The sequence below is a fragment of the Falco biarmicus genome, chromosome 8 (assembly GCF_023638135.1).
Source record: "Falco biarmicus isolate bFalBia1 chromosome 8, bFalBia1.pri, whole genome shotgun sequence".
NCBI lineage: Eukaryota > Metazoa > Chordata > Aves > Falconiformes > Falconidae > Falco > Falco biarmicus.
In genome coordinates, this window is record NC_079295.1 from 46,023,372 (window position 1) to 46,160,320 (window position 136,949).

A 136,949-nucleotide genomic window follows, 5' to 3' on the forward strand; every position below is an offset into this window, starting at 1 on the left:
GATACCTCCCAGCATCCTGGAAATCTGAGGACACGTGAGGAGCATGAGGGGACGCTTTAAATGCATTTGTGAGCACCTGGAGGGCCCAGAAAACCAGCAACAGACATTTTTCAAGCTAGTCCACAGTGCTGGGCAACATTTTCAGAAAACCTCAAAGTTTCATTCTCAAGCAAAACTTTGATTTGGGTCCACACAACGTGTTCATGGCCCTGACCCCCAGCTGGGCGTATGAAGTCCCACTGTCTGTTAATGCTATCTTATGTTTCCATGTGTTAGGAGCTAAATAGCTTCTGGATCTGGCCTTCTGGAGCTAAGGAGTCATACATTTCCAGCAAAGCTCTGGATCTTATTAGATGGATAAGGAATTGGCTGGATGGCTGCACCCAAGGAGTCACATTAAATAGCTCAATGTCCATATGGAAATCAGTAATGTGTGGTGTCCCTCAGGAGTCCATACTGAGATCTATACTATTTAATATCTACATCAGAAACATAAGACAGTGGGATTGAGCGCACCTGCAGATTGGTCTCATCTACAGGCTTGCTGAGTGCTGCAGCTGACTCGCTTGAGGGAAACGATGCCATCCAGAGGGGCCTGCACAGGCTGGAGGAGCAGGCTGTGCAAACCTCATGAGTTCAACAAGAGTAAGTGCAAGGTCCTGCTCCTGGGTCAGTACAATCCCCAGTATCAATAGACTGGGGGATGAATGGACTAGAGCAGCCCTGTGGAGGACTTGGGGATACTGGTAGGTGACAAATGGGACATGAGCCAGCAATGTGCACTCACAGCTCTGAAAGCCAAGTGTGTCTTGGGCTGCATCACCAGCAGCATGGCTAGCAGGTCGAGGGAGGGGATTCTCCCCCTCTGCTCCACACTCATGAGACTCGCCCCTGGAGCACTGCCTCCAGTTCTGGCATCCTCGGCACTAGATGGACACAGACCTGTTAGAGTGGGTCCAGGGGAGGCCACGGAAATGTCCAAAGGGCTGGAACAGCTCTTCTGTGAAAAGAGGCTGAGGGAGTTGGAGGTGTTCAGCCTGAAGAAGAGAAGGCTCTGAGAAGACCTTAGTGCAACCTTTCAATATATAAAGAGAGCTTATAAGAAAGATGGAGAGAGACTTTTTACCAGGGCCTGTCATGACAGGACAGGAGGCAAGGGTTTTAAACTCAAAGAGGGTGGTTTTAGATTGAACACAAAGAAGAAATGTGTTATGATGAGGGTGGTGGGACACTGAAACAAGCTGCCCAGAGAAGCTGTGGATGCCCCGTCCCTGGAAGGGCTCAGGGCCACTTTGGACAGGGCTTTGAGTAGCCTGGTCTAGTGCAAAGTGTCCCTGTCCATGACTGGGTGTTTTGAGTGGGAGATCTTTGAAGGTCTCTCAATATTACCACCTCCTGCCTCTCTGGATTACACCTACCAGGAAATAAAACAGGTAGATACGGAAGGAACTTTACCCGCAGGCTGTTCAACATGGAGAACAACCCAATACAGAAAATGAATGCACACTCTTGAACAAGTTACATGGAGCAGCATACCTGAGGCTGAAGCACCCAGGCTGCACTGTCTTACCAACAATGCCAGGGCAAGCATTGCCCCAGGCACAGCTCAGCTCTGCGGGACTGCAGCATGCAGAGTCACATAAAACCAGAAAGAAAGAGAATTGCTCCCAAGGCGGGGGTCTCTGGGTGAGAGGGCTGTTCTGCTGCTGGAGTCAATGCAGAGAAAGGTCAGTGCCACCCTGGCCACAGCTCTGGGTAGCAAGCTGGCCACACTCTTGGTGCCAGGGGAGTTGCTGGGCCAGCATGGAAGCTCACGCAGGATAGGCACGGATGTGCAGCAGGGAGCAAACTTTGCTCCTCTGCTGCTGGCGACAGTTGTGCCAGAAACCTGGCTCTGACGGGCTCTGCATTGCACTGGCACACCCAGACCCATCTGAGAGCACAGCCACGGGCTCTGCTCCCCCCAAAATCCACACCCGGGGCTGAAGTTCACTCTTGACAGTCTCTGAAACAGGGCTGTAAACAGGCTGCAGCAGGGACACAAAGCCTCCATTCAAAACCAAGAGATCCATGTGCCACCTGGTGTCCAAAAGCAGGTCTGCACCGCGACCCGAATAGCTGAGAGATGGAGGGTTATAACCTGTCTAAAATATAAATATCACCACTATCGGGACAAGCATCTCCCTACTCTGCTGCAGAAACACTGAGTGCCACCTTTCCTATCCTACACACCTGCAGGTTAGAGCACAGCAACACCGACCTCCAGGAAACACTTGTATGTTTTCCTTCACACAGGTTAATTCTGACTGCCTGGCTCTAAGTCCTACAGGCAGCTTGAACTATGAAACTTAGTTACAAAATAAATCAGGACGCTCAGAAAAACAGCCTTCAACTTCAAAATCAGAAGAAGGGGCACACAATGCAGATGCTTACAGTACCAGCAGCAAAGCAAGGAGCTGCTGATAAAAAAGCAGCATAAAATGGCCTTCAAGGGAAATCTTGCTGTCCCAGCAGCTGATGTCACCACTGAGGCAGGTCCTGGGCCGTGCCCTTTGGCAGCCAGAAGAGTTGGGGTGGCCCTGGGGCAAAACACCAGGCAAGAGCCACACACTTTGGGGACAATGGATTCCTTCTGACAACCACGCAGTTTTCTTCCCCGACCAAGAAGAAAAACTCAAAGCTATGAGACATTTCTCCCCTTTCACTTTTTTAAGGCATATAAGGTTGGGGATGCCTGTGTACATTGCCTTTCAAGCCTTCCAATTCATACATCCCCTGTGTTGCACAGGCGCAGGGCTTGCCCTAAGGGCTGGCACATAACACAGTCCCAAACCCTGCCCTCAGGGCAAGGGCAAATCCTCTCCAAAGGGCAGGGCCTGGAGCTTTGGGCAGAGCAAAGGGCAGAGACTGTGGGGGCAGAAGCACTCCCTTTCCTCAGGAGATGCACACACACAGCACCTGGGTCCTGCTGCTCTCCTGCCTCGACTGAAAAGGTGAGGAAATATTTCCGTAAGTGTTTAAGAGGGAGAGAGATGTTACAGAGAGCACTCAGAGACGAGGGGCAAGAGCCCCAACATCTACCTGGTAATGAAGGAGCAAGTGGGAGGAAGGAATACCAGCGAGAAAAGCAGTAACTGGCTGTACGTGGTGCCCAGCAGGCATCTTCGCCAGGCAGCCTACCCTTAACACAACTGTTGGGACAGGTAATCAAGCAGAAATGAGAGGGATGGTACAGAAAGCAAGCGCAAAGCACAGTATCCATACTCAAGAGGATGTAAGGCGGAGACAGTAGAACAGCGAGTGTCACACCACACCGTGCAGTATCTTGCTACGACCACAAACGCTGCCTACAGCTGACCTGGCTCTGCCTCTCAGGCTGCTCCTGAGTCACACCGAGATGCAGGCATCATGCAGCTGTGGCTTAGCCAGGAGATCCCTCCCTCCCCTCACCATCCAGAAGGGCCTCCAGGTCTTCAGGAGATCTTACTAAGGACTGCCAGCTTACATAGGAGAGACACCTTAGGTCAGTGATGAAGACCATCCAACCAGAGCTGTTAAAGGTGGCAGAGGAAAACATGTGCCAGCATGCTGCAAGCTGGACTCCTGCACTGTTTCCGGAGGATTTCAGGGCCCTGTGTGTTCTGCCCTGCCCTCTCTGCATGCAGAGGCAAAGAAGAAATCACCTCCCTTCCACAGAAAACTGGCTTTTCTATAAAGTACAGAAAGCAGGGCCATGAAACTCCTCAGGCATGAAACTCAGGGTGATGTGAGATGAGACGCAAGGGAAAGGACAAATTTTCTGGGGTGAAAGAACAAGGTGGAAGGTGGTCTTTAAAAATGTAGGTCCTACCTTAGTCCAGTGTGGCCTTCACCATTGTATGGCTGGCTGAGAATCTTCTTTGGAGATGATCCCCATGGAAGCAGCAGAGGTGCATAGGCTCCCCTGAGTCTGAAGCCAAGAGCAGGAGGGGGAATACCCATTCCTCATGGAGATGGAGGTGGTGGTATGCCAGAACAACTTAAGAGCAGAGGAACTGGTGGGAAGTCTCCAGAAACAGTCTCTGGTAGTGGATGGGTGGTGGTGGCTGGATGCTCCCTGCAGTGCCTGGAAGCAAAGCTGCAGGCAGGGAAGAAGAGTCTGAAGCCATTTCTCTCTTGGTGTCTTCAAGATCTTCATTCAGCCTCTCTATCTGAAGCAGAAACAAGAACATGCCAGTGTTCAGCTCATGCTCAGTTGCCCAAACAATGTACCACCCTGAAGCACATACCAAATGATCAGGTCTACCTCAAATCCCCATCTTTCTACTCACAAGATGCCGCCAACTTCCCTTATCATGAAAAACAAGCAGAAGGCAGCATTAACAGGTGACCCATACCATCACTTGGTGACTTGATACCTTCCTCCCATGAGCTGAGAGAAGGAAAAATGCTGCAGGGTGACCTCAGAAGATGTTTGGTGAGCAAGCTACAGCTGGAAGCACAATAGTGAAGTAGAGTCTGCTCCCAACCCCAAAAGTCAGTGGTTGAAACAGGCCTCAGAGACGTTTTGTGGTTTATTAGGTTTGTCTCAACTGTTAGGGAGCTGGCAAATATGTATGAAGGCATCCCAGCGATCTGTCCATGAAGATCAAACAGGGTGCTAGAGATGCACTGTGTAGTGCTGAAAGAAAACCCCAGTTTTTTGTTTGCACCATCCTAGTGTCAGTGAGGAGAAACAGGGAAGAAAGCCTGAGAAGCGCAAACCACAGACTTGTAGTCAGGAGCCTGCTTGGTCCCTACCAAGCCAGGCTTTGCCTTTCTGATTTCCATGACAGCAGCTCCTGAAAGGCTTTGGATCCCACCCTTGGGCATCCACCCATTGAAACCTGAAAATAAACAGCATTACTTGATTATTAAAATGCACAAGCACAACTTCATGTACTACACACACTCCCAGCGTCATTTTGGATTTTTATGACCTCACAGGGGCACATTTTCACCCCATCCGTCAGCTGGGTGCTGTAACAGGAGTGCAAACACCTCCTACTCCAGCTTTTGATGTAGAAGGGGCTTTAGGATACTGGGCTGATCCATTAAGCCAAACTGAGCAACAACGACGGCTAAACTTGGTATTTCTAGAGTGTCCTGAAAATGCAAAATTAAAGGGCAAGAATGAAAACATAGAATGGGAATTATTTACGCGTTTTTTTTGCAGAAAGGCTGTCGCACCAGATATGAGTATTAATGAGGCCCAGCTTCCCAGCTACCCCCAGGGGAGGGGCACACGTCCCCAGCACCTCTCTTGGGTCCCCAGGCTGGGCTAGGGTGCAAGAGAGCAACAAAAGAAAAACTGTGAGAGGAAAAAACATGGTCTAGCACCCAAGATCATTTTTGCCCTCTCCTGAGCCCTGCTGCCCATCCACCACTGTGACTCAGCACAGCCCAGTGCTGTAGAAACTGCCACCGTGACTCAGCACAGCCATGTGCTGTAGAAACTGCCGATGATGCTTCTGTGATGTGCAAGGGTATGTCCTCAAACGTTTCCTACAGATAATTAAATCAGGCCTCACTTAATTTCAGTCACTGCCAGCCCATCCTGTTTTAAGGAACACCCTAGCAGTCGTCCGGCGCCGGCTCCATCTTGCCACCCAGCAGGCAGGAGGTGCAGGTTTGCCACCTTACCTGGGACACGGAGGCGGGTGCAGGGCTCGCCCTGGGCTCACCCTGGCACTGTGTCCATGACTGGCCAAGGCCAGGGATAAATGCTGGTCTAATGCAGCTCCAGTAGCCCTGCAATATCAGATAGCAAGTGTAGTGCGGTTTCTTATTTTTAATAGCTCTGCTCCAGTGGGAAAATACAACAGTGGGGAAAAAAAAGAGTATCTCTACAGACTGAACCTGTTTTCTTAGCCATTTTCCCAAATCAAGGAAAACAAATCCACCCTTAGAAACCCAGGTAAGACGATAATCCCAGTTTCCAGCCCTATTTCAAAATGCAGGACTGAGCAGTGCTCTGAAAAGAGAAAGCCTGGACAGTGCTGTGAGGTTTGCAAGGCAAGGGCATTCCCACCTTCATACGTAAGAAAGAATTTAAAGAGGGAATTATTTTATTTTTCAAAAGCCAACACTTCCTGCTACCCAAGGTGGGAGCCTGGATTCCTCCTGTAATCAGTTTTGCTGCAGAGGGTGATGACAGAAGCAGAGGCAACAAGCCAGCTGTCTGACACCAGGTGAGATGGTAAGCCAGAATAAAACACATCTCCTTTCTACTGGGGCACAAACACTTTTTTTCAGAAGTCCAGCTAGTCAATGGAGCAGCATTTTCTGTCTTCTACTTTGTAAAGAACATTTTATGGGCTACAGAATACTAGAAACAAATACAGCTGACCAAAGAGGGGTCAGAGTAAGGTCCACCTAGCCCAGTGTCCACTCTGCCGTGGCCAAATAATAAATGTAGGAATGGTACAAGCACAGAGTAAGTACACAACAGTGTTTCTCCAGAGCATGCACCCAGTCACCCACAATTTGCACCCAGGAGTGTCTTTGTATTAACAAACCTGAAATTCCATCCCCCATTCCAATCCCTTTTGGAAGCCACGTTCATGGCCACATTAAAAAGCTTGTATGGCTCAACTAGATGTGTGCAAAGCGACCTCTTCCTTTTGGGTTGACCCCTTGGTAGTTTCATTTGATGCTCCTTTAATATGTAACAGTTGGAGAAACTGTGTTCAACACTCCTGATTCTATAAACCTTACGGCTTCTTTCTTTCCCAGCTCAGTTCTCTCCCCAGCTGATGGATCCTCATCCATGGAGTTATTCCTCATATAGGAGCTGTGCTATACCTTTGATCACCACTCTCCACACCTAGTCTAATTCTACCGTAACTTATTTCTCTGGGCACCTAGCAGGAGTAACATTGACTTACTGTCTGCTTCACACTGGAGTTACATGAACTAAAAACCAGTCACCAACAAGGCCTTTAGGAAAGTGAGACTGCAAAGAGCAGGCTCTTACAGAAACTGCAACTCAAAGAAACCACGGTATTTAAAACAAATGCAGGTTAAGGTTTTTGAATCAGCTCTGCAGCTTCCTGCAAAGCTTTTACTGGACTCACAGGCAGAAGCAAGAGTGTCCACCAGCCCACCTGCCCTGTTGTGAGGCAATTCAGGGTACTCTCCTCATTGTGCACTGATGTTGAAAACTCACCAGCATATACTCTGAGGAGCTGAATGCCCTCCATTCAGACGGCAGAGGATGCTACCCTGCCAGGGATGATAAGCATGTTCTCAGTCCTTGGGAGTACAGGAGCCAAAAAGGTGTGAGTATTAAACAGACGAACAACAGAACAGGTCAGGTAAGAAAAATACTGCCTCTTCATTTAATGTTTAAAGACATCAGTAAACAAACAGAACAGTACAGACAGTCAGAGGCTAAACCCCTCCCGCCTCCCCAAATGGCACACTCCAAACCATGACAGGTACCAGGTGATAACTGGAGGAGGAGCAGCAAAGTCTGGGATTTGAGAGACAGCTGAGAGAAATCTGCTGTGTGAGGGCAAGATGACAGGACTTGGGAGGAAGCAGCTTCCCTCAACCACGAGCAGAGCGATGTCTCCTGGGCACAGTCAAGAGGGAATGGCTTCCACTCCGAGCAAGCAGTCTCAATCTCTTGCTAACACATAGAAGGACCATGTGTGAACTTGGAAAACACAGCTGGAAGCTATATTAGAGGTGCAAGACACACTATTTACTGACCTTGGCAGCCAAACCTCTGTTCCACAGTGATTTTAGCCTCTTGAAGAATAAAGAAAACAGGGAAGTTAGGTCCAACTTGGCAAAGTGTTTGCAGTACTCTTGTGAACGCAAAACTGAGTAGTGGGGGGAAAGAACAAGACTATGCTTTGCATACATTCTTCCATCCTGCTCCATCAAGATGCTCCCTGCTCCAGGGACATTCCTGACTGCTATCCCACAACTGGCCTTGTCTTCTCGAGTAGTTTTTCTTGAGCTGTGGAGCATCAGATGGTTAGAAGAGACATCAGGAAGCAACTCTCAGTGCAGGCTTCAGAGGGCAGTTGACTGGGTACCTGAGTGGAGGGCCAGGGAGAGCAGGATGTATCAGGTGTTGCTGCTGAAGAGAGGCAGAGATTGTAGGCACAACTGCTCCAGCTCCCACCTTGCTGGCAGAAGCCTGCACAGGAGTTACAGGTGAACAAACCAGCACAGGTCAGCCTCTGAAGGCAGCTGCACAGCTGCCAGCCAGTGCACAGCACAGATTTGAGCGCTACTTCCAATTTCCATTTCCCAGAGTTGGAACCCAGCTGGAACCATGACACGTGGTGGAAAGCAAGGAACACATTTTACTGCTCTCTGCCTCTCCAAGTAGTAGAAGCCTGCAGTGGTGTTGTTTCTGCTGCCACCACATGCAATCAGATACGAAGGGAGGGCTAAGTGGCTCCTGCATGGCCCAGTTACCTGCTCCAAGCACCCATGTCCAATGTGGGACCCCCCACAGTCCAGAGCCCCACACCAGAGCCCTCAGATCTCAACGTCACTCTCTTTGTCGTTATCGTGGTCACCATCATAAAACTCGTTGGCAGCTTCTGGCCTGGGGGAAAGACAATCACCATCAGTGAGAAGAGCCCTGGCACCCTCATGGCCAGAGAAGAACGCCTAGGTCACACCGCTAGTCAGAAGATGCCCTGCAATCAAACACCCCATGAACTATTACGTGAGGAGACCACACATTTCTAGAGAGGCGCTCCCTGGATAAAACCAGACTCAGAAGTGACTTGGTATCTGTTCTAGGAAACAGATGGTCTCTAGTATATGATCTGCCCATCCTGGCAGGGACAGAAACTGAAGCCCGTTTCTCCAGAACAAGATCTGGTACCTGCTGTAGTTTTCCTCAGAGCCTCTTTCCTCTGGATCAGGCTCATCAGTGCGATCGTAGCTGAGCAAGTCAGAAGGGACATCATGGATCTGCACACTGGGAGCATGGTTCAGCATTTTCAGATTCTCAAATATCGTCTGCCTGATCTGATCCAAGTACTACATGGAAAAAACAGAGGGATCGCCACAGTGAGATCTGGCAGTCTACATAGAGTTACAACTGTTAGCACTGCTACCTGCCTGCATCATCTATGTGGTGGCTATGAGAAACAAGTTTGTGCAAAAAGCTATTTATCAGAGCAGAGGAGGTAGGAGAGTTCATTCCATCAATGAAACTCACACAGAAACCAGTAAAACAATGCAGCAAGGTTCTCAAATGCTATGAGACTGACACCCCAGAGGAAAGGTTCTGCTTTCTTTTGCCAGTTTTCTGCCCCGCAAGAATTCCTTGCCTGCACTCTACTTCGTTTCACAGGAGAGAGCATCAACCACAGGGTTTTGGAAGTACATTGGTGATACTGTAATAAGGCTGCAAGCACTCACCTGCCTGGAGTTCTGATTTTCAATCCTTGTACTGACGTCAGGATGAAGGGTGAAGTCTGGAGCAAAGTATTCAAAGTACTCTGTAATGGAATGAGCCAGAGTTACAGCAGAGAGACGAGGGAGCCAGCCCAGATTGCTCTGCAGAGCAGAGCTTGCTCTCTCACCACGCTAGAAGTGACCAGACCCTAAAAAACAGAGTGATGTACATCTCTGCAACCACAGGGAATTATATGAAACAGGGCAAGCAAAACTAACGCTCACGTCACTGAATAGAAAATGATCCAAATGAAATGATACATGACACAGTAAGAGTGTGTCTGCCCAGCAAAGTCTACAAGTGGGTGGCAGGAGAGGACTAAGGCCATCTCTAAGATCAGAAATAGAAGTGTTAATCCTTCAGTTGATATAACAAATACTTTAGCTCAGCTAATGAGGAAAAAATGGAATTCCAACTTACCGCTGTACGGGAGCTCTTCGCTAATTGCTTCATCTACAAGCAATGATGTTTCGTAAGTCCTGAAAACATGGAATAAGATGAGCTCAGTCCAGAGAAAATCACACAGTGCACGCAGGGACAAAGCCCACAGGCAACTGCTGAGTCAGTGACGTTCAACAAGCAGAGAAGAGACTCACCAGCATCGTGCCACGTTGCGGACTGTGTAACCACCTCCTCCCAGTACCAGCAAGGGGATGTTGAAGCTCTTAACATACTCCACACACTCTCTAGAAACCCCAAACAAAAAAATGCCAAAGCTGTTAACTGCAGCACACATTCATGTGTCAGAAACGCTGCTGTGCGCTCAAGCACCACCATGGCTGGATACACCTGGAGTTCAGGGCTTCCACCAAGGGAGCCAGAACAACATGCTACTCTGTGAACCACCTGCTCTGCAGTGCCTTGTACAAAGCTCATTCTGAGATCTCCTCCTGTCACACAAGTGTTAAAAAACCCAAAAAATTGCTGGTGCTGCTGAAGGCCAAAGCTCAAGCCTCACAGCAGAGGAGACATTAGAGCCCTTCAGACTAAAGGATGGTCTTTCAACAAACTGCTCTGCCCCAGCCCCGCTGTACTTACCCATGTCCTCTTATACTGAGGTTAAAACAACCCAAACGGTCACAACCGAGAGAATCAGCACCACACTGGGGAAGAGAAAAAGAACGGCTGAATTTCTGACACTGAGGCACTGCTTTCCAGACATGTATCAGTGTCCCCCCACCCCTGGCCATCCTCATTCACCAGAGGGTACAGACAGCAGCTCAGCTAGGACACACCAACCCCGATTCCCCGGGAACAGAAGGTAACATGTTGATAGCAGCCCCCTCCAACCTACAGCCTCTGAAAGGGATGGACATACGCAGAGGCTTGCTTTCTTACCTGCAGTACTATGCAGGTGGGCTGATAGTAATCTACCACCTGGTTAATGACTGGCTGGAAGAGGTGTTTATAACCTTTGGAGAGAAAGGCAGATTTGTCATGGCTCTGGAGCAGGAGGACTAGCAAATGCCTGGGCAAGGGGAAATGCCATGCAACACCTACTTTGGTCATCAATGCCATCTCGTAGAGGCACGTTGAGACAGTAGTAACGACCGCTCTCTGCACCAACTTCATACATGTCACCTGGCCAGGGAAAGACAGGAGAATCACAACAGCTCTGAGACTTCAGAGGTGTGGAAAGGCCAAATCTGGTCTGGGTTGAGATCTCTTAACCTAGCTAGGATCCCTTTTTCTTACAAATAACTACACTCCTGTTACCCTCTAGTTGATTTTCCAAGCCCTTTCTTCACCATTTCTCCCTGAAGCTTTGATTTCATGATTTCACACTTTTACACTCCAGCAGAGCTTTCAAAGGATTCTGAAGCAAGGCCAGGTTCACACTACAAGGGAAAATACATACCTGTACCAGGAAAGAAATAGTTCCCATATTTGTGAAAGGACACTGTCATGACACGGTCCGTCAAGTAGAAAGCCTCCTGCACACCATCTCCATGATGGATATCAATATCAATGTACAGAACGCGTGGATGATACCTGTTGAATATATGAGGAAAACCAGCATTAGTGTCTGCACCATACCCAACCTCACTATCCCCCACATGCCTCAGTATCACCTGGTGCTCTGAAAACCACCACTGACACCTACCTGCAAGTCCACTTGCCAAAAGAACTTGCCTGTCCCATCTGAGGCATATCAAATAGTTTAGATATGAGGCATTCATATACACTCAAACACACTCCACAACTAAAACATTTTCTTCTGATGTGCTTGAAATAGATACTAGAATAAAGTTTTAGATAGGGCCAGAAATGTCTTTGAAAGCACATGATGAAGGTAACCTATTTTAACCACCCAGGGTGTTAGAAAATTGGGGGGTTTGTTTCCTCTACAAACATGCCATTAATCTTTAAGAGCTCCAACTATTTTTAATCATATCAGGAAATGAAAGGTAAGCTAGCCAAGGAGGAGGTAGGAAAACTTACTTCCTTCATGTGCCAGAGTACTGGCAGCACTGTCCCAGCTGGCTAGCACCAAAACCACCAGCCTGGACTAAATTTACTGGAGAAGTCTGCTGGGTCACAGAGACAGAGGGTAAAGAAGGGGATATCATCACAAGTAAATTCACTGGGGTAATGATCAAAGTTCATGTGCTGTTGAGCACTGGAGACATGGCCCTAAGCTACCCCTGTCTGCCAGGCCCTAGAGCTGTCTGGGTGGCTGGAGAGAACTCCTCCAGCTTTTCATAGGGAAATACAGCATCTGGTAAATCTCCAAAGAACGGGGGATCTGGCATCCATGCTGAAACCCTAGGGGACTAGGGAGGGACCTGAAAAGCAAAACAGCATCGAAACAGAGAAGAGGAGGACGTGGTTTGTGCCATCTGACTTGGAACCATGGCTTTAAGCGTGTCTGCAGCAACCTGATCAAACTGGTTGAAGATACTGACCCATGCTGATTAGTAGACCAGTACTTTGCCTCAGTCTCTGAAGAGAGACAAACTATTTTAAAACAGTCCAGATTATTAATCCTGCAGACAAATGACTGCAAGGAAAAAAAGGGGATGTGTACATGCAGCCCTTGCACACTGGTAAATGGAGAAAGTGATTGTCTAAGAGTTAGAGGCACCACAGTACTCCCATGGTAGGAAGAAATCTCAAGTATGCAGCCACCTGCTGCAGAAACGGTTTCTGAAAACAGGAAATAAAAGAATAGGGACATATTAAAATCTCTCATGAGGGGTTACTGGGCTGTATTTGAAGCCTCTGGCATATGGGACTCATGCAAGACGACATGACGGCATGTGCAGAGATACACAATGAAGACCTGAGGTTCCAAACACAGAGCAGGGAAGACTGGCAGAGGGAAAGGAAGTACAAGAAACCCCAGTAAATCCTGTAAATCTGACTTTGAGAGTGCGTAAGCTTGCCACCAGTCATGAAACTGTTGTGCAGTCAGCCACAAACCTTTTTATAATTTCATAACATCTTGTCTCAGATTCAGTGACAAGGCAGGCATGTGAGAATACAAAAAAAAAAAAAAATGCCCAACCCCAAAACCGATCCAAAAAACGGAAGGTATTTCTGTAACTCTTCCTTCCAATCTGAATTTATTTTTCATTTTCTAAAAAGAAAAAAATTATGTCTCTCTTCTACTCAAAGAAAAGTGTCCTTTGATCATCCATGTGTTGTTCAAATTCTGTTCTTAAGCCACTCAAGCAAATCAGGAAAGATTCGAGTCATTTAACTGTTTCCAGTGAGCCATAGTTTGTATTTACTTACAAAAGGCTCACTGTGGCAAAAACACCGAGTCTCAGAAGACCCTGAAATTAATATTTCACAGATGGATGAGAAATGGAGTTGAAGAACTCTTCTGTATCCCTTAAGCTGCATGCAACAAACTGGAATCAGATAATGCAATTCTCAAGTCCCCCTTCTTGTGCCTGAAGAGGAGGCCAGGACAAAAATCTAGTTGTTGGCTTTCCCAGACTCTAAAATGGCAAACAAAGCAGGGGAAACAGACAGAGAGAACAGAAGCAGCAGAGGGAAATCACACGCCAGTCAGGACAGTACTGCATTTGCTCCATGCCCTTACTTGAGCAGCTCCAGGATGCCAATAACTATGTCGTTAACGTAACAAAACCCAGAAGCCTGTAAGACAGAGAAAACCAACCAGATTAGAATGAGATCAACACAAGAGCCTGGGCCTCAAAAAGACAGAGGAATGCACAGATTTGCCTCATTACCTCAAACTTTTTGGCATGATGCAGGCCCCCTGCCCAGTTTATTGCAATATCACAGATCTAAGAAAGTAAAGATAAGTTAAAGGTGACAACATAGTAACAACAACCTTGCACCCACTTCCTCGCTGCACCCACTTCAACCTGGCCAGTGCTGTGGCCCACAAACACCCTTCTAGCCTTTCCTTCTCCTACGGAGGCCTTTCCAAAGCTCCATCTTGGTTGTTAGCCCAGACAACAGTTTTGGTTACATTAGGCCCATACTGGATTAGTCCTGTGCTTTATATTCTCCATTAGATCAGAAAAGATTACCTCCCACTACCACTGCCTCCCCTCCAGCCAGCAGCAGGCAGAGCACCTGGCATATACACTTTGTTCCTGCACTTGTTCTTTACACCCATTAGACCCTTCTCAGGTCTCTAAAAGACTCAAATCTTTGTACTTTTTTTTTTTAATATATATATACTCTCCCAAGGGACCCTTCTCTTCAGACCTTCTGCATGGTCTTATTCAGTGCATTTCCATAGCACAGACCTAGCAGCACTCTCGAGGTCTCCCAGCAGCCAGTTTCACTGAAGACCCCAGGTTTGTTCTACAGCACTAAGAGCAGTTTGTGATTTTAGTATGTGCAGCATTAGTATCCTCTGACTCCTTCTGGATTAAACATCTACTAAATGGTTGCCTCCGACAGGACAGGAATGGTCTCAAGCTTAACAGTCCTACAGCACTAGGTATTTATGCCCCAACACAGCAGTGCTTGTTATGCTGTTTTACAAAACAAATCCATGAGGTTCTCCTTAAATTGAAAACCAGTTGGCTTATTCCTGTGTTTCAAAAGATAAGTGCATCAGCTCAGTTACCTTGTTGTTCAGCTGTGTTGCTCCCTGCAGGGAGGCCCCAGTATAGCGAGAGCAGAATTCAAAGAGGCCTGGAAACACTGGACTGAAAAAGAAACCACGATTCAAACACAGAACATAATCTCATTCCTCCCTGTTTCTCCAGAACAAAGCCAGGAATAAAACTGTCCAGGGACATTACCTGAGCAAGATCAAAACTCATTCTCTGTGAAAGAGTTAATTTGGGATCATTCTGACCCTGCTTGTAACACACCAAGTACCAGCAGGCGAGCAATTTGGCTGCAAACACAATGGGAAACTCAGTGAATTTGATAAAGATTGCCAAAGCTTCCAAGCTTGCCCTGAAAAGGCTCCCCTGCTCACAGTGTCTGCCAGCATCTGCCTTGCTGACATGTGCCCAGAGCCAGGACATGATGTGAGACACTGCATCAGGAGAGGAGAGGACTGCTCTGCTCCTGCACTACCTCCTCCCTGGCTGTATCTGGAAGATCCCAGCCACAGGGCTTCCACACGCATGCTGTACTGCAACCGGAGATGAATGCTGCTCTTAAGACAGTGCTAAGGTCTGATCCATCCCACCACGCAGAGCCAGCCCAGGCACTGGGAGAGTACAGAAACACAGGACATGGAGCCCCTGTGGCACCAGCTTGCACAGCTTAAAAGACCATGGGGTTTTATTTCCCCTTTCAGTTCTGAGAAGACGATGGTTTCTGATCATCAGAACAGCAAGGTTAGAGAACAGTCTTCTGATTCTCAGCCTGTATTTTAAAAACCAGGCTATACTAATATCCTTCTATGGATTACACTGCTCTCTAGCTAACATAACTCCTCCCCTCCTAGTACTTACAGCTTTCCCCTCCACAGAATACATAAGAACAATTTACTCTCTTGATAGCCCTTGTAATCCTCAACCAGAGAAGGCATATTGCTATTTCCTCAGTCACCCACAGAGCCCTTCCACCCATTTCTTTCAAGTTTCATCTCTCACAAGCATTAAAGACTGGAATTGAATATTCTCAACAAGATCTCATGTAGTTTTGTACAGAAGCATGAGTATCTCCTTGGTTCTACTGGAAAATCAGGCTCTCAACACTGTATTGAATTTAACATGCACGCTAAAATGACAGGCAATTAAGATACTTAGCATGTTCAAGAACTGCAGCACTGCAAGAACAAGTGGAGATACAGTCTCTAACCTAACAAGCTTACAGCCTAAACACAGATCTAAAAAGGAAGACTGCAGCATCTAAAGAGAAGGGAAAGGAATCAAGGAGGTTCCGGTAATCTGATAAACACAGGAGGGACATGCACCTTGTTCTGGTTAAAAACAATAAGAAATGGGACACTCTAAAAGAGCTCTCTGGACACTAGCAATGCAGGAGCACCCCTTCTGACTGTGGGTTCACAGGAAACACAGAGCACTCACCAGTCATCACCCACGTTGAAGGCATTGAGGCTCTTGGTAAATCCCTGCATGTTGTTGGGACTTACTCTCTGCAGAAAGTCTATGTAGTCCTCGGAGTGGAATCGGCACATGTCATGCTGGGATGCCTGGTATGGTTTGAAAACCTTCAAGAGAAAAAGGCAAGACTTATTTCCCACCTAAACTTGCATTTGCTTTGGCTCTAAGAAATCTCCAGCTAATTGACAAACAACATGCACGAGGTATAGAAAGAAAATGTTCCAATTCATTGGCTTCCTGATATTCATGTTCATTTAAATTCAATATTGCTCCATGAAGTCTGCTTTCCTACTGATTTTTCTTTCAGCCATAAACCCATTTCCTGCTTCTTATAACTGCAGCTCTTACCACATTCTCTGATGCCTGCCTTCCCCCACTGCACACCCCCCTTCCTTGGGCAAGCTAGCAAAATAAAACAGCTGAGTTCAAACCACAGCTTTTTCTTTACTGGGGGGAACTACTCCCTTATCAGTCACCAGCATTCATACAATTTTAAGATCTTGATACAGCGGTGGTTTCCCTCTGTCAGATTTGCCTGTAATAGGCCGATAGGTTCAAATTTATTTAGAGAAAGCTCACAGACAGATGGAAGAATTGCATAAGCTTTGTTTCCTTCAGAAAGCCAGCAAAAAAATGGTCAGGGAACTGGATGGATTCAAATTAAAGATCTTGTGACAATACAGGTTTGCCAGTTTGGCACTTAACACACATACCTCTATATTTAGGAAGTTAAAAATTAACACCATATACATGGCAAGATGAAATTACAGTTACACTGAAATCAATATGAGAACTTTTTTGTGTTTCTCAATTTTCTTAATTAAAGCATGCACTTTATAGAAAAAGTGGAACACAAAAAAAAATAGTAACATGCACAGGCTTGTCTCCAAAGGGAAAATTTATCAGGGCAACTGCACCAACGTGCCCATTTCCTGGGCTAAGCAGGAAATGTGTTAATTTTCAGAAACACAATATACCCTAACAAACCCATCATCTCCTTTCCTGAACTGGTCTGCATGTGGTCTGGCGTTTTCCACACGGATGCGTGGGTTTTGGTGTTTCTCAGAGGCTACTGTCTCTGACAACTCGAACAAGGAGGATGAGACAACTGACAAGCACGAGCCATCAGTGCAGCTGCTAAGGGTGAAGGCAAAGCCTATTCCCCACAGGGGCTCTGCACAGTATCTCCCAGGAATCCAGACGATTGACTAAAATCAAACAAGACCAAAACCAACACTGAAGCAGCAGCTCGCACCACAGAAATAGCTCTCACTGGATATCCTGAGGCTCTCTTGGACAACAAAATGTAGGGATGTGATTCAAAACTTAGAAAGAGAAGGAGCGGTGGGGAAGACCAAAAGCTTCAAGACAGACTCAGCTGCTGTCAGAAGAAACCTGCCTCCTTCCACCCTTCACCCTGCTCCCAGCAATCCCATCCACCTCCCTAAGCAAGCTCTGGCACTCAGCCCCCCCTCTGTTAGCTGCCTTGTTTAGCCAACTCTGTAGAAAACTCTCCTGGTTTTGCTGAGTTAGTGGGTTGTGTCAGGGATCCAACAGCTTCCAGACACAGCCAAGAAAGGCAGAGGGAAGATGCAGTGGAGGAGCAGGGAAGGTGAGCAGCAGGACAACCCTTCCTCTTTCAGCAACGCCGAGTCTTGGTTCACCATGCGCTTGTGCACCACAGCCACAGACAAGCTGGGAAAGGTGTGAAGAGACAAACCCTGCCTGACAGGACGGTGACCTCTTATTTGGAGGCGGTAGAGAGGGCAGATAATGATGTAGCCACAGTGCAGTTAACAGGACTTTTTATAGTCACAACTGGCCATAATTCCCACTTTTATTTGCCCATCACTTTACCAGTCTCACTGACTGTTCAGGATGAAGTTTCCTCTGTGGTTTTCAGCTTCATGATGGCATCTAGTGGAAAATATAACCTCTACAGAAGGGTTTCAAGACTGAAAACGTGGCAGAGTGTACAGCTCTGCCTAATTCAGACATAGTAATAGAAGTGTTACATCAGAATATGCTTTTTGCTGTTTCTGCAAGAAAAGTGCCAACTAAGGAAATTATTCATAGAGGTTCATACATTTACAGTAAAAATCTGAAAGACAGCTTCTGCAAAGATTCCACGCACCCCAAGTATACTCCAGCTGCATCCCCCTGCGAGTGCAACAGCAGGTCACTGAGGCTGCATGTGATTTTACTAGGGAATTATATTAATTACACAGGGAAGCTTTTCTAATGTTTAGACGTATCACATTAATTTTATATATTGCATCAAGGAACTGTTCCACTGTTCTGTTTTAGTACCTTCCTTTAAAAACTGACATTGTGCTTTAGTTTTGGGACAGCTTATTTTCTATTTACTTTCAGTCAATTTGCAAGTCTCTCACCACAGAAGCAGATACGGTGGCAGTGCAAGAGCTTAATGTTGAACCCATGCCAAACACCAGGCACTTGTACAGTGCTAGGGATAAAGACACAGTTGTGCAGCACCGATGGGCAGCTACAAAGTAGCCAAGACCTAGCTTTTCCCTCTGCCCCACTTGCATTGGTTTGGCTGTTCAGTCTCTGCCCTAAAAAATAAAAAGCAGGAAAACTGTAATGCTGCCAAACTTCCAAGATTGTTGCACCTTGTCCTGCCCATATAGTGGAGAAGACACTAAACATGCCACAATTAAAACCACTGGTCTAATACTTCTCTTTTGCTCACAGTGATACAACTTTGATTTTAACATTGCCCGATTCTCAAGCGCTTGAGAAGTGACCTTTAAGAAAGGCTTTTTTGGTATCACAAAACCTAAATATTTAGTCTTTGAGGGTGTAGTGGAAGTTTTGCTTAATGTCTAATGGTTGTGTTGAGGGAACTTGGGAAGCTAATGACAGTCTGGAGAAGTGCCTGATCTAGCTGGAGAGGGACTGGAATTCACACGTTTCTGTCCGACAGCTCTGCACAATTGCCATGTTTTCACACCAACTTATGATTTATCCCTAAAGCATACTGCAGATGTGAAAACATCACTTAGACAAGTTGATTACACTTTCTTCTCCACAGCCTCAAAACAATCCCAACTGTTATCAGTTCCTTGCAATCACCAACCCACAACTGAGTTCCTAATCATTTTGAGAGCACACACCTCACAATAACCTCCAGAGTCATCCAGTTCAGGTTCATGAGCAACAGGAGAAGCGGCTGGTTGACAGAGCATCACAAGGAGCAGAGCCCAGTTGTAGAACGGGGTGGAACACACATGGCATGCATGAGCATGAAGAGGAAGGACAGGGGAAAGTCCTAACACTCCCTGCAGGTCACAACAATGATGGTTTTGTGCCCTTCTTTCACCTCCCCTCCCTGTCTGCTAGCTATGCACAATGATGCCTGTGACAGAAGCGCGCTTCACCTCTTTTAACAAGGCAATTCCCAAGAAAAGACACTGTAAATGCGTGTTTGTATGCCCACATATGTACATACATAAATACATACATATATGTACATAAAACCAGAATGCCTGGAGCTGTAGCCTACACTTTCATTCTGGGTTGGGGCCCTTCTTCAGGACACATCAAACAAATCACAGGCTGTGGAGACAACAGGCTGCAGCTACACCCAGCCTCTGGATCAGATAGCACCACCTGGAGCCATGCCAGTCAGCCTAGGAATTAAATTGCTCAAAAGTCCGAAACCATTCAGAAGCAACCCTGCTGCAACAAAAGCAAGACTAAACCAACAAAAATGAGTTGCACCATAATGATCAGCAGCTGCAGGTAGCATGTTCTGCCCATCAAAATGGGCAAAGACCATCTCAAAAAGGGGCAGAATTATGGAAGACCTTTACCATTCCTACCTTGATCTTGTATCATGAGGCACTGTTATATGCCCTGTACTCCTGAGAGCTTTTCATTTGCTCTGTGCCACAAGACCAGGCAGAAAAGTGAACAAGGATTCTAGGGAAAGGAGCTTGGTTCAATCCTGCTTACACCAAGTAAAATAAATATACTTCAGAAGAAGGTTACCACATGTTTGGTGATATTCCATTACCCAAAACCTAGTTCATTTCTTGAAAGATAAGATTTAAGTTTTCTTTTTGATTATCGCTACACGCTGATCATGTTTTATCAGGTTTACATAGGCTAAATTTCCAGAAAAGAAAATTTAACAGTAAGAACTGGAGTGCACTGGACTAGGTTGTTTGAACTGGTTGAGCAACAAAGGTTTTGAAAAGCAGGTTGGACAATGACTGATCAGGTATGAGATAGGATTAGTAAACCCTGTTAAAGCATCAAGGTGAATGAGCAAGCCTCTTGAGGCATTTTTTTTTTTTTTAGCTTTACTACTCTACGATCACACAGTCCGCAATGGTCACTGGGTCCTTCCTACAAGTGGCTACAGACATCGAAATTTCATGCATGGTCCCCAGTGGTCCTGCTGCTGTAAGCACAGGTTTGAACAAGACACTGCCAATTAGCAATGGTGCTTTTCAAACCGGCCATGGGTGGTGTGGTAGGGTCTCAGGCAGATAAGAATGCCCGAGACTGCTCTAGGCCTTGTCTGCAACAACTTTGTTATCTGCTGTGCCAAAAGTGGAGCTGAAGGAGAGGCAGCAATGCAAGAAAGCTGTTGAGAACCTACTAACACAGGCCAAGTCTTAACGTGGAGGCCACAACTGAAGCCTGCAGTGAAGCGCACAGCTCTCTGGCACCTTTCATTTGTGCCAAGGCCTAAAACCCCCACCCTGGCAGCGGCTCGCCTGAAGCCACCAGCTGCAGCTGCTCTTCCCCCACCGCCTGGCAGGGGGACCGCCGCCGGGCCCCAGAAGTGCCGCTTACTATCATCTTCTTGTAGAGCCCGTAGTGCAGGACCAGGCTGTGGGTCAGGGCCAGGCGATGCGGCTTCATGGGGTGCCCCGCTCCTGGAAGGGAAACGGCACGGAGTCACCCGGGGGAGCAACACCAGCCGCCCCCCCCCGCCTCGCCCCCCCGAGGACGGGCCCAGCGTGGGGCCGTGACGGGACCGCCGACCCCCCCTACCAGGCCCGCTCGGCCCCGCGGCGGCGTGAGGGGACCGGCCCCACGCCGCTCCGGCCAGCCAGGGCCGGGCTAGGCAGTACACCCGCCTCGAGCCGTGCCCGGCCCCTCCGCCGCCGCCCCGGTTCTCCTCCAGCCCCGCAGCCCGCACCGTAGTGGAAGTTGCCCACGTCCGGGTCGTAAAAGTAGGCCACGGTCTTCGCCATGGCGGAGATGCCGGGACCCGCCGCCGCGCGCTCCCGCTTACGTCATCACGCCGCGACGGCGCCGTGAGCTCACACCCGCCTGCGCGCCGGTCGGGGGCGGGGCTTGCCGGAGGGCCGGGGCCAGGGCCAGCAGCGCGGCGGCGTCCCCGCGGTCCCAGCGCCTGCCCCAGTCACCCCCCAGCTACCCCCAGTCACCTCCAGCTGCCCCCAGCCACCCCAGCTGTTCCCAGATGCCTGCTGGATTCTCTCCCATAACCCTGCATCTGCCTCAGCTGTCCCTAGTCACCCCTACTGCCCCTCACCAGGGTCCCCCAGCTGCCCCCAGTTACTCCCAGGTAATCCGTCACCCACTGGATTCTCTTCTGTAGGCCTACAGCTGCCTTCCGGTCATCCCCAGCTGCCCCCAGGCACCCCCAGCTGCTCACCAGTTACACCCACTTGCCTCCCAAGCAGCTCCAGCTTCCCCCAGTCACCCCCAGCTGCCTCCCGGTTACTCCCAGTTGCCCACTGGATTCTCTCCTGTAACTTAACTCTACAGCTGCTCACCAGCTACCCCCACTTACCCCCACTTTTCCCCCAAGTCAGCCCCAGCCTCCTCCAGTGTTCCCCCAGCTGCTGCAGTCTACTGGCCGAGGGCACAGGGGATGGGGCAGTGGGGTTCCCACGGGGCACCCACGCCTTGCTGGGACACATCTTCTGGGGAGCAGCCCCTCAAGCTGTGAGGAATGGGAACTGCCACTGCCAGCTGTCACCCGGCCAAGCAGCCCTCCCAGGTCGCACCCTGCTAGGGTGCAGATCCTCCCCACTGCTGGCAGCCTTTGAAAATACCCTGCCGGGGTTGGCAGGGCGCAGGGACAGGGAGGCACCGCCAGGCTGGCAGAGGACAAAAGCCGGCTGGAAAATTGCTGTGTATGGAAAAGCAGCCTGCGGAACAGGGGAAAAAATCCTGAACCTCTGGGTGAGGCCCCAGCGAGGGACAGGGACACCGGCAGCAAAGATCCGTTCCCTGTGGGCTGGAAAGCAGAAAGGATGAAAGGAGCAGGTAGTCTTGCCCTAAGGCTTGGAAAACAAATTAGCCAAAATCGGGGCATGGCAAGGACTTGGTCTTGACGCTCTCCTGCTTGGTCACTTCCTGCGGGCAGGAGGTTGGGGGCAAAGGATGCTGCGCTGGAGGCAGGCGGCCCAGAGCACCGGCAATAAAACGCGGTCTCAGAGAGCAGCTGGCAAAGGGCAAGGACCCCCAGGGGGCACGCCAAGAGCTGGCTAAGGATGGATACCACGGCAGATCGGCACCAGGATGTTCCCCAGCTCCTCAGCAACAGGATTTTGATGCTGGGTAATCAATGTGCGGGAGGGAACCCCTTCGGTGCGCAGCAAGGGGAGATCTATGCATGCACGTCCCAGGGTGCGTGGGATGGGGCTAACAGGGCAGCAAGGTGACGGCATGACAGTGTGGGACTTCGGGTGCTGTGCTGGCTGCAAGCAGGCCTGAGAACTAGCGTCAAGGTGCAATTAAATCATGGGATTATTAAATGATGGTTCTGGCTGGCTCTGCCACTTACTGCAGGGATGGTGCTGCCTCAGCACTGCTCCTCATGAGTGTTTCCCTTCAGCATGCTGGCTCCAGAGCATGGAGCAAGGATGCCCCAGGGGAAATGGGGACCCTCTGGCCACAGCTGTGGTGGGGGACACTCAGAGCCATCCCCAGCACAGTGAACACTGAGCCCAGCACCCACCATCTTAAACAGGCATTAAACATGCTGAACAACAAGGGTGTAGCATCAAACGTGTGGAGTGTGCTGACGTCTTGGCAGGGGCTGCTCACTCCGCATGACGATAGCTGGGTTGCTGCTCCGCAAGGTGCTGCCACCAGATAGTGTCTGGCCAGGGCCACCGAACTGCCCGAGAGGCACGGCTGAGCCGCCTGGCTGGGGGAAAAGGGTGAGGAGGGGAGAAGCACATCCCTGCTTCCAGCAGGGATTGCTTTGCTGGCTGAACTTGTTTCTAGAAGCTGGTCATTGCTCCAGGCATCTTCATGGGTCTTTGAGTGGTGCAAAGCAAGCATTGGAGGATATTTTTAGATGCTTTTTGTGCTCAGAGAGCAAAAACACACTGTGGTTTAAAGGCCATTAGCTTGCTGGGGATGTTTGAAAAACTTAAATAAGGGATTAAGATTCAGGAAGATGTTTGACACGATGGGATGTAACCTTTTTCAGAGATGATGGCAGTTTCTGGGCTGAACCTTGTAACGGAGACTCCAGGAGGAGCCTGCCTGCAGGACTGCCAGAGCTGGGCGATCTGGCCTGTTTAGCTGCCACGTGGACAACCAGCAGTGCCGGGGCGGACGATCCCCTGAGCGGGCACATTTGCATTGTTTGCGGGGTGATGTCTGTCGTGATGGCTGCGGAGGAGGTGTGGGAGAGCGAACGAGAGGTAACGTGGCGACGCGCTGGGACTGGAGCTAGCTGCAGGACAGGGTGATGGGGATGGTTCTGTCCCTCCACCTTCTCTTCACTTGCTCTGTCCCCTCCCTCCCCAGCCACCTCTTGACCCGGTGGCTTAAAATTTAAGGGCTTCCATGAGAGGGACTGGAGCCTCCAAGGATGCCCACAATTCACACCTGCACCCACCAGGGAGCCCCGAGTGGGTGATCTAGGGAGGAAGGGCAGGGCATTGTGTCGCCTTGGCTGGTGGGGTCACACAGGATGGGGTCAGGAGGGGACAGAGGAAGCAGAGCCCAGCCTCTGGACGTGCCATTAGTATCCTGTCCACAGCTACGTTCACATCTCCCTGGCATGGTGTGGGGCTTAGTCCCATGCAGGGACCATCCCCACTGGCCAGGGTGGACATGGCCAGACTGTTTGGAACAAAGAGCTCAGCTGTGTGGATTCATGTCTGCCGTGCTGGATTCATGTCTGCCATGCTGACTGGTCTTGGGCAGAGAGGAGCCATGGTGTCTTTTTTGGGTCACCTCCGAGGTGCTGCATGGGACAAGGCTCATGTTCTGGCCATTGAAGTGCTAACAGGGTCCCATAGTAGGACAAGGACTGAGCATCCTGGAGGGATGCTGAGGCTGGGGTGGTGGAAGCAGCGTGGAGGCTGGGGGCACACAGTGCCTGGAGGGGAGCATCAGGAAGGGAAACACTCCTGGCAGGGGTAGCCCAGCTGCAGAACCAGGCAGGAGCAGTTTGATGGTAGCAGAGCCCCCTCCTTGTCCTGGTTCATCCCGCAGAAGCCAGAATTTGTGCCCAGGTGGGCTGCTGCACCATCCTGTGCCCCCCAGGGCTGTGGAAATGCTTTGAATTTTCCCATTCCCAGAGGCTGTGGGAAAATGGAAATCTTCCCTCAAAGCAGGGAGGGCTGAGAAACTTGGGCTTATTTCACCCAGCACAGCTGAAGGCTGGAAGCGGGGGGTAGAGTGCAGCAATGCATCAGGTGGGTGGCAATGCCCGGGAGGAGAAAGAGCAATTCATTGTGCAGGGTAGCTTGCGTGGGCATGAGGAAAATGGAAATAAGGGCACCATGACTGCATCCCCTCAGGGCTCTGCATAAACCCAGACCTGTGAGGTCCCCCTCTTTGAAGAAACAAGGACAGGAAGTAAGCCACCTTTAAGGTCTTGATTAACAGAGACTCACAGCTTGTTGGTCCAACATCAGGAAACGTCTTCTCTCCTGTGACCCTAGCAATGCATGGTAGAAGGAATAAGTCTTACTGCCTGTGGTCTTTTCTTGCCATAGATGGTCCATCTTAGGGCCTGTCTCCCTGCCAGGACAGCAAATGGATGGGTGGCACCTACAATGCAGTGACCTACAGAAGTTATGGTGATAGAGGAGGCTCCTGGGCTCCTGAGAGTTGACTCCTGGTCAGTTGTAGAGAGGGACAGGAGCCCTCATCATCACATAGCTGAAAGCCTGGAGAAGTTGCAGGTTGCCTCAAGGCAACACAGAGTGTGGTGGCATAATAATTCCCACAAATAAATGTGTATACAGATAGACACTTAGTTCAGTAGAGATGGGATGGAAGGGATTTCAGGGGTTGCCTGTGCTTCTCAGGGTCTGAATGGAGAACTGGCAGGTGGGTGAAAGACAGAGAGGAGCAAGGCTAATTTGCAGTAGCAAAGGAGAATTGGGTGAAGCCTCCCAGAGTGAGGACAATGTGATGGAGATGGAGGAGGAGGTCATGGGACCACCGCAGCTGGAGATTTCAAATGGCTTAGCCGTGCCTTTTTTAGGAAGGCCAGTTGGTCTGGTGCAGGGTGCTGGGCTGGGGGGGCTCCTTTTCCACCTCCTCGGTTCGGTGCTGTGAGCATGGTGCAGCTATCTGCACCCCTCTCCCCCTGCACGCTGGTACTGGACTGGTCCTGGTCTTGCTGAGACCCACTTCCACCCCTCTGCCCTCCCATCGCCACGGCTCAGTGCTCTAAAAATTGCCGACAGCTTTGGGAAGGAGGGTGCCGGGGGAAGTCAGGGCTGCCTTGCGTGCAGGTGAGGTTATTCACCCCGGGGCGGGCAGCAGCTTGCCAGCACCGGCTTCCCCGAGCGGCACGGCACTCCGGTTTGCTCCTGCTGCAGCTGCCGGCATTTCCCTGAGGTTCCCTCTGCACCTTCATCCACTGAAACAGCTTCGGAGAGATTTTTCCGGGATCGGGACAGGCGGGTGCTCTTGCTGGCAGACAGCGGCAGGCTGCCGCGGCAGCTAGAAGCGGCTTGGCTGCTGCCCGAGGAAAGAAGGCAGCCGGGAGCCGGGGGGGCAGAGGATGCTCGCCGCCGTCCCCAGCCGCGGGGATGCGGGGTTGCTAGGAGGCAGGTGAAGGTGAAGAGGAGAGCGCTGCGGAGGACCGCAGGCCCAGGTACTGCTGCAGCAGCAGGGACAGGGGACAGCCGGGGGAGACCCTGCCTGCGCCGGGAAGCGGAGCCGGCGAGCGGGCGGCCGAGCCCTGAGCCCCGGGGAAGGGAGACGGGAAAGCTCAGGGAAGCCAGGTCGGAGGGAGAGCGCTCGGTTCTGCGGGCGGCCGGTGCGGGAGCCGCCGGCCGGCTCGGCCCTCCGCCAGAGCGGCTGCCGCGGCTCCTGCCGGCTCTGCCTTTGCCTCTGCCGGCGGAGGCCCTCGGCCGTGAGTAGCGAGGGATGTGGGGGGAGCGGGTCGGCGCTGCGAGGATGCTCATCCTCCTGCAAGGGCGAGCGGGGTGATGCCGCCCGCCGCAGAGCCTGGCGGAGGCCGGGGGACCGGTGCCCTTGGGATGCTGCCTGCAAGGGACTGGGAAGTACCACAGCCTGGGGCCGGGCAGGCCTGCGGGGATGCTGCAACCGCTGCCCTTGGGATGCCTCTTGCTGGGTGTCTGCGGGGCAGCAGTGTCCTTGGGAGACTGTGCTGAGCCACCTCCAGCCTGCCCGCTCCTCCGTGGGGGCCCCCCACCATGCCAGACCTTGTGGGGCAAAAGATGAGCCCTTGGCAGCCCACCCCAAGCTGAAAGCTGGCTCTTGCCCAGGGTGGACAGAAGAGGAGGATGGACACAGGGAGCCTGGTGGGGGGTGATCACTGGGGTCTCTGAGCTGCCTTCCCCCTTCTCCTAGATCCGCATGTCAGACCAGAACAGCACCGATGATGGGGAGTCAGACCCCCAGCACAGCCTGTCTATGGTCTTCCTCCTCGTCCTTGTGTTCTTCATCATGGGCCTGGTGGGTTTCCTGATCTGCCATGTCTTGAAGAAGAAGGGTTACCGGTGTCGGACTTTCCGGGATGAGCTTGACCCAGATAACAAAGACGTGCTGGCGGAGCTCCAGGCCAGTGAGTGCTGGGGTGCTGGGGGCTCACTGGGGGCTCAGGTGCTGCCTCTTGCCTGGTGTAGATCAATGCCCCTTAAACATGCTTCTGGGATGTGGGCTGGGGCTGGGAGAGTTACCCATCACATGCTGCTGTGCTGGGAAAAAAGGATGGGGTGGCAAAAGCAGCACAGTGTTCCCTGGGGATTGGGAGCATGTGGCTTGGAGAGCCCTCTGGTCTGCTGCCTCCACAGGCTGGTGAAGGCTGGTAGTGTCAGGGAGGTGGGAACCAGCATCTGGCGCTCCCCAAAGCTGTGCTTTCCCCAAAAGGTAATTCTGATGAACCACCAGGACCTGCTGAATCCCCAGCGCCTGAATTATAACCCATGTTCCCTACAAAGGAAGCATGCCCCAGCCAAGGCACAAGCTGTTCCTCTGCCCCTTTGGCATTAGGGGTCCGGCATGGAGTCAGTATGGTGGTTGCTATCGGTCATGCCCTCTTCTAGTCCCGGTTGTGTTCCTGCAGGCCAGAGGAATAGGGGTGTTTCCTGGGGATCCGTGCCCCCTGTTTGAAGGGGACCTCTAGGGTTTTTATCCATCACTTCAGGCCATCCAAAATCACTCTTGGGTACTTGGATTGGGAGTCACAGCAGCATCAGTTGTGGGTGCAAGCTAGAGCCTGGTCCAAGCAAGCTCTGTCTTTTGGTGGTTTCATGAGTCTCTCCTGAAATCAAGAAGACACATTCCTCCAGCTGCTTTCTTAACTGAAAACAGCCAAATGGCACTATGCAACTCCTCCAGCTTCCCTGTGCTGTGAGCAGTGCTCAGGAGGATCAGCATCTCCTGCTGCCACTGCTCATGCACAGCAGGGAAACATGGCTCCTCCAGCTCACCCATGGATGCAGCAGAAGCTTCCAGGTGTCCTTGGATATGCTTCTCTGGCTTTAATGACTTGGAGACAGTGTCTGAACTTTCCAGGATTGGCTTTGCTTTCTGGAAATGCCACAGCCCAGGGAAACATCTCCATGGGCTTCCAGGATCATGGTGGCAATTGTTGATCATGCTCTTTGAGGCTGTTACCTGTCAGCCCACAGCTCTGGCCTGCTCACAGGAACACATAACACTGCCGACTGGGCTGAAGGTCCAGCCAGCCAAGCCTCCTGCCTCCAACAATGGCCAGAAGCAGATTGTGATGAATCCTGGGGATGAGTACCACAACAGAGCAGACACCAAGCCATTTCCCCAGCATACTCTTTTAAGCTTCTAGCAGTGTGCAGCTTGGGGCTTTCTCCATCAGAGATGGTTGCTCCATATATAACAGGCTCCAGTGTTTTTTTTTCTGTAAGCTAGTCCTGTTTACCCTTAAAGACTTTTAGCACTGGCAGCATCCTGCAGCCAGGGGCTCCAGGGCTGGACTGTCCCCATGAGGAGCCCCCTCTTTTGACTTGTTTGGGATTTGATTCCCACTTATTTCCTGTTTTGCTCCCCAGTTCTGGGTGAGCAACACAACCCCTCTCTCCCTGCACACATGGATGCCGTTTTAGCCATTTCTTTTCCAGGGTGAGGGATCTGGTGTACCCCAGGGTCTTCCCAGCATGATGGGGAACATGAGGCTTTTCCAAGCTTTCTGTCTGTGTGGCTGCTCCTGGGCAGGACTGGCGAGCTGAGTGAATCCCAGCCTTCAGTGCCATGTTTTCTCTTTTCAGATGAAGAGGAGGAGCTGAATGAGGACACTGTGGAGAAGATTGTGAGATGCATCATACAAAATGAAGGTGAGCATTTCCTAGGGCTGGTCTGGAGACATGTTGACTGCTTTGGCTGATGCATTCCCTTTTTCCTCTCTTCAGCAAATGCAGAGGCCCTCAAGGAGATGCTGGGGGACAATGAAGGGGACATCCCAGTGCCAGTGCCCAGGTGAGGGAAGCCTATACTAGCTTGTGGCTCCTGCAGAGTGAGGAAGAAGCCTTGGGTAGCACCTTGGTCTGCAGCCTTTGCAGCCAGCCCCTTTCCAGCTTGGTATAAAGCATCTTCCCAGTGGGAAGTCCTGCTCCCCCAGGGGTTGTGATAAGTGCTGCACCCCACTGCTAAGGGGAATAGCTCTTCCTCCTGTCCTCACAGGGGGTTCCCTTCAGAGCTGCAGCTTCTCAGGGCTTGCTGCAGTGAGGCTACACCAAGGTTGGGAAGTCTTCTTCAGGTAACATAACCTGTCTCGTTCTTCTTCTATTGCAGCCTTTGTCCCCACCGTAACAGCCAGGACGGGGGCCCACCACATCACCACACAGTGCATCTGGGCTCCACGCAGGCCCCCTGCATCCACTGCAGCAAGAGGAAGAGGCATCCGCTGCATCGACAAGGACGGTCCAAGGATGGCAAAGGCAGAATGCATCCTGGAGAGACCACCGTCTTCTCAGTGGGCAGGTACTTAAATGAGCCTTGCTGGATATGGCCCACCTGTTCTGATGGAGCAAACATCATGGAAAGTCCTCTTGGTTTTCCTATTCCTTTCCCCCTCTTCTCCACTTGCCCCACACCAGGTACTCTCTTGCTGTTTCCCATTTAGATGCCCCAGTAGCAGCTCTGCAGCTGGGAGTCTTGGGGACCCAGGTGCCTCTTGCACCTGGAAATGCCTCTGGTATGTGGCAGGCCATGATGCACTGGTGGCTTCCCTTCTTCTCCAGGAAGATGACTCAAGCTTGGGTTGTCCTGCTGACTCAGCGCTTGGCAGAGCCCAAAATCTATGTCCTTTCAAAGCCTGCAAGCTGGGCTTCTGCTGCTCAACAAGGGCAGTGACCCCAGGTTTTAGGGATCTCACTGAGAGGGCAAGGAGGTGACAGCAGGTCCCAGTGCAAGTTACTAGCCAGCACCCATCAGAATGAAAGAGTGCTGTGCTCCTCTAGGTTGTTGCCTATGATGATGACTGTAATTAGATGACATGGCAGGAATATAAGGACAGGGGAGTGTACCTGATACCTCCCACAAATACTTTTCCAGTCCCCACCTGGTCTCACCTCAAGGAACTTCCTGAGGTTCCTGTGGTGTCTGCACAGTCAGTAACCTTTAGTACAATCTGCAGTCTTGCCCAGATTACCCCACTCCCCAGCAGCAAGGTTTAGCATGCACTAGACCTTTGGCAAAGTCTTCCAGGGCTCAGCTCCCTACTGCAGTGGTGACCAGGGCAGGACAACAAGCAACTGCTGGTCCCTGGATGGCCACCCTGGTAAGACACAAAGATCTCCTGTGCTCAAATCTTGCAAGCAGGTCTTCATTCAGGGCCTAAGCCTTGATGAAGTTTCCTGTTGTGGTCTAGAGAGACGGTCCTTTCATGGTAATGTTGAGCCAGAGTGGGCATCAGGGGCTGTGGGTTCTCCTACCATCACAGCTAGGAGTCTTAGTAGGACAAGACCCAGAGGAGTGGAGGGATCTTCATCCTTGGAGATTTCCAGAACCTGAATGGACAGGGCCCTGGGCCACCTGACTGAGGAGGGTAAGTGGCCCAGTCTCAAGCAGAGGGTTGGACTGGAGACCTCCCGAGGGCTTTTTGCACCTAAATTATTCTACACTTCTGAGGTAATCTTGGTTATATGATCTGTATTCTTACGTTATTGGATGATTTACCATTTATCTTAGGGCTTTCCCTAAACCAGTTGTTGTCTGTGGCAGAGCTCATCTGCCAAAGCATCTGCATCTGACCCTCTGTCCTTAGTGCAGTCAGCCACAGTGTGTCATGTCCTACTGCATCAAATGCCTCAGCCATGCTGTCTAGGCAGGCAGTCAGTGCTCTTCTGCCTTTCCCCTCACCGTCCAGAGGCTGGTTACATTACCTCATGCTCCCTCCATTCAAACCCTGCCTGCTCCTTTGAATCCATCCCAATCTCTTCCAGGCTGACATTGCTCAATGGCATCACCAAGAAATGACCTTGCCATTTTTGTTTCCTCCCTGTCCCTCTTTGGGACTGAAACATTCTTTGGTCTTCCTGAATCGTAGTGCTAGTGCCTTGTCTCTAAATATCTGGATAGACCTGAAAGGTCACATTTGCTGCTGCTTGGCCTGACCCGAGTAGTCCTGTGGACATCTTGTCCAGAGCTGGAGCATCTCCTCCTTGACCCTTCCAACCATGAGCAACAATGCTGAGGGGTTTGAGACCGCCTGGTCCTCAGTCTGGTGGCGGTCTCTTTCACTTCTGGCATCTCATCTGGTATCTGTTGGACCTTTCTTCTGAGCTTCTTCCTTCAGAATGGCTGTACTGCCATGTGCTTCACCTTTGGGTCTTGTTCTTTCAACCCCAGCAGTGCTTTGCTGCTGAAATTGTATTTTGCCTTGATGCTGACTCGCAGCTGAACGTCAGCAGAGCCAGGGCCATCTGCAGCGTCTTCCCATGTGATTCAAGTGCAGGGAGAGCAGCTGCTGGGTGAGTCATGGGCTGCACGAGGTTTCTGTGGTGGGATCAACGTTCTTTGTCTGGTGGACACCAGATCACTGTGGAGGAGATTTCCTACCTGCTGGTCCAGCAGTGGCTTGCATTTCTTATGAAGAAGCGTCGCAGTGTTAGTCACAACCAGCTTGCTTGCAATTCAGGCTTTTAGGCTTTGCCTATGCGTTACCCCTCAAATTCTGAAGCTGTGGCAGATCCCTAACTTCTCCTCCCCATGTGCATCACCTCTGATTGTAAATGCAGCCTTTGAGGGTGTCAGACCAAATTCTTCAGCTGTTCTCCTGCCTGCCCTGGAGAACTGAGCTGTTACCTGGTACATGACGAAGCCTTGGTGAACCACCTAGGTATCATTCATCACTCCAGGGGACAGTGCAAAATATGCTTTGGCAGATTTTAGCCAAACAACTCCTCCCACCTTTGATCCCCTTACCCAAACTGCCGCAACCCTGTCCGTGCCCTCACTTAGGGTGCTCTGTCTGCTGAAAACTCTGGCATTTGTTCCCCTGATGGCAGTCAGTCAATGGGTGCAACATCCACACAGCTCTGCCTGGCCATCCCTTCCTCACCAGGCTTAGATGGTTTGCATTTCATCTTCTGAACCAACACCTGAGTTTCTATACCAGCTTCTGTTCACCCAGGTTGCATCTTGGAGCATTTCCAGGAGCTGCAACACATCTTGCGGCAGGGAGGACAGGCTGGCAGGGTCTGTACCAGCCAAGATCTGGATTGACTTTTTTATCCTTCTCTACTTGTTTTACCAAAAATGAAAGGGAAAACCAGGGTTGAAGTCAGTGGGGACATGGCTAGAGTGGGGGCTAGTAGTATTGAATGGGTCTGAAAGGTTGGAGATCAGCACCAGTTGATGACAAAGGGAGGGTGATCCAAGGCTGGAGGTGCAGGCAAGCTGGAAATACAGTGCGGGTAGAGGAGGGAAAGGATTTTGATCTGTCCTGTCCCCATTCCAGGTTTCGTGTCACACATATTGGGAAGAAACCCACTTTCCACGAGCAACAAGATGGTCCCCTGCCCGACGGCAGCCGGGAGCTGAGCACGGAGGAGTTGGAGCACAGCAGCGACCGGCTCCAGCGGGAGCGGGCTCGCAATGGGACTGTCCCCATGGGTGGCCTGCAGAATGGAGCCATCCAGAAGGGTGCCCAGAGTGGCAAAGGTGGGGAGCAGAGCCGCTCCACCACCCTAGCCCTGAACACACCAGTCAGCTCCAGCACTCGCGACAGCCGACGGGGCAAGGGGTCTGGCACGGCAGGTTCGCTGCAGGATGCTGGCACCGCTCCTGGGAGCACGAGCCGCCAGCGGAAGCTCCTGAGCCGTCAGATGCTGGGAGGGTCGAGTCCCAGCATCCCAGGAGACCTGTCACAGGAAGGAGCCAGCATCTGCCTGGAGGAGACCGGACTGGGGTCAGCAGATGAGGTGTCAGATATTCATGGAAGCCTGAGTCTGCACGAACAGGCTGATGAGTTGGGAAGAGATGACAGCAGCAGAAAACAGCCTGGAATGGAGGACATGGGGCAGCAGGTAGGTTTCTTCTCTTCCTTGTCCCCATGTGGTCCCCTGGGCTCCAGGGTTTGAAGGGCTGTGACACAGCACCCCAAGTCCTGCTGCTGACAAGATCAACCAGCCCAAGCGTGGTGGTGTGAGCTGTGCAGTGGGGACAGGCAAGCTGAGGCCTGCGCCAGGCTGGCTGACATGGGACCTGCCCTATCCTGTCCCCCCTGTTTCTGCTTATCTTTTTTGATTGCATTTTCCCATCGTTTTCTCATGTCTGGGGCACACAGAGGCACAGTGACAGTTCCTACCCTGCCAGTACCCGCACTGCAGGGGAAAAAGGCAGGTCACTGGTTGACTTGCACAGGAGATCCTGCAGACCTGCTGCCAGCTGGCCCTTGGGCAAGGAGTGCGTTTTCCTTTGTGGCTGGGCTTTTTAGGGACCACTTCAGGATCACTTCTTCTTGACTTTCTTCTCTCTGATCAGAGCAGGGGGAGCTCTGCTGCTGCGCGTAGCTTGGTCTCTCCAAAACTGTAGCCTCACTGCCCAAGCTGGGGGCTCAACATGGCCAGCAACGTACAGGCAGGGCCAGATGTCTTCAGGAGCCTTTCTTGACTTGATGTCTAGGAAATGGTGAAGCCAGCTGGTCATTTCTTGGCTGTTCTTCCCTGCTCCAGAGGGGCTGGTTGTAGATATGCTCATAGAGGAGGACAGCCCACCCTGGCTGGAGCTCCCAGCACCCTAGTATCTCCCAGCCTTCTCACCTGATCACCTTGCTGGAGGTGCTAGAGAGCTCCAGGGCAGCAAATTAGGCTGTTGGTGGTGGTAGCAGGAAAGCAACATGTTCACTCACTCGTGCACTCACATGTGCTTCTGCAGTTGGGGAAAGATGCTTTTCATGGAAGGGGGCTGGGGTAAGGCACCTGGTGTGATCTCACCCTACTAAAGCTGCCTGCATGGAGCAGCCCCCAGAGCTGGCCTTGGCTCGTCTCACAAAACCAGCACTGGGGCACACATGGCAAAGCCTTTAGAAGAAAAAGGAAGCAAACCATCTGAGCAAATATCTTGGTGTGCTACAAAGCCGGGGACATTCCCTGGGGCTGGCTCTGCTGGAGCTCCATGGGCTGTGTGTGGCACATGCCAGCAGCCCTTGGCAGAGAGATGGGATAGGGCAGGAGTGGGTCAGCCTGGGGAAAGGTGCCTAGCTGAACACAGGCTAAGAAAAAAGCAGGAACCCATTGTGTTTATTGTTTCCCTTCTTTGCTTTCTGGTGGCCGGGCTGGAAAGTTTGAGCTGCTTTGTGAAGAGCAGCCCAAGGCAGCCACGCAGGACAGAGCTGATGGGCTGTAGCCCTTCTTCAGAGACCTGGAGAGGTGGCTACAGGTCCTCCTTCCTCCCATGGCCCACTATGCCTTGGGCAATGACTGTGGACCCTCTGATGACAGGGGCACAGTTATGTGCAGGGTGAACCAGGGACATGGCAATTTTTCTTCTCTTTGTCTGTCCCCTCTGTGGCACTAGACACTTGCCTTGGATCCTGCACCAGGCTTTGGGGTGCTCCAGGGCACAGGGTCCCAGAATGGTGACAGGACCTGACTGGGACATTAGTCACCAAGCCCTGGCACCACTCGGACACTCCCTCATCCCTTAGGTCCCAGCCCAGGCCACCACAAGGGCTGTTAGCCTCAGCAGGGTTCTTCCCACTGTCCCATGGGTCACTGCTGTGGCTAATGGAGACCCGGCCCCCTGCCCCAGCACCCCACTCCCATGGAGGCACTGACATCTACATCCCTCCTCCATCCCACAGGAGCCCAGCGCCATGGTGCAGGACCGAGGAGCAACCGTGTGACGTGAGTGCTTGCCCCCAGTCCCTGGGGCAATGTCCGGGGTGGGATAGGAAGGCCCTGGCAGTGTCCCTGCCCTGGTGGGTCACAGCCTGCTGATGGAGAGGGTGAACCCCTTCTCCAGGAGGGTCGGTTCCCAATGCACCACATGCTGCACGGGCAGGTCCTCTTGCCTGCATGCCCAGCCACAGGCAGTGATGCCAACGGGCAGCCATGCCGGCTCCGGGCAGCCACGGATGGGGTCAGGACAGTCCAGTCGCAGCTGGCGGGGGATGCCACAGCCATGGGGACAAGCCCCATCCTACCCCTCTCCCCGCAGCTCCTCTCCGCTCCCGGCTGGAGTGTGGATGGGAGGCGTGCAGCCCCGGCCCCCATGCTGGGCTGGGGGCTCTGCTGTGGGGGGACTGCAGGGCAGCTGGCCCCGGCCCCGGGTGGGCAGCTACGCGCTTGGCATGGCCGGAGGGACGCGCCAACGTTACAGACAACTGCACTCGGCGCCAGACCTCATCCCATTGGCAATAGGTACCCAACTCCCACCCACTGCACCCACCCTGGAGACCCCCCAGGGGACCCTCAGGCCTGGCAGGGGCAGGACAGCAGCCAGTCCCTGCTGCCCATCTGGCCCCTGCAGCCCCCCAGCACTGGGGGAAGGATGCATCAGAGGGGGCTGCAACAAGGGCCAGGGATGGAGGCAGTGGCTCAAGCCCCCCCAGGGTGGGGGGCAGCACCCCCCACCCACCTGGCACGTTCACTGCAGAGCAAAGCCCCCCTGGGCACCCCTGCCACGCAGAGCGGTCACAGGCACAAATCCTGCACCGGCGAGGGACCCTGCAGGTCCCTGGGAGATGCTGGCGGAGAGAGGAGCTTCCAGCCCTGTCCCGGCACAAGAGGGGCCAGAGCCTGGCCCTGGGGGCAGGATCACACCCTGGCCAGGCAGCGGGCAGCCCTGGTGCCCGTGGCGAGCTTTGGTGTGTAACTGCACTGTACATAGACGAGCTAAAACCATTAAAGCTGCTGAACCCCTTGGCAGTCAACTGGCTTTATTGGGGCACAGCCCGCCCCCCCCCCCCCCCCCCCCGCTCCTGCCTGCAGGGAGATGATGCCAGGTGGGGCAGGCAGGGCCCCAGGGCTGAGCCCCCCCGGAGAAGCAGGGCTGCACTGGGGGTGCACAGGCGATGCCAGGCAGAAGCGGCAGAGACAAGAGCTGAGTGACATGGGGACCGGCAGTGGCGCTGAGCATCCCAATAAAGGGGCTGCCAGGATGTCCCATGCTGTGCTGGGATGCAGGGCTGCTCTGCAAGCAGCACTGGGCAGGATGCAGCCCCCGGAGAGACCAGCTCAGAGCACGGGGCAGCACTGGCCCCTGCTGCCAGGACAGCAGCCTGTGGTGGCTCGCTTAGGTGAAGCACTTTGGGAGAGTGGGGAGGGACGGGGGACCCTCAGGATCAGCTGAAGTGCAGCTCAGGGTCAGGCTCGGGGGCTCTACCGGGTGGTGGGGGAGGTGCACGGAGCTGCGGAGAAAGGACAGAAGTGATGCCGAATATGCCAAGGCTACTCACCCCCCGTCAGACCCCCCCTCCAAAGCACACGGGTGGCACCGCTCCCCCTTACAGGAGGGTCGGGGGCAGGCTTGCGGTGCACAGCATCGCTGTGATGAGGCTTACCGGCCGGAGACGGGTGGTTGCCAGGTCTGGAGAGCTCTGCCCACTGCCTGCACCATCCTGCCTGCAACCTGGAAGGGCCCAGCAGCTCAGCCCAGGTCTCCACATGCCCCCCCAGCCCGCTTCCCAGCCCGCCCTGGCACTCACCTCCTAGTGGCATTTCAGGAGTGGGGCTGGGAGCCAGGCTGGCCCCAGGAGCAAGGCCAGGAGGAGAGAAGGGGGGTGGGGACGGCGATGGCAGCTCCTGGGAAGACACAGCCAAGAGGGATGGGAACAGTGGGAAGAAAGTCTTCCCCCCAGCAGCCACAGCTCAAGATGGGGAGCTGCACCCCACACTGAGGGGACACAATGACCCTCCTGCCACCAACCTGCCCGGCTGCCCCCCGGGCCCCAGTGAGCTCCTCCACTACCAGGGAGGGGAAGACGCCGATACGGCCATCGAAGTCGCCTGTCCAGAAGCCATCATCCACCTCACCAGAGGCGCGGGGCAGCACCCGGATGATGGCCCCCTCGGGGAAGCTCAGCTCCTCGGGACTCTGACCCTCGTAGTCATATAGAGCTCGCACCAGCCAGGCTGTGGGAAGGATGGGGCAGGGGCTCAGCAGCCTCTGGGGACCTGTCCCCCTCCCTGGGGTGGGGGTGATGCCCTAGCACCCACCTCCGGGCTCCAGCACTAGTTCTGCAGCCATGATGCTGGAGAGCTGGCGGTGCAATGCAGAGGGTCCCGGGGGACCGACCCCAGCCCCTGGCTCACCACCCAAGGACAGCAGGTACTTTTCTGGGATGTAGCCAACCTGACCTGCCTTGTTCCGAGCCTGAGTGGGCAGAAACTGTGTAACTGTCCCAGCCTCTGGGACAGGGATGGCCTGGGGACTGCTGAAATATGTCCCCTCCACCACGGTGGGGGGCTCAGCCTGCTCCCACCTTCACCCACTCCTCTGCGTCCCCATCCTCGATGACCTCCAGCTCCTCGCCCTGGGTGATGGACAGTTCATCCGGCTGGCAGGCCTGCAGGGGACAGGGGACAAGGTGGCAGGGAGGCTGAGGGTGCTGGCCCTGGGCAGGCAGGGTGAAGGACAGGCAGCCATGGCCATACCTGGTACCCAAAGATCACCCGGCAGGTATAAGGGTAGGTGCGGGCAGCAGGGCTAGGCTCATTGTCCTCGTCCGGCTCGTCACTGTCCTCATAGTCATCGAACTCGGCTGGATCCAGCCCTGCGGGTGCCTCCTCACCTGCACCCACCATGGCCCCCGCCATCCAAGCATCCACATCCAGCCCTGCTGCCCGCAGCAGCGCCAGCCTTGCCTCTGCCTTCACTCGACTGACCTGAGCACACACGTATTGTCAAGGTCTAAGGGGACATTTATGGGCTGGGGGACAGCCCAGCAAGCCCCATTGCCCCAGTCCCCAGCGTGGCTGCCATTGTGGCAAAGAATCCCCAGCACCACATCCCTAGCCACCACATCTCCCCATCCCTGCGTCCCCCACCCTGGGGGTGACAGATCTCGAAGTCACCCCTAGCCTCCTGCCTGGGGGACCCACCTCTGACTTCCGGATGTTTTCCCTTGCTTCTTCCATCTGCCGCTCCACAGTGGCTGCTTCTGCCTCTGGGACCTGCTGCCGCCTGGCCTCCAGCTGCTGCAGCACCTAGGAGGGCACCCACAGGTCAGCAGGGGTGATAGGAGCCTGGCAGGGGGCAGGGAAAGCCCCTCCTTGAACCCCCCAGTGCTCCACGGGGAAGGGTGGCACTGACCTCCTCACTGTATGCCTTGTTTTTGTGGTCTCGGGCCACCCGTGTGGCCCAGCGCCGTGCCTCCTTCTCCAGGCTGGCCCCATCGTCCCCCGGCGGCAGCAGGCATACCTGGCCAAGGACACAGTGGCTGAGAAGGGGCTGGCTGCACAGACCCCCTGCTGCTGTAACAATGTTCCCCCCTACCTACCTCTTCCACCCCGGTGAGCTGGAAGCGCTGCGTGGGGGCCAGGGTGAAGGCAGGGTGGTCTTGTAGGAAGAGAAGGAGGTCCTGCTCCCGGCACACCTGAAGCAAGGGAGTGGTGTGGGGCCAGGGGGGCCACCCGTCCCCTCCTGTCCCACCCAGCTCCCGAGACAGGTGCTGTTACCCGTGCGGATGCTTCCGCAACACCCTGGAACCAGTCCCGCGTGGCCTGGCATGTCTCTGCTTCTGTCCGGCTGGCAGCTGACAAGTGCTCCCGCAGCCGCTCGTAGAGGTCACCGTCCAGCGCCTGGGGGAGAGCAGATGGGAAACTCCGCCGGCACTGCCCGCATCTCCCCGGGGAGCATCCCTGACCCCCCAGGGCAGTCAGCCCTGACTCTGCACCAGCAGGACCCTCCCTGCTGCACCCCCTCACAGTGGCACCAGGGAGATGCTTCTTGCAGGACCCCTGGAGGGGATGCAGGGGTGTCCAAGCAGCTCCTACCTGCATGGCAGCGGGCAGCTCTACCCGCTGGTAATGCTCCAGGTGGGCAGTGGCAGACACCAGGGCGAAGCTGTACTCATTCTGCACTCCTGCAAGCTGCCTTGAGTGCTCGGCCAGCCGTGCTGTGAACTTCAGGGATGGGGAAAGCATGGCTTGGCAATGTGGTGGGGGCCACCACCCCATGTCCCCCTGCATCCCTCTGCTTGGGTACCCCACCAGCACCATGTGCTGCTGACCTTGGCACTGAGTTTTTGCAGGCTGGCCTTGGTGTGAAATATCCTCCGGTCACTCTTCCGGAGCCTGGGGAGGGTGGGAGGAGGGATGTGAGACCACCCCATGGCCACAGCAGCACTTCTCTTGCCACCTCCTCTGCTCACCGAGCCTCCACATCGGCTGCCTTGTCCTTGGCCACCTCACTGCTGCGCTGGAGATGGGTGAACTGCTTCTTTGCCTTGTCCAGCTCCTTCACTGTCTCCAGCAGCTCTGCCTGTGCCTTCTGCAGCCGCTCGATACCCTGTAGGGAGTGTCAGCCGGGGGGGACAGATGTTCCCACCACTCGTGCACAGGGGGACATGTCCTCGCCCTGGTACCTTCTTGAGCATCCTCTCTTTGGAGAGGCGGGCAGTGCGGGCAGCCTCTGTGGCGAGGGCGCGGTAGCTCTCCGAGGCAGTGACACGGACCTGCCCAGCATGTGCGGTCCCCTCAATGACACCCTTCCAGACAGCGACCACGCTCCTGCAGATGTGGGAGTTTAAACAGGGCAGGGTACTCTCTTCCCTCCCTGCCAGCTTTTGGGGATGCCCAGCAGGGCAGCCAGCACCCTCAGCCCCTGCAGTCCCCTCTGAGTCAGGTACCACATCCTTGGGGACATCCCACCCAAGGCTGCATTCCTAGGACACCCAAATCCTGGTTGGCATTAGGCATCTCCCAGCTAGGAGGGCCACGGATGGGCACAGCCAGCCCCAGCCTCAGGTTCCCATCCCTGTCCCTAACCCACCTCAAGTCGCTGGCCTCACCACGGCCCCGCTGCCAGTCTCTCTTCACAAACTGGCTCGCCAGCCTCTGCAGTGCCTGTGGACAGACCCATCATCACTGGCACTCTACAACCCTGGTGAGCACCCCAGCATCCAGCTCCGGGGCCGAAACTGGCCTCCCCACTATCAGCTACCCAACCCCATGAGTGTCCCCAGAGCGGGAGGGACTCCCCTCATCAGTGGCTCAGTGTCAGCAGGGTTCCTGTCATGCTCCCATGAAAGGGGAAAACCTTTTTGGGGAGCAGCCACCACCATGAGAGGACCACCCCCCTGCAGCTTTTGGGACAGGGGACTGGCAAGGGAACACCAGCAAGGGACACCATCTGCAGAGACAGAGTAGAGGAGCCCCCAGCAAAGCCAAGTACAGCAAAACCCCAACCCTGGGGGGACTGTTCCCCCCTAACCTGGGCAAGGGAGAGGGAGAAGGGTGGCATGGTGCCCGACTGTAGGGGGACACAACTGCTGCGGGGTATCCCCAAGGGATGCTGTGGGGATATCTCACAGCACAAACCCAGGCTCTGATATTTAAGAGATAGCCCTGTGATGACCCAGCAGACAGCAGAGCAGTTTCCTCCTCCCACAAGGCTTTCCCTCCAGGCCCCCAAAACACCCAAGCTTCGGGCCATGCTGTACTCAGCAAAGCAACCCAGCAGGTGCCCTAATGTGGTTGGTACCCCCCTGGCAGGGAGAACGTTGCACCCATCTGCCACTGCCCTCCATGGCTGGCACGGAGCAGCCAAGCCTCGCCTTGCTCGGATAATTTCTGATGCTGCCCATTGCTTGCATGGGGCTGTGTGCTACTCTGGGACACCCCACGCAGGGAGGATGTGGCTCAGTGACTGTGCCTCCCCAAAGCATCAGTCCTGAAGCCAGTGGCACGTCCTTACCTGCCCATACTCCCTGTCGATGGTGGCCCTCTGCTTGCTGTAGGACCTGTGGGGAGAGGGCACTGGGGGCAGGCGAGGACCCATGCAGAAGAGCAATGACAGGCCACCCTGCCATTGCCCCCCTGCCACCACCCAGCCGGTGGTGGAGCCCATGACCTCGGCGCAGCAGGCTCAAGGTGAGCCGTGCCTGACGGGCTGGCCCCCACCCCACGCGTGGGATGAGCTGGCCGGCCTCGGCTAGGGGCGGGGCGGGGACGGACACGCGTGAGGCCTTACCTGATGTCCTCCAGCAGCTCGGCATCCCGCTGCTGCTTGCCCTGCAGGCCCGAGAGCTGCTCGAGGACGTGGACCCGCACCTCCTGGGTGAGCTTCACCTGCGGGGCGGCACCGCTCAGCGCCCGGGGACGCTGCGGCCCCGGCCGGGCTGGGATGCGGGGGCCAGTCCGGTCCCCGGTCCCCGCTGCCGCCCCGCCCCGGATGCCACTGCAGGTGCCGGCGGCCACCGCCCAGCCGCGGCTCCGCTTCTCCAGCCCCGCTGAGGGTCCGCCGGGGACAAATCCCGATCCCCTCTGCGGGACCCAGCCCCGGTCCGGCTCCGATGGAGGACCCGGTTCCGATCGCTTCTCCCGCTGCCGGGACCCGCTCCAGTGTCGCGCCCCAGCCCCGCGCTCACCTTGCGTGGCGGCGGCTGCATCGCTGCGCTTGGCCCCGGTCCCCGATCCCTGATCCCCGGTCCCCGCCGCCGCCGCGCCCCGCGTGTGTAGAGCCCGGAACTGCCGGGACCGGCTCCGCCCTCCCCGGGCCCCGCCCCCGCCCCGCCCCTTTCCCGGGCAGGCCCCGCCCGGCGCCGTCACTCGCCCGCCGCCTAGTGGTCGGTGCTGCGCGTCTCGCCGGAGCGCTGGGGCGGGGACCCGGGGATCCGGGGAAGCAGGACAGGGACACGGGGACACGGGGACACGGGAACACGGGGACACGGGGACATGGGGACATGGGGACACGGGCAGGCAGGAGAACAGGGACATGGGCACTTGGGGACATGCGGAGTACTGGGGCACAGGGACACTGGGAACGTTGGGGACCAAGTCCTTGTGCGTGAGGGCACATGGGGTACTGGTCCTGGGGCGTGGTGTCCCATCGGAGGGTCGGGTCACTGGTTCTGGGGCACAGGGAGATGTGGGGTGCTGGGGCACACTGGTCCTGGGCCGTGGGGCATGTGGGGCAGTGGGGCCTCAGTCCTTAGGGCACAGGGATACGTGGGGTCCCACAGCCCGTGGAGGAAGCAGAGCCCCTGGGTTGGCAGGACACTGCCACAGGGACAAGCAGGTGCTGAGCAGTGGCATTTGGTAGGGGACACTGGGAGCCATGAAGGCTCCCCAGGAATCCTTGCCCTGTTTGCCACCTGGTCCCTCTGTCCCCCTCTCATCCCCTTCAGCTCTCACTTCTCTTTCTGTTCTGCTTTTTTTCTGCCTTGTGATTCTTGCAGAGCTTGTGGCTCTCCCCGCTGTCCCTTTTGTCCCCTTCTTGCTCTTTCCCTGACATTTTTGGAGTCATCTGCACATGTTCTGATTCCCCTGCAGCGTGTCAACATGTGGGACTGGGCTGTGGCTGTGTCACTGGGTCTGTTATTTCCCTCCATGGCCCCTCTGCTGCAGGAGGAAGCTGGGAAAATGGACTGGGGGCTACCAGCACCCACTTTGGTGGCAGGAAGGGGATGGCAGAGTGGGACAGTGCAGGGCAGCCCCACCTACAGGGTGACATTGGCTTGTCAGCCCGACCAAGGTGATTGATTCCTGGGGATGTGTGGTCCTGGCAGGGCTGGGCAGGCAGGGTGCCCTGTGCCCCTGAGGTGCTGCAATGGGACACGGGCACGTCACCAGGCTGGAAGCCAATGGCCTCCTTCCTGCCCCCCTCCTGGGACATGTACAACTCCATCTGCCTGCTGCAGTTCACAACTGTCTTTTTTTGATGTCTGTCTTTGGTCTGCTTCCTCCTCTGCACAGCGTGACATTGCGTGCTAGTGCCTGGAAATCACCCCAAGCTTGATGACGTCCCCCAAGTGCTCGGCGGTGGTGACAGCTGACCGTCTGGCCACTTAGACCACAGGGGCGTGGCCAGGACACAGGCGACGGGGGGGGCGGGGGGGGGGGGGGCGGGAAGAGCAAGGGTGCTAGTGGGGAGGGGGCTGGTGTCCGTCCTGCTGTGACGCACGGTGGGGCCAGCCCTGCCTGTGACCACTCTGCAGACCCAGCTTGTGCAGAGGCCACCCCACAGAGATGTCCTGGCTGGTGCCTTCGTCCAGCTCTGCTGCTGCCTGTGTCACCCTCCTGATTGGCTGTGCCTGGCTCAGCTCCGCCACACAATTCTCCCCAAGTAAGTGCCTTGGTGGGTCTGGGGGATGGTGGGACAGGGTAGGGAAGCCTCATTGGGACACCCCACCATCACGTCCTGTGATCCTTGGAGGGGATGGCTGGGCATCACAGTGAAAGCTCGGGGCACTGCTCTGCTGCTTCTCTGGGTGTCCACATTGAAAATCTAAGTGAAGACCCGAAACCCTGCCACCCCTTTCCCTTTTGGAAATGAAAATCAGGTTACTACTCTCATAACCTGAATTTCCCCTGTCCCCCGGAGAGGTGGAGAGTTAGCAGAGGTTGCAGTAAACCTGTTGGATGTAACCAGGACCCCTGGGGACCGACTGCATGGAGCTTTTGGAGCTGAGGGTGGTATGCAAGAAAGCAGACCCTGGCTATGATTTTTGAGAAGCCAGAAAAGGGATTTGATCTGGAGTTGCCTGTCTAGTGTCCTGGGACCTTCCTGTTCTTAGTTTTTGTTCTGAGCAAGCACTGAAACCCCTCCAACCACAGGAAGACAGGAGGGTGTGTGCAGCCCTAACTGCAGTGAGGGGCTGATCTGATGGGCTGGCCAGGAGGAGGAGGAGGCAGAAGCCCCCGTGGGACAACTACTCCCATCCTGGCATGGGTGGCCATATCCTGACCCTGTCCAGGCATGGGTTTCCTGGTTTTCCCATGGGGTTGCAGGGAACCTGTTGTGCTGGGCTCAGTAGGAAAGGGGACATTGGTAGGGCTGCGTGTCCCTGTGCCGGCACGTGGGAGCAGAGCCTGGCTGGGCTGCAGGCCACCAGCAGGGCAGGATGTGGTGTGGCTCCGCATGGTGAGGGTGGCAGGATGTTAGGGGTTCCCGTGCCCTGAGCTGCCCTTGCTGTGGGGCAGGGACATGACAGCTCCTGCATTTGCTGGCAGCTTGGCAGGGAGGGTTGATAGCTCCTGCGTGGTCCCAGGTGGGAAGGGGTACTGGGAGGGGGCTTCTGTCTGAGTCTGACGCCTTGTGTCCTCTGCAGTGCGTAACAAAGGGCGAGTCTTGATTCCTCTCACTCCCCAAGAAGAAACCACGTGCCCCAGCGCCTCCGTGGAAGGTTTTCTCAACAGCACTTTCACCACCCACCTCCTCCCTGCCCTCTACTCTGTGGTCCTGTTTGTGGGGCTGCCAGCCAACGCTCTGGCTTGCTGGGTCCTGGTGACCAAGTTCAGGGGACATTCCAGCACCCTCTTCCTGCTCAACCTGGTCAGTGCCGACCTGCTCTTTGTTGTCCTGCTGCCCTTCAAGATCTCCTACCACCTCCTGGGCAATCACTGGCTCTTTGGGGACTACCTGTGCCGCACCATGGTGGCTGCCTTCTATGGGAACATGTACAGCTCCATCCTCTTTCTCACCTGCATTGGCCTGGAGCGCTACATCTCTGTGGTGCACCCATTTCTGCGGAAGGGCTCCAGCTGGGTGTGGGGCAAGGCAGGCATCTCTGTGGGCATCTGGCTGCTGGTGGGGCTGGGAGTGAGCCCTCTGCTTTTGCACTCCCAGACAAGTCATATCTTGAGCCTGAACATCACAACATGCCACGATGTCGTAGGAAAGGATAAGCACATGTTCTTTGCCTACTATTTCCTCTCCCTGGTAGGTCTGGGCTTTGGCTTGCCCTTCGTGCTCATGACCATCTCCTACAGCTGCATCCTGGCACAGCTGCTGCCCAAGGGGAGACGCTATCGGCAGGTGGTGCATGTCCTGGCCCTGGTTCTCCTGGTCTTCATCCTCTGCTTCACCCCCAGCAACGTGCTGCTTTTCATCCACTACATGCTTGAAGCCACGGGGTGCCACAATGTCACCTACATACAGTACACCCTGGCCCTGGTGTTCAGTGCATTCAACAACTGCTTTGATCCCTTCATCTACTTCTATATCTCCAAGGATTTTCGGGGCTGGGTCCGGAATGCAGGCAGCTGCTGCCTGGGGGGGCTCGAGACCTCGTCGGCGAGAGCCTCGGAGAAGGCAGCCTTGCCCCTGAGGTCCAGCAATCAGAGTTAGCTGTAGGCAGGCCTAAGGAGTGCCAGGCTGTGTTCCCCTGCCCTGGGAAGGGGGGATCCTCCAGCTTGGTGCCCAGTATGAAGGGCCATGCCATCCCAGACTAGCAGCAGACATGGACAGAAAATCCCACCCTGGATCTGAGGTTCACTAGGTCTTTGCCCCAGTTTTGCATTTTCTCCAATGCTGCTGGTGCTGCCCCCATCCCATGGGTCCCTCGGTTAGGTGCCTGACCCTGGCACCCCCGTCTCCCTGCCTGCCAGACCCCCACATCACACTGCTCCTTCTGCAGTGACCAGACCCTCCAGAGTACAAATAAACCTTTATTTCTCCCTGCTGGTGGAAGGAACAGGTATAAATACCCAAGCTGAGCAGGAGCTGGCCTCCATTGCCAGGACTATGCGCCGGGCACACACAGCCAGCCCTGCCCCTGTTGCCCCCCCACCGCCCCAAATATGCCACAGTAGATATAAGAAGGGAAGTGGGGGATCATGTGGGTGTCCTGACCCTGTCCCGTGGGCCCAGTGCTGGAGAGGGGACATCATGGTGTTATCCACCACGCTGGCAGGCACTGCATGCTCCCCTGCCTGACACTGTGCCATGCTCCCAAAACACGCAGGCACTGTGTTTTATTTTCTCTTTTACTTGCTTCCCTTGGTGCTGGGCCTGATGACAGACATGCCGCTCACAAGCAAGAGCGCACGTGGCAGCACCCCCAGCCCTCCAAAGAGGGGGTACCATGGCTCTGCATCCTGGTCCCCACTAGTCCCCTGGTCCCCACTGGTCCCTGCTCCCAGCCCGGCTCTGGGGTCAGGAGGAGGAGGGTGCAGGCTCCCTGATGTGGGAGCGTGGAGTACCCATCATCGCTGCTGCCGGGTACGACTTGACCCCCAGGTTGGTGGCCACCCCTTTGGCACGGTGGGTCACGTCACTGGCTGGCCTGGCCCTGGTGGCTGGCCCTCATTCTTCTTGAGGATGACGCTGCTGAGCTCCTGGATGAGTTTGTCATTGATGGGTGAGGGAGGCTGCATGCTCCTCTTTCTGGGGATCTCCAGGGAGGTCTCCTTGTTAGGACTGCTCCCTGGTGTGGCTGTCTGCTCCCAGTCCCTGGCCAGCACCAGGGAAGGCTCCACATTCCTCTCCAGAGAGGCCGTTTTGGTGGGTCTGAGCCCCTGTGCTGGAACTTTGTCGCTCTCCAGGTTCAAGCCCCTTTCAAGAGACAGGGCTTTGGTGACAGAGGGACCTGCCACCCTCTGGGCCGGGCTGGCAGGCAGTGAGGAGCGCAGCGCTGTAGCTGGGGGCTGCTCAGGAAATGGGGCTGGCTTCTTGGACCTGTCCACGGGGGGCATGGCTGACAGGTCTGCCAACAGCCCCTGCTCCAGCTCCAGCGCAGCCAGCTCAGCGAAGCTGCCCACCTCCTCATAGACAGGATCAGCGTCCACCTCCTTCTCCTGCTGCTCCTCTAGGGAGTCCTGGTGAATCTTCATGGGCTGGGGGAGGGTGGGGGGTCAGGGTGAGGGGCACTGTCTGCACTGCTCAGCTGTACCCCTCCATCCCCCCGTCACCTTCCCCTCCCTGCACTCGGGTCCTGCCCAGGGAGCCTTGCCCCCTGCCCATGGGCCTGATGACTGCAGGAGACTCACCCTCCATCAGGTCTCTTGGCTCAAGCACTGTTGCCCTTTCTCCTCCATCGCTGATGGAGGGTGAGCGTTTTGGTCCCTGTGAGGCATGATCCCTGCCACCAAGCTGTGGCACCAGCTCAGCATTCCTTGCCAGAGGTGGTTTGGGGTGGGGAGGGCAGATGGGTGGCCATGCAGAGCACAAAGCCAGGTGAAGTCCAGGCAGGTGGCCCCCATGGAAATAACCTGATGGTGAGGGGAACTCAAACCCATTTTCTCACATTTCTTATGTTGATTCCCCTCTGGGCAATATGAACGCAATGGGAGAGGCTCTGGGAACTGGGCTGGACTATTGTCATGCTTGCATGCACTGGGACCATGCAGGGACCTCCATCCCTGGGTATGGGGTACACAGAGCAATGAGCATCTCCGTCTCTGCCATGCAGCTTGGGCAGGATGGCCTGGGCATGTCTCCGAGTGCAGGTGGTATGCTGCAGGCAAGCCCATGCTGCCAGAGCCAGGAGGCATGGTGCAAAGCCAGCAACAGACATGCTCCACATGTGCGGGTACTTACAAAGAACATGGACAAAGTCCTTCGCGTGTGCAGGCGGCGCTAGAAACAGAGGAGATGGGCAGAGGTAAGCACACAGTAGTGCAGAGCAGGGACACGGATGCCTTGGCAGGCAGAGGATGGGCAGCGGGGTGCAGCACTCCAAGTGCCCTCACAGTGCCCTGCATGCATGGAGAGCTGCCACAGACAGGAGCACAGCATGCAGCACACACAACCACACTCACACACCCAGCCCGCCCCACCCCCCCCACCCCCACCCCCAAGCACAGGGAAACACACCAAAAACATCCATCAGTGCCAGGCAGCTTGCACCCCCTCCAGGGCCCTGGAGTGGCACATGGTCTTGAGATGGGTGCATGGACCTGGGTGGATGCAGGAGCACCCATGGGCAGGCGTAGCTGCTGGGGCTTTACCAGGGTTTGGTTGGCGGAGAGCATGGTGGCATCAGTGCTGTCCCCATGCAGGGGCACCAGCGGCATGGTGCCAAACTTCTGCTTGGCGAGGTCAGAGGAGGAGCGCCGGCGCATGATCACGGGGCGCAGGTCATCATGCTGTGCAAAGGGACAGGACAGGGAGAGGGGGTCATGCCATGCTGCCTGGCCAGGCCCCTCCTGTCCCAGTGCGGCCCAGCTGGGTGGCATGGCCAGCCTGCACTCACCTGAGCCTTGAGGATGCTGGTGGTCCAGTCCCACAGCTCAGCCCGCCCCGAGCACACGAGGTACCTGCAGAGGAGCCATGTGAGAAGTTGTGAGGGAGCAGGGCCAGCGGGGCCCAGGTCCCCTTGTCAACTTGCCTGTGAGCCCTAGGCTGTCAGGCACAACTATACCCAGAGAGGCTGCACCTCTGAAACTGCATGCCTGAATCGCTGCTTCAGGGCAAGGCGAGAGCTTGTTGAGCAGCCATGAGGCACCTTGGCTCAGCTGTCCTTGCTGCCTTTAGAAGAATATCACAGCCCCATGTCAGGGGCAGGTGATGTGCTGCTGCAGCACTGGCAGTGTCAGGGAAACGGGGACAGGATCAGTGGGATGCACGGGTATGCCCAGGCACCCAGTGATGCCAGGGAGGCCAGGGCAGGGACCCTAGCTCAGTGCAGGGTGCAGGAGCACCTGCTGTTGGGTGTGCGGGGACATGGAGCAGTGTTGAATGAAGGCTGGCAGGCAGCACAGCCATGCAGGTGATCTGCACACCTGGGCAGGGTGAGCAGGTCCCTCTGGAGCCTGGTGCTGGGTGCTTGGAAGATGCATCTCCCCAGAGTGCTGGCATGGATGGGGAGGTAGGAAAGGTGTGTGGCACGGAGATGGATTGCCCCTGGAGCCTGGCCCCCACCTTGTGCCAGGGAGCATGTGGCCTCACCACTCTGTCCCTTGAGTGTCTCAGCAAGGTACCAGCTCTACTTTGACCTCCAGGGCCCTGTAGCACTGCCCCTGGCTGTCCCACTCCCACTAAAACTGGGGACAGATCTCAACATCCCCCCAGCCCCAGGACAGTAGGGGCAGATACTCACAGCTGCTGCTTGTCCAGGGTCAGTGTGAAACCCCACCTGGCGAAAGGAGGAGACAGGCTGTGGTGCAGCACCACCAAGCCCAGACACAGCCTGGGGTTCATGGGCAGTGGGGGCAGGGGTCTGAGCTTGTCCCAGCTTTGGGTCCCGGTGGGGCTTGGCATGCTCCCAGCATGTGTCGGGTGCAGGGACCAAGGGTTGTGTGCCCCAGAGCCATGACTTGGAAGGTGCCACTTACTGGGCTGGTGGCTTCAGCTTCTTCTTAACGCCCATGTAAACCTTGGCTGCGTCCAGGGGCCACTCGCGCTCTGGCTTGGCACTCTGGGGAAGGAGATCTATTGAGTCAGCCCAGCTTGGTGCCAGCCTCCCTGCCAGGAGGACAGCCACCACCGTGCCACTGCTGTCCCCAGGCTCCCCTTCCTTGCCTCTCCTCCCACCCTCAGGGCACAGGTCCACCCCTGCAGCATCCCCTGGGTACCCTCTTCTCCTTGAGCAGCAGCAGCCTCCGATCCCGGATGACAAAGTAGCGCTCCTGAAACTTGTTTCCCAGCAGTCTGGGGGGCTCCTCGCGGCATTTCAGCAGCCCGCACTTGGGGGTCTCACGTTTGACACCTGCCCAGTGTGGGTGGGGAGATGGGGGTCAGGGGGGCTGGAAGCAGGTAGGGGGGTGGCTGGGGTATTGCAGTAAGATCCCACTGTGGGTCTCAGGGATGTGCTCCTGAAGGCTGCGGCGTTGTAGCCAAGGCAAAGGGAAGCACAGGCAGAGCTGTCCCACTCTGTGGACAGCCCTAGGGGCTGGGACCCTTTGTGATTGCCTTACCTGTGAAGAGACAGCTGCCCTCACCGATGGGGACCTTCCTCACCAGCAGATAAGCGGCACTGGGCTCTGGGAGTTTGCACCACTGCAAAGCTTGCTCCAGCACTTTCTCCTTGGGGTGCAGGGGTCGCTCTGGGGAGGCAGGGACACTCTCACTGCTGCATCCCCTTCCTGTGCCAGTCTCCATCCCCCCTGCCAGTGGCAGCAAGCTGCCCACCCATACCTCACACCTCCTCCTCACCAGCCCGGCCACACTGAGAGCATCCCCCTGTGCTATCCCACCATGCTCACCCAGCTCCCCATTCTCCAGGGCTTCAAAGGTCAGCCAGATGTCCAGGCTGGCTGCCACATTGCGCATCTCCAGCACCTGGTTGGTGAGCTCCTCTGCTGTCATCGTGGGGGACACCTGGGGGCGGACATAGGGAAGCTGCAGTGGGTGGTGGCAGGATGGGTCCCAGGGACAGGCTGGGACCTTTTTTTTTCTTCCCTTTTTTTCCCTCCTGCTTTTGCCTTTTCTTTCTTTTTCTCTTCTGCTTTTGCCTTTTTTTTTTCTTTCTTTTTTTTTTTTTTTTTTAGAAGCCTGCATCCCTCCTTGCTTCCTCTGGCATGGCCCTCCTTTGGGACTCACCTTCAGGGTGATGCAGCAATCCGGCAGCTTCTGCTCCAGGTAAACCTCGATGATGAGGTCCCCTGCCTGTGAGAGCTGGGGGAAAAGCGGGTGGCATTGATGCTGTGCTGGGACGGGTGCTGTGCACATTCCCTCTCCCCAGGGGCTGGTGAAGGTGTCCCAGGGAGCTGAGGCTGCTTCTCTGCTGGGCAGGAGCCTCAAGGTGATGAGCAAAAGGGAGACAAGCAGGGGAAGGTCCTTCCCCAAATATGTGGTGTGGGACAGTGGGGACCCAAGGTGGGCAGCTGGGAGTGCCCCCATCCTCCAGGCAGTCCTACCAGCCCAGGGGTCCCTTGTGATGGGGGCCAGCAAGCACATCCCTGGTACCTGGGTGTCCTTCCAGGTGGTGATCAGACTGTTCTCCAGATCCATCTGGGATACCTGGTCCTCGTCAATCTGCCAGAGGAAGGGTGCACAGGGTGAGAAGGACACACATGGAGTCAGTGAGGAGTGGGATATGGCTTGAGGGCACATGGCCAGGATAAAGGGATGCAGGGCGAGGCAGAGGCAGGCAGTATGGAGGGATACAAGGGGAGATGCACAGAGCCAGCACAGAGGGGGCTGGCAAGGACCCTGCAGAGAGCTTACATTGAAGATGCTGACATAGTTGTCAATGAGGTCTTCCATCACCTTGACCTCGTGCTCCCCTTTGCCATCAGTCTGGAAGAGACTGGGTGCAAAGAGCAGCGACAGGTTCTTGGTGCTCATCTGGTTGAGATCTGCACATTTCTGCACCCTGAGACAAGGTGGACAGAGATGAGGGGTTGGTCTCACTCTGGATGGGGTTTCAGCCCCAGCCACCCTCCTCTGCATCATACAAACTCTCCTGAATAAAAGCCCATTTTTCCCCAGCTCCCCAGCAGTGGCAACTTCAAGCTGGGCAGTTCCTTTTCCAAGGACTCCCAGCTGCCATCAAACCACAAAACAGCCCCATCTCATACTCTGAGTTTAGGATAGGAATTTGGTTTTTCCCCTCTTTTTTTGGGCACTGGGTGAAGTTTCCATTCTACAGGCGGGTGTCCCCTACTCCCAAACCTCCTGTCACTCTCCCTTGCTGCAGGATGACTTTGGGAATGTTTGAGGTGTCCCAGAGTAACATGCTCCAGGACACCCCAGCACTGACTGGGGGGCTGATGGGGCAGGGCATGGGCACTGGGCTCTCCCTGGCTCACAGGGATGGGAACCAGCATGCCTTGGGCAGCAGCGAGATGCCACACTACGGCCTGGCCTTGGGGACCCCGTCTGGACCAGGGCGCCCTGCAGGGAGGTGGCCTACTGACCGGTAGAGGTGCCCGATGAGCGCAGCCAGGGTCTTGTGATTGAGGCGAGGCAGGCGATGAATTAGTTCCTTGTACCGTTCCAGGCGCTGGGGCTTTGAGGAGATTTCTGGAGGGAGAAAACCAAGTCATGGACCGTTGCTGAACCCAACAGACCCAGAGCTGACATGGTACCAGGACACCTCCCTGAGGGACACTGGTCCCAGGGGTCGCTGTCAGGCAGCCCGGTGTGGGAGCAAGTGTGAGGTGAAGGAGGTACCTGCAGCCTCCTTCCACTGTGGGTGCAGCTCCAGGGTAAAGACAGGGTCTTCCAGCTCACGGAAGAACCTCTTCAGGACATCAGTGACATCCTCGATGAAGTTGTCATTGATGCGCAGCTTGACGTTGCGAGCATCCCGCCGAAACTCCTCCATCAGTACCTTGATCCGGGACTTGGCTCCATTCTTGCGGTAAATACCCTCATGCCGCAGCCCTGGGACAGGGACATGGGGTCATGGTGGGGTCACGGGGGCCCAATCCTGCTTGAGGAATCCCTAACAGGGCTGGTGCCCTGAGAGTGGTGCCTCCTGCTTGGACTCATTGGCCACCCCATGTGTGTTGGAGGATGCTCTGACCATGCTGCTGCCATGCTGAGCTCACCATACTGCGTGATGAAGGCAATGCAGCTGTCCACAATGATGGGAATGTCACCCCGGCTCAACTGCTGGTCCCGCAGTGCATTGCCCCGGCCCCCTGCTGATGCCTGGATGTCAGTGTACCATGCCGCTGAGTCCGCCCGTGACAAGCCCTGCAGGTAAAATGTCCTGAGAACAACAAGGGCAGAAAAGAGGGAATGAAGGTTGCCGAGGGGGCAGGTCATCCCCTCCTGCCTGTAGGCACAGCCTGGCTCTGGGACAGGTAGTGTGGCACAGCCAAGCTGAGCCAAAGGACACCCTACCCCAGCAAGACACCCTGGGCTTGGGTGACCTCTGTAAACACCCTGGCCACAGCCCTGCTGTCCCAGTAGCATCCCCACTGTGGGTTTGGGATCAACATCAACTAATGCATGAGTGCCTTTGCCCTGGGCAGCCTGCTGAGGTTGCTTGGCTCATTATCTGTCATTTCCGCAGCCAGGACTCACCTCCCCATCTCCACAAGGATCATCAGCTCCTTCTTCTCTGGGGTCTCCGTGGGGGGAACCAGACCTGCATTGGGGTGAGAAGTAGAGGGGTCAGAGCCATGCATGGCCCGCCACCATATGGTACTGGTCCTGGGCTGTGGCACAGAACTCACTGAGCTCCTGCAGCCGCCGGAGGTTGATGCTGTCCTCAGCCCCATCATCATTGGTGGGGCAGATGAAGAGATGGGCTTTCTGCAGGATGAAGAAGGCCTGCTGCCATCGCTCAGGGTTGAGCATGCACTTGTAGCGTAGCTGGCCCACGCGCTGGAATTCGTAACCCAGCAGGCAGTGACAGCTCATGGGTGTGAACCACTGTAGGATGGAGCAAAGAGATGAGCTGGGTAAAGACAAGGCTCAGCACCTGAGCACAGACCCCCAGAAGGATGGGGGCAGGTCACCAGGGAGGACATGAGCCCCTACAAAGGGAAGAAGGTGCTTGCCACAGAGGATGAAGATCACAGGGAGGTGGGAGGAATCACAGTGGGGAAGTGAGGACAGAGCCCAGGGACCCACCAGTGCCATGGGGTGCTGAGGCTGGCTCACCTTGCCGATGGCACTGGCCCAGGCTTGCAGGGTCTCAGGCCCATCGGTTCCCAGCTGCTGCACTTTTTCCCCAGCGAGGAAGAGCTCGAGGGTGAAGCGAAACCTATGGAGGATGAACCAGCCCATCAGGACAGCCCCCTACCCCAAACCTGCACCCAGAGCCAGATCAGACCATTGCACCAAGCAGAGACCAATGCCCACGCTGCTCTCTCTGTGCCCACAGGCATTCTGGGCATGCAGTGGGGGCACAGCTGGGTGTACCTTTCAGTGGGGCCAGGGCTGGCGAGTGCCTGGGCTCTGTTCACGCCCAGGGAGATGAGGTCCCCACTCTCAATGTGGCCCAAGGGCTCAGTGCATTTCTCTGTCTCGAAGAAGAGCAGGGCTCTCTCCAGGGAGCACCACGTGCGCTGGAAGTCTGCAGGACCGGGGGGAGGTCAGCAGCCCTGGAGTGGGCACCCCACTGGCTGCCCTCCCATGGTCCCCACACTTACCCTCTTTGCTCTTCTTGGTTCCTGGGAGCTTGAGGGGGGGCATGGCCCGGTACAGGTACCCACTGTGTGTCACTGGCTGTGTGATCTCATTGTAGACTCCCTCCAGATGCGGTTCCTGTGCGCTGGCACTCCCTGCGGGGAATGGTGCTGAAAGCAGGATGAGAGCAGGCACCCACCAAAGCATGAGTACCAGAGGAGTGTGGAGACCCTACTCATGCAGGTGTAGGCAAGTCAGTGTCTCAGGCATGGGGTTCCCTGAAAAGGGGCTCCAGAGGAAGCTGCTGCCTTGTCCCATCCCAAAAGAGGGGTGCAATGGGAATGGGGCAGGTGGGTCCCCCAGGGAGCCACCGGACCTGAAGCACTGGCTGTCTCCAGCCTTGGGGTGTGCTGTGGGGGGCAGGGACAATGCTAAGGAAGAAGCCCCCCCCCCCCCTTACAGCCAGATGGAGCTTGAGGGTTCTTGTTACCTGAATGGTTCCTGGGCCTTTTTCTCTCCAGTCCCCAGCAAAGGTCTGCCCCTGTGGCCACCTCACAGGCAGCGGGGTCAGCTGCCAGCCCAGCCTCCGAGGTTGAGAAGAACTGCAGGACGGTCTTGAGCAGGGCTGGTCCTGCCACTGCAGTGCACAGCGCCTGGGATGAGACAGATGCCTGTAGGGACCACATTGTGGCTCACAGAGACCCCCAGCCCACTGCCAGGGGTGCTCAAAAACAGGCAAAGTGGGTCACAACTCCTACCTGAGCCCCGAGAACTACCTGACATGAGGGTGTGGGTGTACGCAGCCAAGCTGGTGTTGGTATCTCAGACCCGGAGCTCTGGGATTGTTCCCAGCACCCCAGCATCCTGGCTGCACTCCAAGGTGGCCCTTACCTGGAGCACGTCCTCCTGAGTGGCACAGTGGGGATGGGGCAGGCGGTACCGTCCCTCTCGGTACTTGCGTGAGATGAAGTCCCGTCTCTGCTCAGCAGTGGCATCCGGGTAGAGGGCCTCAGCAGTGGGGAGGTGAGCAGCCCAAAACCGGTTGGCTCGGTCATTTCCCAGCACAATGAAGAGCTACAGGAGAGTCCCATGGTCATGGTGAGCACCAGGGCCAGCCAGGAGGAGCAGGATGCCCAGTGTCCCTGCATCCTGGGGGAGACCGTGGGGCTGCTGCCTTGCCCAGAGCCTGGCCCCTGAACATGCCATGCCAGCCCCAGTGCCCTGCCCTGAGTGTCTCTACCTGTACAATTTCATTGGACCAGACACTGGTGTCAAGCTTCAGACTTTGCACCTTGGAAATGTTGGAGCCCAGGCTGCGGTGCTGCCCTGCAAGGAGTAGGAGAGTGAGCACCCCTTGGTCCTGTCAGGGGAACCGGTACCCAGGTCGCACCCATCACCCAGCCAGCACCCTGCCTGCCAGGCAGGGCCAGCCCACACCTGCTGGGACCCCCATGTGCCTCCCAGGGAGATGTACTGGCCTGCACACTGCTTGCAGATGACCACACACAGGTTGATGGATGCCCAGTCGGGACTCTGAGCCCAGCAGTCTGCACAGTATTTGTTGGCTTTGTTGGACCAGATCTTTTCTGCCACCTCGTAGTCATAGAGTGTCTCAGCTATGGCCTCCTGCAGGGCCTCCATCCACTCCCGCTTCTCCCACTCTGACTCTGCCACGAAGCTATGAGCACCAGCACAGCCAAAACTCAGGGGTCTGGAGAAACCAGCACCTGGGTCCAGCACCCAGCTGCTCCCCCATCTTGTTCCACCCAGCTGCCTGAGGTACCTGAATATTTTGGAGGGAGTGATGAGCTCGAAGCTGCGGTTCTTGGCTTCACGGATGGTGGACCCACGCATCTCAATCAAGCAAATGCCAATGCCCATTTTAAAGAACTGAAATTCAGAGTGACAGTGGTGCTGGCTCTGCAGTGCAGCAGCTGCAGTGGACACACCACCCAGACATGCCCATGACACTGGAGCCAGGGAGCTGTGTCCAGCTTTCCCAGCACCCCATCCCTGCTTTGCCTGGACAAGCCAGACCTGGTACCCTGCCACGTCTCATGTGGGCTGACATAAAGCATCCTGCAAATGAAAGGCAAGTTCTGCCCATAGCCCTTGAAACCTGGCCATTCAAGTCCTTCTGTTTTGGGGATTTGAGTTCACACTAAGTCAGGTGCACTCATAAAGCGTCAGCTTGAGCAAAAACCACAGAGGCTTGAATGTTGCTTTGTGCAAGTCAGGCAAAGTGAAACAAGGTGAATAGAAGAAAACCAGGGTTGCTAAGAAAATTCAGCAGGCAGGATGTGGGGAGTTCCATGGGCAGCAGGCAGGATGCGACTGGCCGGCAGAGACCTGCTGCCTCCCATGTGGCAAGCCTGCGCTGCAGTAGGCATGTTTGCTGGTGGTTTTGTTGTCATTGATCTACCTGTCCTGTGATGGATCGGGACATTTCAGTGTGACCAACACCTAAGTGCCTGGCAAAGATGAAGATAACTTGGTGATAGCGAGGAGATCCTGCTCTGCCATTCCCTTTCTCCTACCTGTCCTTTTCCTCTCTGCTCTGCCTTTGGCACTGCCCCTGGCTAAGCTCCCTCCATCCCTCCATTGCTCTCATCCCATTCACTGCTGGCACAGCCCTCTGTGCCAGCAGGGTGTTTGGTCTGGCCACAAACCTGCTCGCTCTTGTACAGCCACATCTCAGGCAGGCTCAGGGCTGCAAACACCTTGGACTTCTGGCCCTTCAGCTCCAGGACGCCTGACTTCTGGCAGTGAGCGGTGTTGGCGGGCTGGGGCCGGCATCCCACCAGGCGCTGGTCCATCACCTTCTTCTGCAGTGTGGAGCACCACTCATTCCTCTGGGCTGGGGACCGGGCATGAGGGAGCAGGTCTGAGCCTTTCCCAACAGCCCTGGCATGGAGCAGAGCACCCAACAGACATGGCAGGGGAGAGGTCCCCTCGCTCATTGTGGCTAGATGTTTTAGGGACAGGGTGAGAGCTGCCCTCAGGATGCTCTGGCTGGAGGAGGGAGTCAGGGACGGTTCTTTGGGGACTGGTGGGTCCTGGCCCTGGTCTTCGCTTACCCTCATTCTCAGCACGGAAGACAAAGATCCGGTGGCTGGTGAAGACCTGGAACTTGTTGTCCTTGGTGGAGCGAGCCATCTCAATCACAGACAGTGGGATCACCCCCTTGGGGTAGGGCTCCTGGAACAAGCCCCAGGCAGAGTTACCCCTTTTCCCTTCCTGTGGGGCACCTCCATAGCCTGGCCACCCCAGTACCCACCTTGCCAGGCACACTGGCACCATAACAGCAGAGGTAAGGGGATGTGTCAGAGATGTCTACAAGCTCCTGCAACAGTGGCTGCTCTGGGGCCATGCATGGTACCGGTTTTTGCATGGGTGTCTCTGGTGTGAGACCAGCCTGTCTGGCTGTGTGGTGGGACTGGGACAGCAGTGTCTGTCACCCCAGATGGCGTGGCAACCACCAGCACCCCACAGCAGGCCTAATGAGGCCATGCAGAGCCCCCACAGAAGGATGAGAGGATGTGGGACAGGAAAGGGTTGTCTCACCCCACACTCCTAACCCACAGTGCCAGCACCCACAGTGAGAAAAGCTCCTCCACGTGTAGCACATCCTCCACATCCTCTGGGTGCTCGGCTGGGTGCTGCCTCATAGCAGAGTCCAAGGGACACCAGCAGCTGGGCAGGAGCTGAGGATTCAGGGGGGGATGGGTCCATGGCTGGGACCCAGAGACCCCCCATTTTGCAGCCAGCTTGCGAGCCAGCAGGACCCCCTCACCTGCTCCCTTTCTACCCTGTGTTTCCTATGGCGTGAGGCTATGTTCGGAGTCCCCCAGGCACAAGGTGCCATGGCTGCTCCACCCTAGTGATGGTAAAGCAGTGCTGTCTCCTTACAGAAGGACAAGGGGAGGCAAAGGGAATATGGCAGCTCATGTGGTGTCAAGGCACCCCACTTAAGCTGCACAGTGCACCCTCCCCACCTTGCCCGCATCCCACCCTTTTGTACCTTCTCACTGCTGAAGTACATCAGGTTCTTCCCATCAAAACGGACGTAGCGCCTCTGGAAGACATAGTTCCTGTTGGGATGGCAGAAAAACAGGGATGTTGGGAAGCGGATGATCCCCCCGAGAACCCTACATCTGCTCACAGACCCCCTCCTTCCCCCAAGAATGACTGCACAGAGACCCTTGAAGCATAGCTGGGGCAATCAAGAGGGTCCTCCTCCTGTGGGGAGGTCTGGCTGCCCCAGTAGCAGGGTGACCAGCGTGCCCACCTCACCAGCCTTGTCCAAAGGGGTTTTACCTATGGGGACTGTCCCATGGGTGGGCACGTACCCCTGTGGGGAGAGTTTGTCCAGCCAGCCGCTGAGCATGGTGGGTCGGGGCTCAGAAAGTGATGTGAAGCTGGCGTAAGGGGAGATGGTGAGGTCATCCAGGACCTCGTCTGGGTAAAGATGGGCTGGCAGGCTGAAAGGGGCACCCTCGGCCTGTGGTGCATCCACAGTGGAGTACCCCTCTGTGTCATTTTGGATGATGCGGTCGATGAGCCGGGACCGGGTCTCCTCGTCCTCACTCCTTCCCTCGCTGCTGCACTCGCTGCTTGTCCTGTGAGAAATGGGGCTGTGAGCGAGCCTGGCTATGGCAGCATGGCTGCTCACCGTGTGGTGGTCTGGTCAATGCCAGCCCATTTGGGGATGTCTCACATACGCAGATGCTCCTGGCCCCATCCTGGGCTCCTTGGGGTACCTGCTGATGTGGCTGTTTGCATCTCCCTGAGAAGAGTGGGACAAAGGCTCAATGCTCATGAGTCCTATGGCCACCAGCAGCCTGAGGCTCAGCCAGTCCTACATGATGGCAAGTCTGGGGCTAGTTGGCAAAATGGGCTTCCCCACCTTGGGTAACACTGCACAGGCCACCACACATCTCCAACCCCCTGGCATCACCTCCTTCCCCTCTCCATTCTCCATTTCAATCCAGGCAGCAAACTGAAGCCAGGCAGCTCCCTGATCCCCCGTCCTGCTCCCTCATCTACACCCACCCCAGCTACCCCCTCACCAGGGGTCTCAGCCTGCTGTCTCCTTCTACCACTCCAGTGTTCATGGCACTGTGAAGGTCCTTTTGCTGCGATACCCTCCTGCCTGCTCTTGTGTCCAGCCAAAATGTTTTGCAAAGGGATTGGGATGGACAGATGGGCCAGTGGAGCTCCTGCATCCACCTCATTTTCTTGGAAAGCCATACTAAACCCCCCAGCCAGGCCTGGTGAGACTATCCAGTCACAACAATAAAAGGAAACTATAAAAATAAACTGCTAAGCCTGCCCCTTCCCCTCAGCCCTCTCAGCAGATACTTTTCTTTCCCTGAAAAGGAAGTATTCTGGAAAATGTCTGACGGCCCCAGGAGCTCACAGGGGAACTGCCCAGGTGCAATGGTGATGGGCAGGAAGAGAGTCACAGCAGCCAGGACACCCTAGCATCAACAGGAGAGCACCCATGCCACTGGGTCACTCGTGGCATCCAGTGCCAAGATGAAGAAAAGGCTCCAAGAAAGAAAGCAAGGACAGTGCAAGCCCTGTCACAGCTTCTGTCTGAGGAACACCTGAGCAAGCTGGGCATCTCCGGTGGGGAAAGGGTGCGTGATGGGGGCAGGTTTCTGAAGTTGTGAGCAGGATGAGGAGGGTGCACAGGCATCTCCTGGCCACCACTGCTTCAGTCACAGGAGCTGGGTGACATCAAAGCCAGCAGGAGCAAGGTGCAGAACCACATGGGAAAGGAGGGGCTGACCTGTGGGACTCCTCACCATGGGATGTTGTAGAAGGAGAAGTTTACGGAGGAGAAACTCACTGGGGGTACTGAATATGAGAAACTACCTCCAGCACAAGTCCAAGTGCTAGAAATGCTTTTAGACCAGGCAAATGACCCCAAATACCGACTCTCACCATAAATCCTCCAAAAAGCTGGTTTTGAGCATTGCCTCATCATAACAGCTAAAGGCAGCACACGGACCTGTGCTCTGACCCTGGGCAGGCACCTTATGAGGCCATCAGACATTAGATGGCCCTGAACTATGTGGGACAGAAGCAAGACCTAAGTCTGCCTGGGAGGATGTTGGGCTGGAGCCAGCTAGGGGTCAGGTCTGGAGAAGTGAGATGGTAGATGGGGCTGAGGAGGTGGGTGGAGAGAGAAAATGGCCTGTGTCTGCAAGAAAGGCAAGAAACGGCCATGGGTTGCTTGAAGGCTCAGAGTGCAATGAAAATTGCTTTTAATTAGCATAACAGAGCCTTGGCAGATATGGAGTCCCAGCGTGGTGTCCAGCTTCTTCAGGAGGGACCGGGCAGGGAGCAGGCTGGCTGGACGACTCTACATCACAGGCGGACATCAGCCTTGAGTGCCAGAGCCTAGTGGAAAACAGACCTGCTGAATGGGTCACGACAAGAGAAAAAGGGGGAAAATCCTTGACAGCCATGATTTACAGCCACTGAAACCATAAAGAGCTGGAGGAAAACTGACATCTGGCAGGGACAAGCAAAGCACATGGCCCAGCTGGAGTGGACCCCACTCAGCACCCCAGGAGCATGCCAAGTGCTCCTTTTAGTTGAAAGGTATTTCCAGGTCAGCTGAGCCTGGAGGGTGATGCCTGAGGTGCACTGAGTTGGCATAGTCTCAGCCTGTCATTGCTCACATGGGAGATCTGGTGGAGGATGGAGGATGGGTGATGGAAGAAAGGGATCTGCTGGTGGTGAGGGGGCCAAGGAGCTGCTAATGGATCTGGTTATGTCAACTGGGTGTCATGGGCCAGACAATCAACCTGTGAGTGGGTACCTGGAAGTAGGTAGGGGGATAAGGAATAAGCTGTCAAGGAACACACCATTCTCAGCGTTTCTTTTCCTGCAGGAAAGATGCCTTGAGGTGTGGGGAGAAGTAAGCCACGTAGGTATCTGGCAGAGGATCATCTCATGGTGGGCCTCGATGCAAACCAGGGCAGGGTGCACCATTCTCACCACAATGCCTGACGAGTTGCTGTCTGACCCAGTCCCCCAAGCTCCATGGGGTGACTGGGCACCGCTGTGCCACTGTCTCTCTCCTGGTGAGACTGGTGTCTGAAGCAGGGCAGATGCTGCCCTCCACACCAGTATTTCAGGGGGCTGAGCATCACCAGCTCAGATGAAGGTGCTCAAACATGAAAGCAGGTGAATCCCACCCTATGGTCCAGGCTCTGCTGGACCCTCAGAGACCCATCTCCCAGTTTTAAGGGGAATTTTGCATTCCTCTTCCTCTTTGCTGAGGATACCTCATTGCTGGCTGAGGCAGCTCTGTCCATCTTTAACACTGACACCCACCGCCCGGACCCCAGGCAGCAACATGGGCTGGATGAAACTCCCCCAGGACAGAGCGAGGAAGTACCTCAGTTAGGATGAAGATATTGTGCCAAAGGACTGGGAGGGCCTCACTGAAGTTTTGGGAGTGGGAAATATTTCCCATAATGAGCGGGTTAGTGGGTTGCAGGAGATGCATTGTCCCCACTGACCGGGTGCCAATCAGCAGGATGAGGAACTGACTGAGCTGGAGAAACACCAGTGCTGAAGAGAAGGATTGGGAGGTCCCACAGTGGCAGGGGCAGGGTCCAGGGCTGGCCATCAGTGGCTCAGCAGCTGAGCAGGAGCCCATAGCTCTGCTCCAGGAGGATCATTGTCAGATCAGTGGAGCTGGTCAGGGGAGGAAAGCATTGGAGCAGCTGGCAATGAAGTCTATGAGCACCATGCAAAAGTCTTCAAAGACTTTTCCGTCTCTTGTTCAGCTCCCCACACCCCAACCACCTTAGTGCTCAGGCTGGGAAAAAAACCCCCCTGTGAACCACTGCCTCTGCTACTCTGCTGACAGTTGTGTCCTGTCTCTTTTCAGCAAGACCAGGCTGCAAAGCCGCTGGTGAGTCCAGGGCTGCAAGTGCCTGGCCGATGCCCTTGGGATGCTCTGGATCCCAGCTCCTTGGAAGCCACGGAACAGCCCCCAGCCCTGCTCTGAACTGCTGGTTCAGAGGCTCCATGGCAGATTTCAGTATTTCTGTTTACAAAGCTCTTGCTCCCAGGTATTTGCAGTTCTCCACCTATGGCCTGTGTTGGCTTTTATCTGACTGCAATGTGTGGCTGACCGTGATGCTGGATCAGGCCACACTGCAGTGACTTGCACCCAGAGCAGGAGGTGGGCTGGACCAACCAACACTGGGGCCAGAAAAGCCGGGGCATGGTGATGCACTGGCCGGCAAGGCCATGAGCAGACCCAAAGGACACAGAGCTGCAGCTCGCCTTCTCTCTAAGCAGCACAGGAAAAGGAACCCTCCCCATTTGAAATGGGAAGAGCAGCTTTCCTTCCTCTTTCTGAGATGCTATCAGGAGTTATGGAAAGTACGTTTCAAAAACATTTTTAAAGTGCCTCTCACAATCTCACTGTCCACCACAGTGTGGCAGATCAGCAAATGCTGATCTGATGATGCTGGAGCCTTTGGAGTTTACACATCCCTTCATCTGGAGCTCAGTCATCCCCTTTCTGAGCAACCCCTGTTCCTCCTGGTGTTTCCCTGCTCCCAGCAGCAAAATCCAGGCTCTGCCTGGTGTGCATGTGCCCAGTGCCACTGTCACTGCCCCAGCTGTGCACCCAGAGCATCTGTGGGTAAGCACTGGCCCCCCGAGGGCCACCCACCAGCATGGTTCCTTCTCATCTCTGAGCCCACTGGCTCTTCTTAAGACTGCTGACCTGATGCCAGATGCTCCTGATGGGCTCTGTGGTGGGGGAAAAGTGCCCACTACCTCTCAGACTGTCCCCTGGGGTGTCCCCTGCCCCCCTGACATGCAAACCCCAGACCCGAGCCCAGCCCAGCCCCTGTAGCCCAGAGGAGGTGATGCCTACCTGCATGCTTCTCGCTCCAGGTCCAGCTCAGACACTGTCTCATAGCTCTGATTAGAGGCGATGCCAGCACCCTGGGAGGAGAGACTTGTCACATCTCCTCTGCCATCTCCCATCCCAGACCCCCTCAACCTCCCTGGCCCACTGTGAAGGGGGCTCAAGCCTGTGATCCCCACCCCAGCAGTGATGCTCAGCCAGGCATTGCTGGGAACCACGGTCTCACCAGCTGCAGCTCCCCACTTCGCAGCAGCTGCTGGGATGCAAGAAGACTGCAGGGGACAGCCACCATCCCACAGTGTCCTCTCACCTTCTGCTCCCGGGATGGGGCTGCATGCCCAAAGATGGTCTCGCTGTAGGGGCTGACGGGCTGCTCACTGACCTCTGTGGGATGAGACATGGGAAGGAAAAGCAGTCATTGGTGCCTACTGCCGGACAGCAACCAGCCAGGACTGCCAACCCTGGAGGGGGACCCCCACAGTGCACCCCAATGTCCAAGGCATCTGGCGTAACAGAGATGCCAGCCCAAATATGTGTGGGGCTGGATCCTGCCTTGGCCTGGGGCCACCCCAGTCCCTGAGTGAGGCAGGAGCACAGGGCAGGACCTGGGGGAAAGGCAGGGTATGTGGGTGTCCCCCACACCCCCCTTCCCTGGGGACACCAGGAGGTCTCCGCTGCACACTTGTGGCCTGGGGCTCTCACCTGGCTTGCTGGTGGGTCTCTGTGGGATGGGGGGCAGGCCCCCGCCGGGCCAGCTGGAACTGCTGGAAAACAGGAGAGGGGTTACTGTGGCTGCAGCCGGGCCAGAGTGGTAGCCTGTGAGGTTTTCCCACCTTGTTTTCTTGTCTGGTTTATATGGGCTGGAGGCTGTGCCTGACTGGGGCTGAGCCAGGCTTTGTTCCCCAGGATGTGCAGCATACCCTCCCTGCTCCCTGCACCCTCCTTACTCCCTTCTCCTCCCCACCCTGGGACATACTGGGCTGTGTCTCATGGGGCTGCTGGCCATTTCCCACCTGAGCTTGCCCCCAGCTGACATCTCCTGCCTTGCTCTCAGCAGGAGCCAGCCCCAGAGCCCTCACACCCTCACCATGCCAGGGACACCCAGCCCTGCTGCCTGGGGGGGCAAAGGAGGGGCAGCAGCTTCTTTGAGCCATCTGGGGGCCCAGGGCCCTTTCAGCTCAGCGGGATCCCAGCTGCCCTGCAGGACTGCTCCATGCAGAGCCTGGGGAAGGCATGGAAAGGGTGGTGAAAGGGGCTTTGTCAGCACCCAGAGGCAGGCAGGGCCAGGCTGGGGATGGGGTCCCAGGGGATGGGGTCTCTCTGGCTGCTCTGCACCCCCCCTTCCATTTCCTGGGATGAGGGAAAACATCTACTTACTCAGGCTTGTCGTCCAGCTGGGTCAGCTCCTGCAGGGACAGAGCCGGGGGCTGAATGAGACCCTGACCCTGGGGACCATCCTCCCCTCCTGAGTCCTCAGTGGGTGCTGATGGGGGCTCGAGTCCTTCATAGATGATGTTGGACACCATCTCCACCCTGCCCTGCCCTGATCCCATCTGTGAGGCTGCCCTGGGGCAGGGCGAGGGATCTCTTCTGGCTGGGATGGCTGCGGTGGGCAGGGGAGGGTTGGATGCAGGGTGACCCTCCAGCACAGTTCCAGGGCTGGGCTCGGCTGTCTGGCCCCTGTGGCTGTGCCGTGGTGGGACAGACGGGACAGATGGGGGGTATTTCTTTGTTGGCTCCACGGTTTGTCTGTGATCCAGAGCTGGGGGAGGACGTGTCTCCTCTCGAGCGCTCTCCCGTGCTCGCAGCCGGGATGCTGCCATGCCCATGGCCACGGCTGCCCCTGAACCAGCTGGTGGCACTGGCTCTGGGCTCTCCAAGTCCGTGGAGCTCTCCCCCGGCACAAACCCTTCCAGTACCACAAACGCTGCAGGTGCCCCGTCGCTGCCTGGACCGTGTGTTGGCACCGTAGTGCGTGCCAGTGGCACGGGTGTGAAGCTCTGCTCTGGCTTTGAGCGAAGGAAAACTGTCCTTGGCTTGGGAACTGGCTTCACAAGGCGGGGAGCAGGGTCCTCCTCTGGAAGCGATGCCTGGGCAGGCGCAGCGATGCGTTGCTGGGTCCCAAAGGCATCAGTAGCCCCTCCCAGCTCTGCTTTCATGGCATCTTTGCCTGCCTGGGGGGCATCCAGGACCTCGGTGGCTCGAAAATGGGTGTCTCCTGCTGTGGTTTCCCCCGGAGACTGACTGAGCATCACTGTCTGCTGCGCCAAGTTCAGGATCCTTTTGCGGTGCCCAGTGGCGGTGATGCCAAGCTGCTGCAGGTCATTGCCACCCAGCCAGGCGGCATCTCTGGCCACATGGTACCCATGCTTCTTGAAGACATCCTGGTACCTCTCCAAGTGGATGGTGGTCAGCCAGTCTGCAATATCAGAGTCAAGACTGCACGGGGAGCTCATGGCCCTGGGGTGCCTCTTTGACGGATGCTCAGCCCATCATCTGTTGAAGGAGGAGAGAAAGGGGGTGAGGAGGGAACAGGAGGTGGGTGGGTGGGTCCAGCTGCTGTGAAGGGCACAGATGCTGTGGGTGGGAGCACGAGATGCTCCTGAAGGTCCCCCCGCCTCACCGCTCTCCCCAGAGTCGCTCACCTCCCAGCTCAAGAAGCCAGCATCCTGTTGTTCCTCAGCCCCAAGCCTCTCGGCCCCTCCCCGGAGTTGCCGGATCCTGGCCCTGCTTTGTCGGTGAGGCTGTGACCTGAGCCCAGACAGGAACTGAGAAGCCGGGGGCTCACAGGGGAGTGGGTGGTCGAGCAGATGCTGGACACTGCAGCATCCTGGGCTCTGTTGCATGCAGAGCTGGGTTGGAGAACGAGAGCTGGCACAGCCAGGGGGGTGTCCTGGCGGAGGGGGCTGCCTGAGGCAGATAGTGGGGGGGAGCAGCTGGGCCCCTCCCAGGGGATGAGCTGCTGTGCCGGCCAGCTTGGGGAGGGCTCTGTGGCCGGAAGGGCCAGACCATAATTTCTCTCTCTCACTGCTGTTGAGGGCATGAGAGAGGTCAGCATGACTCACGGGCAGACGGAGGGGGGACAGCCTCCCACCCCCAGACGGGACGGGCCCCTATGCCCCTGCTGCCAGCACCCACAGCTCGGGACAGAGGGGCACAGCCTGGGGCTTGTGTGCAGCATGGTGTCCACCCACCAGGTCCCGCTCTGCCAGGGACCCCCATCCCCAGCTTATTTGCTGGCACCGCCCCGGGACAGAGCTGGGGGCTTTCTGTGGAGCACTGAGGGCCTTTTTCCCATGAATCATGCTGTTCTGCACTAAACCATCTGTGCTGACTGTGCTGCCACTGAGTCTTTTTCCAGTTCCTCCATTTCCCTCTATTGTTCGGCGCAGGCTTCCTTCCTGCTGCCTGCATGCTCCCACGCATCCCCTGCCCTCTCCCACAGGAGCTGCGTCCCGACCTGCTGAGGGACAGCCAGGCCAGATTCCCTGCTGCATGAGCCCCCGCACCCCCATGCAGGCATCTGCCTGCTCCCCAGCTCTGTCTGCACAGGCAAGAGTTCCCCGAGTGGCACGGGGAAGTGTGGCCAGGCTGGTGGAGGCGCTGGTGTTCCTGGGAGTACGTGGGGGGGCACGCCGTCAGCAAGCACGTGTGAACAGCAGGGGCTTCTGCTCACATGCGTGGGTATGCGGTGTGCATGCTGTGTGTGCCCAACCCTGTATACATGAGCACAGAGGGGTCCCCATGGGGCGAGCAGCTGCATGCTGGTGTACATTGAGGAGGGACAGCCATGGCAGGAGCTGGCCCAGAAGCTGGGGGAGCAGGGCATGAGGTGCAGGGCATGGGGACATTGCAGCTGGAAGGCTGCTTATTGGTGTAGGACCTACACAAAGGGCTGGGTAGGGGGGTGTGGAGGAGGATGTCCTGCACTGGTGTGGGCTGGTGTCTCTGGCACAGGGTTAAAGGGCTGTACCCACTTCTGCCCAGCAGTCTGGGGCTGAGATGGGGCAATTTCCCTCTTTCTTGTGCCTCTATCGCCCCGAGGGATCTGTGGCCACTTTTGCCCCCTGGCTGCCTTGCCTAGGCTTCAACAGGCAGCCTCCTGCGGGAAACTGGCTCCCGAGATCTCCCTATGCCTGGGCAGTGGGCACTGGAGCCGTGCCAGGCATTGGGCTGTGGTGTGGCACTTGGGGGCAGTCCAGCGGTGCCTGTGAGTGGTGGCACTTCAGAGGGAGCTGGACACCATCCCTGTCCCTGCAAACCCATGCAAACCAACCAGTGCAGTGAGCACGGACTACCCAGGCCCTGGCCCTTCCCCCCATGTCCCCGAATCTGTCCCATCCATCCCTTGCCACCCTCGGGGTTCTCCCTCACCTCTCACCCCGCAGCGCAGTCCGCAGCCCCCCAGGGCTGGCTCCAGCAGAGCAGCACGGTGGCAGTGCTGCTGCGGGCTCCACGGCTGCCCCAGTCTGGGCTCCAGGGTGATGCCAAGGTGTCTCTGCTGGGCACAGGGCTCAGCCTGCAGGCACAGGCAGGCAGCCCTGCAGGAATTGCTGCGGGCACAGGCAGGCTTCGCAGCACCCAGCCCACGCCTCCCACTGCCGGTCCCTCCTCCAGGCCAACCCTCTGGTTCCCATCCCTGTCCCACCCTCCCGTCCTGCCCCTTCCCAGGCATCACCGTGCCCTGTGCTTGGCCCCTGGTCTGGCTGCCCTGTGTCCTGCCCCTCAGCCAGGCTCTGCCCTCTTTTGGGGGCTGCCCCCAACCTCCCCACTCACTCACTCACTCACTCACTCACTCACTCACGCGCCTTCTCTCACCTTCCTAGCCAGGGTCCTGCTCCTTGCCACGAGCCCTCGGACGTGCATTGCCATGGGGGGAACCAGGTCCCTGAGGCTCACACTCCAAGGCTGCACTGCAGAGGGAGATGTTTGAAGTTCTTGGGTGCATTCGGCTCCACCTGCTGTTTCTGCTTCCGGCTGCAGGTAAGAGGAGATATTCACTATATCCACCGTGGCTTGGGACTGAGCAGGGTGCAGGTGCTGGGAAGGTGTTGCCAAATTGGAGAAAACAGGTTAAAATGTTCATGCTAATGAGGGAACTTGGAAGGGCTGGTACTGGGGCTGGTTGGATGAAATGTCTGGAACACAGAAGCCTCCCCTGTGCTGTAGGGATGCTGGGGATAGAGCACACCCCCCCACACTCCCCCCTGCTGGTACCCCATGAAGAGGGTGATGTGGAGTGAGCTGAGGGGCAGGATGGATGGCAGTGTGGTCTGGGGTGCCAGGGGGATATTGGGAGGGTTTCTCTCCTGCCAAGAGCCTGTACATTCACTACCAGATGACCAGGCTGCCTTTAATGCAATGCTTTTTGCAAGAGCCCCGGGGGAGCTGGCAGTTAGTCCGGCTCTGCTGTTACCGAACCTTGCACATGGAGTCTGTCCAAGGCTGATATCTCACAACACCCTTCAGCCCTTCCCCACGCCTGGTGGCAAGACTGATAACTGCTCCCTGCCCTGTGAGGGTCCAGCTCTCTGGGGACCCCCTTGCTTCAATCCACGCTTGTCCTTCCCTGCCCCAGTGATGCCCCCAAAAGTCTTTGCTGGGGGCTGGGAGTGGCAGGAGCCCCTGGTGTGGAAGGGCCGCCCCATACAAGTGTTTGTGCGTGCAGCTAGGTGCAGAAAGGCAGCTTCTCCTTTATCACACTTTGCGCCTGCAAAGCAGAAGCAGAAATCGGCATGAGCCCAGCATCAGTTTTGCCTTCCTCCCCCTTCCCTGCCAGCTGCTTCGGCAGGGAGTGACACATCCCTGGGACTGGGGATGGCATGGGTTGCCCCATGGACCACCCTGTGGGTGAGTTTTGGAGACAGGGTGCACAGGGACCCTCAGGATGTGCAGGGACCTTCTGGCTCTGCACCACAGACTGTGCCATCCTGCTGGGCTTCTGCCTCTTAGGGGAAGCTGTTTGGCTAAATATAAGCACTGCTGCTCACAAGATGGTTGCTGAGGTCTGTGGTGTGAGTGGCTGGAGGGGCAGGACAAAGGGTGCTGGTAATGCTGGTTGCAGCCAGCATGCCATTGTTTCCATCCTGCCATGCTGGAGGCATTAGCACCGGTGAAGCAGACTCCTGTGTGGGGCCAGATCTTGGCTCACCACTGTTTGGCACCCTGCAGCACCTCTATAGAGCCCTCATACTCTGCTGCTGGGAGTGGTGCTCCTCCCTGTGTGCTGGGAGGGCAGAGATGGGCTGCTGGGGAGGGAAACTTTGTCCGAGGGTGGAAGGGACAACCTGGGACATCCCCAGAGTGGCAAGTTGCAGTCCCATCTGATGGTCCAGCATGATTAAGAGCAGGGCCCAGTCCCCACAACCCACATCCTGATGGCTGCTGACAGGCCAGTTCAGTGCAGCAAAACTTCTCCCCTGGTCCCTTCTACCTCCACAGTCACTTAAGTGTCAGGACTGGAGCTTGGTTCCCCTGGCAGGGGGGAAACCCCTGCTCAAGCACCTCTGCTGAGCCCCAGCACCCGGCTGCCTGCAGAGACTGTCCCTTCTCAGGGCTCAGCCAGGAGGACAGCCCAAGCTGGGTCATCCCCCAGCCATGGGACCATCTTGGAGACAGACAGCTGGCACAGGGCTGTGTCAGGGGGAAGCAGGGCACAGCAGAGTGCTGGGGCACTGGCAGCCATTACATGAATGCTGCGGCTGGGTTGTTTGCTGAAGGCTTCATATTAGCCCACTTTCTACAGCACAGGTTTCAAAGCCTCTGTTTGATCTCTGGTGTCTACTAACCTCTGATGCAATCCATATTTAGATGCTAGCCTCCTTGGGCAGAGACAGAGAGCTCTGCCATATCTACGGGTTTGCACAGCAGGAAGCTCTTGCCTGCTCCCTGGAAAAGGCAGATGGGCAGAATCATAAAACACCCCTTAGGCTGGAGGATTTGGCTTCAAGAAGATGCTGGCAAGGGCTAGATGAAATGAAGATCAAAGTAAAGGTTGGATCCTTCCAGCACATTGGCCTGTTAGTCCTTCCCCTTTCTGGGAAGCATGACACTGTGCCTCAAGGTCCATGTGTCCAGCTGTCTGCCCATCCATCCATCCATCCATCCATTCTTCCCTTCATCCCTCCATTCATTTTCCCCTCTCTCCCTCCCTCCCTCCCTCCCTCCCTTGCTCCCTCCCTCCCTCCCTCCCTTCCTCCCTCTACCCACTCTTTCTTCCCTCCCTTGCTCCCTCCCTTCCTTCTTCCATCTATCTGTCTGTCTATCTATCTATCCATCTCTCTATCCATCCATCCATCCATCCCTAGCCATCACCCTTTGCTGCTCTCTGGGGCAGCCTTTGCTCTATCTTCAGCCCCACCCATGCTGGATTGTGCTGGGGGACGTGTGCAGTGATGGTGGGAGCACCTCTTGGGATCAGGACAGAGTGAGGGACACTCAGGCCTCATACTAAGAGGGCAAATGTCACATTGGACAGCTGGAAATGTGGGGTTGGGACCAAGCCCAGAGGGTTGTCTTGGGCTTGGCAGAGAGCTGAGCCCCTGGCAGGGCTTGGTGGAGGAGTGTGGAGCAGGAAGGTAGAGGCTGTTGGGCTTTGAATCCTGCTGGACCTCTCCAGGCAAGAGCTCTGATGGTGGCCATTCCATGAGATAAGATAGACTGCTGGGGAGCTCCCTGTTGGGCTCAGGTTCCCAGTGTGGGTGGTGGGGGTGAGAGCTGCCCAGGGCCTATCCATGAGTTTAGGGATGCAAAGCATGAGATGCCAGGGATGGAATCACATCCCCCTCCATCTGGGGCATGTTTGATACTGGGGGCACTGGAGTGGACTGTGGACCTCTGTGCGGCCAGGGTGGGGGGCCCATGCCACACTCCCTCTGCCCCCCATCCATCAGGGTACTGGCGGACATCACTGCCTCTGGGCTAATCTCCCGTCCAGCAGCAGCTTCCCGTTTCCTTTCCAATCTCTGCATTGTGGGGCGGCTCCTCTCTGCTCATGGCCAGGCAGGAAGAGCCATCCAGCTGGGCTCTTGTGTGGAGCTGCAGCCCCCATGTACGTGGCCATCACCCCTGGGCTGTCGCCACCTGCTCCCCCAGCATCCCGGTGAGGGCACTGAGGGGGCTCCAGTCCCCCCATAGCCTGTCTGCTGCCTCCCTTAACTCAGGCGCTTGGGTATGCCAGTGCATGGCTCCCTTCCTGTTTGTGCCACAGGAAACCCAGCAGTGGCACATCATTCACTAAGAAATCACGATGTTGGGGCTCCTGGCACCCACAGGGTCCGAGGCAGCCCACCTCTCCAGCTGCACAGGTTTCACCCTGCTCCCCAGCCAGGGTGATGCTGGGGGCCAGGAGCTCTGCTACAGCCCAGTGCTGGATGCGGACCAGTGTCCCTGCTGCCCCAGTGGCCCTAATCTTCTACTTGATGCCACTGCCATCCTGGCCATTTTGGGCAGCATCCTGGGCTGAGATGTCACCAACCCTGGCACAGTTTTCCCTGGGGCTGGCTGGGGAGTGGGGACTCCCTGCCGGCTCTTGGTGCTCAGGCAGCAGCAGCTCCTCACACCTACTTAGGGCTGGCTAAAAATAGCCCCACAGCAGCCTGGCTGCTGCAGAGAAACATCCAGGGAATGAGGAGAGATGGGGCTGCTTTCTGCAGCACTGGGGCCGTGTGGGGTGGTCTTCACCCCAGCACCCTGCGGGCTCAGGGTGCCAGTGACCTCTGTACTCATCAGGGCAGCACCCGGGGGTGTTTCTCGCCTTTGCTCTGGCCACAGTTCCCTGCTCAGCTCTATCACCATTATTGCAAAGTGTTATTGGGGCAGTTTGGGGCTGGGACGTGTCTTCACAGGTAAAATCCTCCCTGCTGCTGTGCCCTCAGTCTGCTGAGGTGGTGGGAGTGGCGCAGGGCAGGGAGAGACTGCTCCCCTTGCCGTGAGCCCCGTGCACTGTGAGGGGGAGGCTGCACATCTCCTGCCCTTGGGTTTTCCACATTTTCCCTGTGAAGGTGCTTCTTGCCCCTGTTCTGCTTGTACAGCCAGCCCAGCTGCAAACCGTGGGAGCTGTCTGCCCAATGGCCAGGACCTCCTCTTGCCTCCCCAGCACTCTCTGCAGTAAGACATGTGCATTTGATGTCTCCATGGAGCAGCACAGGGAACATACGTGACCTAACAGGGTAGCTAAAGGGGGACAGTGAGCATCTGCACCTGGGATGCTGGGGTCAGCATCTGGACAAACCAGGGAGAAACACAAGATGTTGGGGAAGCCAGCATAGTGCAACAGCACTTGCAGCTCGGTTTGGGGTTTGGGGTGACCAGGGGATGTGAGGCTGGGTGGGTCAGAGGGTCCCCAAAAGCCACGGTGGTGGGTGGCTCTGGGCAGGCTGCAAGCCCTGAGCGGCTGCCAGAGGGCTGTGCCCCCCCCGCACTGCCGAGGCAGGGCTCTGCTGTGAGGGCAGCTGCCACATCCCGGCCATGTCCACTAGTCTTTACCTTGCTGGGACAGGTCTGGAGCTGAGCACCATGGCACTGTCAGCAGTGACGGCCCTGTTTGCATTGGCCTTGCACAGATCAGGCTTAAAGCCATCTGGGGCAGGAGCCCAGCAGCTGCAGGCAGTCTTGGAGCCTGGCAGTGGATAGAAAAATGCAACATTTGTCAGTGTATTCCCCCAGCAGTGGCTGTCTAGACTAACTTCCCATTGTCTGGTGGAAGCTGCCCTGGTCCCATGCACGCTCACCCACATGTGCGTGGGTGTGTAGAGCCCAGCATCCGCTTCTCCTGCTCCACCACTGGCCACCTCGCTCCCTGCTGAGGGTCACCCCTAGGTGCTGGGACAGCGTGGCTGGACTGGCCCTCCTGTCCAAGCCAGGACCTAGTGCCTGGACAGCCTCAGGGTGGGTGCAGTGCCAGCGTCCTCCCCATCCCATGCTGAAGCTCTCTCGCACACACACCAATCCCTTTATTATTGTGCCAGAAACCACAGCAGCAGCAAACACTGAGTGAGTGGGAACAGAGGCTGCCCGAGACCCCACTGCGAGGAAAATCCCACCCCACCTCCCAAACACCACCTGGGTAAGGGGTCCCCAGAGCCAGCTGGGCTACAGCCACCCTGCAGAAGTGAGCCTGATGCCCAGGAGAGGACCTGGGAGGGCTCCCTGAGTTGTGGGGGGGTGTCACACAAAGCCTGGTGGGGGGCTTGGTGGGCTGGAGTGGGTCCAGCCTGATTGCGGGGCTGGCAGAGCTGGACCTCAAGCCAGAGAGGGTCAGTTCTGTGCTCCTGCAAAGCATGGGCAGGACCCGTACAGACTCCCCACTTCTGGCCATTTGAGGGACACCCCTAGAAGGTCTTACAGTGGCAAAGGGATATCCTGGTACCTGGAAAGCTCCTACTCAGCACATCAAGGGTTCCCCCTCTTTTGACTTGCCCAGCCTCTCCCTGGGGCACCCGCTCCCACTGCCAGCTCTATCTCCTGCACAGGGACATCTCCATGGGCCACCATTGGTGCAAGGGGGGACCAAGGTGCCTGTCCTCCCTCTTCCCACCACCCGTGCTGCAGGTTCCCATGGGACAGTATCCTGCTGCCTGGGTAGGGAGGTCTATGGTGAAGGAGTTGGAGAGCAGACATGACTATTTGGGCTCAGGGGGCAAAATTCCTGCCTGTGCCCCCTGGCTGCTAAGCCTTGGTCATGAGGGGGAGCCTGGTGAGAGGGCTGTGGTGAGGGCTCAGGCCTCGTGGTCACTGGTGCTCAGGTGGTCCTCGGACAGCCCCGTCTCATCGATGTTCTCCAGCGAGTCAGCGTGCTGCACTGAGAGCTCGGCCAGGCTGACACTGGGCAGCGTGTTCTGCTCTGGGTACACCCAGGGCTTGTATCCTGGGTTGTGCTTGTGTTTCCACTCCGGGTACTTCAGCCCAGCCTTGTAGATCTTCTTCATCGCCTGTGGGCAGAGTGGGTCCAGGCCGTCATGGTGCCCCAAGTCCCCAGGGGGGATGGAGCCACTCTGGTCTGTAGGCATAGCTCCCAGCTCCCGCGATGCTAGCTTTTTGGGGGGTCCTGGGAGGGGATGGGATGGGTGCCTGGCTCAGACCACACAGCCCCACCAGCATGCCCAGGACACACCCTGCAAGCCCTGGGTCACCCAGTACCTGTCCTGAGAGCCCTGGGTCAGCCAGCACCCATCCTGCCCCTACCTAGGGGGCTAGCTCAGGGCACCTCATGCCTGATGCATCTATGCATCCCACCACTGGCCACACACCCTGCTTACCTTTGGTGCCACAAACTGGGAGACGCGGTTCACCACCCACTTTGGCAGCGATCCTGCAAAAGCCCAGAGCCCTGTCACTCAGCTGATCTGGGCCAGCCCCAGAGGAGGCACCATGAGCCTGCAGCACCCCATGCCAGACTGACACCTCCCCCCCCAGGGCTGCTGGAACCTGCCACATGCTGTGGCCTTGGAGGGAACACCCTTCTTCCCTGGGTTGTCCTTACTTCCCAGTGCCCTTTGGGCCCCTGGATGATAGAGACCCATGGTGGGTGAGCTCTCGGGGTATAATGGGACCCATCCCCCAGGAGGCATGCTGTACCCTCCCATCCTGCTGCCACTCACCGCGAGGGTCCACCTGGGTGAGATAATAGAGGATGCAGGCACTGGCACCATTTGCCTTGATCAGGTAACCTGTCTGCAGGGACACGGCCCTCACAAAATCCTTCCGGGGTGGGTATTTCTGCAGAAAGATGCCGTGGACCTCAGAGCCTGCCCCATACGCTCCCCAGCCCTGCCTGTGCTGTTGGCCCATGGGGCCAGCCCCCCTGGCAGGGCTGGGGCTGGCTGGGGTCTCACCGGGTGCTTGACGCTGTAGTTGATGATCATGTAGTCATTGCCCAGGGGCAGCCAGGAGCGCAGGGTGACGAAATCCCGGTTCTTCAGGGGGCTTGGGCATTTCCCTGCAGACAGACCCTGTTACACCCCAACCCATTGCCCCCACAGCCCCACACCCATGCACGGGGCTGTGGGGTCAGTGAGGGGAACCCTGGGTGTCCCCAGGGGCTGGGGGCTGCTCACAGGAGTAGTATCCCACATCGGCGTTAACAGTCAGGCGCCCGATGTCATAGGTCTCGATCATGTTCGAGTCCCATTTCTTGCGGTAGTGGGTGTCGTGCAGCACATCGTAGAGCGTCTCGGCAGGGACATCCTTGCAGGAGATGCGAGTCTGTGGGGAGACGGGCAGTCGGGCAGGGGGGCAGCACCCACCCACTGAGCACGGAGCTGTGCCTATCTGGGGACAAGGACTTTAGGCTGTTCCTGCATGCGCTGGCTTGCCCCTGTGCTGCTACAAAGCTACGTGTGCTGTGGAGGATGCTCTGCACACATGGTGCAGGGCACACTGCTGCTTCAGGACAGCCCAGGCAGAGCCACTGGCCCCACTGCCAGCGTGCAGCACAGTGCAGAGGCAGGAGGGCAGCAGGGGCAGAAGGACTCTCTGCCCTCAAATGGAGCTGTCTCGTGGTCCAGGCTCTGGTGCCTGGGTTCCCTGAGTCCAACCCTGTCCCCTCACCCCGTGTTCCTGCAGGGCAAGCAAAGGGATGCTCCTGCCCTGGCACAATGGTGTCAGGTGTGGGGTCCAGACCAGGAAGGTTGGCCGGCCCCAGGCTGTAACTGGAGCCATGGAGCTGCCCAGCCGCACTGGCAAGTGCATTATTGATGAAGCCAGCTGCCCCCCTCCACTCAATGCCGGGAGGAAGGAGATGTCATCTGCTCCTCGTTAGAGGCCTTGCATCTTTGATGAGATGTTCAGCAGTGCCGTGTAATTGGAGATGGCCCTCTGAACGTTGCAGGTCCCATCAATCTCGGGCAAGCTTTTCCCGATGGCCTGCGTGATGGTTTCTGCCTGGTGTGCTGGACTCATGCCCAGGACAGGCTTGGAGATGTGTTGGACTCCTTGGGGCACTGTGGAGGAGAGTGTGGAAGCACCCATCCCCTTCCTCCTGTTCCCCCCTCCCCAGCCACCCCCTCCCAGCTGGGTCTGGTGCTGCTGCTGCTGCAGGGTGAAGGGTGCTTCCAGCCAGAGGTGGAGCTCATGGTCCTCCTGGGCTTCTGGAACCTGTGTTTTATCACAGCGGCACCATCTCAGGCTTGCCCACTAGAGCCTGTCCCTCCAGCCATGGATGAGCAGCGGCTATGCAACAGCTGCACCAGGTGCAGCAGGTGGCCAGCTGGGATGGAGAAAACAGACAGCCCAAACCCAGATCATCCACAGTGAATTCAGGTGAAAAAAACCCAAAGCTCCAGCTGCTCAGGGACTCACCAGGTTACGCCTGAACTAATGGAAAGACTGGGGCTCTTCTGACCCCCAAGCTCCAGCCTGTGCAGCTCAGCTCTCCCTCACAGACTGGGTGGCATCCTCCATCCCACATTTCAGAAAGGATCCCTGGGCAGTGCTAACCCCTGCACCATGTGCAGACCCTCTTCTGAGCAGGGAAAAGCTACATTAAGGAGGTATTAATTGCAATGAACCAGGCTGGGCAATGGTGTTCAGACCTCCCTGCTCCTGCCTGGGGTCCTCTTTCTGTGCAGGGCTTGGTGGTGGCAAAAGGGGATGTAACTGTATCCCCTCTGCTGTGCTGTGCTTGTCTGAATTTGGCTGGACTTCATGAGGCTTCTGCCAGCCTGTCCCTCCAGCCTGTCCAGGTCACGATGAGCAGCATTCTTGTCTCCAGCACTTCAAATGCTCTCCATGCTTCAGTGCTACCTGCACTCTCACTGAGAGGAAAATCGATCCCATCATCCCAGTAACAGGGTGGGACTGGGCAACTAGCCACCATCTGGATCCTGTACTGCTGACTACCATGCTATGAGCCTGGTGGTGAGCTGGTTTTCTACTCTCATCAACCACTTCTCCAGTCCAGATCTCACCAATGTGGTGACAAAGACACTATGGGAAACCTTGTCAAAAGCTCTACCAAATCTGAGGTACAGGGTTTTCACTGCTCTCCTCATACCCACACAGCCAGTCCTCTCATTGCAGGAGGCAAGCAGGCTGGTCAAGCATTATTTGTCCTTGGTAGTCCCTACTGCTGTTACCACTGCCCTTGTCCTTTAGGACATGGCTTCCAAAAGGATGTTCTCCATCACCATCCCAGGGATGTTGGTGACACAGCAGCCCATAGCGCCCTGCAGCATCCTTCTTGCCCTTCTGGAAGATGGATGTGACGTTTACTTCTTCCTAGTTACCAGGGACCTCCTGCAGTCACCAAGACTTTTCAAAGAGATGTTGGCCAGACCCCTCTGGCCTGGTCCTGCATACTTGTGCATGCCAAGTGCCTTAAGTGCTCCTTGATCCTAGCCCAGAAGCTCTTCCCTGGCTTATGGTGTCAAGGTGGTATGTATTGCAGATACACCTCTGCAGAGAGTGCCACTGCCACTCCTCCTCCTCCTCACCTTGGCCCTGAAGGGCCTTCATCCAAGGCAGCATTGCAATCATGTGCCCAGCTCCTTGTTGTGCCTCCTTAGCTGCATGCGCTGACACAGCTGAGACAGGCTGTCAGTTACTCTGTGTTCAGAAGAGCAGTGCAAGAGCCTCCTCCAGCTATACCATACCCCATTCCCCTACTCACCACCTCCCCATGCCTTCCCTCCTCTTCAGGCTGTATTAACCCTTCCCTGACACTCCTAGTTGAAAGCTTTCTTTATCAGGTTGGCTGTCCCGTAGGTAAGATGCTCTGGCCCTACTTGCCTAGCAGGATCCCATCCCTGCCTGGCAGTCCTGATCCTCAGTTGCCAGAAAAGCCAAAGCCCTGCCCGTGATACTGGCCATGGAGCCAAGCACTGGCCTTCAGGATGTTCCCACACAGGGCTCCCCTGCCCTGTTCTCCCAGCACCCTGTAACCACTCTTGATGTACTCAGGGTCACCTGGCAGTGTCACTGGTGCCATGTAGATGAGTAGCAAGGTGGAACAACCTGAGGGATGGTTGAACCTCGCTAGTCCCTCTGCAGCATCCCAGATCTGGCCACTGGCAAGCAATAAACCTCCCGACACAGCACATGGGGGCTTTTAAACTCTCTGAGATGCTCATCCAGTGCAGGATGTGAGGTGACGTGCTCCAGAATGGCATGGCTAGGGGAGAGGCACCAGGGAGGCATCCCGCCAGCCAGTTGCATGCCAGGGGCTCCTGACAAGGCCATCTCCATAACGTAATCGATCCTAGGGCCTTCCTGCCTGGGTCTGGATCAAGGGCAGCTGCAATGTGAACCCACACGCGTACACACACGGCAGGATGCTGCAGTGGGCATCCCAGCAGGTCGAGAGGCTAAAGCCATGGGGCAGGCAGTGAGAGCCTGCAGAGCAGCTTGCCAGCTGGGGAAGCACCTCTGGGTAACTAACCCTGCCAGCCCTGGCATTCCAGGCAGAAGCACCCCCAGGCAGGCTGTACCAGGGTGCACAGGATGGGCCAGCACCCCAGGGACCCTCAGGGAGCAGCCTGGCATGCAGCTGAGGTAGGAAAGGGCTGGTGGTCCCGCAGCTGCAGGCATCTGCTTACCTTGATTTTCTGCACGGTGCAGCTTTCCTCCTGCCCCTGACTCCACACGGTCACGCCAGCCTTGTTATACCGACAGTGCCAGCCTTCCAGGCTCTCGCACTGATCCCTGAAGGAGCTGAAGTCGGAGTCATCTGGGATATAAACCATGTCCCCTCCTCTGGACATGGGGCTGAGCTGCTGGACCCAGGGCACAGGCACTGGCTGCAGGCAGGCTCCTGCCTTGCCTCCTGGGAAACCTGGCTCTGCCCTTGAGCTGTGCCTTGCTGGGTCCCTGCTGCAGCTCACATCATCCTCCGCGCCCTCAGCCCGTGCCCCGCGAGTGGGCACTGGCTGCCCAAGGCACACCGGGATGGGCAGGGACCTGAGCCACCCCGGCCACGCTGCACGGCACAGAGCAGCGGGGAGGAAGGCTCCTTCCCTGCAGTTACTATCGCAGCTGCTGGCGGCTCAGATGTCTTCCCCGGCCGGCTAACCGGGATCGCATTTCTCTCCGCCTGGCTGTCAGCTCCTCTATTATTCAGCAGGTAGCAGCATGCAGGTAGCTTGGCTTTCAGGGTAGAGCTGCCCCTGGCTCCCCAAGCCCCCCGGCCCTGCTGGCCCTGCTCCCCCCTCGCTGGCACGCTGGCAATCTCTGTGCCTGACTTTGCAGCACCAGCTCGCTGGCGGGATCAGCTGATCACCTGCCAGGAGCAGCAGCCAGGCCTCCCAGCAGCGCGGCAGAGGCGATGGGCTCAGCATCGGCAGGGTGTGGGTCAGCACAGATCTTGGCATGCCAGGGATGGGGCCACGGTCCAGTGCACAGGACCTTGGCTGTCAAGGTGTCCTGGATCTGTGGGGTGGGCTCCTGGTGTGGGGAAGGGAAAGAATTTGCAGGTGGGGAGGTTGCCCCTCACTGGACTTGCAGGATCCTGGTGATGCTGGTGTGGGAAGGGACTCCTGGGGGTCTCTAGCCCATCCTCCCACTTGGAGCAGAAAGACCACCAGCAAATGTCACCCATGGCTTTACCCAGCTGTGTCTTGAAGTATGGACTTGCCCCACCTCCCTGGTGGCACGTCGCACAGCTACACTAGCTCCCCAGGAAAAAAACAAACAAAAACCCCTACCATCCAACCTGAAGTTGCAATTAATGTCTGCTGTCCTTTGTTATATCTCATGCCCTAGTAAGAGAGATTGGCTCTGTCACCTTTGCATCTGTCCTCCAGGTAGCTGCATGATGCTGGTAGATCCCAACTCACCCTTCTTGTAGTCCCAGGTCCCAGCCCTGCCAGTAGCATCTACTGGTCCCTCTCCAGCTCCTCCACTTCTCCCTGAACTGGGGGGCCAATCTGGGCACAACACCCTGCTGGAGATTCCCTGGTGTTGTGCAGAGGGGACAACTCCTTCTCTCAGGCTGCTAACTACGCTCCTCATGTCGCCCAGGATGCAGCTTGCCCCATTTGTTCAGCCTCTTGTCCAGGACCTTGTCCCAGGTCCTTTTCGCTGGGACCCTGCTGAGTCCTTTGGTCCCTAGCCTGGGTGAAATCTGGGGTTATCTGGCCCATCTTGTTGATGTCCACAGGTTTCTGTTGACCCAAATTGTGAGTTTCCTGGGGTCCACTTGTACTGAGGCTCCACTATTTGCTGCACACCCATTGGCGCTAGTTTAGCCTCACCTGCAAGGCAACGGTACACTTGCCTCTTCAACTGACCCTCTGATGAGGATGGGGAACATGGCCCCAGTACTGACCCTGGGGCACCCTGCTTGAGACCAGCTGCCAGCTGGGCATCAAGGGATGGGCAAAAACTCATGGAAGGGACAGCAGGGAGAAAGATGGAGAGCTGCAGCTGCTCACGAAGTCTTGCCTGGCAAGGAATGCTACCTGCCACTGCCTGCAGCTGCTCATGCTGTAGCATGGTGGGCTGAGCAGCTGCCCTCCATGCATGCCAGCTCATCATAGGGCTGCACGTTTCACAGCTTGGGCTGCTCTGGGTGCCGTGGTTGTCTGCCCCTGAGGCAGAGCTGCCAAGCGCCACGCTTCGTTAAAGAGCTGCCGCAGTGGGCAGGGAGTGGCAGATCTCAAGTTGGGGACGGTGCAGAGGAAAGTCCTTGGGATGACCTTGGGGCTGCACAGCAGGGAGCAAGCCAGGCCAGACAGATTTATGGTCTAGAGCTGTCTAATGCCATTGCTGTAGTGTCCCATGGGGTGCACAGGACCGTGTGTGTGTGAGCATGTACACCCCTGTGTGTCCACACGCAAGCATTGGCAATCACCCCAGTCCCTGCAAGAGCCAGACACGGCCTGGAAAGTCAGTGCATGGATGCATGGGGAAAAGTAGGACCCAAGCCTGGGGGCTTTGCAGCTCCAAAGTGTGTCCATGGGGTTAAAGAAGGGAGGACACTGCAGTCCTGGGGATGAAGGAGCTCCAACTGGCTGCAAGGGAAGGAGCAGAATGCTTAGCCAGCATCACTGAAGCGGGAACTAGCCCTGCCTGGCCACGTTTCTCGCTGTACCTGATTAATGGGAGAATTGGTTGGGCAGGCTGGAAACTTGAATGGAAGTGCTTTCTTCTCTTCTGCATCAGCCCTTGGGGTCAGTGTTGAAGCTAGATGACAGTGCAGCCACCCAAGAGCTTGCTGGTCACCATCACATGTCCCGTGCAAGGCACAGCTGAGCTGAGATGCATTCCTCTGACGCACTTGCCCTTGCTCAGGGCTCATAACAACCTCATTTACCACTGCCCACTCATTTACCACTCTAAGGTCTGGGTGATGCCGCTGGGACTCTGCACACCCCAAGGTAGAGAGATGAAGGTGACTGTAGCGAATATAAATCCAGACATTAATGTGACCTTGTCTCTGTCACATCTTGTTTTACTTCTCTTTATGAACATTGACTATCAAATGTCCTATGGCTGGAGCCACCCTGAGTTTCCAGCCAGGCAGTGGCTGTCTCAGGAACAATTTTGTGGTGTGTCCCCATGGTATGACAGCCCCATTCTTCCCATCCTCTATGGAGGAAGTGTCAGCAGGGAGGGAGGAAATAAGGGATGCTTCTCTGGAGGCATCAGAGCTACCACCCTAGCAAGACCTGAACCTGAGGAAGATGGACTTGATAGGCTCATTTTGCACAAGTATCTGTTAGCAGGGAGCTGGCTGGGCTCTGGGCGCATCCCTGTTGCATGGTTCCTTCCAGGCCCTACTGTCAGGGCTGGCTGAACCTGCACCCTGGGTTTAGTAGTGTCACACCACTGCCCTGCAGCATCCAGTAGCTGGCAGTGGCTCATTACACCCGGGTTAGTTGGATACTGGCTTTCCTTGGCTATGGGACCCTGGCAGCTTGTGGTGGCCCCATAGCTGGCATGGAGTTACATTCCCTAGGCTGACAGTATAGCTGTGCTCCATGTCGGTGCCATTCTAAGTGAGAAATGCAACATCAGGAGACAGGTTTGCCCTTCACAAGGTTGTCCCATCTCTGGGATGCTCTTCTAGGGTGCTGCAGAGATGGGTCCATCTGCTGGGAGCATGCAGGGTCCTGCTCTTGGCCACATTTTGTCACTGTGCATGGGCAGTGGGGGATGACACAGAGGACCGTCACATCAGCATCCCCTGGGATCCCTGCATCCCCCACAGCCACCAGCTTCATGAGCAGGGGCCTCTCCAGAGCCTGGTGGGGCCAGGGCATGCAGGGGTGCTGCTTAGGGTATGGTGAGGAAGACTCAGCTCCCTGTCCCAGCTGTGTCTGAACAAGGACTTTCTGGTCCTTTCCTCTTCCTTTCATTCTTCAGAGCAAATTTCTAAACTCTCCAAGTGTCTTTACAGAGTCTAGAGCTGGCATGTGAGATTGACATGCTGGGAGTGGGGTTGCAGGGCTTTGCATGTGAGTGTTCACAGCTCTGTTAACGAGCTTGGATGCCTCAGCAGGATGAGCTTTCAGCTCCTCCAGAGCTGGAGAAGAGCATCCAATCCCCTCTGTAGAGACCACTCCTGCTCCTGTGAGAATCAGCTTTGAAAGCCTTTACAAATTGAAATGAAAAATGGTTTTCTTACAGAAAATAGTTCTGCTTTGGCTTTATGTGAGCCACAGAGCTGGCTCCCTTCAGATTCTTGTTGCACCAGGGTTTATCTCCTGGGGAATGAACAAGAGAGAGAGAGGAGGAAAAGCTAAAGATAGGCTGAGAGTTTCCCAGCCTGGAAAAACCCAACTGGAGCAGTTATGAAGGATTACAGCTGCCACATGTCATTAGGAGATCGTGGCTGTGAGGTGCAGATTGTCCCAGGATGGGAGCAGGAAGGTATTAAGCCCTGAGAAACATCAGGTCACGCTAGCTCTGGCTAGGCTGCCTCTCCTTTGAGGGACACAGGGAGAAGCAACAAAGCCAGGGAAGAGCAAGAGCCTGACCCAGGAATGGTGCAAGGCTGAATAAAACACCCTGGGGCTGCAGGGAGCCTCAAGGGGCCCTGGTGAGACCCCAAGCCCCAGGGCTGCAGGGACCCATGGGTGCCTGGAGAGACCCCAGAGCCTTGGGGATGCAGGCCCCCTTGCCATGTGCCCATCCGACCCAACCAAGTTAAAACCCAACTTCAGGTCCCTCGGGCACGGCCACACCATTCCCTGCAGGACAATGTCCCCCGCATGGGTGACACCCCCAGTCCAGGGCCACCGCACCCAGGGACCCTGCTCCGGGCTGTGCCTCTCGCCCGGCGTGTGCAGTCTGGTGCTCGCCCACTGGGTGTCACGCGTGCTCCACGGACGACAGCGACAGCCACACGGCCCGGGCGACGGCGGGGGGGAGAAGCCGAGGGATAGGGTGAGGAGCCGTGCCGTGCCAGCGGACGTGAGATGTCCCCCAGCAAAACGCCGATGCCACCAGCTCGCCCACGGAGCCGGAGGTGATGGCTGGGGCTGCTTCTGACCCGGGTTCCCCACGCCAGTGCCAGGTGGGTGCAGGCTGCTGGCTGCTCACCTGTCTGCTCCCCCCCCCCCCCCCCCCCCCCCCCCTCCTCCAGGGGGGCATCGGGGGAGGCTTCACAATCCCCTTCCCCCTGCTGCTCTGAGCTGGTTTTGGCACCCCAGGAGCCGCCCAGTCTTGCCAGGTCAAACCTGAGGGTTTGAGTGATTTGCACTTCAGTTTCAGGCTCTTGGGACACTTGGTATTACTAGACCCAGTTAAAGGTACCCAGGGCAGTGGGCACGCTAGGGGCACACTCCTCCCAGTGCCAAGGAACACAGAGACACCCCCGGGCCCCCCTCCCCTGCCGTCAGTTTTTCTGTGAAGCAGAGAATGGGATGAAGGCCCAGAAACTTTCCTCTTCTGCCTTGCTCCAGCCCTGCACTGCCATTGCATCCTTCCAGCTCCTGGCAGGGTCTGAACAGCCAAGCCCATCCACAGTGGCCTCCCCAGCCACCCCGAGACCTCCCAGAGAGGGGGACAGGGCAGGGGCAGCACTGGCACCCTGCACCTGGGGACCACCAGCTCCTGTATGTTTTAGTACAGACCTTTTTGTGCTACTTTGGAAGATTCTGGTGTCAGGGAAAGGTGTGTGTTTTGGGGCTTGCACACAGCAGCTCCTTGGAGGCTGGGATCCAGCACGGCTGGGGTATCCAGCCCTGCCGGGTCCCTTCTCTGTCCCCTGTGCAGGGACACAGTCTCATCTCTGGCATCATTTCCCAGGGTGATGGGGAGTGGGGGAGCACCATCTCCCTCTGGGAAAGGCAGGTCAGGGGGTTCAGAGCATCCGTGCTGGCAAAGCCAGGTGGCACCAATGACAAAGCATGAGAAGGTGGTGGGGAGGCTGCCAGGAACATTCCCAGGGGCTGGCACAGCAAACAGCGACATGGAAAAGTGGGTGTTCCCTGCTCACCCTGCCATGAGTTTTGGCTTCAGCTCTGCCCTCAGGAGACCCGGTGGAGGACGATGCATGGGGTGTGCTCCCTGGGGCACAGAGGCCAGGGTGGTACATCCCACAGCATATTTGTCCCATTGAAGATGGGTCAGAAGGTCCCTTGGGTGATGTGACTCCATATATCTTCTGCATACCTCTCTGCCGCTCCTCTGTGTCCTCCTACAACTGGGGTCATCATGCCAGAATGGGGTCCTGCCCCAGGATGCTCCTCCAGCTACCTGCATCCCACATATCGCAGTGATACACAGCACAGAAATGGCCACGCACTGCATGTGTGATGCAGTGATATAAGGCAAGTGCATGCGTGGATGCAGCTGTGGAGTAGTGACGTGCTTATGGGATCCTGCTACATGCATGGACATCCAGCAGGTGCCGGTGACTCCTCCATCCAACTGGTGGCACAGAAGCTGTCGCTAACACAGACGACACAACAATGACATGTCTGGACATGCATGTCAGCCGCCCACATGTGCCCAACTCACCAGCCCACACGTGGCAGTGCACACATGGCGGTACATGCAGCTGGCAAGACATGCACTCACAGCTCAGCAGTGCACGAGCTGGCGGCCCAGGGCAGCCCAGAGGCACTGAGCACCCATGCACCCACGCACGTACACGTGCAGACACACACAGAGTGGTGTGCAAGCATGCTCTATGTGTGTGCAGACCCACGTATGCAAACTGCAGCTGCTTTAGCATGTACCTGGATGCTCCTCAAGGACCTGTCCTTAAGCCCCCCACTCCTCTCTCCTAAGCCTCTTTGTTGCATCCTGTTCCCCCTCTTGGCTCCTATCACTGTCCCTGTAGCCTGGCTGCATGTTTCTTCTTCCTCAGCTCTCCCACTGCCCTACACTGCTCATTTTAGCTTAACTGTTCAGGGGACAGCCACCCTTGTGTCACCCTTGCCTTGTTTGCTCTGGAGCATCCTTCCCTGCCTGTGCTGCCTGCTGCCAGCCCAGGACCCTGCGCCAGCCCCCAGCTGCCCAGACTCCTCCTCTGCTCCACCACGCTTTTCCCAGCCTGGCAGAGAGGGCTGTGGTGCTCGCAGCCCCACAGCCACCAGGCCAGGGCTTGTTTGCACAGTGCCCCAGCTGGGCATCAGGATGATTTAAAAGGACTGTGAAAAATGTAGTTATTTTTCCCCCTTTCAACTGCAAGTCAATACTTGGGGAAGGATGTTTAATTATCTTCGTCACCCTCCTAAATCTCTTTATGAGAGGGTTTGGCTGCAAATCTCCACATCATTTCATAGTTATTGGCTAGTGCAGGGCACAAGCAGCACGGTAAATTAGCCGATCACATCAGGATGGGTCGTGTGTCCCCCCCATGCTGCCCACTCTGCACGTGGACGATCCCCCTCTACCCTGGGGCTGTGCCACAGTGGGTAGCAGCAGGGAAGCCCCCTGCTAACTCGGGGGTTAGGGCTGGTGTGTCCCCTCAGGCATTGGCACCACCTGATCACCATGGCCCAGCACATGCCCCATCCCTGGGGGCCTGGTTGCAGCAGGTAATGCCACAGGTTGGCAGCTCCTGTGGTGTCCAGGACCAGGCAGGATCCAGAGGACATGGGACAACCAGGACCACCCCAGGATGACCTCCTGCACCATGAGGTGCATGTTACCCCCAGCACAGCCTTGGTGCACCCCCTTCCGGATGCCCTCCCCAGCCCTGGGGACACACTCCCTGGAGATGGGGCTGTGGTTACCAGGTGCCCAGCACCCCCACGGCTAGGAAGGTCCCCTGGGGTGACCCAGTATCACCTCTGGCTGAGGGATGGACCAGGATGGGGCTGAGACATCTGCACACCAAAGATGCTGGGTCCCCCCAACTGCTCTGAACCCCCCAAACTCCCCAGCCCTCCACCTCATACCTCCTCTAAGGCAGACAGGAAAGCGGATGGGTGTGCTGAGATCCAGTGCACTGCTGCTGCTGTCCCTGGGGCAGGAGATACCCAGCCTGCAGGTGCAGCGCTGGGTGGCTGTGGGCCAGCAAAGGCGCAGGATGGAGAGCAGGCACAGCTGTGCTCCCCAACCCCTCTTCTGCTGGGGGACACAGAAAGTGTTTTGCAGCCCCCCACCCAGCAGCATCCCTGGCAGGCAGCACCCACTGTGCCCTAAGCCTCCCCTTCTCATGCAAAGCCAGCAGAGCCAAGGCTGGGCTGGAGGCCTGAGATACGCCAGAACAAAATGCCACCTTCCCGATAATGCCTTTTATTGGACTAGGTGACACGCAGGCTTTAGGGGATAGCAGGAGAATCCTCTTGGCTCATCCGCAGAAAGGATTTCCACAGCCCTCCCGGCGGCTTGTCAGCGCTCGGCTGCAAGTCCCTGAAGAGTTATTACCTCCAGACGCACGGCTCTGTCTGCTGGGAGCTGAATGGCGTCCCTGCCCCCTGTTCACTGCTTAGAAAGATTACGCCGCCTTTGAATAAGCTCCGTGGAGCGCTGCTGCCGACGCATCAGACAGGAGCTAATCAGAAAATTAGCAGGGAAAGAAAACTTTGTGGCAGGAACTTATCTCTGGTGCGGATGCGTGCCGCTCCAACTGCCGCTGCTGCCACTGCTCCCTCGCCCAGCCCCATCCCTCACCCGGGCTTAAGCAAAACTTCCCTGTGATTGCAGTGACAAGACCTGCTTCCACTGCATGGGCTGAGGAGGTGGTACGCATGCACACACACACACACGTGTGCACTTTGACACGTAGATGCAGTGTGTGCAAACACACCTGCATGCATGTGCAGTCTTATACACACGTATAGCCATCTGTGGATGTTTGGCACAGACATTTCTGTACATGAATGCACAGTTACATGCATGGATGCTCATGCACAGGCATGCCTACACTCAGGTACATGTGTGCACACACATGCAGACATGCACATATATAAATATATATATATATGCATAATATATATATATATATGCATATGTGCGCATGCATCCCTATGTACTCAGACACAGGATTACACACTTACATGTGCACTCACACATCTGCACTTGCAAGCATGGATCTGCACACACATGGGCACATGTCAACACACACACGTGTGCATATTGGTGCCTTGGGACCTCTCCCATTGCTAGCTGAGCAGTGAGTAGGGCACAGCTGCTGCACCGAGCCCACCTTGCACCACCGATGCCATGTCCTCTTGGGACAGAGGTGTGTCCCACTCCTGCCCTGCTGTGACATTAGTCTCCATGCTGTAGTGCCATCCTGGGGACAGCCCCCAGGTGCACTGCTGGACACCCTTGGGTGTTCATGCTGTCCTCTGCCAGGGGGAAGGGCGCGGGGTGGGGCTGCGATGGGCAGGGGCGCAGCGAGCTGTCCTAGGGGCAGGGAGCAGTGCCTGGGGGCGGTGTGCGGGGGTGATTAAAATGTTCTGTTTGTTTTATTTAAGCACAACTGTCAGAAAGAGTTACAGGGCACTGAGCTAGAAAATAGCATTTACAGAAACTGCCTGCTGATACCCTGAGCCCTGACCTTTGCAGACTTCATTAGTGCCATGCAGACGTGTGCATGCCCAGCCTGGGGGTCACACAGAGAGGGAGGGCAAGGACCTCCCCCAGCCCTGGCAGCCTGCTGTCAGTGCAGCCTCTCCATGGGACCCCAAATGCAGCCACGTCCCAGTGCAGGGGCTCTCTGTGGGATGCTGAGCCCCATGCCACTCAGCACTGTGGGAGAGTGGTGATGGTGGCACTGAGGGCAGGAGGACATGGCCATATGGCCAGCCCCTCCTTGCTGTGGTCAAGTTTTGGGAATGGCCAGTCCAGCCGTGGCAACAGTTGCTACGATTCCCTTTTCCCATTCCCTTTTCTGGACTCCAGCAACTTCCCATGGCAGCTCTGGGCTGCCGGGGATCTGTTTACAGGCAATTAAATCTCATTAATTGCACAGAAGCAGCAGAGGCCCCATGGCAATGTGTATGGGTGAGTCCCGCAGGGGAGGAAGCCAGACTCAGCTGTCCCTGGCACATCCAGGTTGGGGTGGGGTGCAAGGGGGGATCTGCACCCACCTAGGGTGATGCAGGGCAGGGTTGAGCTCAGCCCAGAGGGACATTGGAGCTGGCAGCAAAACCTGGGGGATGGAGGACGTACATGGGCATTGTGATGGGTCTCACCCACCCAGCAGCCCCATGCAGACATTAACCGGGGCACCGAGCGCTGCCAACACCAAACTGGGCATCAGAAAGGGAGTCAATTCCCCAGTCGCCCTCTCCCTCGGGGGTTGCCAGCCCCATCTTCCCGCCTACAGCCCAGTGCTTTGCTGTGGGGATGAAATCAGCTCTGCTTTCAGCAGGAGGGAGCTGAGTAGGGGCTCGCTCGAGGCGCTTGCCCACACGTGTCTGAGCAGAGCTGGCGCAGGCAGGTGCTGAGCTGCTGCTGCTGAGCTGCCACGCCTCAGAAAAACAATAGCATTTGGTGGCAGGGGGAGAACAACCTTCTCCCGAAGGGATTGAAACGATGCTTTGATTGGGAACAGATGCAAGAGATAAGGGGGGGTGGGGAAGACAGGTAGCTGCACAGTTACGGCATGGGGCCAGCCACCAGCCTGCTTGCTGGTCCTTGCTGCAGGGAAGGGAAATTTCCTCAGAGGCGGCTGGTGCTTGGCTTTCCTCTGCCCTGTCGGCTCCAGGGCTGCCGGGACGCATGCTGGCCTGCCTGGGCAGGCTGTGGTGCTAGTGCTGGGCACGGCAGTGGGTAGAGGATGCACTGTTGCATGGGATGCGCCGTGCTGCAGGATGTGGGATGCTGGGTGCAGTCCTGGGGGTGCTGCTGTGGCAGAGTGTGGGTGGGGGATCCCGCATCCCTCTTGGGGTACAAGCTGTCCCCTGGCTAGGTGGGGATCACTGTCAGTAGGGATTCATGGGGAGGGTGCTCTGCCATACTGGGAGGAGCTGCAAACGTGGGACTTGTTCTGCCAGGGAGGATGGGGGGCTTCATGTGTGAGGCTGAGCCCTGTGCCCCATGTGCTGCTGCCTGTGCCCAGCTTGGCATCCTGCAGGATCAGCACAAGAAGTGCTGCGGGGAGCATGCTGTAGCCTCCTTCTCCTCTTCCTCTTCTTCCTCTTCCTCCAGCACTGGCAGCAGGGCCCAGCAAGACAAGCTGAGGCCAAGGGCACAGCTGAAAATGAAGACTAATCATCCTGCTGCTGAAATTCAGTGCCCCCTGCCCTCCTGCCCACACACAGGCTCGTGTGTGTGGGACTGGGTCCCAGGGTGCTGGCGGAGATGCTCAGGGGCGTGCTGCTGTCAGCAGGAGATGGAGAGTGGCTCAGCAGTGCCCGACCCCTGCCCCAGCTCCCCCTCCATCCCCTCTGGCTCTCACACTTGCCCGTGGGGTCGTGGCCTGCTGGCCTCCTTCTCTGCTTGGTAGAGGCTGGTGTGAGGAGGGGGAGGGTGCAGGAGGGGTGTGGAGCTGCCCACTGCTACGTCTGGGTTCAGATGGTTAAGAATGTCCTGCCACTTGAGTGGGGGAGAAAAGAGCACTCACCTGCCCTTTGGAGACCCCCAAATTCCCCTGGCAAGACCTGCAGAAGGTTGTCACTCACTTCCGAGGATGTACAAGCCTTTTTCCCCCTAAAAGCCAGCTCCCAAGGCTGGGACACAGCTGTGCCTCGATTTCCTGGGAAGGAATGCAGCACATTGGGAAGGGATGCAGAACTCACTCACCTTCCCTGCGAGGCTGTAGGCACCCACCCAGCCCCATGTGACCCCACTGCCCCACCATGCCTTGGCCCAGGGCTGGGCAAGACAGGGCTGATGTGGGGCCACTTGCTGGGAGACTTGGGACTCGGGCTGGGAGACAGCAGGAGCAGCCAGTGAACACTTAATGTGAGCCAGAGCATCAGGGAGCCTGGCACCCTGGCAGCTGGGAAGGGGTCCATCCTGCCTCTTGCCCCAGCTGGGTTCATGCCTGGGTGGCAGGCAGCACCAGCCACAGTGGAAGATGCTTGGACCATTTTAACCCTTTCCATGGCACCGCTGCCTCTGCTGCATGATTGCCACCGGGCTGGGTCTCCGCGCCCCCCGCCAGCCGCAGAAGATCCAGCGGGAGGCAATCAGCAGGCGCACACTGCGGAGCGGCGCTTTTCTTCTCTAATCTTCTTATTTCATTTTAGCATTTACAATACACCCAGCCGGTAATCCTGACATCAAACACGCCACGCGCACTTTCAAGCTGCACCGACGTCAGGCTGCGCGAGTGCTGGCAGGAGCTGGCAGCTCCGACGTCTTGAGATAACACACAGAAGAAAGACAAGGAAAGCTGCTCTGCCAGTGCGATGCGCAGGCACTGGGTGCTGTGTCCTTCAGAGCCTTTCCCTAGGGGCCACCCACCCCGTCAGGGTGCCCTGGGTACAGGACCCACGAAGTGCCTCAGCTGGCATGACTGGGCTGAGGTGGGTGCCCATGCTGTTCAGGGCAGATTTCATCTCTTGTGAGAGACTGGAGTCAAAGTCATCCAAGCTTGCAGCCCAGGGGGAAGAGGCAGAGCTGGGTGACCCCACTGGTACCTGCTTGGCCACTTTCCTCCTCCCGGAGCTGTCACACCTCTGGGGCAATTGCAGTACCAGAATATGCTGGAGGCTCTTCCTAGCCTTCACCTCACCAGAGCATCCTTCAGTGACCAGACACGGCAGTTGGACCTTGGCTGGGGTACCTGGGGAACCCATCCCCGCAGGAATATGCTCCCTCCCCAGTGGAAGGGCAGGCAGGGGGAAGCTGCATGCTTTGGGTCTGGGGGACAGTGTCTGATACCCGCTATCCACTGGCACCACCAGCAAAGGGGCTGTGCCATGGCGCCGTGCCCCACATGGGGCTGCACCAGCGCTGACTGCAGAAACCCAAGGACCGGGCAGCTGGTGATGCTCACGAGTCCCTTTCTCTGCTACCCTGTCACTGGCTTTTCTCCTCTGCTGGACACCAGCTGCTGGGACAGAAATTTAGGTGACAAATGCTGCCAGTGAATTATTTCCCTCCCCTAACCAGGTGCGATGCAACACCCGTGGTGAGACAGATCCAGCAGTGTTTGCTGAGTCCCCTGAAGTGGCTTTTCTTCCTCAGCCTGGTGTCCAGTACTGAGTTTCCAGCTGCTGGGAAATTTCTGGAGTTTTCTTGGAGCTGAAAAGCTCAGCAGGCCTGGATTGGGGAGAGGGGGATGAAGGGCAGACAGAAGCAGAAAAGCCTGAGAAATTGTTCAATCCACCCTCAGGGCCTGGTGAGGATGGGACAGCTGCCCATCACCCTCTCATGGGTGGTTTCAGAGAGCACCCTGAGGCTCAGCAAGGCTTCTCCATGGCAGAGAATGTGCCACGTGCCCTGTGCCCAGGTGGTGCCCTGCACCCATGCATCTTTACCATCCTCTTCCTCAGCCAATGCAGGTGCAACGAGCCCAGCTAATGTGTGCTCTGCCTGGTGCTGGTGTGAGGAACAACAGCCTCTGGAGTAATTCAGTGGCTCATGTCCCAGTGCAAACCTCAGTCCCTGCCAGCCCCTTCCTCAGTGTGCCTGCATGGTGCCAGGCAGGCACTCACTGGGAGCAGCTGGTGGGGAGCACCCCCAAGGAATAGTCTCAGGTCTAATCCTTGTCTCGATATTTGGGATTTAATCAGCACTGAAGTAAGTAGCTTTTTTTTTTTTTTTCCTAAGGCAGAGAAGGGCTTTGACTCAACAGGAATTAATTTGCCTAATTAGCATCTTCAGAAATCGTCTCCCTCCTGCGCATGCCCCAGTGGGGGGATTTCAGGGCTTGAGGGCCCACTGCGAAGGCTGTGCCTGGTGGGGTGCTGCCCAGCATGCTGCCAGTACCCCCCTGTCTGCCTGGTCCGGAGAGCACTGCCCTGGTGCTCCTGCAGGATCCCACCCGGGATGCAGCTGTCGAGCATCAGCTGGATGCCCATGGCCACGGTGGCACCCACCAGCCCCATGCGGTGCCAAGGCTGGCCAGCCGTGGCAGGCACGGGTGGTGCAGGGCTGGGGGCTGGGGGGAGAGTGGGAGCAGGCGACTGACAGGGAAGATGAATGGTTTTAATCACACCGCTTACAGGGCACCATCTGAAGTTTCGTGTAAGTTATGATAGCGACAGTTTGCACGAAAATTGTATTTCCAGGCTTCATTGACTGGCTTAATGAGAATCTTTACGTGTCAGATATTAAATTAAGAAATTAAAGAGCTGTTTCGGTGTGTATAGACTCCTTCCCTCGCACTGAGCTGCTTCTTCCAGATCAATCAGGAACGCGCCTCTAGAAAAGATGGGAGAAGCCTTTGATTTTCTGTCACCGGGGAAGTGAATCTAATACGCGTTGGCACCTAATTCATGTTTTATTAAAAGGCATGAGGTGGATGCTGCTGGCCTCCGCCTCTGCCCGCTGCCCTCTCTCTGCCTGTACCACTCCAGGAGGAGGGAACATCCCTGGCTCTGCCATCTTTGGGTCTCCGTGCTGCCTGGCCGTTATACTGTGTCCCAGATGCCAGCATCCCAGGGACTGGGGGATGGTGAGCATCGAGAGGGCGCAGGGTGCTGCATGCCTTGGCTGGTAGGTTTTGCACTGACTGCTAGCCAGAAAGTAAAGTTAATTTGGAAAAACCCATGTTGGAATCACTAGGTTGAAAAATATTGCTGCTCTACTGCATTGCATCCTGCATTGCATCCCTGCTTTCATTTCTGTACTGGCTGAGTTTGACCTGAATTCACTGATTGTTTTGGTCTTCCCTCAGATTTTGCTGGAATTGTGTACTTGGCCAACAACTCACCATCTGGTGGGGAACAGGGAAGATGTCATGGCCATGGGGAGGGACTTGAATGTCTGGAGGATGTGGAACGCGCCGTGGGCACTGGCAGGCTCTTGGGCATCGTGAGAAGTAGTCATGAATCAGAGCAAGATGGGGGCAGTGAATCACTTAACGCCATGCCACGGACACTGGAGATAAACACCTGGCACAGAGGTGCTAGAGGAGCAGGGACCCCAGGGATAAATGTCCCAGGGCAGGGGTAATCAGGGACACCACAGATGTATGCCACTGAGTGAGGGCATGCAGGGACACCAGGGATAAATGCCCCCATTCAGAAGTACCAGGGTCCCACCCAGGGACACTGGAGATAACCTCTGGGGCAGAGGCTTGCTGGGACGCTGAAGATAAGCTGGGGACATCAGTCAGCTCAGTGTGGTCAGGGAGGGAGTCCAGCTGGGATGTCTCCCTGTTTCCTGATTTACCTGCTCCCTGCAACATGTCACGGAGGAGCCTGGGACCACCTTGGCTCCTGCCACCATCCCAGGTGTCCCCAGGAGGGGGACAGGGCCATCCGGCTCTCTCTGGCTGGGTGGATGCTTGTGTGAGCTCCAAGCCCCAGCAGTAAGTATGACTGGATGGAGTCCTTCTGCCCATGTGCTCTCTGAGTCCTCTTGCCGCATCTCCACCTTTGAAGGAGAGGAGGGGAAGACATCGTTGTTGCAAACTGTCTGTCACAGCAAGAAGAATCACACCTCCAGGCCCCTGAACATGCCATCCATCTTCAGTTCCCCGTGCCAGCCCCAGCTTCTCCTTGTGCAGGGAAAGTTTGAGTAAACAGCTTAATTTGGCACTAATATGAGCAGAGACATCGTTTGCCGTGTCAACTATTGATTGCACCCTTACGGCCCCATCAGTCATTCAGGCTTTTTCATTTTTTGATATTACAATTGGAAGGGATAAACCTCCCAGCAGCCCTGGGCTGGGCTTGCCATGACCATCCCTGAGCCGCCACATGGCCAGGGACCCCATGTCCCCGCAGGAGACTGGTCCCGGTACCATTAGCCTTCTCCCCACTGCCACTTGCAGGGTTGCTCTTGTGGCATGTACATGGGTGCAAGGGGGAACATGGGGGCAGCTGGAGCCACAAGTGGCTCCTGCAATGAGAACTGGGTGCTGGGATGCCTGTGGGGCCAGTACCCCAAGGACCCTTGCCCAGCAGGGCAGGGATGGGGTCAGGACTGGGATCCATTGGTGCCATTGTCCCCAGGCAATGGCCAGGCTGGCCGAGGTACCACCACCGCCCATGCCAGCCCACCCCAGCAGCCAGGCACCCCGCTGGCCCTGCCTAAATGTCTCATTAAAGGGATTTGTGGGGCTGCTGAGCTGGGCTGTAATCTGGTGCTTACCATTCATTTGTTCCAGCATCTCAGGCAGTCGGCAAAGGTCGTTGGATCTTTAATTACGCCGAGGCAAGCGGCAGGCACAGCGGGGAGGACGAACAGCTGCGGGCATCGGGCAGGCAGCCTGAGAGTGGCAAGTGCATCCCGGCTAACGAGGGAAATGCTTTCTGCCCGCTGGGGCTGGGGCCCTAGCAAATGCAAGAAGCCTTCCCCGTGCAGCATTGTTGTAGCCAGCCAACCCATCTCCTGACTGCAGTGACTGCAGCCTCGGGTAGTATTGCTCCTTCCTCCTCCTCCTCCTCCTCCTCGACACTGCATTGCCTGTCCCGCAGCCCCAGCCCAACCATGCTTGCCTCCTTCCCACTCATCCTGTGCCGTGGGACATGATGGGACCCCCGCCCTGGGCACATGGAAGTGGCTGTGCACACACCTGTGCACACGCTCACATTCAGTGCAGGCATTGTGCACATTTGGGGGCACACCCTCCCTCCCTGGGCAGGTTTCAGGGCCACAGCTGTGCTGTGCCAGGCTGAGCAGGGTGGCGGGAGCTCAGCTAGGACAAGCCAGACTCCCCAGCTGGCAAAACCACTGGCACATGCTGGTACCTTGTGTGCCCATGCAAGGGCATGTATGTGCTCCCTGCCTGAAAATGCATGTAGGATGCAGGTCACAGGCATGGGAGCACTGTATAGGTGTGTTTGTGTGTCTCTGGTGAATATGGGTTGTGTGTGCATATACATACATCTCCCAGGGCTGAATATGCATGTGTGTGCGTGTGCACTGAATGGGCAGTGTGTTCAAACATGCAGGTGTGTTTCTTAGTGCTGAATGGTCCCAGGATTAAGAATGCATGTATATGTTGTGTATGTGCATGCAGGTGCAGTGACATGGATGCAGGGTAAAGGCTCTGTTTGCACATGTACATGCATGTACCTCACTTCTGCATGCACACAGGCTAATGGATGTGTGTGCACATGTATGCAAGCTCCCGTGTGTGACTGTTCAGTGCTTGCAGGATACAGTGAGTGTGTGTGCACCTAGCTATGCGGTGCTTGTTGGTGCTGAGGTAGGGAGCTGGAGGGGTGCCGCAAGGTTGACAGCACTCCAAAGACCAAGTGACAGCAGGATGGGAAGTAAAGAAAGTCAAACAATTATTCCTCCCTCCCCTGCGTGCAGAGCCATCCTGCTCCACGATGATCATTAATGGACTGTCATATACCGTGCTGACAGGTGGGGATCAGCGCCTGACACAGATTGACAAGGAGCGAGGCACTCCAGGGCTGTGATCTTGGGGCAACAGACAGAGACCGCAGCAGGCGCTGCTGCCTCCCCTGACCATGTGCTCCGCCTGGCTGCAGCCCCCCGGCCCCCTGCAACCTGCAGTGTGACACTGCACCCAGGTGCCCAACAATGCTCAGTGATGGCATGCAGCCCTCCCCGCTGTCCCCACGGGCTGCAAAGCATGCTGGAGGGATGCAAAGGCTCTGCCACCTGCCCTAGGCTGGCCTGGCAGGGGTTCCTCCAGCCAGATGTGCCCCCAGGGCTGGCTGCAGCCTGAGTGACAGCCTGTCGCGTTAATGAGCCCCAGTGCCAGGTGGGATGGCTGACACCCGCAGCCACCTCCTCGGGCCATCCCTGGGGGCTCGCCACTGTCAGGCACTGCTGGGAGAGGTCTGGGGCGAGTGGGGGCTGACACTGATTCCATCCTTTCTCCTGAATGCCAGCGGAAAGCTGCCTGGGTTTGCCTGACCCCAGCAGTTTTGGGGCACAGCTTGTCCTAGAAAACACAAAGCCTCCAGGAGATACACCCATGCTGCCTGTGCTCCCAGCGTGCAGGGTCATGCTGCCTGCTCAGAGCCATGGCCCATGAGCACCGGTGACACTCGGGACACTATCCTGACCAGCCCTATCCATCCTGGGCAGGGCAGAAGGGGGTCGAGAAAGATGAGCCTGGTCTGGGCTGCAGACCATGGTGGGCACCGGGCACCCAGCACTGATACTGGAGCACCCCTGTCTGTGCCATAGCATCATCCTTCTCCCTCAGTCCCACCATTTCTAAAGCATGTTCCTGTCTCAGCATCAGCATTTCTGGAGCATCCTCCTGCCTTGGCCCATCATTTCTGGAGCATCCTCTGCCTCAGCATCACTGTTTCTGGAGCATCCTCAGCACTGTTCCTCTGCATCGCTGCAGGTGTGCCCCCCAGTGTCAGCTCCAGCTCCCGGCTCCAGCCTTGGCAATAGCAAGAGGTCCTTATTCCACATCTGCCTATCTCCTATCTCCCTTCCTCCCACGTCTCTGTTCGCTCACTTGCTTGAAGACACACACGTCTAATCTGCTTGTTAGCCTATCCCTTCATCTAAAACCAATATGCAGCTGAATGCCGGAGATAATTAATTGATCAATTAGATATAGAACTGCCTGTGCTCGTGGCACTGCACACATGTGGAGGGGGAGACTGTGCCAGCACACCTGCCAGTGTGATTCCCCAGCACTCTTCCTGTGCTTGCGCAAGTGGGTGCTGCAATTTGTACCTAGTCGAGCTCTGTGTGTAAACACAGACGTGCACATCCAGCTGCAATCACCGTGCACGTAGAACCGTGCACACCCAGCTGTATTCAGTGTGCACATGCACAGCTATGCACACCTAGCTGCATTCAGTGCTCATGTGCACACCTGACTGCGTCGCATTCAGTGTGTACACACCCAGGCCTGAGCACCCAGCTGCACTCAGTGTGCACACCCAGCCACACGCACTATATGCTTGCACACCAGTGTCTGGAGGGTGCTGAGCCCCAATGCTGAGCTCAGGGTGACACACACCACTGCGTCTCCCACACCCTGCTTCCTGCCCTGATTTGCTCACCAGCTGTAAGGACACATCTGCAGGTGTCTGACTGGAGGGGACAGGCCAGCAGCAAAGGTGACCATGGGGCACTGGTGGCTTGCGGGACCATGGCCAGCCTGCCTGCCCTGGCACAGGGATAGTTGGCTAGCGACTGCTGTCATGCAGTGGGGACACTGGTCCATGGCCCTGCTGCCCCACCCCAGAGAGCCTGGATGTGCGTGAGGGATGGGGGCAGTGTCAGGAGCAGGTCAGGGCACTGTTGGCACCTCACCACATACACCAGAGCCGTGTGACACTGTGACAGTGTCTGCAAAGCTGGGGGGTGCCTGCTGTGCTCCCTCGGAGGGTATGAGTGCTCCAAATGCTACCCAGAGGCTCCTGCACCCTGGCGTCCCCCCTCCTCCTGGGTGCCCCCAACCATCCCAAAGCGTAAGGTGGGATGCTGAGTGCCTGGGGTGTCCCAGCTGGCAGGGTGGGTGCCCCAGCACCCAGAGTGGGGACAACAGGCAGGGCTGCTGGGGAGGCAGGGCGCTGCGGGGAACTAAATAATGCAGCAAATCCATGTCTACCAACCCCCTCCTCCACGAGCTTTGAAAAGCAACACATTACCCTGATCTCCAGACATGAGTTTTTGTCACCAAACAGGGTGATGAGGAGACTTTGAAGCAAATACAAACACCGGGAAAGGGAATACATAAGAAGAAAGTCGCGTGTTCTCTTCAGAAAACAATTGCGGTGTCAACTACATGGAGCAGCTCCACGGAGGGGGAGCTGCTAACCGGGAACCTGACAGCCCCAAACACTGGGAAATTATCATCAAAATAAATAAATTCTCCCTCTGCTTACAGTGCTCTGCTACCTTCCCCACTCCTGGCTGCAAGGAGCCCGAGATGCCCCTTCCCTCCTCTCCTCGCACCCCACATTGCCCCACGTGCTGCATGTGCCCCCACCTCTGCACCCCAACAGGTCCCCTGTGGTGGCATCGCCATCCCAGCTGGGGACACAGCACCCCTGAGCCCCCCTGCTCCCACCTGTGCTTTGCATGCATGCTTGTCACCTGCAAACATGTTCCTTGCATGCACAGTCCTGTCTTGCATGCGCATGCTTGCACCCTTCATGTAAACAGCTTGCTCACCTTGTACAAGTGCTCACACCTTGCACACACCTTCAGCTTTATGCATATGTTCACATTTTGCACACTCACCCCACACATACACTTGCACATGCACTTGTGCCCTATTCATGTACTCACACCTTGCACAACTTGCACCCTTCTCTCCCGCAGCCCTACACACGCCCTGACTGTGTTCCCCTTCTCCCTGACATCCTCCTTGAAGCAGCATAAATAAATGTATATCTGTATATGTATATAAAGGTAGCGCTATATATAGCATGGAAGATGTTATCATTTCGTGGCAGGTCCCTCTATGGCTGCCAGCTCCTGATGGATTTTGCTTGGACATTTAAGGTGTCTTGGTAATTCAGGCAGGATCTGGGGGGGATATCCCTTTGAGTTGGGCCCTTCTGGTGTGCCCTGCATGAGGAGGGCCAGCAGCCGTGTTTCCTTGAGGAGCTCAGAACCGCCCCTGAGAGCCCAGAGTGGAGTGCTAACCCTGCAGCCCTTCAGGGAGCTGGGGAAGGGCCATCCCCAAAGGCACGGCTGGCACTGGGGGTGCCTTGATGTGAGGATCCTGCCACAAGGTTCCCTGTGAGCTTGGGGAAGGAGGGGAGCACCTTTGTATAGCACACAGTTGCCTTCTCACCTTCACATGCATGTGCACTAATGCTCTGCACGTACACTCCCACCCCTTGCACACTTGCAACACATGCACATTCACATTCGCCCCTTGTATAAGCACTGCACCCTGCTCACACTCATCCCTGCCTGAGCACTGCCAATATGCTTATCGTCACCCCCTGTATAAGCACTCCTGCTCTGCTCACACTCATCCTTGCACCAGCACTCCCACCCTGCTCACACTCACCCCCTGCACAAGCATTCCCACTCTGTTCACATATACGGTGTGCACACCCTCTAGCCCTGCATGCTTTGTACACTTATGCATGCCTTGCACACCCACTCACCTCTGAGGCACACACTCATGGCTGGCATGTCTGCTCACACCCACCTTGCACTTTCACACCTTGCACATGTGTTCAGCCACTGCATGTCTGATCACACCCTGCCCATGCACTTTCCCTTGTGCTCCTGCTCGTGCCTTGCAAACATATACACTGCTGCTGATCAGAGATGCCTCCCTGGCATGACCGCACTTCAACATCTTCCCATCCCTGCAGCTCCAGGCACTTCTCTTCCTGTACCCCTGGACACCAAACCTTGCTCACACACCCCCTACCTGTGGGGGCATGCTGCAGACCCGGACTTGCTGGCTTACTCCCCCCTGCATCCCTGTAGACACCTCTCCCCATTCCCCCCTTCCTGCTCTGTTCATCCTCCATTCATCCGTCCATCCACTCCTTCATCCGTCCATCTACCTGACACCTTTCCGCGTGCAGTGCTGGGCACCCTTCTCCTCCCTCTTTATCTCTGGCTCCCAGCTGCTTCTCGCCCCTCCCCACTGCTCCCTCCATCCCTCCTTCTCCCCATCCCTCGCTCCTGCATTCTCCCGCTGCAGTTATCGCTCCCTAACACACATCTCTCCTCCCTCCCTCCCTTCTCCTACTCATCTTTTTGCCCCTCTCATGCACTCCCCTTCTTCCTTTTCATCTCCACCGCTCATCCCCCCCATCCTCAGATTTCTTTCCTTTCCATCCCTCCCTCCTTCCACCACCTTGCCTGGGCATCTCATGGTCCATCCTTGGGGCCGCCACCCCTCCCGGCCACACGCATCCCCCGCACACCTCTCGCTCACGTGCCCCCGGTCCCCGCCGTGCCCCGGTTTACCCCGTTGCTGCAGCCTTTAAAGTTTCAATCAGTGCTTGGCTGGGAGAGGCGGGGAAGGCTGCGTCTCCCGCTCCCAGCCCCGCGACGCCGTGCTGCCACTCTGAGCGCTCCCGCCTTATAAATTTTACATTATTACCCTCTTTAAAGTATATAAAATAACTATTCATAAATTATTGAGGGGAAATTTAAAATACTACAAATGTTTATAAATGTTTATCAAGAGGTCTTCAGAAGTGAGCGAGCGGAGCCTGAGTGACTTCCCACGGCTGGCAGGAGCGTGGCAGCTGCCCTGCCCCTGCCTGAGGGGGGATTTTCATGGGACTGCCAGCAGAAGATCGGCACAGGTTCCCACAGCCTCTTTAATTCATGCCCCCATGGATGGTGAGGAGCAAATTACCATCCATGCGCTGTCTCCTTCTGCCAGCAGCACTCTGCGTCTGGGTAGCCCTGGCCCTTCCCATTGCATGCTATGGTGTGACCCTGCTCTGGGGCTGCCCCTGGGCCAGGGCAGGTGGCCTGCTCTGCCAGGGACGTGTCCCACCCTTCTGGGGACATGTCCTGCCCCACTGGGGACACGTCCTGCTCTGCTGGGTACAAGCCCTGTTGCCCAGCCCAATGCCTACTGTGTGCCCAGCTCACAGGCTGGCTCTGGGTCCCCTGTGAGGTACCGAGAGGTGCATGCACACAAACACCCCTACGCATGCACACAGAAGTATGGGTCCATGCACAGACACATATGCAGATGCAGTGCCAGCTGGCTTAGCCTTGGCACAACCACCTGCCTGGCCCGCCCTGGTGCCTCCATGGCTGCTGGAACCCCAGAGTGCTGTGGGAGCAGCGGTGCCATGGCACCAAGCCGTGCCAGGATGCTGGTGGCAGGCAGGCAGGAGTGCATGGGCTGCAGTGAGCAGAACCTAGCCAAGGCTGCCTGAGTTGCATGGCAAACAGATGGATCACAGCACAGGCACCGGCTTCATCACCCACCAGTACAGCTCCTGGCACTGACAAACACACGTGGTACCTCCCTGACAAGCACAGCGCCTCTGAGACTGGGCAGCTGGCACATCATGGCATGGCATGGCATATCCCTGCAGCTATGGCACTGCCAAGCCTGGGCAGAATGCTCGGCATGGCACAGCACAGGGTGGCAGTGCACAGTGCTGCACGGATGGCACTGCTGAACATGAGCAGCCTGCATGGCATGGCACAGCACGGCATGGCACGACACAACCCTGCAGGTATGGTACTGCCAAGCCTGGTCAGCCTGCTTGGTACAGCATGGCACAACATGGCATGGCAAAGTGCTGTAGGGATGGCACTGATGAGCCTGAGGAGGCTGCACAGCACAGCACGACACTGCAGGGATGGCATCATTGAATCTGGGCAGTCTGCTTGACATGGTGCAGAATGGCAGGGCATGGCACAAGCACACCCCTGCAGGGACGGCGCTGTTAGGTCCAGGCAGCCGGCATGGCACAGCCCTGGCATAGCCCTGGCACAGCCCTAGCAGTCTGGCTGGCACGGCACAGCCCCAGCACAGTGATCCTGCACATCCCCTCTGCCCAAGGAGATCCAGGAGCCAGGGTCTGCCTGCAGGCAGGGTGTCACTGCCAGCTGGGGGCAGTGCAGGAGGGTGCCCAGAGGTGGGCTTCGCTGAACCACCTGCCCAGGGAAAGACCAGTGACCGGGACAGCTGTGTCCCCATGCAAGACACAATCATATGCAACTGCAGGACACAGACACAACCAAGGCTACTGGAAAGGCACAAGACTGGAGATGTCCTCTGGTCTGGCCACCGTGGGAAGCCCAGCACAGCCCAGAGTGCCCACCAAGATGGGAGCTGTGCCCACCACAGGGTGGCAAAGGAGCTCTACTGTAGCCCCGGTGAGTGGGTCTTGCCAAGTGTGCACAACTCGTGCGTGGATGCTCACTGATCCTATAGCTTCCAACAAGAGCTGCCTGCAGGGATTGTGTTTAAAGCGTCGGCTGATTGGGGTAATCATGGGAGCACAGAGTGCATTAGCTGTGAAGGTTTATAAAGGGAAATTAAAATAAAATTGGATGTGACAGAAAAGTACATGGAAAATTAGTATAAGAATATGAATATTTATGGCTGCAGGAGCATGCACTGGGAAAGTGCTCCTCTGTGCTCCCTGCCACCCTCCTCGCTGTGGCTCTTGGGCAGGTCCCTGAATGCAGCACCCAGCCACGGGGGCAGGCTAGCCCCAGTAGGCATGCTGCACTCCCGTCACCACCACTGCACTCCTCTCACCACGGATCTGCCTTTGGGGGGACTTCGGGCGTGATGGAGGCTACGGTGCCCCAGTTGCATGCCCATCTGCCCCTCGCATCCCAGGGGGTATCTACAGGGCTGATGTGTCCCGGTGGTGGCACTGGTGCAGGAGCGCATGGGTGCTTCCACTGCCGTGATGGCACGATGGCACAGGGACAGGAAGAGGCACATCTCAGGAGCATCACTGGTGGCAGAGAGGAGGGGGTTGGCACCATGCGGTGCTGGCACGAGCCGAGGCTGCTTATGCAAGAATTAGGGCACTAGGACAGAGCTCAGCCTGCCAGGATGGCAGGGCACAGCTCTCCTCCTGCCCGCTGGGGCTCTGCCCACCCGGCCGAGCTCTGGCAGGGCTCGCACCAGCAGCCAGCAGTGCTCGGCACTGGCAGCTCCCTGGCAGCATGCTGAAGATGCCACCACCCTGCTGGGGACAACGCTCTTCCCCCCACCCACAGCAGGGGGCTGCCCACAGCATCCCTGCCTGCCTGCCCTGCCATAGGCCTGGTGCCGGACCCAGGGGCAGCCATCCCCCGTCCCCTCCTGCTGTCACACTTAGAAGCCATTAAAATAATTGAATGCTTTAAATATTCAGAGCTTGGCTTAAATATTCATCAGCAAAGTTATTCTGATTGCTAAACTGCATCAGCACAGACTGGGAAATGGTTCCTCTTAACAGAGCTCCCCCCACCCATGTGCACAGCCGTGCGCACCCCAACCCTCATGTGGGCACACACGGGTACACACACACGCGCATATGTATGTATATGTGTATGCATGCATGCACATCTGCATATACACGCATATGTATGCACACACAGAGAAGGCTGCATGCAAACACACTCTCAAAGTGGGTGGTTGCAGGCACTGAAAGCGGTGGGGGGCACTGGGAGCACGTTTAGGTGGTTGGTTTGTACCCCCGACCCAGGCTGTGCTCCCCTGGCAAGGCTGAGGGGAGGCTCCAAGCTCCAGCACCAGCATCCCCATCACCACCCACCTTGGCACCAGCAGCCTAAATCCCACTCTGGGGTCACTCTAGGGTTGTTCACAGCACCCCATATCCGTGTCACCCAGGCTCCTGGCATGGCCCAGGGCACTGCCGCACTCACCGCTGCTAAAAACATGTGAAAACTGCAGCGCGCTGTGCACCTTGAGTAACATTTCTGGGCAGTCTCTGCTGCAGGGGTGCAAGGCCAGGCAGCTGAGGATCCTTGAGCCCCCATGTTCGCATTATTTACATGTTTTTACAATAGGGCAATACAGATTAAGGACTGACTAATAAAAAAACAGTAGTGAGAGACTGTCCGAAGCTGAGCACATTGCCTGGGAAGACATTGTTTTGAACCCCCTTTGCCCACCCCAGCTGCTCCCCACTGGTACCCCAGCCCTTACGGTGCTGCCAAGCCATCGTATGCTGGGGACTGGCAATGGAAAGCTGCTTTTGAACACAAAAGGAGGGTTTGCTCTCGTCTCTGCCCAGCTGATCCACCCAACTGGGCCTGTTATAGCCACACCTTTATTCTTCCTAAGTGCCCGCTGTGTAATCCTTCCCTCAGGCTGGCTCCCCTTGGGGATGCTCTCTGCCAGTTCTGCCATGTGTCACTTGCCATGGTGATGACAAGATATGTCCAGTCTCGGCCATACCGCTGTGCCCTTGGCTCTGAGAAGCAAGTGATACCCCACTTTACCCGCTGCTGTGTATTTTCTTGGCCCTCAAATGGTGACCGGGATGGCCTGAACTGGGGTGTGAAGGAGAAGACCGGCAGTGGAGTGTCCTCTGCAAAGCTAGTGGTCAAAGTGGGACCCACTGGGAACCCTGAGAAGGTTAAGACCTCTGCGCCGTGCCAGGGCTCTTGAGCTCCTCTCATCTTCTGCTGAGCTTGAAAGCATTTTCATATAATCTTCTATTAGGAGACAAAAGATCATTGCTTGACACCTTTGTTCCTGGAACAGAGGAACTAGGCTAAGAGGAGGAGAATCAAGAGCTGATATAACCCATGGCTGGGAGCAAAGGATGCCCTGAAAAGAGGAAAACAACTTGCCAGTGGCAGAAAAACCTCTGCTACCCTCCAGAAGCAGGTGAAACCAGAGCCAATATCCACTTTTAAAAGGACTTTCCTTCTTCACTGAGGTGCACCGAGGTTCAGCAGCACTGTGGGAGCCTGCAGAGAGCTCACACATCCCCGGCCAGGCAGGTGCACCAGTGCTTTCTCTACCTTCCCATCTGAAGTCTTGCAAGAGGCAAGATCTGAAGTTCAACACCTGCAGGAACTGGGGAAAACATCCATCATGTGGCGCTTCAAGAGCCACCAGACCCTCCAGCGAGGTTCTGCAGCCTCCCAGCACCTTCCTGGTGAAATCTGCCAGCAGTCCTGTATCCACAGCCCTTGCTGCGAGTGTTGTCGGTCAGTTAAGAGCTTTTGCTTTTCACACAGGACGCATTTTCTCTCCAGCAGCTGGCTGGCAGGGAGGGTATTACACATGGGTGCTGGTGCACAAGTGCATTCCCGCATGCACATGGGTGTTGGCATGTGCAAGCACACAGAGAGGTGGAAACGGCCCCAGCAAATCTCTGCGAACAGCACCGATAAAATTGTTCCTCAAATACCTAAAGGAGGCTTAGGTTTAAGCAATCTCGCTCCAAAGACGGCTCCCGCATACATTTTGCAGGCTAGAGCTGCATCTTTAATCCCGAGGAATCATGTACTTTGCATCTGCATTTGCCATTCAGATTTGCACCGCAGCAAGCTGTGCCATCCTGCGCAGTGCCGGGGAGAGGGGGCTCGGGGCTCCCCACTGTGCCAGGGCTGTGGAGTGCTGCCAGCCCCGTGTGGCCATGCTCTGCCCGTGCCATGGCTCAGCCAGATGCAAAAGCAGAGCAGAGTAGGGCTGCCTGCCTCTCCGCGTGGCTGCTGAGCACTGGGAAGGAGTCGCTGGTTTATCTGATACGATTTAATCAGCCCTATAATTAGATTAATTTGTTGATTTGATAGCAACCCATTTCTCGCCGTTAGATTTGTTTATGTGTGTTTTATGCTTCAGTTTGGCAATAAAATAGGAACTGAGGAGGTGGGAAAGTCCCTCCATGTGCCCGTGCTCTGCCCCTATAAGAGTGCCTGGGCGGGAGACGTGATTCCTGGGCACTGCCAGCTCCTTACGTGGGGCAGGAACAGTCAGGATGGGCAGCTGCTGGGCTGCCACCTCATGGGCTGCTGGGGAGCAGTCTGCTGTGGGGAAGGTGCATCCCTGTGGGGGCAGCTGGGGGGGACAGAGGTACCCGGGATTGTCCCATGGCAGGAGGGATCCTGTGCCCTGGGCTGGGCTCAGGGGAACAGCTGCAGGAGCCAAGGATCTGCAGCCCCCCACTTGCTCACTGCTGCCTGGGGTCTCTCACAAAGGCAAATTCTCATCTCTGAAGTGGGTTGCATTTTGTTTTGATGAATGGGCATGCAGCTGACCTGAATCTGCTGCATCGTTTTCCCTGGTGTTGACAGAGAAGCTCCAGCCAGTCCTACCCCAGTGACCTCCCTGTATCCTAAAGCAACATCCCCTAAAAGCAAAAAATAACCAACCCCAAAACTGCTTGTTTGAGGGGTGAGTAGATGGGCTGCAGAATGTATTGCAAAACAGAGGATGCTCTTGCTGACTTGGTGAAGCGGGGGGGAGAGAGGGCTTCAGAAAGGCTTTGCTCACCCTCTGGGCTCTGCTGCTGGCTTGCCTGCCCAGGCAGCACCGGATGGCAGCCAGCAGCTGCTGCTGACAGATGCAGATGGACGTGGCCCTTGTGATGCCTTCAGGTATGGGCTTATGGGCTACGCACAGCCCCGACCTGCCACACGCCCTGCCTGCCGCCTGTCAGGCCTTTCCAGCGAAGGAGCAAGTGGCTCACATGTGATGGGAGCACTGCAAGGCCATGCATGGGGGCAGGATGAGTCCTGACCCTCCTCCTCCTCCTCCTCACGGCTCTCCCCATGGCTGCGGCAGTATAGGAAGTGTATCATGTCGCATCACCCAATGTGGCTGCCAGCATCTCGGCTGGACAGGCGCTGCTGCTCCCAGGTGTGGGACAGCCGTGGCACCCCTGCCACCGGCTCAGGGCCACCTCCATGGCAAGTTGTTCCTTCACCTTGCTGGCAGCTAACAAGGCATCACCATTTACCAGGCTGGGAGCTGCCTCGGCAGCCCTTCCCGTCTGCCTCACAAAGGGAACAGGCTGAATAATTAAAATTAAAAATAATGATTTTGGGGAGGGGTGTGGAAGGCTGGGGGAAGCAGGCAGGAGAAAGGAAGGCAGGAGAGATGTGGAGCGAGTGTGAAGGTTTGCTGGAGAAGCCAGTGCGAGGAGCTCTTTGATGGGCAGCTCCTTTGATCAGAGATCTGAATATAGCCCTCACGTTTCCCCCGTGTGAGCCTGCTGCCTAATTACCAAACGGCAGGGCCGCTTTGAGCCCTCGGCACGTTGCTGTAATAGATTTCACCACGTCCAGCCTGAAGAAGGACATCGATTCTCCCCACAGCCACAGACTCATGCTAAACATTGCATCCTATTGATTGTTTCTCCCCTCCCCCCCCATTTTCCTTTTTTTTAAAAAGAATTTTCTTTATTTTCATTAAATCATTAATCAGGGAGAAATCTACATTTTTATCATTTCTATGGCTGGAGAGGAAGAGAGGAAAGTTATATTGCCATAGAAACCGTTCCCTACCATTCTCAGCCTCCGAGCAGTCCCTCTTGTGCTGTCTCTTGTCAAAAGGCGTAATTGTTGCTCCTGATCTTCACTGCTCAATTAGCAGTGATGTCTCCCTTCAAGTTAATTGCTGGAGATGGGAGGAAGTAGGACAAATGTAACCTTTTAGATGAAAAGATCTCTCCCCCCACCCTTCCCCGCCTTTCCTCGCTTGCATGCACTCGAGGGCCCCTTTGCAGCGAGCTACAGTGAGGGGAGCCCCGCTGGCCCGGGCAGGAGTTGCTGCTTGTTCCATCACTCCCGCACAGTACAGGGCTGGGGACTCCTCCCCATCTTCCTCATCCTCTTATCCATGGCAGGACCCCTCTGTATCCCTCCTCATGTCCCTCTGCCTCTTCCAGCAGCATCACTGCCAGCTCAGCCTCTCCCTGGCCAGCTCCATTGCTGCTGGGTGTCACCCATACGGCATCTCTTGGGCTGGGGCAACCCTCTCCGATGCTCCAGGACTGCTGGTCCAGCTCACATGGCATGGTCCCATGCTGCAGCACCTAGTTCCTCCTGCACCAGCAACGGCATTTGGTGGGTTCACAGTGATGGGGTGGCCATGGTCCAGGAGCAGGGGGACCTTGCACATGCCCAGGACTTAAAAACTGGTGACAAAGCAGGGCTGAGCGTGGAGGGAATAGATGGGAAAACAAGCGCGAGGCTTTATTCCTGCAGAAATAAAACCGAGAAGACCAGTGCAGATTGCAAATGTGTTTGATAGGAGCAGTGACCCTGGGCAGGAGGAAAGCACAGAAATGCTGCCTGGACAGAAGGTTTTTTCAGCCTCAAGGGAAGACAGACAAGCCAAAAAATACATTAAGGAGTGGAGAAGTGTGGCAGCTGCCCGTGCTTCCATAGTCCAAAGAAGAGCCCTTAAACAATGACTAGCATGTTCATCAGACACAATTCACTCTAACCAGGCATGATGTGGAGGGCACAGACCCACGCAGCGCTGCCAAGCATGAGCAGCAGCACGGATGGGCAGCAGCAGGGACAGACAGGGACACAGCCCCAGGTCACTCTGAAGTGGGGACAAGACAGCCTGGCCAAACATGCATCACAGGATTCCCTCCCCATGTACCAGCTAATGAAACAACTGAGCTCCCTCTCTTCCCCAGTGTGGTGGGGAAGGCAATGTGGACAGCTGGTTAATAGCAGCAGATGGAGGGTGCGAGGGCGTCCAAGGAGTTGTCTGGCAGCCAGGAGGTGTCACCACCCATGAGGGACACTGGGGCACTCTGTAAACCCTGGCAGACCACCGAGAAGGTCTAGGGCAGATCCATCTAGCAGAGGCTGACATCAAGGAGAGCTGATACTGCCTTATGGTAGTTCTTTGCCCCAGCCCTGCTGTCCCCAGCTCCATCCTAGGCCCTGGGGGTTCCCCTGTAGACCTTCTCCCCACAGGGACCCCAGCTGACTGTTTTGGGTAATAATCCCTTGTGATGTCCCCAGCCATCCTGAAGCACCCTCGCTCTGGGGTTTTCTTGGTGGTGGTGGGATTGTTATAGCTACATGTGCCTTTGAGGTTTGGCCCCTTCAGCAGCAGTGACAGGCGAGAGGTGTCACTGATGTCCTCGGGCACCTCTTTGCCTCTCTGCAACATCTCCCCTGCAACGATCCCACTGCTCCGACCCAGGGCAAGAAAAGCCCTCAACCCCACACTGCCTCTACCTGAGCTGCAGCATAAGAGGTCTCAGCTAACTGAGGACCCCAGCTGCACAGCCAGGACATGGGGGACTGGCTGGATGCAGCTTCTCATCCAACATTTTTTGAGCAGCTCTGTCCCCAGTGCTAGGTCCAGGCAGAACCACAGCTAGAAACTCCCAAAGGATGCTCTAAGGAAGAGTCCATGTCACTCCCAAATGGTCTTGAGCTCAGCTGAGAGAGATCCACCTTCTTCGGCAAGCCCAGGACAACAGGAGACCAAGAAAAACCCTGCTCAGCACAGCCAGCCCTTGCTAAAAGAACAACCTTGCTGTCACTCAGCAAATCACTTGCACGAGGACCCGACTGAGAGGCAGCTAAGTGCACTGCTCATCCCCATTCCTGCCCTTGGGGTTACACTGAGCTCCAAGCTGGTTACTATTTGGGTAGACGTGTTGGACAGTAGAAAGGTTGGGAGCAAGATGTGACAGTGGTGAAGCCAGCAGGAATTGTGAAGCAAGGGGAGCCCTCACCTTGAGATGATGGCAAGGGACAAGGGCACCTCTGCTCACACCTTGAGCAGGGGCAAGAGATGCTCTCCAGCCTGAAAAGTGCTGGTCCCAACCGTTGGTGGGCTTGACCCCTCCAGCTGACCTTCTTCACTGTTCTGCCAAGTCAGACTGTAATTACTCACTTTCATCCCACGGAGTGGGGATTGGGGGAGCCAATCTCATAAAGCCAGAAGTAGATTACACTCCTGGCTCCTGTCACTCACAAGATGCATTACTGAGCAGATCCACCCTCAGCCCCTGCTCTGTGGCAATCTCCACCTTACTGGCCCAAGGCCACCAAGTCTGCCTGCATGCTGCTGTCCTTCCTGATCACACAACCATGTGCCTTGGCTCCTCCTGGGCTTGGTTTACAGGTCCAAGACAAGGACCCACACCACCACTGTGCATCAGCCCTGGGGCCACCTTGAAAATGCTGCCCTGGCCATGCATGCTCCTTCTCTAGTGGCTGGGATGGTCCTGTAATGCTTGGGATGCTCTGGAAAGTAAGCCAGAAAAAAAACCCCACATGAGGCTGAAAAGAAGCATTTTGGGGGCTGAGCACATGGAGGAATCACTCGAGGATGCTCCCCTGTGTGGATGAGCACTTCCCTGGCCCCTTGGCTCCGGAAGGCATGGAGGAGCAATTGGCAAGCTGGGGCTCAGCTCCCTTCCGCTGGATACAAACAAGCCCTTAACATTTAAGCAAGTGCCTCTGCTTGTGGAGACACGCGGGGTGCTGAGTGCTCACTTCAGTGCACCTCGTGACTCACACCCTCTGCGAGAAGGTCGGGGAGGAGGATGGTTGGGAGGAGAGCACCCAAAGGCACTGAGCAGCTCTCCTCCCAGCAGCAGAGGCGGCAGGAGGCCAGGATGCCTGTCACCCTGCCACCCAGGCCCAGCTGCTGTCCCCTGGCTATGCTGCTCCTGCCACAGCTGCAATTAAAGCTCACCCTGATTATTGCATTAATGTCAGGTTTGCATCTGATTTCCCCTGTGCCAGGTAAGGAGGGGCCGGCAGGCTTGGAGAGGGATCACACGTGGCAGCTTTTAATAGAAACCCGCCTGCCTGTCACTGGCTTCTCATCATTTCTCTTGAAACATTTGCTAATTATCAACAAGCTGGTGTTTGAGTTTCAGGTGTGACGTTCCCCTCTTCAGCCTGTCTCCCCCGTCCTCCTGGTCTGCACCCAAGCTGGCAGCAGTGCTTGGTGGGCTTCGGGGAAGGTGGGACTTGCAGGGTGGGCTCAGGAAGGGCTGTAAGGACCTGGTTCCTTCTGGAGATGGACCCAGGTGTGGGTGGAAAATGGGTCTCTCCAGTTGCTCTCTCCTCCCAGGCATGTCCCTTCCTGTTTTCAGGGAAGGACAGTTCCTCTGGAAGTGTCTGGAGAGTTAAACCTGGTATGTTAGGGCTTTGGGATCACACCAACCACCCCATCCCACCCTGGTGATGCTCTCTTGGACCAGGACACCACTGCCACCAGCTCTGCCTGGGCAAGATGTGCAACCCCTGAGCCAGGGTCAGCCTGCCCCACACATTGCCCCTTCAGACCCTTACCATGTGTCATGCTCAAGCTCCTAGGGACACCGGGACTTGAGTGGTGGCACATGTCAACAGCTCTTGTCTCTCAGCTGCTTCCTAGGGATGTGCCACCTTAGCTTTTTCTCCTGTGCAGGGGAGGGCTGGGGGATGGTGAGCACGGGAAGGCTGGGGGATGGTGAGCACGGGAAGGCTGGGGGATGGTGAGCACAGCAGGGCAGGGATGGGATGGGCACCTGCTGCAGTGATGCTCTGTGGGGACAGAGAAGGCCAGTCTTCAGGGGCTCTGGCCCCGTGGGACATCTCCTTTGCCTTCCACACTGTGTTTGGGATCCCTCCTGGGGCAGCATGAGCCAAAGGGCTGAGGAGTGGCATTGGGCTGGGGATGACAGGGTTGGGAAAGGGGCTGGAGACTTGTTTCAGAGGGTGTCCCAAGGGAGGTGCAATGCCAAACAGCCTCCTGCTCCTCTGTTACCCCAAGCGCTGGGTCTTGCATGCTGCCCTGTGCCAGCCGCCCCCTCCTTGTGCCCAGTTTGCCATGGCAGTGAGTGCTCAAGCATCGCCGCATTGCATGCAGAGCCTGGAGAGGGGGGATATTTGCTGAGCCCTGTTCTAACCATTCCTAGTGCAGGACTGTCACTTGGGATCCCCCAAGGTGGGAGACCCCTGTGAGGGCTCCCCTGCTCTACGCCAGCCCTGGCAGCTCCCTGTTCCCCTGCATGTCCCAGCTGCATGCAGAGCCCCACATTTCTCCAGCGGGTTGCTACACATGGTGTCTGCAATGGCTCAGAAATGCTCCTTTTATCCTGGTGCAATCTGTTTCCCTCCTCTTGCCGGCACCAGGGATGCCGATGAGGTGGAAGAAGTGGAGGGGCTATATGTGAGACTCCCCAACTTTACCCACCGGCTTTCTGAATGTCATGATTGCCACAGTTTCAGTGGTTGGGAAGGGACCAAGGCAGGTGCCTCACTGGCTGGGGAGCCCACCTGGTGCAGGGAGAGGCACCCCAAGGCACCCAGTTCCCAGGGGGCTGGCCAGCTCCTGCTGCTACCCGGGTGAGTGACAGCTCCCAGCCCCCCAGCCTACCTCCCCCCTTGTCAATCCACTGGGGAATTATTTATCCTGACAATAGCAATTGTCTGCACAGGCCCTTCCCCCTCCCCAGCACCTACCCCAACAAAGGAAATCATCCTGATATGAAAGGGAAAATTAAATTACCCCAATAAAGACTTAGTGCTGCTTTAATGACATCACCAGACTCAGGCGCTAATTAGCTGAGTACAAAGGAAGCTAAATGTGAAAACGTGAATTTTTGTTCCCTTTTCTCCTGTCGTAGTCTCGGGAGTGGGAGTCTTGGCAGGCATGGCAGGAGGAGATGCTCCCGCCTGGCCGGGTGGCTGCTGGAGCATGCCAGGCTGAGCAGAACTTGGGGGGAAGAGCTCCCTAAGGGTGTGGGAGATGCATACAGCAGCAGGAGCCCATTTGGATCCAGCCAGGGATGCCTGGGGTGCCCACACTTTAATCTGGCTCCATGCCATCCCTGGTCAGTGCAGTCTGCCCCTCTGCCTTGGGCAAGCAGCTGCACACTGCACTCCTCTTGTCAAGTTCATGCATGCATGCACCTCTCCTGGCATACAGCACTGCACAGCTCAACCTCCCACAGCAAGTGTGCACTGCATGCACACACCTCACTGCATAGCTCATATCTCCCACACTGAGTGTGCACTGTGTGCACATACCTCTCATTGCATGCAGTGCACAGATTTGCATAGCACACTGCAGGCGTGCATGGACGTCACATTGCACACGTGAACTGCACCCATGTCTCACACTGCACATGCAGCACGGCTGTATGCCACACACCCTGTACCTGAACATGTGCATATCTCACACTTGGTGCAGCCATATCTCCCACGCACTCTGCAGGTCTACACATCTTCACTGCACACCTGCACTGCATGATCAGACAGCTAACACTGCACACAGTGTACACACCTCACACCAGGTACAATGCACAGCCCCTTGTCTGAGGTCTGCACCCCCTTGCTCTGGGCAAGCATCTGCCAGGGAATCATGTCCCTGAGCCCTGCCTGCATGACCCTGACACCCAGGATGGTACCAGCACCTCCCTCTGAGCTGTGCTGAAGCTGGCTGTCCTTCTTCCTCCCCACACCCCATCAAGGCATCATTTCTGTTTGCAGCTTGCTTGCTTGGCCACTTCCCATGCAGGAAGCATGCACTGCAGTGTCCCTCTCATTGCTGCAGACCCCTGCCCTGGGCACCCTGGCCCGCAGCGCTTGCAGCCACTTCAGCACCCGGCATCCTCCCGGGCATTGACTTACCGGTGCAGCTACGCCGGTTTTCTTCCAGTCCCATCTCAACGGCAACAGTGCTGAGCAGCGCGGCAGCCCTGGGGAGAGCTGGCAGCGTGATGGAGCTGCTCACCCTCGGGGTGCTGGCGCTGTGTGAGACCCTGCAGAGGGGCAGGGGCTGGCTGGCCGAGGGGAGCTACAGCAAAAACCCAGCAAGCAGTGAGCCCTGGCCCTCAGGCTGCCTGATGGGACCAGAGCATGCCTGAACGCCCTCCTGGGCGGAGGGGGTGGTGGGGGTGGGGGGGCATCTTTGCATCCCTTTATTTGCTTCTATATTTGGGGGTGTTTCTTCCTATTGGAATTCTAACGGGATCTACCCCCTCGAATAATTTCTCCTCCGGTGAGCAGCCGGTGGGTCCATGGCAGTGCAGAGGGGATTCCAGCAGAGGCACCCGAGCTGCCCGCAGGCGCCGGGAGGCCGAGCAGCAGCGCTCTGCTCCCGCTGGTTGCGGGGAAAGGAGGGGTGGGGGAGCTGCTAATACGTAAACCCTCATTTTATTTAAAGCTTAAATTATCTAGAAAGCCAGGATATTATTTCCTTCACCCTGAAACTCACCCTAGCCCCTTGGCTGGCACTTGTAACCCCTCTGCAGCATGCAGGGACATCTCAGGAAAATTGGGGGGGGAGCATGTATTGGTGTCTGCTCCTTGCAGTCTCTTCCCTATCACCCGCTTAGGCCGGGCTGGCAGCAGAGTAACACTGTCCCTGTGCCACCAGTTGCTCCCAGCTGGCCCTGAGGGAGGCTGGTCCCAGGGCACACCCTGGGCATGCAGACCTGCCTGCAGCCTCGGTTCAGGCTCCTGCATGGGGTGGCACTGCTGGGGACCAGACGACCCACCTGGGACTTAAGGGGATGCTGGTCACCACTTACCTCCCATTGCTGGGGCTCATCCTAGAGGGATGGGTTCGAATGCCTCCGTGCCTCCTTAAAATGACATAGCTGGTCTCCATGGCAACACTTCTCTGCCTTTCACCTCAGACCAAGAGCATCATCTGCTCCATCATCCCTGCAGGCCAGGGCCCAGCCTCTCGGGGAAGGGGCTGAAGGGGTGCTGAGGCTTTGGAACCCCCACCTGCCCCACACCTCCGCCCTGCTGGCAGTGCCAGCTTGCATGGCTCCCCTGCATCTGGTCCGTGGCCGACTGGAGGAGACACACCTGGCTGCAGCATACTGGTCCCCAGCTGCCTCCATCCTCCTCCAGCAACTACCTCCGCCCCTTCCCACTGTGGCCAGTGCTGTGGGATCCCGCATGGCCACGCACAGCCTGCCAGGGCTGTGGGAGCAGCGGAGCAGTGTCTGGATGGAGCTGGGACTGCTGGTGATGTGGTGTGGCCCCTGCCCACCCTGAAGGCTTGCAAATTCACAGCAAAGCCCCTTGCTCCATGTCCACCTCCTCCAGCCAACAAGCAGGCACAACTGGGCAGTCTGGGAGGCAGGCGAGCACCACTGGCAGAGTGGAGGGGGGCTGCACCAGCGATACCAACCTGCCCATCAACCACTCAGACCCTGCTGCGAATATGAGAGGATGGAGCAGAGTGTCAGGGAAATTGCCCAGCACTCCAGCAAATCCCACCACCCCCTGCCTGGCATGGCAGGGCTGGCCTCAGCCTCCGACCTGGCACGTCCCTGCCTTTCCCTTAAACCTCTCTAAGCCGCGGCGTGATAGCAGCCTGCTGAGAAGCTGGGCTGGCAGAGCTGTGGTGGCACAGATCTGACCATCCTTCTCCAGCCCTGAGGAGGCAGGGAGCTGGGGGTGCAGGCTGCCAGCCCCGGGGGCTGTGAGAGTGATTTTCAGTGGGGATGTGCACAGGGAGGAGGGAAACGCATGCATGCAGAGGTGCACAAGGGCTAATATGTGTGCAGAAGGAGGGATGGAGGCGTGTGTGGGACACATGAGAAGTGAAGGTATGTGTGCATGGAGGGACATGCCAGGATGAAGGAACATGTGCATACCAGGGTGAATGCAGGGTTAAAGGGGAGTTTGCATCCAGGGGTGGAGGTGTGTGTATGCACTCACGCAGGGGGATGTATGTGTGCACATGTATGTGTGTACATACAGTGGGGGTGTGGAGGTGTGTGTTTTCCCTAATGGCACATTTTCCCCTCCAGACTGTGCAGGCGTTAGTTCAGACACTCTCCTGCTTGGGGGCTCCAGGGGCACCCCAGCCCTGCCCATGCCCTGCACAGCAGGCAGCGTGCCCTGCTCCCCAGGGACTTGCCTTCTTCCCGATCGCTCCTTTGGCAGGTGACATTTCCTAATACTCACACAGCATTTCCCCATGCTTGGTCTTGTCCCATTGCTCCCTGCTGCCTGCCGGGAGCCGCATGCAGTTACCTCCCCCCAGCATCCCGGCATGTGCGCTGCGGTGTGTGGGTGTGTTTATTTATAGGGCTGCTGCAGAGCTGGCATGCTGTGTGGGGGCCTGCCACCCCCCAGCCAGGCTGGGCTCCCTTTCCTGCTTCCCAGGCTGCACACACACATGCCTACTGCAATGCCCTGGTGCCCGCTGGTGTGTAAATCTACTCACAGAGGGAGTTTATAATCTGGAGCAGGCTGGCACCATCCTCATCCTTCAGTAAGCTCTTCTGCACCTTGTTTCCAGCTTGCTCAGCCCCGTTGCAGCCTCCAGGCTTGCCTGAGGTCCTGCTGTTGGGTTAAACTTCCCTCTCCAGAGGCACATGTGGCCTGAGGTATCCTGCAGCCTTACTGAGGTTTTCGGAGCACACCTGGTACTCCCAAGTCATCCTGGCCACCCTGCCCACCCAGCTCCCTGCTCTAACAAGGGAGCCTGCCTGTGCCCAGGGGCTCAGGGCAGAAGGACGTGCTGCTGCAGACCGTTGCGTGCTCGACTCAGGACACTGCTTGCCTTTAGATTATAGGGAGACAGGAAGAGCTAGAGGGGGATCCCAAGGAGAGCATGTTGCAAACCCATTCCCTGCCTGTGCACAGACTCTAAAGCACCCAGGTAAGGGCTTTTGAGTCCTGTGGTGCACCTGGATCAGTGCTGCCAGAGCAAGGGCATGGAGGTGGCAATCTGCATGCCATGGGATGCCCCATGGGGCAGCAGGAGCTGTTGCAGATAGCTGATGAGAGGATAGCTGGAGGCTCAGTCTATAAGGGCAAATCCACTTGACATTAAGCTCCCCACTTTGCAATGAGACGGGCTATGGGGGAGGCAGCAGGGTGAGGCAGCACCTTTCTTCAGAGGCACCCTGTGGTGATGGGGCACCAAGACCCAGCTCCTAAATGGACTTGATGAAGGGACAAGGGGATGGGTATGGGTCAGGGTTTGCCAGGAGGGTGCATGCTGGATGCAGGCTGCTGCAAGGGGCATGGCGGCACCGGGCAAACTCTGCCCTGATGCCAGCTCTCTCCAGCATGGGGGGGGCTGAGCTGCTGCAGCCCCCTCTCATGCCCCAATGAGAGCGGCCACCAGATCTCTGAGAGCACTGGGCCAGACCAGCATGCAGGACAGGGTCTGGATGCTGCGGCCCAGCCCCGCACTGGCTGGCCTCTCATTTGTTCTCATTAAAGGCTGGCAGGGTGTCTAATTAGGCGAGGCGAATGCCAGCGCCCTGCTGACAGACACCTGTGCAGACAGACCTCCTCCTCGGCCTGCCTCGTAATTAGCTTGCAGGATGCTGCTGCGCTGCCCTGCTCTGGCACCAGGAAACAAAGCTCTTCCTTGCTGGGACGTGGCGGAGTGCCAGGCCCCACCGACCGCCACGGGGGCTGACGGTGGCTGGCTCTGCAGCCCCACGGCATGCAAACCCTGTGGCCATGGCATCCTCAGGGGTCATTTCCCTGCGTCCTGCTCCCACGGGCACCACTGGCACCCCAGCCACATGTCAGGAACTCCGGGTGCCCAATGCATGGAGCAGAAACACCTCACCATTAGCACCCAGCTTTTATGCCCCTTTATTCTCCCCAGGGCAATGCTGTGGGTGCTGTGGATCCATAGAGAGAGCAAGCCGTGGTTGTCCACACCCACCCATGTGCACCCACCTGAGCAGCTCGTGGGCAGGGGGAGGGCAAGGATGGGGCCCTTTCATAGCCTTGTGAACTGTGCGGGGATAACGAGCCAGTGGCCGCTTTAATTAGATTAATTGGCTCCCATTCGACTCCAGAAGAGCTGTCAGGCTGCAAGTGTGTTCCTGCTGTACCTGGCTAATTACAGCACCGCGGCTGCCACTCTGCAGCGCTTATGGCCACAGCGAGCCGGCGTCAGGCAAAACTGTGCCAGGGAGATGCTGCAGGGCAAGGGGCACTTGGGGAGGTATGGATACTAAAATATGCTGGAGAACAAGAAGAAGAGGAAGATCAAGGGGTCTTGAGGATACTCCAGGCCCTGGGGAAGGGGCAGAGCTGCAGGAGAGGAAGGGCTGGGCCCTGAGAGGAGCTGGAGCACAGGGATGGGGCTTGTGGGGTTCCCAGGAGCAGAGGATGGGGATCAGGGCTGGGGTAGGTGCTGGGGCAGGAGCCAGAAGGATGTAGGGGCAAGAGCTGGAGGACAGGGTGCCCCGAGTGGGGGGACAGTGTCTGGAGCACCCAGGTGAGCACAGGTAGTGAGAGAAGCTGTGCCTAAGCTCCAGGAGCTGGCAGGGAGGCATGGGTGGTGGGATCGGGCTCTGTCCCTGCTGTCTGTGCCCAGAGGAAGAGGAGGCAGGCTGGTGGCAGCAAGCAGGCAGTGCTGGGCAGCCGCTGGGCAAGTGAGGCAGGGTCTTTCCCAGCTCTGCCGCGCACAGGCACATCTAGCTCCTGCCTGGCACTGGAGCCTCTCAGAGGCACTGGCTATTTATAAAAGCCACCCATGAGAGAAGCAAGGAGGTGACAGCCTAAAAATAACCACCTGGGCTGGGGTGGTGAGGCGTTACTTCCCCACAGACTGGAGAATGGAAGGCAGTACCGGGGGCTATTTTTATCCCTTTTGTCCTCAGACTGTTATTAAAGTGCTGGCCTGCAGTGCCCACTGCAGCTGGAGCGGCAGCCTTTGCCCACACAGATGGCCCGTGCTCCAGGGCAGTGTTTTCCTGGAGACACAACCCACCGATAGGCAACACTAGGAGTGCAAAAAGGCTGATGAGCAGGAGCTTAGCACTCCAGGTGGCAAATAATGTGCCAGACACCCATACACATCCCCAACAGACACCCCACAACCCCTCTGAGGACCAGGACCACTGCAGGTGGCTGGTACCCCAAGGATTTGCCAGCCATGGGATGCCAGCAGCTCCCTAGTGTGTCTCCCAAGAGAGAGGCAGCAACTGTGCACACGGGTTGGGAAGGCACACATGAACACACGTATGTGCAGAACACCCAGCTGATCCTACACACCACCTCGTGATACCACACCAGTGCATGGCATAGAGATGGGCTGGACCCTGTGTGCAGTGGGGATGCCCACCCTCTGCAGAGGAGAGGAAGGGCTTACAGGTGCATGGGTACCCCAGAGTGCTTGCTGAGCATGCCACCTGCGCCAAAGCTGTGCTGGCATCCAGGCGTGGAGGGCACATATTGCTGGCACCCATGGGGGATTGTGGGGGGGGGGTTCATCACACAGCTCAGCAATGAGCCCCCAGGCCCCATTGCAGCTCCCCAGCACCTGTATAGACCCTGCAGTCCCCAAACCCCACGTGGCCCTATAAGATATCAACCTGCAAATCTCCTAAACACAAAACAGGGCACGACACATCCCTGAGTGTCAGTGCAGTGTCCCAGTATGCCTGCCCAGCCTCTGAGCCCCAGCACACATCCTCATCATGCCCAGATGTCCCCAAGCGATGTCCACACAGACCCCATGCCCAAGCACTTGGTCCCCAGATGGGGTGGCTGGAAGAGGTGATGGCACTACCAGGAGACAGGCAGCTGGGAGAAGAGCAGGGGGGAGATGAAGGTGGCCGGCTCCATCCTCAGGTGTGTGTAGGACACATTCAGCTGGGAGCTTGTTAGCCAAGACATTAGCAGCCCTTCCAAAGAGCTGACGTGGCTGCAGCATACACATCCCCAGGGCTCCCAGGGGAGCCTGCACTTCAATTCGTGCCGCACACGAGGCCCCCAGAACAGACGCAGCTTGGATGGAGTTATTTTTTCGCTGGTGAATGTTAATCCCGGCTCAGCTAATGCCTCTGCAGCGGCTTGCCTGGGCCCCCCTCCAGGCTGGCTGCTGCCTGCACTTGCCGGCAGGCAGGAAAGGGAGGAAGAGTGGGGCAGCCTCATCCCATGGCTCACTCTGGGATAATGCTGTGCCCACGGCAAAGTGCCATGCCCGGGATGGGGGCAAAAGGGAGGAGGGTGGGTGAGCTGCCCATGTCCTGCACCTAAGGGGCTGGTGTGCCCCCAGGTCCGCCATACATGGGGGCACACCCTCAGTGTGGTGCCATGGGGGTGTGCTAGGGCTTCCCTGTACCCATGGGAATGGGGTTGGTCATCAGTGGTAGGGCAGGATGGGTCTGGTACCCCCAGTTCAGCTCCTGCAGGGAATACGGAAAAGATCGGGGTGGTGGGAGCAGAGAAGGGGCTTCCCCAGCTGGTAAGGAGGATGTAATTGTACAGTACAGATTGAGCCTGTCAGGCGTCCCTCCGACAGCACATCCCGGGGCTCCTTCACCATAAATAATAAATAACAGCCCAGAGAGGAGGGGATTAACAAGGACAGGCGAGGCAGTTATTTCCTAATTGATAGTTTTGCATTCCTGCGGAGGCTGGAACTGCAGCCACCCTGATGCCATCACGGGGATAAGGCACCTCCTCCCCACGGCTTTGCCGAGGAAATGCAGGCAGGGGAAACAAACGTAGGCAGGAGAAACACAGGCAGAGGAAACACAGGCAGGTCCAGGGCATAGCAGGCAGCAAGGGTGCAGCACAGCCAGGCAGAGGGGCAGCTGCAGCCCCATCCCACAGCACACAGCATCCCCCATGGGGGAAAGCCTTGGGGTCTACCTAGGGCTCAGTGCTTTTCCTGTCATCCTCTATTTAATTTCATTTCTACTAACCTTTAGAGGAGGGGCCAAAATCCCAGTGTACTGCCCCATCCCCTGCTCAGAGAGGCCTGGATGCAGGTTGTTCCATCTCCTCCCTTGCCCAGGATTTGGGACATCCCAGCTGGGTAGGAGAGGGGAGTGGGATGGGGTCCCCAGGCAGCCCAGACAGCTTGAATTTCCACATGGGTTTAGCTGAGCTAAAATCGTCCCTGGGAGGAGTCTGGGCCAGTTTTGGAGATATAATTATGTATAAAAATAAGCTTGGCCTTGTCCCTGTAGGGAGGAAATGTGTCCAGCTCTGCCACTCAGGACATGCTGGCACCTGCTGGGACCATGCCAGCCTTCAGGGACCCCAGGCCCTGGCTTGGCCACAGTGGGTGTCTTTCCCCTCCACTCAGCCACCTGTGGGCAGGGGGATGCCTGGCCACCACTGTACACAGGCTGGTGGCCTGCTCCTGCAGTGTGGCCTGGTTCCCATCCTGGATTACCCTCTCCCCACTGACGGGAGGGGGAAGAGCTCTCTGAGTGCCAGATGGTGCCATTTAATTTATTTTTTTTTTTCTGGGTGAGGCTTGAATCTGTTTGTGCCTATGAGCAAGACCCCAGGAGACCAATGCAGGCAGCGCCAAGCTGAGAGCCCTCCTGCCTTCGGGCACAGCTATTTCTCATCCAGAAACAGGAGATTTGCAGCGAGGGGCTTTTCCTCACTTAGCAAACATTCCTCGCTTCATGGGGCATCATGAGTGCTGCAACCCTAGCTGCCTTCGGGGTGATTTTGCCTGACAATTCAGGCTTCACCTGCCTGCAGCCCGGCCAGCTTGCCTGCCTTCCCCAGGAGCTGGGAAACCAGGTTGGCTTGAGGGACCCGAGGAGGAGGGTATGAGGAAGGCAGGGAGATGTTGGCGGAGGAGCGCTTTCCCCAGTGCTGGGACAGCAGCGCAGGTGCTGCTTGCCAGATTGCTGCCCGTGGCCTCTGCTCAGCTCACAATTATCTGGGGTAATAGCAGAGGAGGGTGACCCAGATAGCGCAGGGAGGAGGATAATAAGGAAGATGTAAATGAGGTTTGGGGAATGGGAAATAGTGGGGGGACAAGAGAGAGGAGGAGGGATGCTCCAAGATGAACCCTGAGCTGGAAGGGTGAGCCAGCACAGCCCAGAGCATCCCCACAGTGCACATCATCCCTTATCCAGGCAATACACCCCTTGGTAACCTAAAATGTCGCCTCCTGGATCTATAGCCCTGTATGGTTTGGGGTGGAAAAATGGGTAGGCAGAGAGCAGGACTGGCAGCAGTGTCTCCCAAACAAAATCTTCCTTCCCCAGTGAGCACTCATAGCTGGGGTGAGTGGAGAGTCTCGGAGAAAGCTGTGCTGGAGGGGTTGCACATTGCTGCGCTGCTGCAGTGAGCTCTGCTTGGCTTGCAGAAGGGATACAGCTCTCAGCATGGGACCATCCACTGTCCCCAGGGCCAGGTGTCACACAGCTACGGGGACTTTGCTGGAGGGCACCTTGCAGGAGAGCACCTGCAGGTCAGCAAAGAGGGGACTGAGGCTCCTGCCCTTGCTAAGCACCTTTCCTCCTTGCAAAGGGTCCTTGTAGTTCTGGGACCGAACCAGCACACACCAAGCAATATTTCATTATAGATCTCTCAGCCCTCTCCCATCAACCCTTCCCCAGGAAGAGCTGAGGAAGCAGAGGTCTGAGCCAGCGCTCGTCCATCACCACAGAGAGGTGTGCCCACACTACTGCCACCTGCTCCAGCCACCTTGGCAATCTGCTGCGGCTGCTTCCCTGGGGGAAGTGTCGCCCATTTTCTGTCTCTGGGCTGCAGCTCCACTCCGTGACTCGATTTCCCCTCTGTCCCACCCTGGGCTGGGGGAGAGCTCACCTCTCCTCTCTCTGGTTAGGATTTGAGGGTGATTTTCTGAGTCCAGCAGGGAAGAGGACCAAAAGTGGGGGACCACCTGTCCTAACATGATGCTGATGACTTGCTAGTGGTGCAGGGCTCTTCATTTACAAAAACAGAAAGCTGGGAATGGTGTGGGATGAGGCCAGCACTCCTAGGTCCCATGGTGGGAGGAGAACCCCAGCCCCAAGCTCCCAGCCAAAGAGACTTGTCCCCAGCCTGGTGACCAGTGATGCTTGAAGTGAAAGCCAAGGGTCTTTGTCCCAGCATGGCGAGCACGTCTTAGTGGTGACAAGTCCATGGCACAGAGCAAGGGCTCAGGTTTGGATCATGCTTAGCTGTGAGTTGCAGAGCCCAGTGGGGCACAGGGTCTCATTCAAAGCTTTATTTGGGGGTGTGGAGTCTGCCCTGATCCTGCAGTGGGCACAGAAGGAGCAGCCCCAGTGAGGGGAGCTGCAGAAAAGGGACTTTCTGCTCTATCAGTGGGTTGTGAGGGTGCTGCTCAGTGACCCCACATGAGCATTTTGGCTGGAAGGGTGTTTGCTGGCAGCGGAGATCATCGCTGCAAGCACCAGCAAGGAGCCAGGGAACAAGACCCGGTGGAGCAGCACCAGCGTTTCCAAGCAATACGGGCTCATCATCACACGATATTTTAAGTGGCAGGAAAGAAAATAAAACAGTCAAGGGAGGGTGGGAAAAAGGATGTGCTGGAGGGAGGGGAGGAGCTGCCCCCCTTCCCTCCCATGCAGCCCCACAGTTCCAGGGGACTGGGGGGGCTGGGGTGATGCTGGTGGGGGGCTGGGGCACAGGGCTTTTTGCAGGCTGGGTTTTGAAGGGGAGGCTCACCAATGAAGGGAGCACAATGTCTCCCACAACAGGTTCAAACGTGACTCAACGTCACCTACTTTCCACCACAATGACTTCTGCCGCTTCATCTTCTCAGTGCAAATCTGGGGCTCAGAGTGCTTGAAACATGGCTGTGGAGGGGGGCTAAGGGGAGGAGGATACACTGCTTCCTCCTTCTCTCCTGAGCTGTCCCCGAGGGTGCCTCTGCCCCAGGGAAGGGAGCACCGAGAGCCCTGCAAAGCCACTCTTTTATTAATTGAATATTCAATTTTCAAAATAACCTTGAGGAACTAAATGAAGAGGCTGGGAAGAGATAGCTAATTGTCAGCTGCACCTGCTCGGCACACAACCACAAAAATGCTGCTTCTAGCTTCCTTCCAGCCCACTCACACAATTTATGTTTTGTTGTTTGTTTTTTTTCCCCAAGCTGTTACGTCAATGCAGAGGGCACAGCAGCCTTGCAGGGCACAAGAAGCATGCTGAGCCCTGGTGCATGGGGTGCAACAGGGAGACTGGGGCTGTAAAAGCCAGCGAGTGGTTTGCCTGGCTCTCGATGATGCTTTTTTGCAGGGCTGGGAGAGCAGGGTGGGATGTCCAAGGCCATACGGACCCATGAGGGGTGTAGGCAGCAATGCATCTGGGTGTTGCATCTTGGGGTGGCCATGGTGCTGGTCCCCACCAGGCTGGGGTGCCCCCAGACTGTGCTGCCTCTGTGGGACGGGGCAGGGGAATGCAACAGGCTGCACAGGCTGGCAGAGACCCCTGGGGCATCTTGCACCCATGCATGGGGGCTGTGTGTATCCCCATGCCACAGCCCAGGCTCTGCAGCCAACGCCACCGGGCCAAGCCTGGGGCTCTGCACCTTCTCTCAGCAGCCAGCCCCACTCCATGACTGCCCGTAGTCACGATGCTGGGTTATCTCTCCCTCTTTTGGGCAACCCTGTGCCCCTGCATCAGAGACACATTGTACATTCATACAGCCACATTCCCCCTGAAAAAGCCTGGGCGCCCCTCCGTGCTGGCTGCACCCATCCATGGGCTACTTTACCCAGCAGGAGCCCCACAATTTGCTCTTCCCGGGGGTGCTAAGCCCCCCAGCCTAGGCATCCCAGGGCAGAGGGTGCCCTGCATACCTGAGCTGGGAGCTGCAGGTGCAGGCAAGAGCATGGGACACTTCTGCAGCCACCGCATTGCTGCCTGCATGCACGAGGGGCAGGCAGGGCTCGGCTCTGCTGCGACCGGCAGGCAGCAGGCAGGGTGGGGGCAGCCGGAATGGGCCATATGCTGCCTTTCCCCAGCACTGGCCAGGCCCGTCTCTCCAAACCACTTGATGCCTCCACACTTGGCTGCATTAATAACCAGCTGGCTGATGGGGTAGGATTTACCAGCTGTTTTTCATGACTCCATTGGCCTCAGATAAATCAGGGAGGGGGTGTCACATGGCGTTTGCCAGGGGCCTGATGAATGGTGCCGAGCGAGCAGATCGCTCACGTGCTGACACTTACAGACTATGTCAGTTTGGTGGAGAGCGCAGGATTAATGGCCCAAATCAAGTGGGAAGGAATCGCTGGGGTGGTACCCAGCCCACCCCCCACCACAGCATCACAGCTGGCCCAGACCTGCCCTGCACAGGGGCTGCTGGCAGGGCCCCCTCCCCTTCTTCCCCCTCCCCAGTTTCCCTGCCGGCCGGGCTGGCGTGGGCAGCTCCCCCAGCCCTGGCTGCAGGATGGAGATTAGCTCTAAAGAGCTGAGCACACACAATATTTCCAAAGCAATTGCAAGCGAAGCAGGGAGCAGCTGTGGGCTGAGCAGCCTGCCTCCCTCAATACTAGCAACATCTGGATGCAGCAGCTGTGCTGGTGAGCGAAACCTGTTCTGGGTGAGGGGGAAGGGCACGGGACCCCATCGCTCGGCACAGCATGTGCTGCCGGGCTGGTGATGAGAAACCTGCCTCTGGCTTCAGGTCTCTGCTCACAGGCTAATTCCTTGCTGGCAGCATCCCCTCTCTGTGCTGTAGGGCAGGGTGCTGAGTGCCCCCCTTGTGCACCCACCACTCTGGGAGGGCACATCTCCCAGGTCCCTGAGGTGTGGTGGGAGCCATTGCCCTGGGACCATGGCACATTGCAGAGTGCTTCACTCCTCAGCTTGCTTGTGGTCCCTGTTGCACAGGACACTCCCACAGCATGGGTGCTGGGGAGCACCGATGCCCCAGGAGGGGTTAGGTGCCTCAGTGGAGAGCCCAGCTCTGCTCTGTTTCAGTAGCATTGATAGAGCTGGAGCGTATTTTAAAGGCAAGCTTTCGAGTGAGCTGAACCCCAAGGGGGCTGTAGCTTAGTGGTTGCAGTCAGCTACGAGGGGCTGCTGTCACCCACGGAGCGAGGGAGGACCCAGCAAGCAGGGTCCCCAGCACAGTTCTCCCTGGCCATGAGGGGCTGCTGTCCCTTTGTGCTGCTACCTGGCCTACAGCTGACACACACCCCACTGCATGTGGGCTGCCCCACTGCACACACGCAGCCCCAGTACACACACAGCCCTGCTGAGCTCTGGTGCGCACACACACACACACACACACACCCCCCTCCCTAGAAGCACTTGCCAACACAAAGATGTGTGCATGCACAGCCCGTGTCACCCTGCCACTGCCCCCAGCACACTGCCCATCCAGCTCTCCTGAACCACCCACTTTATGGCTTCATCATGTGAGACCCCACGGGCCAAGTGAGAACCACAGAAGGTGCAGGATGGGGTGAGCACGGTGGCACCGAGGGCACCCAGCAGCCCCATTGGCACTGGGTCCCCTGGTGCAAGGGAGAGCTTGTGAATGCCAAGGCCTCTGGGCAAGTGTGCCACCAGGGATGTGACCGCACATCCGAGCCACAGCCTTTTTGTGTCAGCGCTGGTGGAATCATGCAGCAGTGTCAGGTGCCAGCATGGCTCAGCACAGCTCAGAGCACTGCTGGGAACTCCTGGCCCCTCTCCTCCTGGCCAAGAAGGTGAGGCAGACAAAAGCTTTGCATTGTTAGTGGGAATACTGAAATGTAAGTACTGGGTGACTGGTGCCACCTTCCAGCCCAGTGTGGTCATCGGGATGGATAAAACAAGCTGCTGGCACACAGGGTACTTCCCCCCTTTCCCTCCATCGCAGACTAGCCTGGGGACAGGGCACTGGGGGGCAGCCCCAAGTCCCCACTGAGCCCCACTGCCCTCCTGGGGACAGTCCCTTAGGATCCTGAGGCCAAGAGACCACCTCCTGGTGACACCCCTCCTGTCTGTGCCAGCTGTGCCAGGAAACAGCGTGGCAGCAGGGCCTGAGCATGCCTCACAGGATTTCCAGCAAATGCCTTTTTGAAGCCAAAATAAATGAATTATTCCATTTAATTTGGGGGCACAAACAGCAGCACAGGCAGCAGCGTGGCCTCTCCCAGTGCAGCAGTGCCCAGCTCTGCAGCACCTTGTGCTCCACAGCACCCTGTTTGCAGGGCTCAGCGTTGGTGCATGTGGCAAAGACTCTGTGGCCATGGGACCTGACACCCCTTGGGGCTGTGATGATGGCTGCTGGGTGCAAAGCAAGGCAGGATGGGAGGTGAAGGTGAGCCTTTTGCCCAGCCGTCCTGGGGAGGAGCAGGGTACTGCAAGATGACAGCTTCAAGCAGGCAGCCCTATGCCCACCGACAGGTGCTTAGCCGGGCAGCAGCTATCAGTGGGGCTGGAGACACAGGCTGTAGCTCCTCAGTGTCCCCAGTTGTGTGCAGACAGTGCTAGCCCCTGGACAGATGGGCTGAAGGAGGGTACAGGCTGTGTCCAGGTCAGCATAGCCTTCCCTGGGGAGGGCAGCTGAGTGCACTGCCCAGGTGAGCTCCTGGCCAGGCTCCTGCCAGGTGGCTTTGATCTGCCTTCTCTGCCTGCTCTGAGCAGTCGTGCCCGGCTATGTTTGCCACTGCCTCTCTGCTTTGCACAGGGCCTGGTGAAATATTTACACAGTGCTCCCCTTTGAAGTCTGATGTGATCACCAGCCCTGGCTCACCACAGCTTGCTCTGCTCCCTGCACAGCCCTTTGCAGCACTGAGCTCAGCCCCCTTGCACCCATCCCCGCGGCAGCGAAGGACTTGTGGCTGGGACAAGCCACGCTATCTCTCACCGAGCCCACTGGCCTTGCTTTTTGCCTCCCACACCACTCAGCCTCCTGGCATGGGGTGAAAAGGATGCCACAGTACAAACAGAGGTTTCTTCCATCCTTAGAATGACACCTGACTGGATGTGCCCATATTCACAGTCAAGCATCCCTGATGCATCTTAAGGCTTGCCGTGCTATGGTACCCTCTTGCCTTCATCCTGTGTTGGTGACACTCGGTCCTGGGCTCTGCAGCAAGCTGGGGAATGCACAGCTGTGTGCTGGCTGGCTGGGGAAGCCATGCCCCGCACTGTCAGCCCGGCAGCAAGGCTAACCAAGTGGAAAATGGGAGCTCGCTGCAGGTTGCTGAGCTGGAAACAGAGCCACCTCCAGCTCCCTCTGAAGGCAGCGCAGGTGCAGCCCCGGGCAGCGAGTGAGGCAATGCTCCCTGCCTGCCGTGCACGGCTCCCTGCCCCAGCCATGGCCCTTTGCTGCCAGCTGTGCCATGCAGTAGCAGCCATCCTTGTCCCTGGGGTGCCTTGCAGAGGAGGTTTGTTACATGGAGTGCCCCTGGCACTGCCACCTAGCCCTGAGCGCAGGGATGGGGTCTGGTGTGTGCTGGGTGCACTGTCTGTGGCGCAGTGCCAGGGCCGTGCTGCAGACCCTGGCCATGCCTTGCACATACTGCCATGTGTTGGCCAGCCTCCCTGCTGCAGGGCTGACTGGAAGCCATTTCTGTACAGTGTGAGATCTTCCACTTTCCCTCTCCCAGAGGCACAGGGGGGATTTTGCTGAGCCTGGATGTTCTCCGTGAGAGCCTCACTGCTCTCTTTGCAGAGCCTGATGGTCTTGCACAACCACCAAGCCCACAGACATGGTGGGGACAGGGTGCTCCAGCTTCCTGTGGCTTTGGCTCTGCTTTGGTGCAGGCACCTTTGGGGCTAGCCAGCCATGTCCCCAAGCACCCCTTTAGCTCCAGCTCCCTGACAGAGATGTTTCTGCTGAAACACCATCTCCCTCTTCAACAAGAAGGAAAACTGGGCTCCCCAGGAAGCTGGATTTGGCAGATGCAAGTGCCAAAGAGGGGGCCTGCCTTGCTGCTTGCCTGGCAGGGGCTCTGCCAGCACAGAGACCCTTGGCTTCTTTGGTAGGGGGCCTGTGCTGCCTACAAACATGAGAACCAGCCTCCTCCACCCTGGGATCCTCAGTGATGCTCTTCGTGGGGGCGGGGGAGAAATCTCCCCTGCTCTCACTTCAGGTCAGAAAAGACAAATGGAGGCCCTCCTTTATTTGTTTGGGGTGCGTTGGCTGTACTCAGGAGCGGTGCTGGTGCAGAGCAGAGGGAGCCCTTGCAAGGGCTGCCCCATGCCCACCCTGTGCCCCATGGGTAGCTGTGGCTTTGCCAGCCATCTAGCATGCTGCAACAAGGGGCTCTTCCCAGCCTCACCCCTCACCTCCTCCAGCTCAAGCCTCTAGGTTTTGGGGAGGGTGTCTCCCAGTAGCTCCTTCCAGCCTTGCCTGGGGTGCAGCAGGCTCCTGCCAGCCCTGATGCCTGCCCTGGGGCAGGTAGGGCATCCTGCACAGGGTCAGCCATGGAGCAGGAGAGCTACTAATTGCAGTCCTCTGGCACCTGAGGGGAGTGTAACTCCCTGATTTATGGGTTGGCGGCAATAAAGCTTCGCATCACTGCAAAGGGAATTCACCCGCCTCCAAAACAAGGTTAAATAAATAGCTAATAGGAGCACTCAGTAATCCTGCAGCATGCGCTCACACACACGCGCACACACACACACAGTGGCATTCACCTTGTGCCACACTCATGGTGACATGGTGGCACATGTGGGCACTCCCAGTGTCACTTATCCCACCCCCCAACCCAGTGATGTGAACGTGTAGACATGTACATACAGTGATGCACCCAGATCCACGGTGATGCCCACACATGCTGTGACACCCCTGGTCACATAGACACCCTGTATGCTGTGCAGATGGCAGGGGTCCCCCAGACCCCCTGTGCCAGTGCAGCACCAGCCCAGCACACTTGCCTTTGGCTTCTTTTAAAAGACCAGCAGTAATGCTTTGGTGAGAGCCCTGTAAACGCCTGGATCAGCAGAGGGAGATGTTCTGGGATGACTGAAAAGCATCTGAAGAGATCCTGCCAGCCGTGCGTCAAGTATAATGTTGGGGACGTGCAGCCGCATCGGAGCTGTTCTGCTCGAGGCAAGACGCCGGCTGGTGTCTCAGGGGCATGGAGCCGAGCAGCAGCATGGCACACTGCATGGCAGCAGTGGCTCCCAGCTCTGGCTCTGGTTAGCCCCAGCTCCAGATAAGCCTCTTGGGGTGGGGTGGCATTGGACCCAGTGCTGTCCCATCCATAATGGGATGGAACGGGTGGGTGCAGGGAAGGATGCAGCCAGGGCTGGCCTTCCTCCCCCAGTCATGGGCTGCTCAACCCTGCCTGGTGTTACGCAGCGCCACCGCTGTTTGCTCTGTGCCTGGGGCTGCAGCAGCAGGATTTTGTGAGAAAAGGAATCTGTCTGCATGGTGGGGGGTTTACAGAGCATCCCAGCCCTGCAGCAGCATTGCTGGGGAGGGAGGAAGCCTTGAAATCCTGCCCTCCAGATCGGCTTGACCAGTCCCTAGCCCTGGCAGGGGGACACCAGCATGTGTCTGCTTGTCAGCTGGACCTGAAGCACCCATGGGAGCATCCCCAAAGGAAGCAAAGGTGCCCTGGTGAGATGCCAGCCTGAGCAGGAGGGTGTGTGGGGCAGAAAGTCAGGCTGGTGCAGCTGCACATCAGCGGGGTGCTGGAGGGGGCAGGAGAAGGGCAGCACGCTGTGGCATGCACCTCCGAGCTGGCTCTGGAGGCCTGGCTGTGCATGAAGATCTTTCCCCGTCAGGCTGGGAGCGCTGGCACATTTTTAGACCTTTTGTTCTCTGTAAATCCGTCTCTGGGAGCAAGTGCGGTCGATTGATTTTGTGCTGTGCTGTGCCGGCAGCCACCTGCTCGCGCTCCATAAGCAGGGATCCTGCACTCACTGCTGTGCCTGCAAAACCCTCTGGCACCTGGGGAGGTGGCAGGCAGGGGATGGGGACTAGTGGGACCTCTGTGCTGGCACCTGAGTGAGCTGGCATGCCCTGCAAAGTAGGTCATTCCCCAGGATGGATGGAGAGGGGGTGGGAAGGAGGGCTTGAGGGTTTATATGTGGGAATGGGGGTATGGATGCTTCCTATATCTGCAGCTGAGCCACAGTGGATGGAGAAAACAAATGTCTCCAGCAAAGAAGAAGAAGAAGGGACCAGGAATGACAACTGCCCTGGGCTGAAGCTGGGGATGGGGTTTAGCTCCTGGAGTCAGCTGGGAGCTGTGGGCTGGACAGGATGGGGATGGAGCTGAGCAATGCAGGAGAGGGGCTGCAGGTGACCTATCTGGGCAGGACGAGGATGCTGTCCTTCTTCATTCAGGGCCACCATACAGCTCAGCATCCACCTCCCACCTCCTCTGGCCCTGTGGGTGACAGTACCTGGTGGGTGGCGCGAGGCAGGTGAGACCCTGGCGACATTTACACTGTGCAAAAGGCCCTATCAATAAAGGCAGGCGTGTGGCTCTGTGGTGAACATCGTGGTGCTGCCGGGGAGCTTTTCCCCCCATAATTGCGGTGTGTTTGCTGCACTCCCGCTTTGCCATGGCAACGCTTGCCTGGTGCGTGAACGTGCCTCGCAGCACATATTGTTTCGGAAAGGTCACCGCCGAGTGTTGGTGGGCTCAGCAGAGTGCGCTGCTTTTATTTCTACATATTTATGAAGGGGGAGATGGAAGGTAATTACAGCCCCTTCTCAAGAATTAATCTCACGATGGGCTGGTGCATTGCTGGGGACAAGCCCTCCAGGGTGGATGTGGGTGGCTGAGCTTTGCTGCAGGCAGACGTTGTGACTGGGTGCAGCGCTACAGAAATTGGCACCAGCACACACTGGGCATGGTATAGCATGGCAGTGGGGTGCAGCACTGTGGGACACCACGTGGGGCCTCATGTAGGACCATGGGGCACTGAGAGTTACCATGGGATGGAGCACCATGGGGAACCACAGGATGTGGCATCATGGGTTTCTGTGAGACAAGAGGAGTCACAGGCAGCACCAAACCCCAGCCCTGTGCTCCTGGCTCGCTGGCAGCTGCGAATTAAGGATGATCCAATACAGCATGGCCTGGATGGGTGACAGTGCCACTGATGACCCTGTTTCCTCCAGGGACCAGCTGACTCCCTCTTCATGCCCAGGGATGGACCTGGCAGGGCCCATCCCAGCACAGGCATGACCAGGGATGGGGTAGCATTCCTGTGCTTGTTCCCATCCCAGTACTGCCAAAACAGGACCTGAACAGGTTTGGGAGGGATATCCCAGCACAAAGTGTCACCCAGGCTTGGGGGTCAACCTGCCCCATGCAGGCATGGCTTTGGGTCAAGGAGCTCAGCACCAATCCTGCCAGCCCAGCATGACTGCTGATGTTCAGGTGCCCATCTGGGGAGGAGGACAAGGAGAAGGGGCCTCCTCCCTGCTGAGGTCCTTGCATTCCCTTTTCCAGGATTCCCTCCGTGCCCCCTGCCCCAGCCTTTGCAGCACCTGGGGAGCCATTGGGGTTAAATATTCAGGAGCACTTGCTGTGCACATTTTGTAAAGATCAAGTGGGCTTCCAGGTCTCACAATTCACTTCCCCTGCTGCCGGTGATGCAGACACGCGCCTTAATTAGTTTGCAGAATGATACATTTTTAAAGTCATTATTTCCGGACATGTTCAAAGTTACAGCATTTACTGTGCTCCAGTTGTGCAGGAGGCCACCCCAGTGTGCTCCCCACTTGGGCACCCCACCGGGGTGTCATGGAGGGGGTCACCACACAGGGATGAGGCACGCAGAGAGTAAGTTGGAGGACATGGGGGGCTGTGGGGATCAAGCAAAGAGGGGTCCCTGGGGGAATGGACACCCCTGTCTCTTCCCTGCCCTGATGCAGGTCTTTGGATGGCCTGAGCGTCCCTGGGGACACTGGTCCCTGCCCTGCCTAAGGGTATGGGGACATGGATCCCTGCCCTGCCTAGGGGCAATGGGGATATTAATCCCTGTCCTTCCTGGGGCTGTAAGAGATGCTGATCCCTGCCTGGTGACATGGAGGCACTGATCCCTGCCCTGCCTGGGGACATGGGGGCACTGATCCCTGCCCTGCCTGGGTCTTGTGGGACATGATCCCTTCTCTGCCTGGGGACACCTCTGTGCCCTGCCTGAGGGCAGTGCAAGCAGCACAGGCAGCACACAGCAGCAGCTGACATCCTCCTTGGCATGCTGCACGCAGGCAGGTGCAGCAGCAGGGCCTTGAGCACTCACCAGAGCTGGCACGCCAGCCAGCAGTGGCCCCGCAGTAATTGCAGGTCTGCCTGCACTTAATCACAGCCTTCAGCACAGGCAGAGCGGCAGCTGGAAAGTGCCATGCAAACCACTCCAGCAGTGCACCCAGGGCAGGGTGACAGGCTCCCAGTACCCGTTTGGGGCTGCACCTCCTACACATGGATTGCTATGGGATCAAACTGTACCTAGGTAGACCCAGAGGGAGGGAATGACCTGGAAGGATGGCAGGTAGGACACAGGCCATCTCACAGCAGAGCCAGGGGAGACGATGACCTGGAAGGGTGGTGGGTAGCAGGGCTTGCTGCCTGGCAACACCCATGCAGGGCACTTGGGAGATGCCTGGGATCTACTATACACCCAGAAACCAGGCAGCTCCATCAGCACTGGTGGCAAGGGAGGAGGAGGTCTGTGCTCTCCTGAGTTTGCTGGGAGGGGAGCCTGGAATGCATTCATTCTCTCACCAGCTGCTAGCAGGAGCATCACAGTGTTGTCACTGCCTGGACACCTTGGTGTGGCTCTGGAGGGAGACGGGCAGGGGAAGTCCCTCATGTGCGGGCTCTCTTCTCCCATGGATTTGGGTCCGCGCATCACTGCATGCTGCCTTGGACCTAGCTTTGTCAGGACACGCAGGCTGAGGTGCAGAGTGAGAAGGAAGTGCAGGAAGGCTCTGCAGCCAAATTGCTAAACTGCCTGCCTTGTGATGGAGAGATAGCTCAAGCGCCTCCAGGCCCTTGGTTCATTATCTCGCCTGTGTGTTCATTAATCAACAATTCTTATGTAAACAGACACATCCCCAACCCTCTGCTTCCCATCACCCTGGCAACAGCACAGCAGAGCCGACCCTCCTCTTAGGATGTGCTCTGGGCTCCCACCTGCTCTACAGCCCTGCCTGTAACATATTGCCTTCTCCCTTTGCTTCTACAGGGATAGAACGATCACGTCTTTGGGCACCTCTTGCCCAGCATTGGATCCTGAACCTCCCCATCTCTAGCAGCTGCTGAGGTAAGGAGCAGCGAAGCAGCAGTGTGATGGGGACTGGACTTGGCTGCTATCTTCCCTGGCCAGTGCATGGCCAGGACCCAGTGAGTGCAGCCCGTGAAGATGAGCACTGGCTACAGGCATCATGGCAAGGGCCAGCCAGACCCACTGCAATGCAGCAAAAGCCAAAGTCGGGCTCACACAGTCTGTGGGTCAAACAGGGTGTGGGCAGCCACCCATCCCTGCATCCGGCTGAGCTGCACAGGTGCAATGGGTGTCTGAGAAGGGATTCAGAAATCCCTGCCCCACTGCAGTTCAGATGGTCTCTCATAATGCAGTGAACAGGTATCCTGTCCTGCCAACTGCACCAGGACCCTTTGCCAGGGCAAGAACAAGTCCTGGACCTTACTTAGGATCCAGCCAGGAGTTGCCAGAGGAGTGTGCTGCAGGCAGGGGACTGCTGCTTCCTGGGGCCTGCCCCACAGCAGGACAGCTCTGGTGTGGAGGAGAAAAGCCCTGCATGGAAGCTGAGAGAAGCCGGAGGAGCCCAAGTCATTTAAGGTTGAAGAGAAATGTTAAAGACAGCAGGAAAAGCAAACATTAGTGGTAGCCATGCGGCTAAGGGGAATAGGAAGGGCTTTTACAAATATATCAAGGGGAAAAGGAAATACTGGAGAGTCAAGACAAAGTAGGCCCATTAATAAATGAGGAAGGATATTAAATTAATGATGATTCTCAAATGGCTGAGTTAGTGAACTACTTATTGAGATCTGCCTTTAACAAGAACAACAAGGGAAAGTGGCTGAGACAATCAGGAAGCAGCGAAGGATGCTGAAATTGTCCTAGATGGAGCAAGGGGCAGGGGACTGCTGGGCTATGAGCCCCAGATGGCAACTGCCTGGGGCTGAGCACTGCTAGCGGAGCTCACCTCATCCATCCCTTCCCCAGCAGGAGCAGGAGGAATGAGCTCTGTGAGGTGCTGCTGTGTCTGGAGCAGACCGATGCTTGACAAAAGGCCCAAAGCAAATAAGGGGTGTGGGGAGACCATGGCTCCTTGCCTTGGAGCAGGATGGGACCACTGCAGAGGTGGAAGGGAGACTCCCCAGAGCCCCAGGTGCTGCCCAGGCTCAGGAGTGCGGCCCTTGCTGCACAGATCCAGAACCTGTCAGGAGGCTTGGAGACTGCTGGGGTATAGCAAGTACAGAGTCTGTATTTAAAAAGGAGTGGCAAGAGGTCCAGCTAGGCGGGCCTTAGTCCTCTTAGCTCATTAAAGTTTGTCCTTGTAAAATAAGAACCTCTGCCACTGACCTGCCTGTTTATTCTCCCATTTAGTTTGCACTGAATCAACTAGTGGCTGCTCAGTGCAAGGCTGCTCCTGTGCTTAGCTCTCCTCCACTGAGAAGAAAAGCTCTGGAAAGGAGATTTTCTGTCCCTCCGGGAAGCCTGAGAAGTCCCCAAAGACTCCTCAGCTGCTGCTGGCTGAAAAAGGCTGGTTGGACCCCTGGGATCAAGTCAAGGCAGCATCGACCCCTGTTTGTCCATCCCCTGGGCTCTGCGGGAGCAGCACAGCTCAGTGCCCCAGGCTGTGCCCACTGATGGAGCAGGAGCTGATGCATCCTGAGCAATAGCTGGAAGCAGTGTCCTACACATGGGACATGTCCCTATATGTGTGGTGCATGTCCCACACATGGGGGAAAGTGTCTTGTGTTCACCTGGGGATCCTAGGCTGGATCCTGCAGGATAGGGTGGGACAGGATGGGTGCACACCCCTCAGCAGGACTGGGAAGAGATGTGGGGCACAGCCCATGCTCCTGACACCTGGGGGTTCAGCAGAGCCCCCCTGAGCCCCTCCTACCTGTGTCTCGGTGAGGTTCTGTGCTGGTGCAAGTGCCCCAGGGGTGCACAGTGTGGGCACACTCTGGAGTGAAGGGTGATCCTTCCCTTTCCCCATCACACTGTGAGCCAGGGCTGCATCGTGGCAGTGCCCATCCTTGGCTAGTTGCAAGCACATGGCCCGTGGATGTGCCATCTGACAAAGGGGTCTGTGGGGGACAATGTCCGGGAAACAAGGGCCCTTGTCAATGTTTTATGGGCCCAGGCATCCCCAGGGTGTGTTTACGGGGCAGTAAATTAAAGCACTCAGCCAAGTGACATTTGTGTTCTGCAAATGCGATTATTATGCATGATTAGCAGCCAAGTGCACTGAAAAACCCACACTCAGAGTGCACAGAGCGGGACGCTCGCCTGGCCTGCCTGCAGCTCTGAAGATGCACCCACAGGCAGGCACTCTCTCCCTGGGAGACCCTCTCCAGGGGACAGCACACCAATACGAGCCTGGCGCCAGCACAGGCAGGAAGCCCCAGCACCACCACCCTGCCCCTTGGTTGGACACCCCTGGCCCTGCCGCCCTCCCTGATCCCTGCCTGCTGGGGATGGACTGCGCCAGCTGAGGAGTTAAAAGATTTTCTTTCCAGCTGCTGACCCGACTTTCCAGAGGAATGCATCCAAACCCACTTTTTAGCTTTAATTATTTATCTGTAACCAATTTGGCAGGAAAACCAATTAAACGAGTGGGTGATTAATGACCTGCTGATTTGCACAGGTACCTAATTTAAATGTCTATATAATATATAAGCACATTTTGGAGATGCTTCAATGGCTTGGTTCAGTCCCTAGCTGCTTGGACATGTGTGTAGATGGTGTTGGGAGTATGACTCCTTGGTGAGCTGGTGTTACTATCGTGCTGGAACTTCTTGTGCCTCCCGCTGGCTCAGGGAGCACGGGTGGGGGGGGTGGGGGTGGGGGGTGGGGGGGGCTGCTTGCCCCAGGGATCCCACTGTGCTTGCTCTGTGGCCAGAGCTGTGCTTGCCAAGAATCTCTCTTGGCAATATTTCTCACTTGAGAAGGTCTGCCCCAGATGGAAAGAAGCTGCTGAAACAGAGGAAGGTGCCGTCTCCTGGGCAAAGTGCCTTGTGCCTAAGACAGGGAGGGACAGGCCACCAGACTGGAAACATGTCTACACAACACCTTGCAGCCCTCAGCCCTGGATCCCAGAGGGACAGACGCCCTGTGGATGGGCAGCAGGACCACTGGTTTCTCAGTGCCTGCTCCCCACTGCAGCCTGGGGCTAGGGCCAGTAAGAGCCGAGGCCAAGGTCTACCAGACCCTGAAGCCTCCCCATATCTGTTCAAAGCAGGGCTGTGCTGTTGGCTGAGACACCTTAGGGATGGAGGCAGGGGGATGCACCTCGCAATAATAGGGAGGAGTGGGGAATGGGACCATTGTTGAGATAGAAATGGTAAATCCATTAATCTTTAGAAATACAATTCATGGTGCAAAACAGAAAAGGAAAGGAGACACCTCATTTGTTATCAGGTGCATTGTGAGAGTCAGGTTCTTTAATTATCTCACCAAATTCTACAGCCCATTCATCAAGTTGCCACCACCAACCTGCCGAGATTACCACCCACAGACCATCTGGGGAGCTGAGGCGCTGCCGGCCCCCAGGAATGCACACACACTGCAGTGCAGGCATGCACTGCACGCTGCTGGGGATGCTCCTCACCCCCCTGAACACCCCTCAGGGCAGTGCCCCATGGGTTGCATGGTAGAGCAGCCCCTCTCCCTGCTCAGGAATTCAGCTCCCCAG

General features: G+C 56.7%; 7 protein-coding genes across 18 annotated transcripts; 3 read left to right on the plus strand and 4 right to left on the minus strand.

Moving 5' to 3' along the window:
* Positions 1-7,330: 7,330 nt before the first annotated feature.
* HDAC3 (histone deacetylase 3) lies at positions 7,331-21,261 on the minus strand. Its single transcript, XM_056348157.1, has 15 exons — positions 21,143-21,261; positions 20,794-20,876; positions 15,931-16,073; positions 14,508-14,589; positions 13,654-13,710; positions 13,503-13,558; positions 11,310-11,443; positions 10,952-11,032; positions 10,790-10,863; positions 10,490-10,554; positions 10,048-10,137; positions 9,872-9,930; positions 9,415-9,494; positions 8,873-9,030; positions 7,331-8,587 (listed from the first exon to the last, which is right to left on the minus strand). The coding sequence occupies exons 1-15, from the start codon at positions 21,195-21,197 to the stop codon at positions 8,518-8,520; spliced, it is 1,287 nt and encodes a 428-aa protein (XP_056204132.1). The 5' UTR covers positions 21,198-21,261; the 3' UTR covers positions 7,331-8,517.
* Positions 21,262-21,766: 505 nt separating this feature from the next.
* On the plus strand, positions 21,767-35,768 carry RELL2 (RELT like 2). 7 transcript variants are annotated; one of them, XR_008823370.1, is made up of 9 exons: positions 21,767-22,533; positions 23,414-23,630; positions 26,770-26,983; positions 28,665-28,730; positions 28,806-28,872; positions 29,188-29,376; positions 32,357-32,924; positions 34,703-35,261; positions 35,497-35,768. XR_008823370.1 is itself a non-coding variant. In XM_056348159.1 (9 exons), the coding sequence occupies exons 2-8, from the start codon at positions 23,583-23,585 to the stop codon at positions 34,742-34,744; spliced, it is 1,194 nt and encodes a 397-aa protein (XP_056204134.1). In that variant the 5' UTR covers positions 21,767-22,533; positions 23,414-23,582; the 3' UTR covers position 34,745; positions 35,059-35,768. The 7 variants fall into 7 exon arrangements, 6 of the variants coding, with proteins under 6 accessions (XP_056204134.1, XP_056204133.1, XP_056204139.1 ...); XM_056348159.1 differs by having other exon boundaries at positions 34,703-34,745; positions 35,059-35,768; XM_056348158.1 differs by having other exon boundaries at positions 34,703-35,768.
* Positions 35,769-35,816: 48 nt separating this feature from the next.
* Positions 35,817-41,537, minus strand: FCHSD1 (FCH and double SH3 domains 1). The gene is made up of 19 exons (XM_056348156.1): positions 41,432-41,537; positions 41,035-41,132; positions 40,759-40,804; positions 39,835-39,908; positions 39,428-39,572; positions 39,215-39,351; positions 39,074-39,137; positions 38,838-38,966; positions 38,520-38,642; positions 38,342-38,437; positions 38,155-38,262; positions 37,944-38,048; positions 37,497-37,727; positions 37,325-37,408; positions 37,059-37,215; positions 36,769-36,974; positions 36,548-36,644; positions 36,404-36,471; positions 35,817-36,250 (listed from the first exon to the last, which is right to left on the minus strand). Exons 1-19 carry the CDS (start codon positions 41,450-41,452, stop codon positions 36,185-36,187), a joined length of 2,055 nt encoding a protein of 684 aa, XP_056204131.1. The 5' UTR covers positions 41,453-41,537; the 3' UTR covers positions 35,817-36,184.
* Positions 41,538-42,909: 1,372 nt separating this feature from the next.
* On the plus strand, positions 42,910-45,465 carry LOC130153543 (proteinase-activated receptor 2-like). The gene is made up of 2 exons (XM_056348499.1): positions 42,910-43,128; positions 44,114-45,465. Exons 1-2 carry the CDS (start codon positions 43,032-43,034, stop codon positions 45,130-45,132), a joined length of 1,116 nt encoding a protein of 371 aa, XP_056204474.1. The 5' UTR covers positions 42,910-43,031; the 3' UTR covers positions 45,133-45,465.
* ARAP3 (ArfGAP with RhoGAP domain, ankyrin repeat and PH domain 3) lies at positions 45,435-67,207 on the minus strand. Its single transcript, XM_056348503.1, has 34 exons — positions 67,034-67,207; positions 64,037-65,155; positions 63,362-63,423; positions 62,970-63,043; positions 62,666-62,736; positions 58,101-58,370; positions 57,773-57,842; positions 56,829-56,949; positions 56,421-56,608; positions 55,535-55,641; positions 55,230-55,429; positions 54,992-55,077; positions 54,643-54,825; positions 54,242-54,404; positions 53,775-53,906; positions 53,545-53,698; positions 53,284-53,386; positions 52,854-53,052; positions 52,702-52,765; positions 52,221-52,384; positions 51,841-52,053; positions 51,585-51,690; positions 50,893-51,040; positions 50,632-50,700; positions 50,266-50,340; positions 49,929-50,043; positions 49,641-49,769; positions 49,299-49,432; positions 49,059-49,141; positions 48,824-48,859; positions 47,978-48,041; positions 47,733-47,870; positions 47,323-47,361; positions 45,435-46,619 (listed from the first exon to the last, which is right to left on the minus strand). The coding sequence occupies exons 2-34, from the start codon at positions 65,113-65,115 to the stop codon at positions 46,053-46,055; spliced, it is 5,406 nt and encodes a 1,801-aa protein (XP_056204478.1). The 5' UTR covers positions 65,116-65,155; positions 67,034-67,207; the 3' UTR covers positions 45,435-46,052.
* Positions 67,208-67,316: 109 nt separating this feature from the next.
* Positions 67,317-103,602, plus strand: LOC130153544 (uncharacterized). Of its 6 annotated transcripts, XR_008823439.1 has the most exons (3): positions 67,317-67,642; positions 91,064-91,110; positions 91,728-92,244. XR_008823439.1 is itself a non-coding variant. In XM_056348500.1 (2 exons), the coding sequence occupies exon 2, from the start codon at positions 99,099-99,101 to the stop codon at positions 100,077-100,079; it is 981 nt and encodes a 326-aa protein (XP_056204475.1). In that variant the 5' UTR covers positions 67,369-67,642; positions 94,230-99,098; the 3' UTR covers positions 100,080-103,602. The 6 variants fall into 6 exon arrangements, 1 of the variants encoding a protein (XP_056204475.1); XR_008823438.1 differs by lacking the exons at positions 91,064-91,110; positions 91,728-92,244 and adding an exon at positions 92,793-93,671 and having other exon boundaries at positions 67,323-67,642; XR_008823437.1 differs by having other exon boundaries at positions 67,369-67,642; positions 90,196-92,244.
* Positions 71,069-83,161, minus strand: LOC130153545 (START domain-containing protein 10-like). The gene is made up of 6 exons (XM_056348502.1): positions 78,193-83,161; positions 74,716-74,863; positions 74,494-74,597; positions 74,260-74,377; positions 73,918-73,970; positions 71,069-73,590 (listed from the first exon to the last, which is right to left on the minus strand). Exons 1-6 carry the CDS (start codon positions 78,355-78,357, stop codon positions 73,378-73,380), a joined length of 801 nt encoding a protein of 266 aa, XP_056204477.1. The 5' UTR covers positions 78,358-83,161; the 3' UTR covers positions 71,069-73,377.
* Positions 103,603-136,949: the final 33,347 nt, after the last annotated feature.

Bases quoted from the DNA above. Each gene is read 5' to 3' on its own strand.
- HDAC3 (XM_056348157.1), bottom strand. From the start codon at position 21,197: ATGGCGAAGACCGTGGCCTACTTTTACGACCCGGACGTGGGCAACTTC. The intron at 11,033-11,309 runs GTATGTATTTTC...TTCCCTGGCCAG, and splicing joins CTATTTCTTTCCTGGTACAG to GTGACATGTATGAAGTTGGT. The intron at 10,555-10,789 runs GTAAGAAAGCAA...TCTCTTCCCCAG, and splicing joins CCACCTGCATAGTACTGCAG to TGTGGTGCTGATTCTCTCGG.
- RELL2 (XM_056348158.1), top strand. From the start codon at position 23,583: ATGTCTGTCGTGATGGCTGCGGAGGAGGTGTGGGAGAGCGAACGAGAG. The intron at 26,984-28,664 runs GTGAGTGCTGGG...TTCTCTTTTCAG, and splicing joins GCTGGCGGAGCTCCAGGCCA to ATGAAGAGGAGGAGCTGAAT. The intron at 28,731-28,805 runs GTGAGCATTTCC...TCCTCTCTTCAG, and splicing joins ATGCATCATACAAAATGAAG to CAAATGCAGAGGCCCTCAAG.
- FCHSD1 (XM_056348156.1), bottom strand. From the start codon at position 41,452: ATGCAGCCGCCGCCACGCAAG. The intron at 37,728-37,943 runs GTGGGTCCCCCA...GTGTGTGCTCAG, and splicing joins AAAACATCCGGAAGTCAGAG to GTCAGTCGAGTGAAGGCAGA. The intron at 36,975-37,058 runs GTGGGTGCTAGG...TCCTTCCCACAG, and splicing joins ACTAGTGCTGGAGCCCGGAG to CCTGGCTGGTGCGAGCTCTA.
- LOC130153543 (XM_056348499.1), top strand. From the start codon at position 43,032: ATGTCCTGGCTGGTGCCTTCGTCCAGCTCTGCTGCTGCCTGTGTCACC. The intron at 43,129-44,113 runs GTAAGTGCCTTG...TGTCCTCTGCAG, and splicing joins CGCCACACAATTCTCCCCAA to TGCGTAACAAAGGGCGAGTC.
- ARAP3 (XM_056348503.1), bottom strand. From the start codon at position 65,115: ATGAGCTCCCCGTGCAGTCTTGACTCTGATATTGCAGACTGGCTGACC. The intron at 50,701-50,892 runs GTAAGCTCTCTG...TTCCTCTGGCAG, and splicing joins ACTATGTCAGCATCTTCAAT to ATTGACGAGGACCAGGTATC. The intron at 50,044-50,265 runs GTGAGTCCCAAA...GTCCGCCCCCAG, and splicing joins ATTGCTGCATCACCCTGAAG to GTGTCCCCCACGATGACAGC.
- LOC130153545 (XM_056348502.1), bottom strand. From the start codon at position 78,357: ATGTCCAGAGGAGGGGACATGGTTTATATCCCAGATGACTCCGACTTC. The intron at 74,864-78,192 runs GTAAGCAGATGC...GTCTCCCCACAG, and splicing joins GCACCGTGCAGAAAATCAAG to ACTCGCATCTCCTGCAAGGA. The intron at 74,378-74,493 runs GTGAGACCCCAG...ATCTTTCTGCAG, and splicing joins ACTACAGCGTCAAGCACCCG to AAATACCCACCCCGGAAGGA.
- LOC130153544 (XM_056348500.1), top strand. From the start codon at position 99,099: ATGCTTTGTACACTTATGCATGCCTTGCACACCCACTCACCTCTGAGG.